The 144,179-nt window shown below is 42.8% G+C and overlaps 1 long non-coding RNA gene across 1 annotated transcript; it reads right to left on the bottom strand.

Annotated features, from left to right (window-relative positions):
* Positions 1–38,371: 38,371 nt before the first annotated feature.
* LOC122813622 lies at positions 38,372–86,760 on the bottom strand. Its single transcript, XR_006366715.1, has 3 exons — positions 86,636–86,760; positions 45,897–46,003; positions 38,372–40,688 (listed from the first exon to the last, which is right to left on the bottom strand). It is a non-coding gene; the product is annotated as an uncharacterized LOC122813622 (long non-coding RNA).
* Positions 86,761–144,179: the final 57,419 nt, after the last annotated feature.

Raw genomic sequence — 144,179 nt, 5'->3', positions numbered from 1 at the left:
GGCCATCTGTTTCCCAATAGTGTATGTTTTTCATATGGTAGATTTGCAAATTTAAAAGAAAAGTTAAAATTTAAATCAAATATTAGGTCAAATATGTTAAGTGGGTTTCCATAAATGAAAGGTATGTTCAAATGTGGAAAATGTAGAATTTGCTCAAAGGTTATGAATTTAACAGGGAGTTGCATTAATGGCATAAAATATCAAGCTCTGGATACTTTTAACTGCAGATCTTGTGGGGTGGTTTATATAGTGGGCTGTGGGTGTCCTCCACCTAAATATTACATAGGGCAAACCAAACGCCAACTAAAGTTAAGAATTATGGAACACATGGGTGACATTAGAAATGGCAGGATGGAAAGTCCAGTTTCTGAACATTTTAATACATTACATAATGGGAAGCTGGATTCCTTCTTCTTCTGTGCACTGGCTAGACCTGACAGTTATAGTACTGGGAATTTTTTATGTAAGTTGTTAAAATTGGAAAGTATGTTTATTCTAAATGTTGGTACCTTGAAACCTAAAGGTTTAAATTTAGAAAATAACTTGACTATTTGAGATATGATGTAGTATCACAAATATTAATTTTTGCATTATGCACTTTATATTTCATCATGTTTGTTAAAAAATATTCCCTATTGTCTGTGTCTTAGCAGTTTTCTGTATGGCCCTTTTAATTCTGTCAATGATGCTTAGTATGATTATTCAATTAATTAATTAAGAAAATTTGTATAAAATGATGCATGTGTTTGGAAATGGTTATTCCTTTGAAGGCTGTGGAAGCCGAGGTACCAGAATAAACCTGTGTGCATCCAGTTCCTGCTCTCTTCTTGGTGGTTTTCGTGGATTTTTTGGTTTTTATTATTTTGAGTTGTGCTGGTTTCTGCAGTGCCCGCACTATGGCTAGCCATTCCTTTTCTACAGCTGCATAGCATTCCTCCCTGGGTTGGAGCCTACAACTGAGATAAACCACTGGGTGCTCTTCCCCCTCTGAAGAAATCTGGCTAAGTATAGCCTCCACCCCATGGTTCAGAGCATCCATCTGGACAACAAATTATTTGCTGTAATCTGGACTGACTAACACAGGGGGTACTCCCAAAGCTTATTTAAGCTTCTGGAATGCCTGACACATGCTGTGGTCTACACTACCTTATCTGGCCTGCTTTTCCTTATCAAATCCATCAGGGGAGCAGCTATGGTACTATAATTGGGGACGAACTTTCTGTAGTACCTGCTGTCCCTAAGAATGCCCTCACCTCCTTTTTGGTAACAGGTGCAGGCCATGCCTGAATGACTTCCACTTTGGCTGGGTCTCGCTTGATCTTACCACTTCCCACTCTATGTCCCAGGTAGGAGACCTCTGCCATACCCACCTGACATTTGCTGGGCTGTAGTCTGCCCAGCACCTCCCTGACATGCTGAAGGTGCTCTTGCCAAGAATGGCTGTAGATGGTAATACCATCTAGGTAAGCAAGGGTAAAATATCCTGTTCCTGCTGGGATACACTCTACCAGCCTCTGGAAAGTCGCTGGGGCATTTTTCATCCCAAAGGGCATCTTTATGAACTCATACAAGCCAAAAGGAGTCACAAAGGCTGACCTCTCTCTAGCCCTGGAAGTCAAGGGCACCTGCCAGTAACCCTTGGTAAGATCAATGGTGGTAAGATACTTAGCCCCACCCAGCTGCTCTAGGGCTTTATCTGTCCTAGGCATGGGGTAAGCATCTGACTCTGTGTGACTATTTAATTTCTTGAAGTCCACACAGAACCTGGTGCTGCCACCCTTCTTTGGCACCAGCACCACCACTGGTGAGACCCAGGGACTGTTGGACTCTCGAATTACCCCCAGTACCAACATTTCCTGTTATCTCCTCCCTCAAAGCATGTCTGACTCTCTCAAGTACCCTATAAGGATCCTATCTAATAGGCCTTTGGGGTCTTGCATCCACCTGGTGCTGCACCAGGTGGGTGCACCCTGGTTTCCCAGTGAACATGTCCCCAAACTCCTGCAACACTGCTCAGATTTCTCAAACCTGGGTAGGAAACAGCTGCTGGGACATTGCTACCCCTTCCACTGAGGGTGCCAGTCTGAGCCTCACTGAGAAGATCAGTCATCAGATCTCCCACAGACTCCTCTTGCAATCCACTGCAAATACTCAGCACAAGGGCCCCCCTATCATGGTACTGTTTCATCATGTTAACATGGTAAAATTTGTACCCCTGCCTAGCAGTTCCACCATATAGATAACAACACTGACCTTCCTTACCACCTTGCAGGGCTCTTCCCCTCCAGGGCTGCTTGCAGCTTATGTCTGAGAAATGAGAACCATTACCTGCTGCTGTACAGCATACTCTCTCTAGCTCGAGCATTCCTGTCATACCAGACCTTTTTCTGCTGTTGGGCTTCTGCCAGGTTCTCCTGGGCCAAGCCCATGAGTTCCCTAAGCCTTGTCCTGAGGTTTAGTACATATGCCACAACAGACTCCTTGTGAGATTCACACTCACCTTCCCACTCATCATGAATTAAATCTGGAAGCCCCCTTACCCTATGCCCATACAGCAACTCAAAGGGTGAAAAACCTGTGGATTCCTGGGGAACCTCCCTGTAAGAAAACAGATGGGGAAAATATTTGTCCCACTCCCTCTTAAACTGTTCTGCAAATGCCAGTAGCATGGACTTCAGTGTAGAGTTTAACCTCTCAACAAGACCATTGGTCTGGGGATGGTAGGGAGCTGGTCTTTAGGTGCTTCACCCCACAGTACTTCCACAGACAAGCCAGCAGATCTGACATGAAATTGGCACCTCTGTCTATCAGTATTTCTTTTGGGAAACCTACCCTGCTGAAAATCTCTGTCAAAGCATTTGTCACCTTTTCTGCCTCAATGGAGGACAAAGCCACTGCCTCAGGGTATCTTGTAGCATAATCTACTACCACTAGGATATACTTTTTCCTTGTGGAGCCTAGGGTACTCAGAGGCCTCACAATATCCACAGCTACCCTCTGAAATGGCTCCTCAATCAAAGGCATCAAAGGAGCTTTTACCTTGTCTTCTACCTTGCCTATGTTTTGGCACTGCTCAGAGGTCCTGCAGTATCCTGTTGCACTCTGGAAATCCCAGGCCAATAAAAGTTCTGTATAATACGTCTCTTTGTACATTTTATGCCCACATGACCTGCAACGGGAATATCATGGGCTATGGCTAGAAGTGCCAGATGTTAGGCTCTAGGCACTACCAACTGCTGTATCCTCTCACCTTCTATCCCTCCATCAGGGGTCTACTTTCTATATAATAACCATGTGTCCCGGTATACAGAATACCCCTTCCCTTGTAAATCAGGTGCTTCACTAGCTACCTGCCTCAGGCCTTGCAATGTAGGGTCTGAGAGCTGAGCTCGTCTCAACTCTCTATTTGTAATGCTTCCCAGCTGCCCTTCCACAGGAAGTCTGGTATCCTCTAACAGTGGTGTCTCACTGTTGGCCTGGATACTACTACTCACCTCTACCTTTGTAGTCACTCTGTCCAAGGGAATATCAGTACCCACAAGCAGCTGTGGTTCACCTTCAGTCTCACTGCTACAAGGTAGCTCCCTCCCTGAAGTAACCACCTCACGAGTCCTGGCTGCAAGTGTGCGGTCTGTTTGGGTCTCCCCCAGGCTACCAGCCCCACATGCTTGTCTCCAAGCCTGATTGCATGTAACTGCATGAGCACATGGTACTGCAATATCAAAATCATTCCCTATCAGGACATCTTCAGGGGTAAACTCAAACACACCTACTTGATGGCTTCCTTTTCTACCATCCCAGTCAAGGTGAACCCTAGCCAAAGGTATTTGGAATGAGGTCCCTCCTAAAGCTCTGATTGGAGTAGACTGCCCAGGCAAGTAGTGGCCCTCTGTAACCATGCAGGCTTCACAATGGTCATGTCAGAGGCTGTGTCTCTCTTAGAAATGGTCTCTTTGCCATTCACTATGATAGGATATAACCTCTTGTGGTAGTTTGGTACCCTAGTTGTCTCAAGACAACCTAGTGTTGGCATTTTATCATTCCCACTTACTGGCTCACTGACCTTTTGTTCTCCACCTTGCCTACATGTACATCTGTATGCTATATGGTCCCCACTGGTTGCAGTTAAAACATTTAACCCTAGGTCCTGTACATGTACCACAACTAGTGGCTTCCCCTGCTACTGTCAGATTCTGTTGGGGCAGTCTGGGCTGCCAACAATGGGTTCCCTGAGACCCATGAGCAGCACTGAGGGTCCCATTCCTGTGCAGCAATGCCCTGCTTGTTAGGTATATGTCTCCCTTCTTCCCCAACTCATCTACAGTAGAGCATTGTCTTATCAGCTAACCAGATCCTCGTGCAAAGTGCTAAGGGCTTGTTCCCTCACAAAAAGGTCTGTCAGCTCTTCAGAAGTGGTGAACTGACACCCACTCACCCACCTATGAAAAGTGCTTAGTTCAGCAACATATTCACACACATTTACATCTGCCTTGCTTCTGTGCTCACAAAACTTTTTCCTATAAGCTTCAGGTGTTAGCTTAAAAATTTCTAGAAAAACAATTTTTTACAGCATTATAATTTAAGAAATCATTGTCAGACAGTTTGGACAAAACAGTTACAGCTTTACCATGGAGTAAGGGGATCAGGAACCATATCCAGAGCCTTTGGTCATCATACTGTTTACATACCCTCTCAAACATATAAATGAAACTATGAAAATTACCCCTATCTGTAAACTGTGGAACAAATTTACTGACCTTTGTTGGTTCTGGGGTTCGGTTACTCCTTTCCCCATTATCTCCATGACTTTAGAGAAGAGTCAGCAACTCCTTTTCATGTTGCCTCTGCCTCTCCTCCTCAGCTTCCAGGGATAGTTGTTTCTCATTTTCCTCACTCTCTAGATGCCTCAGTCTCTCCGCTGCTTCGATTTCCAAACGCTTGGCCTCCAACTCAAGTATCTTTAGCTCCATATGGATTTTTAAGTCCTCTGTAGAAAGGTTGAGCTGTCCATTCTCTGACTGTTGTATATTTCCACGAGCAGTCTGATCATCCTCCTGGCTGCTATTTTCTGATGCAGATGTGCCCAAAGCTGCAATCATGCCTGCTTTAGTCAGATTTTCATGTGCCAGTCCTTTAGCCTGGCACATCTCAGCCAAATGGCTTCTTGTCAGCTTACCATACTCCTCTGCTGACATGCTTGCCTGCTCTCCCTGACTAAGCCAACAAGATAAAACAATTGTGATCTGAATTATGAATGTTCACTGAGTGGCTGATTTAGAGTACAAGAACACTTTCAGTGATCAGTGTACACAAGCTACAGGAATTCACTTTCCACACCACTTCAAGCCAATTAATATGTGTTGTGGTTAACTCACCACTATCAAACAATCAATAGCTGATGTGGATATCCCACCACTGCCAAACAATTAATGCGACTCCCGTGCACTGGCCCAATAATCAAGGAGCCTCAATCCTAACCACTAGCACCAGTGAGGGGCATCCACATTGGGAGGATAACAAGTACACACACAGTAAAGTACAATTTCCCTTAAGAGCATACAGAAATCACAGTCAGTCTGGGGCTGGTTTATCCCTTTCTCTCCAGTTCCCCGATAAGACTCCTCACTGGCACAGCTATAGGGTTCAGATCTCAGCCGAGTGGTCAAGTCAAAACCTCCAGCACCCTCTGTCCAACCAGTGCTTTGTGTCCCTGCCCAAGTAGCTGACACACACACACACACACACACACACACACACACACACACACACACACACACACACACACACACTTTGAGATTTGAGTTATATACAAACACGCAGACACTCCAGGGGAAGGCTGGCACAGGTTGTCCAGCTATGCCTCCTTCTGCCCAGAATATACAGTAATACCGAATGCCACCAACCACTACTATCAGCTACTATAGAGGCCCTTACCAAAGGGTGTCCAATTCTACTGTGCAATGTTGTTATTATCCAATTGGTAAGTGTGACTGAGGCTTGAAGGCTATTTAGGAGTGGCTTATACAGTATCACCAAATACATGCAAGTATGCTAAGAGCAGACTAATCTTGCTATTTCTATCTCAAGAGAAATACTAAGATCTAAGATCCTACTTACAGAGCAAGGCACAGTGCTGGTGAGTTGTTGTAAGATTCGGAACAAAATACAAAATGCAAAATTCTCTCTCTCTGAGAAAGTCTTACATTGATAATACACATTCCTGCTGAGTCATTTCAGATTACATCATTCTTGACACTTCTGTTTAAGTTTCCCAGGCTCACAGAACTTAAAATGTAACATTTCTTTGTAATCTGCACCTGCCAGGAAGCCACAGCGATAAAAGACACTTTACATGTGAAACCTAGTAATTATCTGTCTTATGACAACAAAAAGAATTTCCTAGCCCAGACATCCTGTCGCTGAGCTTGAGATCACACACAGTTGTAAAATTCTTTACTTATCAGCTTTCTTCCAGCAGGCTGCAACGTGTTACATTTTTGAAGCTTAGCACATAACACTGTTTTCTTACATTTGTGAAACCAGCCTGTGGATCATATTAATATTTACAATGACATAAAATTCTTTGCAAAATTCTATATGGCTTGGCTGGCAGCCCCTCAGCTTTTCACAGGGACAAGGCTTTGAGATGATCAGTGTAGTTCTTAAGACTTAGACCCTTGATTTTCCTGGTGAGAAAATGTTCTGGACATTCAAGTTGTAAGTGTTTGGACATGTATATATCAAAAGTTTTTTTTTATCCCAAATAATCAGTTTGATAAGTGACAAATACACAAGAATAATCACATTCTGGACCTGGATGCCATACACTTAATAAGCTGCACAATGAAAAAAGACTTTCTTACAGTATGGGATACATGGTGATAAAAGGACAGTTCTCTGTCAATATAGGTTCCCAGGTCCCTAACTACTGGATTGATTTTCAGGGGTGTGTTATCAATATGCTAGTTGTAGGGGACATTGTGCTTGCCAATGGGCACTATTACACATTTTTGGCATTCAGTTTTATTCCGTGGTTTTGACACAAACTATTTGTATGGTAAAGCCCCCCTTTGAGGATCTTGGTGTCCTCTGGAGTGTAACTAATGGCACCTGGTTTACAGTCACAAGTGTACTTAGTGCTAGACCTCTGGTGCCAGACAGGTCTTTTGCAAGAGCTGCCCAGCCAATTTTCCAGGGTTCTTTATGTGAGCCAATTTGCCTTCCATAGAGTTATACAAGAGTCAACATTTAGCTGGGAGGAGTCCACTAACAATACCTGAGGGTGGAATGGTATTGAACACCACAGTGTTATCTACATATGCAGTGTGCACAGATTTTTCCCTCATTCATAGCTTCAGTAACCTTCCCAAAGTCAACCAGGTTGAGATGGTAGAAATTGCTCTTGACAAAACTGTATTAACTTGGGTCAAGAGTAGGTTGCCCGTATCCTTGATTTTTATCTCCATAGTAATCCTTTCCATAACCTTGCAGATGAGGCTCATCAGACTTATGTTTGTATAATTACCTGGGTCAGTTGATGGCTCAACCTTGAGAAGGGGGATGACTGATACTGTTCTCCATTCATCTGGCACCCAGCCTAATTGGAGGCTGATATTAAATAAAAAGCAGTTATGTCTTACCATAATGTTCCATCTGTATTGTTGATCCTCGTTCAGTCATTACGCATGGGTATCTGTTCCGAGCTCGGAACCAAGCCGGCCATTTTCCAAGCTCGTGTCAGCTTCAAACTTTCGAGCTAAACTCTTACCACAATCCCCCTTCTCCATTACCTCAGATTGACTTTGCAAGTTAAAGAAGGTAGAGGCTACCTCTGGTCAAATAACCTAAGAGAACTGGATGGTGAGATCCACTAGAAACCACAGGAGGGGGTAGGAGGGAGGGTCGTAATGACTGAACAAGGATCTACAGATGGAATATTATGGTAAGACATAACTTCTTTATCTGATATTGTTAATCCTTGTTCATTCCTTACGCATGGGACAAAGTCCCCAGCTACCTCTATTCCTGGAAGGCTCTCATGGAAGGACATTCCTGAGCACCATAGAACCAAAAGATGCTCTTCCCCTGGAGGGCAAATCCAATTTGTAATGATTGATGAAGGTATGAGGCGTAGCCCAAGTTTGCAGCTGCACAGATGTCATGAAAAGAAGCTCTGGCATGGAAGGCAGCAGAAGTTGACACCGACCTTGTTGAATGAGCTTTCATGGTAGTAGGCAACAAGATATTACGTTGTGTGTAAATACAGGTCACACAGTCCTTCAACCATCTAGCTAATGTGACCTTAGCAACAGCCGATCCTAATCTAGATCCAGAAAAGGCCAAAAATAACTGGTCAGATTTATGAAAGGGTTTAGTCCTGTTTAAGTAAAAACGGATTTGCCTGTGCATATCTAGTGTATGTAGGCAATACTCTCCTCTGTTTGAATGGATGGGAAAGAAAACTGGCAATTCAATGGTTTGATTAATGGACATTTCAGAGATCACTTTAGGCAGAAATGACGGATTAGTTCTCAGTGATACTCTATCTCTATGAAAAATCAAGTATGGAGTCTTGATACATAAAGTTTGAAGTTCAGAAATACGTCTGGCAGAAGTAATAGCGACCAAAAACAAGGTTTTCCATGACAAATACTTGAGGTTGCAAGAAGAGGCTGGTTCAAAAGGTGCCATTGTCACAGCTTGTAGAACTAATGATAAATCCCATGGTTGAATAGATTCTCTAAAAGGTGGCTTCAGAAGATTCACAACTTTTATGAAGGTCTTACACAGTTTATGGGACATAACAGAGGAATTTTGGACACCCTCATGAAAATTAGAAATTGCAGCCAAAAGAACTCTAATGGTATAGGCCAATAGACCCAATTGAAACAGGTTGGCCAGATAGTCTAGTATTATCGACACTGGTGCTGAAAAGGGGTCTTCTTGTTTATCTTTCAGCCAACAGGTAAATCTTTTCCACTTGCTCAGATAAGTAATTCTAGTGGAAGACTTATGAGAAGCAATGAGACTATCACGTACTGGTAAAGAAAGATCATTCTGCCTGGCAATCAAGGGAACTGGAGTAGCCAAGCCGTTAGCTTCAGGATGTTCAGGATGGGATGAATCAGGCTCTGTGGCTGTGAGATCAACCCTGGGATTGGATGGAGAATCCATGGTCGATCTAGTAGGTGAGGCCAAAGGAATAGGAACCAAATCTGTCATGGCCAATATGGTGCTATGAGGATTACCTTGCTGTTCAACCACCAGGCTTTCTTCAGGAACTGTGGAATAAGATGAAAGGGCAGAAATGCATAGAGAAGACCCGAGGGCCAATCGTGGACTAGAGCATCCCTGGGTGACTGTGCCGGAGGGGGAATCAGGGCGAAGTAGTTGCTGCATTTGTAGTTGGTCAGGGATGCAAAGGAGGTTGCAGCAAGGACGGCCCGAGCGGTGGAAGATCTCCGCCACTATCAAGGGATTCAGCGACCACTCGTGAGGTTGAAGAATGCACCTGCTGAGTCTGTCTGCTATCACATGGGAATGTGCGTTGCTAGAAGAAAACTGTTGGTAGCCATCGCCCATTGCCATATCCTCATGGCCTCTCGACAAAGGTGGTAAGATTTGGTTCCAACTTGCTTGTTGATGTACCAGACCATGGCCATGTTGTCTGATTGAATCGCAATTGTCCAAGACGGCAGCAGGGGATGGAATGCTTGCAACGCCAAAAGCACCGCGCTCATCTCTAGAACATTTATATGCAGATGGGCCTCCAGTTCAGACCAAGTGCCTTGGACGGTCTGTCCCTGATATAGCCCCCCCCCACCCCATCAGGGAGGCGTCCGTGGTCACTGTGGTCTTGGGTTGCTGGGGGGAAAAGGGGAGAGACCATTGTGAGAGATTGTGTGTCATCCACCAATTTAAATCCTGTTTGCACCTATGGGTTACTGGAATCATGGCTGAAAGAGGATGCTGAAAAGGATACCATTGGGTGAGCAGTAGCCATTGTAGAAGCTACATGTGAAACCTGGCCAGGGGAACAATGGTGATGGAGGCTGCCATGGAACCCAACAGCTGTAGAACCGAGTGAGCCATAGATTTTTTTCTTTGAAAGGATTGGAATTAGTTGTTACTTTATCCTTAAAATTCTGTGCTCTGGAATAGCAGCTCTGCAGTTTTTTGTGCCCAAGATAACCCCTATGAATTCTGTCGACTGAGATGTGGTGAGATTGGATTTCTGCCAGTTTATGGTTATGCCTAGTCTTTGAGCAGCGAGGAGAGAGTATGCCAGGGCTTTTTCCAGTAGATGTCTGGTGGGGGCGGAAATGAGTCAGTTGTCTAGGTATGGAAACACCTGGAATCCTTGAAGTCGCAAGTGAGCTGTGACAACTGCCATGCACTTTGTGAACACTCTGGGGGCTGTAGAGAGTCCGAAGGGCAGTACTCTGAACTGGTTGTGACTGGCTCCCACACGGAAGTGCAGAAATCTTCTTGATGGCCTGTCCACCTTTATGTGGTAGTACGCATCTTTAAGATCTATAAAGCACATCCAATCGTCTTTTCCCAAAAGCGGGAGGATAGACTGTATAGTGACCATCCGGAATTTTTGCACTCTCACAAACTTGCTCAATACACTGAGATCCAAAATTGGTCTCCAGTCTCCGGTTTTCTTTGGCACCAAAAATAGTCTTGAGTAGAATCCAGATCCTATCTGGTCTGGAGGGACTATTTGGATGACACTTTCTTAGCAGCTTTTCTATCTCTAGTGCTGCTTCTTCCTTTTGACTGGGTGAAACGTCGGGAAGATTTTTTGAAGGGATGGGACAAAGATCAAAGGGGATATGACCTCTGGTTATGATTCTTTGTACCCAAAATCGGTGGTGATGGTTAGCCAGGAAGAGGGGTACAAAGAGAAACGTCCCCCAACCACCTCCAGAGGAAAGGAGTTGGGCTGCTCTTCAGGAGCGCTGGTAGGATTGACCAGGGAAAGAATCCCTGGAACCCTGGTTACGCGGTCCCCCTCTGCCCTGAAAGGAGCGTCTTCCCTGTGAGAGGTTCCCCTTCTGCCTCTGGGGGAGAACTCAGCCTGTGTGTCACGGAAAGGACCCTGAGATTTCTTGAATCATATCTTCCCACTCTGTTGGTTTTGGGAGAAAGCACGTTGAGGGGAAGAATAACGGACACCTATGGCAGAAAGGGTCTTACCGTCTTGTTCACATCTGGCCAGTGTGCTTTTAACTTTGGGCCCAAACAACGAGGATGGCTCAATGGGGGCATTAAGAAAGGAAGAATTAAAAGGTTCCGCAAAGTTTCACAAGCGCATCCAGGCATGTCTTCCCAATACCGCAGTTGAACCCGCCACTCTAGCTGCTCCTTCTGATGCGTGAGATATCAATGCATAGAGGAGTTAGATATAGACTCAATGGTGGCCAGCTGAGAGGCCACTTTGTGACGGACCTCATCAGACACTGCACCAGCCAAGGTTTCAGACAACTCAGAAACCAGATCCCTTTGAAGCCTGGTAAAATGTGCCATTTAATTCAGGGACCTGATAGCTAAGGTCATTGAAGCAAAGGTGCACTTCTCTATTCTGTCCAGGGCTCGGGACTCTCTGTTAGGTGGATGGACAGTCTGGCTTTTCTTCTTCTGCCAGATCCTTTTTTGTTGCAGCCGCCACCACCAAAGCATCTACAGGAAGACATTTGGACCAATGGGGATCTGAAGCAGGAGGGGACAAGATCTTCTCTGGCCTCCGGAGAATAGCTTCAACAGTATCAGGGGACCTTCCAAGCACGCTGCACGATGAACTTGACAAGTTCATCGGCAGATGGAGTAACCCAGGAGGTAGGGCGCCGGGCGTTAAAGGCCTGCAGGAACACAGATTCCTCAGGGGTTGGATTAGAGGACTACCAGTCAACTCTCTGTTTCAGGATTTCAAGAATATCGCCAAAGGATACCTCAGAGGGAGACTGAGGGGATCCTTCCCCCTCATCGAAATCTGTGTTTTTGGTGAGGGACTCCTCTGTGGAGTCCATGTGCTTCCTCTTACATGAACATTTCTGGTGGACCTCCTCAGTGGGAGAAGCTGGAAAAGACAACGGAAAAGGGGATTCCTGAGGGAATATGTCCTGAGGCCCTTGCACCCAGTGTCAGCTAGATGTGACTTGTGAAACCAGTGTACCAGAGGAGGGAGGAGGTATAGACAGCCCGGTGTCGCCAGCAGCAGTGAAAGCCTTCTCCATCAGTTGGAAGGCTGGTCCACCCAGAGATGAGTGTATGTCTAGGACAGGGGGTACTCCTCCCCTAAGTGGCTCAGCCTGCCAACTCAGAGTCCCTGGATGGTTGTGGAGTAGCAAGCTATGCATGTCACAGCTGACATCCTGGGTCATAGCAAAACTTTCCTGCCACAAAGGCAACTGCAGTTCCTTAGTGAGATCCATAAAGGGAACTGCAGAAAGGGAGGACTGTACTATATCCATGGACTTCAAAGGCAATGAAGGAGGAGAATAAGAAGGTGTCTTTGGAGATGGGTGATCACCTCCCAAGGTAGGATAGTTCCTGGGGGGTGGAATACCTCTAGCCAAGAATGCCTGGTCCACAAGATGCAACACATCATGTTCAGAAAGACTTCTAGTGGACCTCACAGAGACGGAGGGAGAAACAGGCCTGTACACAAAAGGGGCAGACTCGGTGCCCATCTCATCTGACCGCACCAAAGACAATGGTGCCGAGAAAGACTGAACTACTGTAGTCTGCACTGAAGAAGTCATCTGTGCCGATGTCACTGTCTGCACCAACACAGGGATTGATGCCGAAGTGGTTGTCTGTGTCGAAGCTGGAACCGACAAAACTGGAGTCAACAATAAAGGCCTCGGTTCCAAGGAAGATCTCGGAGCCGATGTGGTCAAGGTCTGCGCTGACTGAACGGTCGGTGCCGATACAGTGGTAATGGTCTGAACCGAGGAGCCCCTCGGTGCCGATATGTAGAACACTGCAGGAGAGGATGGAGACGAAATCACTAATGGAGCCAAAGGCCTCAGTGCCGAAGGTCTGGGTACCGAAAGCATTGGGGCTGACAGAGAGCTCCGGAGCCGAAATTTTAGCCTTTTTAGGTTTTGGTTGGTGAGAGTCTCCAGCCGGGGATGAATGCAAGGATTTAGCCTTAGTAGAAACATCCATTGTCTTATGGGCTTTAGGAGGGGTTGAGACCTCTGACTCTGAAAAGGGAGATTTTAGAAGTCCCTTCAGTATCAGCTTGTTTTTCCTTTCTAACAAAGTTCTATTAGAAAATTTCTCACAAACAGTACAAGGTGGTTCAACAGATAAATGGGAAGCTCCCAAATAATAAACACAAAGAGTGTGCATCAGAAGTAGGCAGTTTGTGTCCACAATCAGAACACCGCTTAAACCCTGGACTACCCTTTTTATCTGCCATATTAACAAATAGAAAAATACCAACAATAGTACAAGAGAGTACCCGAAGGTATGAAAGAGAAAGGGAAAAGGATTACCAATGATGGTAAGGAGAAAATTACCTCGCGGTAAAAAGGGTAAGTAAAGGACAGAAAAAAAACCTGAGGAAATTATGAATGCTAGATGCGATAGGGCAAGAAACAATAAAATATCAACTTGTCTGACAGAAAAGTAATTTGCAAAGAAATTAAACAACAATTGACTGTACTTAGCTCAAGAGAAGTAGCTTGACACAAACGGATGGCAATGCAGCAAACAAAAATCAGAGGTAACAGGGAGAGGGGGATTGTGGGTAAGAGTATAGCTCGAGAGTTTGAAGCTGACGCGGGCTTGGAAAATGGCTGGCTCAGTTCCGAGCTCGGAACAGATACCCATGCATAAGGAATGAACGAGGATTAACAATATCAGATTATCTGTTGGGGGGGGGGGGGGTTAAACAGGTCCCGTTTCAGAATAGCCAGTAGGCACCATAATATGTTACCTGATCCCATACATGAAGTGTTCTTTCCTTGGATAGTGCCTCAAGTAGTTTTTCTTTGGAAGATTCAGGAAGTGGTGTAGATGTGGGTATGTAATCTCAAAATGTTGGAGAAGAGAGAGGGTGAAGTTTGAACTAACAATCTGTTAGTAGATTGGCTGTGTCCTCTGGGTCCGATTAGGTGGTATCATTTATTATTACCTATGTTCAGTGTTTGACATTGTTTTTGAGGTATCTAGTGCAGTTAAAGAAGGTTTTGTGCATGTCTTTAGCCTAGGTGGCCATTTTTTCCTCATATTTGGTTTCAGTTGATTTGACTACGCACTGGAGTTCCCTGCTGAGTTTAGCAAGAAAATTTTGGCATGCTGGTAGTTACATTTATTTTTATGTGCAATAGGTTTTTACCTCTGGTTGTAGAACCTGTTTAACAATCAGTCAAATGATTACTGAAAAGGTTTTTGAGGAGGAGTACTGTATTTGTCTAAAAATAATACGCTGAAATACATTACTGCAGCTCATTTCTTTTATGTTGAGCACAGTCAAGCACGCAGGAGAAAGCGGTTAGAATGTGGTTATTTTCTGGGTGGGAGTTGGGAAAGCAGATTACTGCATGTGAAAGTAAGGAATGTCAGGGAGGGGAAGTGCGTGTGTCTGAGAGCAAAAAGATGAAAAATGTTAATTATAGCCATTATGCTTTGCACTTAATTCAAGGCAAACATTTTGGGCAAGTATTCAGAAATATAGTTATTTTGGGGTAGAAAGTGGAGGATACAGACTACTTTTGAGTGTAATACTTTTTTATTATAATTTTAGAGTATCCCTGCCGCAGAAGTCTTTACATACAGCTCACATCAAGCTTGTTGTGTTTTCTTTTGTTCATAGAAACAAATACATTATATATAAAATCATATACATATTGTAGTTTTATTAAATAAGAATCACGTCCACTATATTTGTCCCTGAAAATGATTTCTTCCAGCATTTGAAAAATATATGCTACAAATAGTCAACACAGCTGTTTCCTTGTCTCCACTTCTAAAGACAAACTAAATAAAGTTTGTAATGTATAACAAGTTTGTTGGCCCCCAAAAATTGTATGTAAATGTCAAACATTTTCAGAAACATAAGTCTGTATTGACAGGTACCATGAGCATGCTTACATGGCCATACAAAGTGGACTAAGCTGCAAAGTTCTATTACATTTGATTTCTACTAAGGCTTTATATACAGCATCTGTCTGAAATGCAACATATGTCCATACCATACCTGCACTGAGCTGTGTACAAAATCAGAAGTATTTTTCTACATTAAGCTTTTGTGTCACTGGAAACATAAAACATTCCCAAAACATTACCGAGATTAATTTAATTCCCTAATGGTAGAAAGGAAGTTTTAAATTTATACTGCATCCGAATTCTATATTATAATTTATCTTCATTTTATTAGGAACTCTCTGAAAATATATAACATATTAACCTTTTCTACAAAGGCAACTGTTGCAGTGCTTTACAGGTATTTGACACTGAGAGTGTGAATATTTGGGATGAGTGCATGACTTTGAGGATGGGGAATGCAAAGCATATTTGGAGCATAAGTATTTGATAAATATCTACAAGAATGCAAACTTCCAAATCTCAGTTCCCTGAAGTTACTAGTCCCAGAATATTTTTATTCTTAATGACTCTACTGTGATATCACATTTGTAAGATTTTTTAACATACTTGCAGGGCATTTATTTATTTTTTACATAATTGTGCAATAATGGAGTTACTTTAAATGTATGTAAGGGAAAGTGGGATGAAGTCTCCCACAGGAAGAGTTGCATGGGGCTTTCCCCTTCAAAATTTATTTTTAATTAATGTCAAAACAGAGTTAAGAGTTTTGACAGATTTGTTTTTCGATTCATCCAGTTTGGTATTAGGGGGCTAGATTTGGGGTGCTCATATTACATTTTATGATTACGAAGTTTTCATTATTCAGAATTAAAAATCTATTATTTCATTTTTGTTTTGTTACTTGAAACATGCCACGATCAAAGCTCCCTGGATCAAGGAAAGCAAAGTGATGTGGTCAAATTCAGCATTTATTTGCATTTAAATCCCCAAGATCAGAATGTCATGGTAGAATGCAAGACCTTGTACTTGACAATCCTGTTAAAATTACCAGAAAGTGTTTTAGGAACTCTCACAAAGGAGTGACACACGGCTAGCAAATGCAAGGTATTCCAAGTGTTTAGCAATGAAAAAAATGGAATGTTGCAGTACAAGGTTGGGAATGCAATTCACGTTATATAGCTGTGTAGAGCTTCAATTAAATTAGAAGTAAAAATGCATATACAGTTCTCCAGAAAAAAATTGTATTTTTTTTTATTTTTTTGTTACTGGTAGCATGCAATGATAAAAACTCCCTCTACTGAGTAGGAACTGTAGTACGTCAGTTTTAACTAGACTTTGTACCTTATTTTATCAAATAAAATAGTGGATATTTTTGCAAACTACTTTGATTAGGGAGTACTGCACTACTAACTACTGCGCAATGTCAAAGTCAGTAGGAAAATATAAACACAGAAACTGCACACATTTTCTCAGTCAATTTCAATTTACTGAGATTGCAATACTTATAGTAAACTAATGGGTGAAAGAAATTCCAGTTATGTGCAGCCATGATCAGAAGGCCTAGGACTAGTTTGTTAGAGCATGTAACGCATTCTTAGCAAAACCCGTTAAAAACAAATTCTCACTAACATGGAATATATTCTCAAAACTCTAAAAATGGTCAAAAACAATAGCCAAGTCATACAAGCATGGCTCCCACTTCTCTCAACCAAAATGCTGAAAAAGCAGTAGCAGCAAGTCAATTAAAATGTCATATTGGAGCTTAAGACTCAATGAGCTGCAACATGGATTCAGAAAAGGGCACAGCATCATTGCTGTGATATTTTTCTCCATCAATACTATTGAACAGGCCATGGTCAGTGGTGAAATTATTTGGTATAGCGACCATAGGCCTAACAGCACAATTCAACTCCTGTCATTATGGCAAACTCACAACAGGCCTAATCACAACCTATATTAGAATAATTTATAAGTGACCTACAAAGTTGCACCTTTTGTGTAGAGATTAAACAATGCCAAATTCTACTCCAAGTCTACGCTAATAGCGAGAACAATGCGCTAAGGAACAGGCTTGTATCCCTGCTCTTCACCATCTTTCTAAATCTCCTCTCTCATTGTACATTTCATATCAACTATTTTTTTTACGTATAAATGGCGTGATTGATTGAGCCTCCAGAAAAGTATCCTGTTAGATACCAACAAAACTGATAGAAGCTCTGCCCCATTATGCTTCAGACTACATCACATGGGGCTACAGGTCATCTTAAGATGAAATCCTTGATGTATGGGAACACAGAAGACTTGGTATGACTAACAGCTACTAGTGCATTACTGAGGGAAACACAACAGCACAGGTTTATAAATACCTGAGGGTCTGGCTTGACCGTGCAGTATTTTCCACACACATTCAAAAATTATAACAAAGGTATAGCCATCACTTTCTGTGAAAAATTCAACTACGTTCAAAACAGGTAAAGTAGTATTAGTAAAGGGAATACAAAGGCTAGCACTAAAGTATGCTCTGCAGCTGTAGAAACATTTTCGGTCTTCTTGTTGTTGTCTGATAGATGAATATCTGTTACTGTTTGTTACCTTTTCAGTTTCATGCGTAAATGGGCGTGCCTTCATTGAAGGTTGAACATCGAGCTGGCACCACGGCGTTCGTCAAAATCTACTGCCAATCATTAGCGGACCGGAGTTCCGCTGTGGAGACCCCTAACTGGGAAAAGCCGAAAGACAACAACAACAACCCTTTCAGTTTGTAGTGGAATCTTTTGTCTGGAAAGGGCTAGCTGTTTTTCTTTGTGGCAAAAAGTAATCAGTCTAGTTTAATCTAGCTAAAAGCATTCCTGCAAAACGGTTATCTTTGATTGGGTAATTGGTTTGGTTTCAGTTTCTCTGCCTTTAATGGCCAGTGTTTTAAACCTGTTAGACTTGTTTGCTCAAGCTTTTCAAAGCTGCAGAGAGACTGGCCTTCCATGATATTGGAAAAAGATAAGTGTTTATTTTCAATTCTGTTTTACTACATATCTCTAATCTCTACAACTGTTTTTTTTTTTTCAACACCCACCCGCCCAGTTGGGGTGGTGGTGGTGGTCATGTTAAATCTTGGTGGCTTTGAGTTCCCCTCCTCTGGTATAAAGTTAATACTAGACACCCCCCCCCCCAGTCACATTACATCAGCTCATTCTACTGTTTATACTGAGAACTTAGTTAAGGCCCACACCTTTAGCTTCTGAACCTTGAATTATTATCTTCTGTCTCTTTACTTTCTACTAAATAAAACAAAACAAAAACTGTACCTCTTTCTACTTCATTTGCAGTTGCCATATTTATTACAGCTTGCTGGTAGCCTCACTAAATTGACAACAGTATTCTACTGAATCACTCCTTTATTAGAGCCGTCTGTTACTGTTGTGATTTGTGAGCTATTGTTTCAAAGCAATCTACTGATTAACTATATTTCATTGCGATCTACTGCAATTCATTACTGTTTAACTGCATTTCACTACATTTCGTTGCTGTTTAACTATAATTTTTTCATACTGCAAGTGCTATTCTTTTGACTGTAAGTGATTAATCTGTGCTTCTAAGAGTTTACTCTTACTGAGTTCTTAACCTTAAAATTGAGTAGCATAGACTAAATACAGGTCTGCAGAGCATCCACAACTTCAGCTGCAGTTTTAAACCCTTTTTGAGGTACTCCAGCTACAAGCTGTGTTTTTTTCTACAAAAAACAAAAACAAAAAATATTCTAAGCTTGTTTCCCACCTTTCCTGTTACTACAGTAGTCCAGATACAGATTTGCTGTATCCAGGACTGCTTTGTAAGTCTGAGTTCCCCAGACCTTTCTGTGTTAGGGGGAAGCCTTCCAGCTTATCAGATTGAGTGGTAAGCACTAGGTAGCCTATCTACAAGAGGAGTGGTTTCTGGCTCTGAAATTGTAGCTTATTGGGCGTTTGGGCAGTTTTTCTATCCCTTTCAACTTTTTGGTTTGAAAGCCTATGTTTGCACTTGTTTATGCACCGTGGATCCTGTTTTGGCGTCCTGTAGTCTACAAGAGCAACAGAAAGGAGAACGAGACTAAGTGCCTCCATTTTGATTTTTTTCTGATTATACTGCTTTCTGCACTTGACTCAAGTCATTTTTTTTCATTTGACTGCATTTATTTTAACTGTATTTGCCTTAATATTGCTACACACTCAAGTGTGCTAGCTTGCACTGCATCTATTTTTATTACTGTTTAACTTCCCAGGGACATCTGTTCAATCATTCACCCATCCCATTTTAAAGAAAAACTCAAGGCTCACCTACTAAAATCTAAAATCTGTCCTTGCCAAGCCCCAACTTGATAACTTTCCCCATACCCTATGTCATTCCCCCTTTTTTTCTTAAACTGTTTTTGACCAAACCAAGCCTGTTTTTTTTGGTTTGCTATCAATATGTCGACATGCATTTGCACGGCTATGACGTATTCGAATATCAGATGTTCGAATACTTCATATTACGGCAGGTGACATGAGCGAAGGTTTGCATTGCGAATGAACTGTGCATTCGCAATTCTAACTTTCGCTCATGGGAGGGGATCGCGGTACAATGCGGTTAGGGAAATGCATCCCTTTCCTCACTGTAGTGCGATCTCGGAGTTGGAATATTAAGTTAGGGGTGTACAGGGGGCAGCCCCTGCATAACTGTGTTTCGGTTAGGTAGGTAGGTGATTATGGGAAGGGTGGGCGTGCTGTGTATCGCCATAAATGTCGCAAGCGACATTTTCGACAATACACCCTTGTTTTCGAGTTTACTATTATTCGAAAATGTTCATTTTCGATGTATAAATTTGAAAATAAAGACATTATTTATTTTTACTTTCGAATTTATGATAGTAAACCGTTTTTTTCTCCCCAAATCTCTGATACCTGCAGTGACAAAACAAACCAGTAATGTAAATATGAAATTACACTTCTACCCTGTAATATAATACAGGTATACTGCCTTTTAATTTTCTTCTTTTGATTTGTCTAACATATCTATTGTGAAACCAATTTGTTCATATTCAACACTGTATAACTTTTTTCTCTCTTTTTTTTTTTTTTAAGTATTATCATCTATTTGTGTAAACTGTGCTTGTAAAAGACCTATTTAGTGATTGTATAACCTCTATTGTAAACTGCTGCATTTCTTGGAGCTTTTCTCCTCGGGTCTCCACTGAAAATGGGTCCCAAGCCCAGTTGGACTAACCCGGTTAACAAATGTCAATAAATAAATAAATAAATAATAACAACTGTTTTTGCTGAGAAAAAAAAAAAGTTCTACACTTATCTCCTGCTTTTCCTGTTACTAGAGTAGTCCAGATACAGACTTGCTGTATCCAGGACTGTTTTGCAAGTTTCCGAGTTCCCTGTGTTAGACGGAAGCCTCCCAGCTTATCAGTGAGAGTGGTAAGCACTAGATAACCTATCCACCATAAGAGGAGTGGTTTCTGGCTCTGAAATTGTAGTTTATTGGCTGTTTGGGCAGTTTTTTCTATTCCTTTCAACTTTCTGGTAAACTATTACTAGTGCCAGAATGTCTGCTCTTCAATTTTTCCCATAGATCTTGCTAGTTCTCTTCTTTCTTGCACTTTAATTAGCTTATTTACCTAGCACTTCATCAGGCTTTTTGTAGCAATTACTATAGCACTGGTGATCTGCTGTGGCAACTCCTAGCCAGGAAAAAAGCAGAAAGAAGAAGATTGTAGCACATATAAGTGCTATCAGCACTAGACGTCCTATAAGGAAAACAGCTCCAGTACTTAGTAATGATGACCATCCCTCCTGGCATGCCTAATGGTCAGTTCCCTATGCTTTCTCCTATTAACCTGGTGAACTTGGGCATTCTGAGGCAGTGTAGCAACTGCCTCATGTACACAGACAGCAATCTTCTCTCACCTCCCAACGCTCAGACTTGCGAGAGACGCACTTATATCTCCAAATTGGAAGCCATGCACTCACCAGCCAAGATCAGAATATCTGGTCAAGAGGAGAAGGTCAGCACCTGCACCACACCACATGGAACACACAACCCTCCAGAACACCCACCATCACAGCCATCACATAAAAACACAAACCACCCACCTTCACAGAGGCTCTCAATAGAAATCTACCCAAACAGCAGAGACCTCCAAGGCAGAAATGCACTCGACCACCACAACACAGCACAAACCAAAGACACACAGCTCCCCTACACAGTGTGCCCCTCAACCCAAGCCCCTATGGCAAAACAGCTTGCCCAATACAATAATCATAGGTGACTCAATAGTGAGGCACACTGATGTCCCATTCACTAGGTTGAATAAGGAGAAGACTCTGTCATTCTCCATGTGGGTGTGAATGACTTGAGATGCACCTCCCTGGACTACATGAAAAAAGAGACATGGTGGAGCTCTCAAATTATTTGGCCCAGCCAGGTATGACCCAAGCCCTGAGCAGCATCCTACCATTACCCAGAATTATACTGCAGTACAACAGAAAATGATTGACTTCAACAATTGGCTAAGTTTCTTATGTCATTCTAAGAGGATCCAGTATCTGTCTGCTTGGGATGACATGACTGACAGACCTTGATGCTTTGCCAAAGATAGCCTGCATCTGTCACTCCTGGGTTTCCAGGTACTGGCTAAGGATCTTGCCACCTCTACTGTGCTCTTTTAGGCAGTGTTCCGAAAACCAAATTACCACCATAACAGCTATAAATAAAAGCAATCTGAGGGTCATGCTGCTCAATGCTAGAAGTCTAAATCTCAAGATACACTCGCTCAAAGCACTCCTCAAAATGGAGAACATCGACATTTGTACTGTAATGGAGACCTGGTTTAAAGCAGCAGAAAGCACCCCTGCATTACCTGGCTATAACTCATTCCACACGTTTCTGCCCCAGAACATGGACTGAAGCTCCAAAGGTGGTGGTGTCTCCATATTCATAAAGGATATGCACACCTACAGACTAGTAAGTCCAGCATACTGCATCTGAGATACTCCAGGTACAACTAAAATTGGGTAAGACAGCAATTCAGGTCATACCCTGCTATAGGTCTGCAACCATGTCCCAAGACTCTTACTCCACATTCCTAAGCAACCTGGAAACTATTAAGATCCAACCCAACACTCTCATACTATGGGACTTCAACTACCCCTTCATCATCTAGGAAAACTACTCATGCACCAATGCACTGGCCCAACTCTTCCTGGAATTCATCAATTCCAATGCCCTGGACCAGCTCATTCTTACCCTCACTAAAGGAAGCAACATCTTTGACCTGGTTATTACTAACATGGGCAACCGTTACTCTGCACCAATAGTTAATTCCTCCCTGGTTAGATCCGACCGCAAACTAATCACCACGGAAATCCACATCTCACCCCCCCCCCCACAAAGGTATCCACTATGAAAAACTTCTCCAAAACTGACTTTGGACTCCTAAAATAGAGGTGGCTAACTTCACGGCACCCATGCCAATGGAAAATAGATGCAGGACTGCCGAATCCTACACCAATGCACTGTACGAATGTGTACATAAATGCATGGAACTAACCATACCCAACAGAACCAAGGTGCCCTCCTCCAAAAAAAGGAAACCAATCTTGTAGTCCCCACCATTAATAAACTCTACAACAGAAGGATGAAACTGTTGCAGGAAAAGGTGAAGTCCCAAGACTGGAAAACTCCTTTATTAGCCTCAACAAAAAGTTGAGCTCCCTCATCAAAACCTCCAAAGCCAGCTATGAAGGCAGAATTGTGGCAGACAATAACAACCACAAAGCCTTCTATAGTTATATCAAGAATCTCCACAGCAATACCCAGATTTGCTCTGAGGTACTGTAAAATGGTACCTCGTATACTAAGCCAACAGATATTGCCAACATGCTGGCCGACAGAATCAATGCCAGCTTTACCCCCCCCCCCAAAGGACCAATCTCAATACTGAAAGAATGCCAGGCACCCAGACTTACTGCAGCACAGGTTAAAGCTGCATTGTCCAAGGCCAAGAATACAGCTTCCATGGGACCCGACAATATCCCTGGCTGTGTTCTACATGAATTACAAAGTGAACTGGCACCACGTGTGCCCTGTTCACTCACAGCCTCACCTCAGGCTTTGTCCCTTCCGAATGGCACACTGCTACAGCCATCCCTCTCCATAAAGGAGGAGTGACTACAGACCCTGGAAATTATTGCCCCATTGGCCTGACGAGTCTGATATGTAAGGCTATGGAGCGCATCATCATGGACCTAATTAACAAGGATATAGGAAATCTCCAAACTCTAGATCCCATGCAATGTGGTTTTGTGAAAGGTAGAACATGCCTGCTCAATCTGGTTGACTTCTTTGAGTCAGTCACCAGAGCTGCGGCCTACCTCGATCTGGCCAAGGTCTTTGATACCATTCCTCACTCAGGAATTATTGATAAACTCACCAAACTAGGCATTAACCCATATATCATTAGGTGGGTTGAAATTTGGCTCACAAATAAAATCCACAGTGTGAAAGTAGTGGACTCCAAGACAGACTGCCGACCAGTCATGAGTAGAGTCCCACAGGGATCGGTCCTGGGTTCTCTCCTGTTTGGCATCTATTTCACAGAAGCCCAGGCCAACACGGAGGTACTCTGGATGACCAAGTTCGCAGATGACTGCAAGCCGAGAGCCATTATTAACTCCCCAAGTGATGCAGACATCCTACAGAAAAGTCACACAGACAAATGACTGATGCCAAAACCATGGCCTTAAGCTTAATGCCAAAAAATGCATCTTCATCCCCTTTGGGAAAAACTCAGTTCCCACCAATTACCACATTGATGGGTTCCCACTGAACACTGAAGGATATATACAAGAGATCTGGGGACACGGGTTGACAGCAACCTCTCCTTCGACCACCACATTGGCACTGTGGTCAGAAAGTCCTTCTATGTGGTGCATCTCATTACCAAGGGTTTTGCATCCAGGAAGAGAGAGGTCATCATTTTTCTCTACTCTTCCCTCATTTGAACAATCAGAGTATAATGCCTCATTTGGCATGTGCCTCACTAGACACCTGCAACAGCTGGAGAGGCCACAAAAGTACCTCATGAAGAGGATCCTAGGGCTTAAACACAGATTCAAAAAACTCCAGCTATTCTCTGTCTCATATCATCTACCAAGAGGCAATTTCTGCTCGACTTACAAACCCATGTCTGACCCAGCTGTGTTAGAAATACTACATCTAAAGAAATCCCAATCCCTCTGCACCACACGCTCCAGAGACCTCAACCTCATTACCACAATCAACAGAACATGCTGGAGGGACAGGTTCATAACTCAGAGAAGACCCATGCTCTGGAATAGTCTTCCCATATATGTCAAGCAGAGCACCTCACTGGCCCTCTTCAAGAGAGATCTTGATGAGTGGATAGGAAATAGAAAGTTCACCCCGGGGATCACTCCAGTAGCTCTACTTGACAGAGGCACTGGGAACGGATGTCGGGTGGCACAATGCCAAGGCACTTCTATGGGCTGGGCTTGTAAAGGCTCCAGGGCCATTAGCCTAGTACACACCTATGAACCTATGAATAATCCAAAACAAAAATGTCCTGTTTTATTACAGGCATACCTAGGAAACATCATAGTACCACAAGAGCAAATGTAAACTAGCTTCCCATTGTTTTCATGACATCCCTCCTCTGGGGCAGTGATCAAGTATCCTCAATCCTCACCACTGACACTGATGGGGAATGTTCACAGTGAGAAAAATTAGACACGTACAGTATTTTCAGATGAAGCTCTCTGCACCAAGTACAATTTCACTTAAGAGCAGACAGGGAATGCACACTCCAGTCCTGGGCTTTCTCTCCAGGCCCGAAATAAGACTCCCCACTGAGCACTACAGAGCTGAGTCCTTAGCTGAGTGTTCAAAGCCAAGTCCTCCATCACCATCTCTATGAAATCAGTGCTCACAGTGTACCTGTTCAAGCTGTCAGACACACACACACACACACACACACACACACACACACACACACACACACACACACACACACACACACACACACACACAAAACCTGGGAAAGGCTGGCACAGTTTACATGCCCTGCCACCTCAACCCAGACTAAGGAAAATCTGATGCCACCAGAAAACCCAAAGCCAGCTACTTTAAGGATCTTACCAGGGTACCCATTTACACTTTTTAAAATTAATACTTACACAAAATGGTAATATTTAATTAAGCAGTAAGATTTTCAGGAAAGTGGAGCCACAGTGCCACTCAATAAATGCAAGTACTCTCAAAGGTTAAATATTTTCTAAAAGACCAGCCACAATGAGAGGTTTTTAGATATATTTAATAATAAACAATAAAAAACAAACATGAAAATACTGAATATCTATTTGCAATAAACACCAGAGTTTCAACCTTAGGAAATATTACAAAAAAAAAACACAAAATGAAAGACTCTGACAGATACAGAAAAAATACATTTAGTTAATCTCACTATGTTTTTCTAACTGACTGAAGAAATACTGTTCCCTAGTTACTTACTAAAGCAAGGCAAGAAGAATGTGGATAAGTGTCTTGTCCACTCCAAAAGTGCACACCTCACAACTCTCACTAGTATTCAAATACATTTTTAACACAGGCATCTGTACAAATCAATTTGATGCTCAAATTACATAATTCTTTACAAACTCCAGGTAGCTATGCAGGCATATAATAAACACGCAATGGCCTAGTCCCTCTGGCACAGCTGGCACTACCTCACATCATCACCTCTCTTCCCCCTTTGAAGACTCAGGATAGCTTTTCAAGTGACCCTGCAGGAACACTGTTTGACAGAAATTAGCCTGTCTGGGACTGCATTAACCCATACCCTGTCTTGACAGCACATCTGCATTGGCATTGCTGACCCACTATGGTGTTGCACTGTCATGTCACATGCCTGCAACCCTAGGAACCATCTTAATAACTTGGCATTTTGTTGGCTGGGTTGATGTAGCCATGTTAAAGGATAGTGGTCTGTAACCACAGTGAATTTCCTTCCAAACAGATATGGTTGAAGTTTTTGCAATGCCAATACTGTGGTTAAACATTCTTTTTCTACAGTTGCATAATATTCCTCCCTGGGTTGGAGTCAATGGCTGAGGTATGCAACAGGGTGTTCTTCTCCCTCTGAATAAACCTGGCTGGGTACAGTCCCCACTCCATGGTTTGAACCATCCACCTGCACAACAAATTATTTGCTGTAATCTGGACTGGCTAGCACAGGGGGTCCTCCCAAAGCCCCTTTAAGCTTTTGGAATGCCTGCTCACAGGCTGGGCTCCACACAACTTATCTCACCTGTTTTTCCTTGTCAGGTCTGTGAGAGGAGCAGCTATTTACTACAATTGGGAACAAACTTTCTATAGTCCCCTGTCTCCAAGGATGCCCTCACATGCTTTCTGGTAAAAGGGGCAGGCCATGCTTAAATAGCTTCAACTTTGGCAGGTTCTGGCCTGATCTTACCACTCCCCACTCTATGTCCTAGGTAGGAGAACTCTGCCATACCCACTTATTGGGCCTAATGGTCAACCCTGCCCTTTGCAGTCTGCCCAGGACCACCCCGACATATTGAAGGTGTTCTTGCCAGGAATGGCTGTAGATGGCAATATCATCCAGGTAAGCAAGGGCATACTCTCCCGTTACAATATGATCTACCAGCCTGTGGAAGGTTGATGGGGCATTTTTCATCCCAAAGGACATCTTTGTGAACTTGGATAATCCGAAGAGAGTCACAAAGGTTGACCTCTCTCTAGCAATGGGAGTCAAGGACACCAGCCAGTAGCCCTTGGTCAAATCAGTAGTGGTCAGATACTTAGCCCCACCCAGCTTCTACAAGGCTTCTGTCCGAGGCATGGGTTAAGCATCTGACTCTGACTGTTAAGTTTTCTGTAGTCCACACAGAACCTCGTGCCACCATCCTTCTTTGGTACCACCACCACTGGAAGATGCCCAGGGACTCCTGGATTACTCACACTTCTAACATTTCTTGTATCTCCTCTATCATAGTCAGTCTGACTCACTCAGGCACCCTGAAAGGGGCTTGCCTGATAGGTCTTTGGTGCCCTGTATCCACATGGTGCTGCACCACGTGGGTGCATCCCAGTTTCCCAGTGAACATTTCCTCAAACTCCTGTAACACTGCTCAGATTTCTCGAACCTGGGTAGGGAACAGTAGCTCTGGCACATTGCTACCCCTTCCACTGAGAAGCCAGTCTGAGCCTCACTGAGATCATCAGTCACCAGATCCCCCTCAGACTACTCCTGCCACACACTGCAAATACTCAGTACAAGGGCCTCCCTATCATAGCAAGGCTTCATGATGTTAACATGGTGCAGTTTGTGCCCCTGCCTCCGGCCTAGTGGTTTTACCATGTAGTTAATATCACTGACTTTCCTTAACCACTCTGAAGGGTCCTTCCCAAGTTGCCTGCAGCTTATTGTGTCTGACAAGAATGAACACCATAACCTGCTGTCCCACAGCATACTCTTGGGATCGAGCATTCCTATCATACCAGACCTTTATCCACTGTTGAGCTCCTGAAAGGTTCTCATGGACCAAGTCTATAAGCTCCCTAACACTTGTCCTGATGTTTAGTACATATGCCACAACATACTCCTTGTGGGAGTCACACACACCCTTCCACTTCATAAGTCAAATCCAAAGGCCCCCTCACCCTATACCCATACAGCAACTCAAAGGGTGACAAACCTGTGAATTTCTGGGGCACGTCTCTGTAAGCTAACAGCAGATGGAGCAAATACTTGTCCCACTCTCTATTAAAACCTGCCTGCAAATACCCTTAGCATGATCTTGAGTGTACAGTGTAACCTCTCCACAAGACCATTAGTCTGGGGTTGGTAGAAGGTAGTTTTTTAGGTGCTTCAACCCACAGCACTCCCACAGACAAGCCAGAAGGTCTGACATGAAATTGGCACCTCTGTCAGTCAGTATTTCTCTCAGGGAAACCTACCCTTCTGAAAATATCTCAAAGCATTTGCCACCTTATCTGCCTCGCTGGAGGACAGGGCCACAGACTCAGGGTATCTAGTTGCATAATCTACTACCACTATAATACATTTCTTCCCTGTGGAACTTGGGGTACTCAAAGGCCCCACAATATCCATAGCTACCCTCTGAAATGGCTCCTCAATCACAGGCAAAGGCATCAAAGGAGCCCTGACCTTGTATCTTGCCTTACCTACCTTTTGACACTGCTCACAGGTTCTGCAGTACCCTGTTACATTCTTTGCAATCTCAGGCCAATAAAAGTTCTGCATAATACATCGCTTGGTACACTTTATGCCTATATGACCTGCAAAAGTAATGTCATGGGCTACGGCTACAAATACCAGATGGTAGACTCTGGGTATTACCACACCCTCTAGTCCTCCCTCAAGAGTCCACTCTCTATACAGTAACCCTTTGTTCCAGTATGCAGATACCCTTTTCCTTGAAAATCAGGTGTCTCCTTTGCTACCCCCCTCAAGCCTTATAATATAGGGTCTGAGAGTGGAGCCTGCCTCAACTTGACCTTTGTGACCCTTCCCAGCTCTTCTTCCACAAGAGTCTGGTATCTTCTGACAGTGGTGCCTCACTATCAGCCTGGGTACTACCATTCACCTCTGCCCATGCAGTCATCTGTCAAGGGAACATCAGTACCTATCAGCAGCTGTGGCTTCCCTTCAGGCTCACTGCTATAGGGTAGCTCCCTCCATGAAATAGCCACATCACCAGCCCAGCCTCAAGTATAGGGTCTGTCTGGGTCTCCGCCAGGCTACCAGACCCACATGCCTGTTTCCAAACCTGACTGCATGTAAACTGCATGCACACAAGGTACTGCATTATCAAAATCATTCCCTATCAAGACAAACACACCTACATACTTGCTTCCTTTTCTACCTTCCCAGTCAAGGTGAACCGTGGCCAAAGGCATTTGGAATGGGGTCCCTCCTAAAGCTCTGACTGGAATGTACTGCCCAAGAAGTACTGCTTTTTAACCACTGCAGGCTTCACAATGGTTATGTCAGACGCAGTCTCTCTCTTGGCAGTGGCCTGTTTTCCATACTCAAAGATAAACTCCAGTGATAGTTTAGTACTCCTGTTGTCTCCAGGCAACTTGCCACTGGCATGCTGTTATTCCCATTTGCTGGCTCCCTCACATTTTGTTCCCCACTGTGCTTCAGTGGACATTTGTATGCTACATAGCCCATCTGGTTACATTTAACACATCTAAACACTGATCCTGGCCATGAGAACTAGTGGCTTCCCCTTTTACTTGTAGACTCTGTTGAGGTGGTTTAGGCTGCCCACCATCAGTTCCCTTATATTCATGTACAGCACTGCGGAATCCACTTCTTGTGCAGTGGCGCCCTGCTTGCCAAGTAGAGATCCCCTTTACTCTCCAGCTCATCTCCAGAGTTACACTCCCATTCTGCCAACCAGATTCTCATGTCCTCAGGCAAAGCGCTAAGGGCTTGTTCCCTCACCAAAATTCTGCCAGCCTTTCAAAGTGGTGACTTGACACCTACTCACCCAGCTATGAAAATAAGTGCTTAACTCAGCAATATAATCACATACACTTTCATCTGCTCTATATCTATGCTCATGATTTTTATTTTTCTGTAAGCTTCAGGGATCAACTTAAAACATTGCAATAAACACTGTTTAAATCATAATCAAACACAAAACACTAAACACTACGAAAAAAACGGCACCACTGGGTACTCCAAATATGTTTAATTCCACTGGTATTAAGTGCTTTTGGCCATTCAAAGAGGCCTTCTTCAGAATAAAGTTAACTAACCCTTTCAATCCAATACAGTAACATTCAATAAATTGCCACCAATCAAATACAACCAATCAACCCAACAATTATTATAATTAAATACAAGAAAAACAATTTCTCTATAAACATAAATATACACAATAAGTTAAACAATTTTTTTTTTGTAAAAATCACTACCCAGTATAAAAAACATTTTTATAAAACATTTCCATTTATCATAATAAGATTTTCTATGCAAAACACTCTTGTGATGCATTGAGTAAAATTTGCCACTTTCTTTGCAATCCAATTCCCCTTCCCTGCTCCCATTAAAATTACTGGGTACATAATAAAAGTGAAATAAATTTGTTTGCAAATGTTAGACACCATAGTGTGCTTGAACAGTGCATTGTCAGTATTTTTACTTCTTATTTATTTATATTTGTTGACCGGGAGTGTCCGACTGGACATAGGTCCATTTTCAGAGGAGGTCCGGGGAGAAAAGCTCCACAGTTAAAATAAACAGACAGTAGTTACATTGGATTACATAGCGATTAACAATTTACATAGCAATTACAACATATTTACAGATGAAGAACATAGTACATCAGTAGACAACTAGAATCTTTATCTGTGAAGTACATAATGAGAAGTTATGTACCTACCATAACGTTCCATGTTAGTTGTCTTCTTCTCGCCTTCTTTCTTGCTGGATGGGTTCGGAGCCGATCCTCGGCTCCGACTCGGCTTATGCCAAAGCTCGAGAGCTATTTTTACCGGTACAAGGTAACACTGTATCCCACAATGCTAGGCGTTAACTACCCAGATCTCGTTTGATAGCTAACACTATAGCAGTTTTGCCCCCAGAACAAAGGAGAGAATGGCATACCCATGTAGATAGCCATGCCAAGAAAAGGATAACCACTGGAGACCATAGTGGGAGAAAGGCAAGGCTCCTTAGGATCCTAACGGTCTGTCCAGGCTAGGGGGTTGTAGGGTAGGACGCAAGAAAGAAGGCGAGAAGAAGACAACTAACATGGAACGTTATGGTAGGTACATAACTTCTCAATGTTAAGTTGTCAATCTCGCCTTCATTCTTGCTGGATGGGACCGCATCCCTAGCACCTTAACCCTGGGTGGCTCGTTGGAACAGACTCTTGAGGACTATGGAACCAAAGTTAGCTCGGCTCCTGGAGGCCATGTCCAATTTGTAATGAGAAATAAAGGTATGGGGAGAGGCCCATGTGGCTGCCGCACAAATTGAATCCAAGGGCAACCTGTCCTGAAAGGCTATAGACGTAGCTAAGGCTCTAGTTGAATGGGCTCTAGGTCTTGAAGGAAGCTTTTGACGCCTCAGTTCATAGATGAAAGTGATGACAGAGACCAACCATCTAGAAAGGGTTACTTTGGAAACTGGAAGGCCTTTCTTCCCTTCAGCATAAGATAGGAAGAGCTGGTCAGATTTCCTAATTTTCTTGGTTCTATCCAAGTAGTAACGGAATTGGCGATGAACATCCAAGAAATGCAACTTTTGTTCCGCTCTGTCAGACTAATTAGGGAAGAAAACTGGGAGATCGATAGTCTGGTTTAGATTTGCCTCAGAAGATATCTTGGGTAAAAAGGAGGGGTTTGTTCTGAGGGACACTCTATCTTTATGGAAAACAAGATAAGGAGGATGAACGCAAAGGCTGTGAAGTTCTGAGACTCTCCTCGCAGAGGTTATGGCTACTAGAAACAAAGGTTTCCATGACAGTAACTTCAAGGAACAGGAAGCCGCAGGTTCAAAGGGAGGAAGAATCAAGGAGGTTAAAACTAGATTCAAATCCCACTGCGGTGGGGGATGTCTAACCGGGGGCTTGAGTAAAAAGATACCTTTGAGGAATGCTTTACAAAGTTTATGAGACATAATGGAGGAGTCTGCCAAGCCAACATGAAAATTTGAAATGGCCGCTAACTGGACTCTGACAGTGGAGGAAGAAGAACCGAATGAAATAGTTTGGCCAAAAAATCTAAGATCGCTTGGATAGGAGCCACAAATGGGTCTATGTTCCTAGATTTTTCCCAGAAGGAAAAACGTTTCCATTTGCTGGCATAAATCCTCCTGGTAGAAGATTTGTGAGAAGCTAAAATGATGTCACGTACCGAATGGGAGATAAAGGGAAGCCTGGCTAAGGTTGGAAGTGGAGCAACCAAGCTGTGAGGTTGAGAGAGGGGAGAGATTGGTGCAGCTTGCCCGACTGATGGGTCAAGAGATCTGGAACTGGGTCCAGATGACAGGGCTGCTCTAAGAGGTAATGGTGCAGGAACGGAAACCATATTTGTCGAGGCCAGTACGGAGCAATGAGGATCATTGTGGATGTCAAGGCGGTAGCTTTCTGAATCAACTGAGTGATTAATGGAAAAGAGGGAAAGGCATACAGGAGACCCCGGGGCCAATCGTGGACTAGAGCGTCTCTGGGAGAGTGGCCGGGAAGAGGGAAGAGTGAAAAATTCATGGCATTTGCTGTTCTGGGGTGTAGCGAAAAGATCGCAGCAAGACTGACCCCATTTTTTGAAAATTTCTTCCACTACTGACTGCTTGAGAGACCACTCATGCGGCATGAGAATGGCTCTGCTCAGCCTGTCCGCTAAGACGTTGGACTTCCTGGGGATATGCGTTGCTATCAGAAACCGTTGAGAGGAGATCGCCCACTGCCAAAGTCTGAGTGCTTCTCGACATAAGGGATAGGACTTGGTTCCGCCCTGCTTGTTGATGTACCACACTACGGACATATTGTCCATCTGAACTGCAATCGTCCCGATGGGAAGAGAGTCCTGAAGGGCTTGCAACGCTAAAACAACTGCTCTCATCTCTAGGACATTGATGTGCAGGTGGCACTCGAAAGGTTGCCAAGTGCCCTGGACCGTCCTGCCCTGAAAATGCCCCCCCCCACCCGATCAGGGAGGCATCCGTTGTCACTGTAGCAACCGGGGGGGGGAGAACGAAGGGTCTGCCCTGAGACACTTGAAGGGAGACCATCCACCAAGACAGGTGTTTTTTGCATGATTGGGTTATCAAAATGTAGTATGACATTGTGAGCTGCTGGAAGGACCACTGAGAGAAGAGCATCCATTGCAGGAGTCGCATGTGGAATCGAGCTAAGGGAAGTAACGTAATGGCAGCCGCCATGAGACCTAGAGTCTTCAGTACAAACTTGGCCTGAATTTTGTTGTTCTGAAGCAGGATATGAACATGTTCGTGAATATCTGCGATTCTTTGAGCCGTCAGTTTTGCAGGGAGTTCAACTGTGTCTAATATGGTGCCTATGAAGGTAATAGACTGACAAGGCGACAAGGCAGACTTTTCGAAGTTTATGGAGATACCTAGCTCTTCGCAAATCTGAATGGTGTAATCTCTGGATTGAATAAGTTGATGCCTGGTGGTGGCGGTAAGGAGCCAGTCGTCTAGATATGGAAACACCTGGAATCCTTGACGCCTCAGATGAGCCGTAACCACTGCCATGCATCTGGTGAACACTCGGGGGGGCTGTAGTGAGATCAAAGGGCAAGGCCCTGAACTGGTAGTGACTGGCTCCCAGCCGGAAGCGGAGAAACCTTCTGGAGCGTCTGTGCATTTTGATGTGGTAGTACGCATCCTGAAGGTCTATAGAGCACATCCAATGGTCCTGACCCAAAAAGGGTAGAATGGACTGTAGCGTGGCCATCCGGAACTTCGTTCTTTGAACAGACTTGTTCAGTCTGCTGAGATCCAAAATTGGTCTCCAGTCCCCTGTCTTTTTTGGTACTAAAAAGAACTTGGAGTAGATTCCGGATCCTTGCTGGTCTGCTGGGACTGGCTGGATGGCCCTTTTTTTTTAACAGTTTTGAGATTTCTAATACTGCTTGTTCCCTTAGACTGGGTGGAACATCTGGAAGGGGCCTGTTTGGCTGTTTTGGGGTGTGGACAAAGGGAATTTTGTAACCCTCGGATATGATCGACCATACCCATGTGTCTTTGGTAAGGGAAAGCCAGGCTTTTGGGTACAGTGATAATCTTCCCCTGACTGCCTCCGAAGGTGGACAGTCGGGCAGATTCTCAGGGATGCTGGAAGGGTTGGCCAGAGACAGCTTCTCTGCTACCCTGATTCTGCGGACCCCCTCTGCCCCTGGGGCGGCGTCTATTGTTGTCCCCCCCTGCCTCTAGGGGGGAACTCACCTTGTGCGTCCGGCGTGACTCCCTGTGGTTTGCGGAACCACATCTTTCCACCCTTCTGACCTTTGGGGTATGGTCTGGATGGGGTGAAAAAACAGACTCCCACGGCAGAGAGAGTTTTGCCGTCTTGTTCGCATCTGGTCAAAGTCTCCTTCACCTGAGGTCCAAACAACGCCGAACCATCAAAGGGAGAGTTGGTGAAGGACGCCTTGAAGGGGTCAGCAAAGTTACAAAGCCGCATCCAGGCATGCCGTCTTTAGGCCACACCTGTGCCTGCAGCCCTACTTGCCCCATCGACCGCATACGAAATAAGCCGCATGGAGGAGTTAACAATCGAGTTTAGGGTTGCCAGCTGGGAGTTGATTTTGTCCTGAGACCCCGCAGCTGTTGGATCCTGTAGTGTGTCACCCATTTCTTTGAGCAAGTCTCGTTGAAGATGGGTGAAATGACATAAGTAATTCAGCGACCGCATGGTAAAGGTCGCTGAAGAAAACATCCGCTTGCCGTACCTATCCATGGTCCTAGATTCCTTATTAGGAGGATGGATAGGTACCGAAGGATCAGCCAGTTCCTTCTTAGTGGCTGCCGCCATCACCATGGCATCAACAGGGACACCCTTGGTCAAAAATTGTTTATCAGCAGGGGCTGTGATAAATTTTGAAGGCCTCTGCGGGGTTGGTTCCATCGAGTCAGGGGCCATCCAAGCCTTCCTGGCCACCACTTCCATAAGGGGGTCAAAGGACAGAGACACCCAGGAGGTGGAAGGGCGAGAACCAAACGCCTCTAGGTAGACCGACTCGTCCTCAGAAGGGTTGAGGGTAGACCAGTTCCCCCTCTGCTTGAGGATCTCAAAGATGTCAGAGAAGGAGACATCCTCAGAGGGAGATCTTGGGGACCCCTCTGACTCATCCAAGTCGGTATCAGATGTGACGGACTCAGGGGAGTCCAGATGTTTCTTCTTACATTTCCTCTTCCGAGGGGGCTCCCCTGACGGATCAGGGGAGGCCTCAGAAGAGGAGGATGCTCCCAATGGGGGCCCCTGAGGCGTAGGATCTCTGCAGTCAGGGTCGAGAAGATGAGTAGAGACCGTAGCAGGCACTACAGTGGGAGGAGCTGAGGGAGCCGACCGAGGAACAGGCACAGGGGCCAGCACACTCCTCATGACCTCAGAAGCACCCGTATCAGGCAGAGAAGAAGGTCCCCGCTCCGAGGAGATAAGGACTGCTCCCGGCACCGAGAGGGATGGCTCCGAGGCCGATGTCGGAGCTGAACTCACCTGCGCCGAGGCCCCGAGAGGGAGAACGGGGTCGGACAAGGGTTCGATGCCACTCGCCCCCTCGGAGCAGACGAGGGAGTCACGGCGTCTGGATCCCTCCAAGGATGGCACCATAGAAGAAATCAGAGCCGACGACGGAGCCAAAATGGGTGGTATTGGCTCCGACGTGTCGACGGTCCCGGCTCCCACAAACTCCATCTCCGAACTCAAGGGAAGAGTCGGAGGAGGAATCGATGATGGAATGGGAATAGCCACTGTCTGTTGAGAAGGGCTATGAAGCATCTGGGCCAGTGCCTGCGAATTAAGGAGTCTAACTAACCACCCTCTCAAGGTCATGGTCTCAAAGCCTGGAAGACCGAGAGGAATAGGACAGGTGACTGCACTCCGAAAGCAAAGGAGATCTCGGAGCCAAGTGGACTGACTCCAAAGAGGGGGACCTGGAGCGCTTATGGGTCAAAGTCAGCTCTGACAAAACTATCGGAGCCGACTGAGATTTTGAAGCGTTGGCTCCGACCGGAGCCGATGCCAAAGCAGAAGTAGCACCACTGGTCGGAGGCTCTAAACTCGGAGCCGACGATTTAGTGGGCTTAGAAGGCTTGCCCGACGAAGACTTGGCCGGGGAGCCTTCAGGCTTTAATAAGCCTCTCAAAATCAATTTGTTCCTGCAGGACTCTTGGACTGAATGCATGGCAGACGGAACAAGAGTCCTGCAGGTGCAGAGGGCCAAGGCAATACACGCAAGAAGTGTGACCATCTGTCAGAGACATTTTCTGACAGCACGAGTCACATTTCTTGAAGCCTGAGACCTTGGATTCCTTAGACATAGTGGAACACACCCAAACACCGCACACACACACTACAGTAAATAAAAAACCTAGTTCAGTCACAACACCACACCAAAGACTGAAACTACAAGTAATTTACCCAAAAAAACTAACTTGGCCCTAAGGCCTAGATGTATAAGGGAAGGGCCGGGGGGGGGTAGAAAATAGACCCAGAAGGTAACTATACAAGTCGGGTTATCTAAATAGGAGACAAGGGTATAAAGAAAACTAACCTGAAATAAAAAGGGAAAAAAATCTTACCCAAAAAGCTGTTCTTTTTGAAAAATTACCAGAGCTGGCAAAAACGCAACCTCGCAGCTAAGCGGCAAACGAGATCTGGGTAGTTAGCGCCTAGCATTGTGGGATACAGGGTTACCTCAAGCCGGTAAAAATAGCTCTCGAGCTTTGGCATAAGCAGAGTCGGAGCCAAGGATCGGCTCCAAACCCATCGAGCAAGAATGAAGGCGAGATTGACAACTTAACATCAGACATTAACAAATGTTACAAGAAGTTCCTGCTGTATAAAAAGTACTGGCTTATGAGCATCTGAGCTTGCTATAATCAAGGTAGTTAGTGGAGTGGAAAGAAAGATAGTGGTTGGATGGGGAGGGTGATATTAGAGTGGGAGTTGCAAGGGCATAGCCAGCATTTTTTTAGGTGCGCGTTTAGTAAAGTTTTGAAGTGGGTGCATGATGGTATGGAGGTAATTCTCGGTGGGAGGGAGTTCCATAATTTGGTTATGGTGCAAGAGAATAGTGCTTCACCAGCAGAGTTAGTGGCTTTAGTGATCTGCAAATGATTTTTGTTGCTGGATCTTAGTGGTCTGGTGGTGCGATAGGGTTGGAGTAGATTCTGGAGGGATGGGACATTTAGTGGATGATTTACTAGTTTGTGGGCGAGTGAGAGTTGATACCATTGAAGGAGGTGAGGGAGTTCAAGCCAGCCCAGTTCAGCAAGTGAGAGACAGTGGTGATTACGGTAGGATGCCCCTGTGGCGAATTTGGCGATTTTGTTGTAGCAGGTCTCTAGCTTGTTTAGATCGCATTGCCTTAGGTTGGTATATATTGGACAGGCATAAAGTAAAGTCACCAAATGTAAATAAATAAATAAATAAATAAATTTACTTCTAATGGGGTACAAGTGTTAATACATTCGCTTCCTCAACTGTCTGTTGGTCAAATCTATATAAAATGATGTACATGCAGAACACTTAGCTAAATATACCACAAATGTTGAACCACAACTGAATGCCCCGGGTACCTGCCACATCTTACTGCTAGTACTCACTTTGAAATATGGACCTTCTGCTATATACCTGCAAAAATTACAACTCAAAACACTTAAAGGTGCTTCTTGTCTTTACCTGACTTGTACTGTAATCCTTCTCTAACAACTCTTTAAAATGTTTTGCTTTTTTATTGATAAACAAAGGGGTGGGCCCCAAACTGATTTTAAACCACAACTGGCCTCCAAAATTCGCTAGTTGTTCTTAATTATTCCCTTAATGACACTACTATCAATAGAAACAACAGGCATATAAATAGACCAATTGTGTCAAAAGTGACAAATTTTACTAACATTTTCATCCATTTCTCCTGTCAATACTTTCCTCACAACCCCTGACAGACACCCCCTATGTTTAAACCTACTGTGCAACTCTTCCACAAATCTATGGAATACTGTGGTATCTGTGGTTAGCCTTTTTAATCTTACTAACTGACCTTTGATGATGACGTGTTTAACATAGGTGGGGTGCATACCAGAGTAGGTGTATTGCTTAATGAGCAGGATTTGAAATAATTCAGTTCACACTAAAGAAATTATTTAGTAACAAACTTTACTTCTGCCACTAAACAGAAAACTAAAACTATGTAATTGAACAGTAAATGACACTAAAGCAGAATACTAAGTAAACTCTATTTAACTAAAATAGAAAAATTAGACAATACATTTAAAAAAAAGTATACATCACCGACAATGAGAAAGCTTCATCCTGTCTTCAGTCTTGACTGGGAAGCCACGTTGCAGTCAGGCAGGAGTCTTCATCGGGAAAACAGTCCTGAGCAGTGCTTCCACTCCACAGGTGAGGCTTCTGCCTGAGTGCAGGGAGCCCCAGCTATATATGTACATATATATCTATCTATCTATATATATATATATATATATATATATATATATATATATATATATAAACAAGTTGTTTACCACAAGTAATGAGAATCAGTACTTTTGAAGTGTAGGCTGGAGCTAGATCATTCTGTGGTGTTGGCCACCCACCCCAAAAGCAACAGCAATTCCTGACATAGACAATGATTTTGCAATTTTCAAGTGTTACACTGGAATATTCCCATGACTTTGCAAGTTTTAGTACTTTACTGGCATATCCCAGCACACACACACATAAAAGACATATTTCGCAATCAAATGTAAGACATATTTTGTAATCAAATGTATTGACTTTGCTGAAATCACTAAACTGTTTTGGAACACAGCATCATCCCTCATGCCTGCTGACACTTTCAGAATATAGCATTACTTCATATGTCAGGGAAGAAATAAAGAAAATAAAGAGAATGTTGAGATATAGTGAGGCAAAAATCAAATAATCACACTCACTCACTCACTGTACTCCTCTTTTGTATCACATTCGGCCCCTTGACTATTGACTCACTTATATCAGACATTCAAGACCGTAACTGCCTTTTTATAAACACAATAAGTTAATCGACAATGTCAATAAAAATCAAAGCAATCAGTAGAACTAATATTGGATGTATTAACCAATTCAACAACTTGGTGCCGGATGCTGAAATCCGGTATATATATCCCACCAATTATGTGCTGTATCAGACTCTGTTTTCTTGGCTAAACTAACCAGCTTATTCCCTATAATAATACTTGTCATTTCATGATGTAAAATACTATGATTTATTGCCTGTAAATGTTTTTCAAGATGTTGCGTATTGTTCAATACTTTCTGTAAAGAATTGAGGTTGAAAGTCACGTTATGATACTCCAGCTTGTCTGGTGACCAGGCATGAAATACATTAATATATGTTTCAGGAGAAAAGATACAAGTTTCATTATGCCTGTTCAAATGAGTTACATTACCTAGGCAACCTACAAAAGGATTCCTCAAGGCATATGACAGCGTTTGATTTGTCAGTAAACATGTAAACTGTGGTGCTAACTCTATGAACATCTCAAAAGTAGGAGGTCATATAGTCCATTTACAGATGTTGATGGAATGCTGAAGTAAACATGGTTCATATATAGGGGACTGTTGTCCACAGATGAGTCCATCCATTGTTTCAGTACAATGTTCTAATTTGTGTGTTCTGTTTGAGAAGTCAATGTAGTTCCCTTCTAAATGGGGTAACCAATATTGGAATGGATATGACGGAGGTACAAATACCAGTGGAAAGGTTACAAGTTGACACATTTTTTCATCTGTGACATTATAATGCATAATATAACCTGTACAAAAGTTGTATTTTGTTTTTTCAGAAAACAGCCTTATCCAATTTGTACTAGGTATCCATTGGTTAAACAGTTGTCTCCAGACATGTTCATTCTTAAGCATTAATTTGGTCTGTACAAGATTTTTCTGCATTGAAACATAAAAAGACTGTAAGGTACGTTGTCCAATTTACAAACCTAGTGACATTTGCATCAAGTTTCAAATTGGAAACCACATAAGCATTAAATTGATCTAAAAATTCTCTCTCTTAACTAACAAGCTGTTTTTGTGTGTGCTAAACTGTAGGATTCCACTGAGCATGTAAATGTATAATTTGTGAAATATCCTGACCCACAGATTTAATTTTATTAGCTAAAACTTCAACATCAATTGCATTCAAGGTTCATAACCCTGTACTAATACCTCCTAATAAAGGTACTATACCATGCTCATTTCTGCTTGCACTTACCTAATTTTGGAAAAGTAATATTAAAATGTAACAGTCTTTTGATATTCCTGTCCTACATATCTACATGTAGAAGATACTTTAATTATTTGGTTAAAATGAGCTTTGGGATTGTTATTCAATACAGTCATTTGTGAAGCCCATGCCTTTCTAGTTATGATTCGAGTTACATTCATACAAAACAATACAGTAATGTTCCGCATGTCAATTGATTCATTATAAACATCAGTTCCATTCTGACAAAAGTAATAATTTTCTTGATATGTCTGTTCATATTTACAATTGCAACATTTTATGTCCGTGTAATTTCGGATTGTTACCGTAGTTGGTCCATCATCCAGTAGATGGACATACAAATGTCCCCTCCTCACCCTCCAAATAGTTCGATTTCCTTCGTAAGTCAAATTAACAGAATATTCCTGTCCAGCAGGACAGGTAAAAGTACCTTCTGTGCACTAGCAACCCATCCCCACCGAATTACTGTTGAGTTGGACTCCAGTTGCTTTTACTCCTGGTGTTACGTACTCTGCCAAAGGGACTCCATACAGCACAGCGAGAACACAAACAGTTAGCATGGCATAGACTAGAGTTAGAATCTGAAATCACAGAAAAGGAGCATGATTATTCTTGCAAATAACACCGATCTGCTGGTACATATTCCCATTTTTCCTTTCCTGGTTTAATAATTAAAACAGTACTGTCATTTCCAGTAGCAATAACGTCTGCTTGTTCAGGTTGTTTATTGGGTTCGTGGACCTATACTTTTGCACCTGAATTGATTTCATGCATACCAGATATTTGTTCCCTCTCAAAGGCAGCGACAGGTGGTGACTACCCTCTGGTGACTGTGCCGCCTAACACAGGTACAATAAATATTTGGGCTACCCTATCCTTTTTCTGTACATGAGCAGTCTCATCTGAAGTATTTAATAAAATAATTTTAAGTTCCCCTTGGTAATCTGCTTCAATAACTCCACTCCCAACAGGAACACCTTGCAAAGCAAGTGTTGACTGAGGCACTATCCAACCAAAATACTTTGTTGGAACTTGAATTCCAATACCGGTCTCGATCAGTTGAGCTGACCACAGCAGTATTTTGTGGCATTCATCGAATATAGACTCAGTCCTGCAGTCTCAGGTGTGGCTCCAGTAGGAGCTAATGCACCTGCCTGAGTTTCCCAATATGTGATCATTTCTGTCATCACATATGGTTTGATCTGCAATGCTGGAGTTAACATTCTCATTAATAGTGCTTCTGTTTCTGAAATTGGTCTATTATTTAAAATCTGTAATACCATATTCAGACTATTTCTTCAGTTATGCAGAATACCATTTCCTAGTTTTCTTAACTGGTCTTTAATAACCCATTAATTCTCTCAATTAATCCTGCGGCCTGTGGGTAATAGGGTATAAGAAACATCCACTCAATATTCTGCTGTTTTGCAAATTCCTGTACTATTCTCCCTTTAAAGTGAGAACCATTGTCACTTTGTATTTGCAAAGGCATTCCATAATACAGAATGATCAAATCTTGTTTTTTAGAGTCCTTACCTGTGTCGCTCGGAAAACCAATAAGGTATCCAGAATAAGTGTCTACTGCAGTAAATATGTATTGGCTGCCCTTATTAGATGGTAAAGGACCAATATAATCAATCTGCCATATTTGTCCTGGTAACTATCCTCGTCCTACATGTCCCTGAACTGTATGAGGTATAGGCCTTTGTTGTGCATGCTGACATACCGGGCACTGTAATAAGTGCAATTCCTCTTGTTTGTGCCCACCTGTAAGTGGCTTTTTCTCCCAGATGTCCACATTTCTGATGTGCCCATTTTGCCATCCCCATCTGCTTAGAATCATAATGTATTAACTTTTGAAATTCTTGTTTGCTCATCTGTAACAGAATTAAATCATCATTCTAGAGAGTCTGCAGAACAATGTGCATCAACATGACAAACTGTCACAGTACCTTGGCTTATTTCCCAAATTGATTGCCATAATTATTTTCCCCAAATTTCCTTAGAATGAATTTTCCAATCATTTTTCTGCCATGTAGGCAACCAGTTTGCTAGTCCATTTGCTACTGACAAAGCATCAGTATAAATATGACATATACCTGGCATCTCCTGTTTCAATGCTTGACATACAGCATATAATTCTGCATACTATTTTTACCACTTCCTGAAGATGTTAATATTTTCTTAGTTACTGGATTGTAAGACACAGCCTTCCAACATCTTTTGTTTCCTGCATATTTTGCTGACCCGTCAGTAAACCAAATGTGTTTACGTTGTTCGAACAGCACTTGCACATACGGCATTCCCCATTTTACTGGAGATTCACTAACTGGTGTAGTTTTGTCAGTAACAGATAACTACTGATCTATCAGTATTTGCGCTACCTTTACATGTAACATTGCTACCCCATTAATTCCAGGTTTAGCCCTATCTTGAATATACCATTTCCATTTAATAATTGTTTCTTATGCATGAAGTCATCACCCACTGCATTATGGGTATCTCTGGTCTCAGCAGTACAGTATGTCCTATTGTCATTTGTTCGGTATCTACAAGCACCCAATAGCATGCTTGTAGTTGCTTTTCAAAAGAATATCTTTCCCCTGCATCTGGTAGCTATCTAGCTCAGAATCCTAGTGGCACCCACTTTGATCCCTGCTTTTGCCAAAGACTCCAATTAGTGTAATGACCCTGCACAGACATCCGTAATTCTACTTCCCCATCCTGTAGGGGCTATAAATCTAGTGCTTTTTGAATAGCCTGCTTTGCTTTTTCAAAAGCTTTCTGCTGATCATCCCCCCGAAATGAACTCTTTTCTTTCTAGTTAGTTTGTACAGTGGGGAGAAAGTATATGACTAAGATGAGGGATGTGCTGCCTCCAGAATCCAAACAATCCTAAAAAACACTGTGCCTCTGTTTATCTCGAGGGGTTGGAAATTCTAAAATCTTTTGTTTTGCCTTCGGCAGGATTTCTCTGTGTCCAGGACGCCACTGGACTCCCAGAATGTTTACCGTCTGATCTGGTCCCTGTATTTTATTGGGGTTTATTTCCCAGCCCCTTGTTTTCATGTGATTAAATTTCTCTCTGTAAATACTCACTTCTTGCTCAGAATTTCCCTGAATAAGAATGTCATCAATGTAATGTGAAATTTGCATATTCTGAGGTAACTTTATCTCGTCTAAATGTTCTGATTTTATGACAAATGGTGAGACTATGTAAATATCCCTGTAGTAACCGGGTGAATGTATACTGTCGTCCCTGCCAAGTAAAAGCAAACTGGTCATAGTTTTTCTCTGCAATTGGTATAGTAAAGAAAGCATTCACTAAATCTATTACTGCATACCGAGTGCCCTGATGTCTCTGTACATTTTCTATTGCTGTAATTGTATCTGGAACCGCAGCTGTTCTGGCGGGGTGTACTTATTTAATTCTCGGTAATCTACTGTCATTTGCCAAGACCCATCTGACTTCCTGACAGGCCATACTGAATTATTACATACCGTCATTGTAGTTTTTAAGACGCCTGCATTTAATAAGACCTGAATTGTCTCACCTATTTCCTTATGTCCCCCAGGGATTCTATAGTATTTTAAACCAGTTACTTTTGTTGCTGGAGGCAGTTCTTCAGGTGGCATTGTGACTTTCCCTACTGCAACTGCTTTAACCGAAAATATGGCTTAACACTAAACTGATACAACAAATTCAACGTTAGCCCCTTTAAAATGTCAATTCTTATTATATATTCAGGGACAGGCACTATTAAGATAAGTACCCTATTTTCATTTCTAACATCATCTGAACTGCCTTACTTTATTTCCCATGGAGTCCAGAAATAGTAACTTGTCGTCCCTTAAATAAACTCGGATTTCCATAAATCAGTGAAGCCTCTGCTCCAGTATCAATTAGAGCTCAGATCCATTGTTCATTTTTACTTCTCCAAAATATTGTCACTTCTACATATGGTCGAGCATCTTGCAGAGCCCATCCACTCACTGGAGCTTGGCCAATTTCCTAATCAAAAAACTTAGATTTGACAAATCAGGGTATGTCACAAGTGGAACAAAAGGAGCCACTGGATTCTCTTCCGTACCTTCTGTCGCATACTCATCCTGTCTTTCTACATTCCGATCCTGCCTCCCCATTTTATTTAAACCTCGCTTTTTAAACATCTCCCACATTGTCGGAGTATCTATCCCATCAATATCATCTTTTGATGCTCCATCTTTTAACAACGCGGTAAAAATATCTTTTCGGGACACTCGAGCTTCTTTGCACCTGTCACCTTTATTTTCTCGCCTATCACTATTTGGCTGTTTTGGTCCCCATTCTCCTAGCTCTCCCAACTGCCTCAGTCCCACAATAACTTGAGAAATACCATTTCGCATCTCACTAATTATGTCTGTGTTACTGTTTTATAAGCCGGGGGTGGTAACTTAATAATACTGTTTCTAACAAAGAGTGTCAAAGCATTTTGTAATAATGCATCAGCGGTCCCTACAAGTAAAACAGTTTTCATGTCTCTTCCTAAATTCTTTGAATAGCATCTTGTAATGTGTACCACGGCCTATCATTAGGAGGCCAGTCCATTTCTGTAGGATATTTTTCATCACCGCAATCTGCTATAATTTAAAAAAAACTTATTTCCTGTTTATCACAATTTCGAAATGCATCCTGCACTGACAGATTACTTTACATACCAAACGTTTTGGTATCTGTTTTGTCCATCTCCACTCCAGTGGCCCCAAACTCAGAGTCTCACTAACCATGCTACTAACGATTCCCCAGGCTTTTGTTTAAATATTTCAAATCACTCATTTCCTGTTGAATAAAATCTTCATAATGAACTCCTTCCTGTCCTGCTTGGAGCCCTTGTGCTCCACGAATCATTTGCTGCCATTGCCCAAGGATTGGTTTTACCTTTGTTAGCTCCTTTTTAGCTCCTTTTTGTCCTGTTCTTCCTCTTCTTCGAAATTATTTTCATTATCAGAATCTGACTGGGATGGGGGAATCAGAAAAATACCAATCATCTCAGTCTGATCGGTCTGGGTCCTAATCAAAACCTGTTTTTCTATCGACATCTGTACTTTCTTTTTATTAATTTTACCTCTTCGTTTACAATATTTATATTTTGCTACATGTACAGCAGCCTTTTGTACTACATGCTGATACATGTCTGTTTTGTCTGGGAGTAATTTGGTCTGACACGGTAAGATTATATTTTGTTTTTCTAACTGTACTATTCGTTTCTCTAATTGTATTTGTTCATATTTACACAGTTTATCTATATGTAATTTTCGATAAGCAGTTAAAAGGATCCAGCCCTTACTGCATATGGCACTCAATTCCTTCTCTTTTTCTACTAAAACGTTTTGTAAGCATGCTTGTACCGAACCTGGTTCAGCATCTTTTAAACAAACATCCCAATTTTCACTTAATCCGGTACCACTTGACCATTCCAAAGCTAACACTTTGTATGGGTCCTGGTCCCATCCTGGAATTTCTACTTCGATAGCTGCTACCTCCTTTCTACTTTTCTTTTTGAACATTTCAAATCCTGTCCGTGCCACCAAAATAATGTATTGACTAATGAGCAGGAATCGAAATAATTCACTTCAAACTAAAGAAATTATTTAGTAACAAACTTTATTTCTGTCACTAAAAAGAAAACTAAAACTCTATGTAATTGAACAGAAAATTACACTAAAACAGAAAACTAAGTAAACTCTATTTAACTAAAACAGGAAGTTAGACAATACATTCAAAAAAAAAAAAAAAAGGTATGCATCACCAATAAAGAGAAAGCTTCATCCTGTCTTCAATCTTGACTGGGAAGCCCCGTTGCAGTCAGGCAGGAGTCTTCATCGGGAAAACAGTTGTGGCTTCAAAACACTGAAACTTCAAAACACTGAAACTTCAAAATCTTGAAAACTCACAACACTGAAACTTCAAAATCTTGAAAACTCACAACACTGAAACTTCAAAATCTTGAAAACTCACAACACTGAAACTTCAAAATCTTGAAAACTCACAACACTGAAACTTCAAAATCTTGAAAACTCACAACACTGAAACTTCAAAATCTTGAAAACTCACAACACAAACTTCAAAATCTTGAAAACTCACAACACAAACTTCAAAATCTTGAAAACTCACAACACAAACTTCAAAATCTTGAAAACTCACAACACTGAAACTTCAAAATCTTGAAAACTCACAACACTGAAACTTCAAAATCTTGAAAACTCACAACACTGAAACTTCAAAATCTTGAAAACTCACAACACTGAAACTCACAACACTGAAACTCACAACACTGAAACTCACAACACTGAAACTCACAACACTGAAAACACATATCATACATATACTGAGTTTAAACAACATAAATCATAGCACTTTCCACCAAGTGTAAGCAGGGGGGCAAGCCCCACTGCACCCCCATGTGGGGGGCCCCCACACCCCCTGCTATTTATACATATCAACTCCAAGATTGCACTTCACTACACTAAGTGCAGTCTTGGAGTTGACATATTTAAGTAGCAGGGGGTGTGGGGGGTGCCGGGGGGCTTGCCCCCCTGCTTACACTTGGTGGAAAGTACTATGATTTACACTGTTTAAACTCAGTATATGCAGGATATGTGTTTTCAATGTTTTAAAGTTTCAGTGTTTTGGTCTTCTGCATTATGAAGTTTTCTCATTTTCAGTGTTATGAAGTGAATCCATATATTTATATATATATACATATATATATATATATATATATATATATATATATATATATAAATAAATAAAACCAAGTTGTTTACCACAAGCCATGAGAATCAGTACTTTTGCAGTGTAGCACGGAGCTAGATCATTCTGTGGTGTTGGCCACCCACCCCAGAAGGAACAGCAATTCCTGCCAAATACAATAATTTTGCAATTTTCAAGTGTTAACACTGGAATATTCTAATGACTTTGCAAGTTTTAGTACTTTACTGGAATATTCCAGCACACATACACATACAAGCCATATTTCCTAATCAAATGTAGTGATTTTGCTGAAATCACCAACTGTTTTGGAACACAGCATCATCTCTCATGCCTGCTGACACTTCCAGAATTACAGCATTACTTCATATGTCAGAGAAGAAATAAAGAGAATGTCAAGATATAGTGAGGCAACAGTCAAATAATCACATTCACTCAATGTACCCCTCTTTCGTATCACAGTAGTCTAACGAAGTATTACTAGCCACATTTTTATAACTAATGATAGAACCCAATTTGCACTCCTGAACCTGTTTAAATACTTCCAAATCTACAAAACAAACACTTGAAATATTCCATACATGTGAAAAACAAACATGTATGCTTGTTCAAGTCATCAACAAACTGGTGCAAATCAGCTACACTTCCTCTCCAAACAAAAAACAAATTATTAATAAAACGGTAATATAAAAAATGTTGACTCTACCCTGCAAATTGGATAAAATATATGTTTCTCAGTAAGCCATAACTAAGTTTCATAATTTGGGACCATCCTTGACCCCCATGGCCATACCCTCGTCTGCAAAAAATATTCCCCTTCAAAACTAAAGTAATTGTTAGTCACAATGTGCTCTATACATTCAAGCATAAATCTACACTCCTCCACTTCAAATGCCTCACTTTTAATTAACATATGCCCCAACCATTCCAAATCCACCATGTGGGATGCAAGTGTACAAAGATTTGGCATCCACTGTCACCAAGAAATCACTGGGCCCCAAATTTTTATCTTTAACTTTGGTTAAAAAATCATGGGAATCCCTAATGCAAGAATCACAAACTTAAACAAGCTTTAACAGCGTTCTGTCAATAAATTTCGAAAGTGGTTCTAATTTAGATGCCGGTGCAGAGACAATAGGTCTATAGAGAGGATTTTTTTTTATCCTTATGCACCTTGTGTACCAAATAGACAACCTATCTTTGGTTTGGATACTTGAAAATAAGCTTGCATAGATTCAGATATGACCCCTTCCAACAAACTTTCATTTAGCCACAAATCTATATATTTGTAAGCCTTAAAAAACTCACTTTTTGATGCTTTTTTATAAAAATTATCATCCATAAGTGAAGTCCACACGCCCTCTATATAAAAAGAAGTTATGTCTTACTATAACGTTCAGCAAATGGGACCTCAGTTCCGTCCTCAGAACCGATAAAGCCGTTTCCAAACTCGCGCCAGCCAAAAACTCTCAGCTAAGACCTACCCATAATGCCTCTCTCCTAGTTACTCCAGATAGAGTTTGCCCGCCCTTGGATAATAGATGTAGTAATAGAAAAAATAGTAGTAGGCTCTGTCTGAGCAAGTACCCTAACCAGGAGTTCCTAAAGTCCACTAGGAGTCTAGGCAGCGGGAAGGAAGACGGGAAGTAATGAATGAACAAAGATCTACAACACAGACGGAATGTTATGGTAAGACATAACTTCTTTATCTGATGTTGTAAATCTTTGTTTATTCATTACAAATAGGACTGCGTCCCTAGCTATTTGAGTCCTGGGTGGCCCTAAGGAAGGATATTCCTGAGCACCATAGAACCAAAAGATGCTCGTCCCCTGGATGCCAAATCCAGTTTGTAATGAGATATAAAGGTATGAGGTCTTGCCCAAGTGGCTGCTGTGCAGATATCATCCATAGAGGCTCTGAAATTAAATGCTACCAAAGTAGCCATACATCTGGTAGAATGAGCCTTTATTCTGGAAGGGAAGGATAGCTTATTCTGTTGGTAGATAAAGGTAATGGTGTTTCTAAGCCAGAAGGATAAAGTCATTTTGGAAACAGGTTTACCCAATCTGGGTCCTGCACAGGCCACAAACAATTGATCTGTTTTCCTGAAAGATTTAGTCCTGTCCAAATAACAACGAAGCTGCCGATTCATATCAAGGGTGTGCAAAAGGTGCTCCCCTCTATTAGAATGCTGGGGGAAGAAAACCGGCAAGTCGATAGATTGGTTAATGGAAAAGCCAGAAATGACCTTGGGCAAGAAAGAAGGGACAGTAAGAAGGGACACCCTATCCGTGTGGAAGATCAAGTAAGGATTCTTGACACTCAAGGCCTGCAGCTCAGATACTCTTCTCGCTGAGGTAAGTGCTACTAGATGTAAGGTTTTCCATGACAAAAATGTCAAATCACATGAATCAAAGGGCTCGAAAGGAGAACCTGTGAGAGACTGAAGTACCAAAGTTAAGTCCCAGGGTTCTAAGGGAGGCTTGACCGGAGGTTTAAAATGCAATAAGCCTTTCAAAAAGGTCTTGCATAGGCGGTGTGATATAACTGAAGAATTATCAAGACCATTATGAAAATTGACGATAGCTGCCAAATGTACAGTGATCGTCAAAGCTGAGGCTCCTGCATGTAAAATAGTAGTCAGGTATTGTAGGATCTTTTGAATAGGCATAGAGAAAGGGTCTAAGTTCTGATCTTTGGCCCAGATAGAGAACTTAGTCCATTTACGAAAATAAACTTTCCTAGTGGAAGGTTTGTGTGAAGCCAAAAGAATTTCATGAACAAGAGATGGGATGTCAGGCAGCCTGGCAATCATTGGAAGTGGAGGAACCAAGCTGTGAGCTTGAGACTGTGCAGGTTTGGATGAATCAGTCCTTGAGGATGAGATAACAGGTCTTGGGAATGATCCAGGATCCATGGGCTGTGAATCAAATGAGGCCATAGAAATGGGAACCAGACTTGACGGGGCCAGTAGGGGGCAATGAGGATCACTTTGCTTCTCAACCTCTGAGCTTTCTGGAGAAATTTTGGAATGAGGGGAAATGGGAGGAAAGGCATATAGAAGAGCCGGTGGCCAATCGTGCATTACAGCGTCCCTTGGTGGTTCCCCCTGAGGGGGGATCAGGGCAAAGTAGTTTCTGCATTTGTAGCTTAGGGGGGAAGCAAACAGGTCGCAGCAAGGCTTGCCCCAGCTTTGGAAGATCCGATTTGCTGTTACAGGGTTGAGGGACCACTCATGTGGCATCAGGATGTTCCTGCTCAGACTGTCCGCAATAAGGTTGGAACTCCTGGGAATGTGCGTTGCTATAAGAAAGTGGTTGGAAGCTATTGCCCAGTGCAAATCCTCATGGCTTCCCGACACAGAGGATAAGACCTGGTTCCCCCTTGCTTGTTGATATACCAGACAACTGACATGTTGTCTGACTGAATTGCAATGGCCCCAGAGGGTAGAGAATTGTGGAATGCTTGCAACGCTAAGAGAACTACCCTCAGTTCCAGGACATATATGTGCAAATTGGCTTGCATGGGGGACCAGGTGCCTTGGACAGTCTTTCCCTGGAAATGCCCCCCCCCCAGCCTAACAGGGAAGTGTCTGTGGTCACCGTGGCCTGGGGAAGATAGAACGGTCGACACCTTCATCCACCATAGCATTCCTTCTTTGCGACGGTTTGCAAGACATATCATGTGGTTGAGTGGGTGAGTTAGCAATGATCATTGTGCAGAAAGGATCCACTGCAGCATTCTCATGTGCAGTCTCGCCAGTGGTACTAACGTAATGGCAGCTGCCATGGAGCCCAAGAGTTGCAGTACAAGACGTGCTGGTACATAGGTCTGAGGAAGGTCTTTGATTTGGTATCTTATTTTCGAAAGCCTGTGATGGGGGGGGGGGGAGAAGCTTGACAGGATGTTGTGTCAAAGACAGCTCCAATAAATTCCAGTGCCTTCATTGGGGACATTTGAGATTTGTCTCTGTTGATTGCAATCCCCAAGAGGAGCGCGAGACCTTGAGTGTAAGAGAGGCTGTGGACTAGGAGATTCCTGGTCGGAGTGGTAAGGAGCCAATCGTTCAGATAGGGAAACACCTGGAATCCTTGTAGTTGAAGATGAGCTACAACTGTCATACATTTGGTGAACACTTGGGGGGGGGGGCTGTCATGAGACCGAATGGCAGTGCCCTGAACTGGTAGTGACTGGCTCCCAGCCAAAAGCAGAGAAACCACCGGGAGCGGTGATCCATCTTTATGTGGTAGTACACATCCTGGAGGTCTATAGAGCACATCCAGTTGTCCCTCCCTAGGAAGGGAAGAATGGACTGTACCGTGACCATCCGGAATTTTTGAGGTTTGATAAATTTGTTCAATAGGCTGAGATCCAGGATTGGTCTCCAGTCCCCTGTCTTTTTTGGCAGTAAAAAGAACCACGAGTAAAACCCGGATCCTGTCTGGTCTGATGGGACTGGTTGGATGACTCTTTTTCTTAGCAGCTTTTCTATTTCTAAGGCTGCTTATTCTCTCTGACTGGGTGGTACATTGGGATTTGTTTGATGGGTATGGGAGCTAAATCGAATGGTATTTGGTAGCCTCTGGATAATATTCTCTGCAGCCAAACATCGGTGGTAATAAGATGTGAGGCTGGTAGATGCTGAGAAAAACTACCCCCGACTGCTTCCAGAGGAAAGCAATCAGGCCAATGTTCATGAAAGCTGGTAGGGTCTGCCGGAGAAAGAATCTCTAGCGCCCTGGTTACACAGACCCCCTCTTCCCCGAAAGGGGCATCTTCCATATGAGTTGCCCCCTCTGCCCTGGGGGGATTGCTCACCACGTGCGTCACGAAAAGATCCTTGGGATTTCTTGAACCACATTTTTCCTCCCTTCTGGTTGCTGGAATAGGACCTCTGGGGGTTGGAAAAGCGTATGACCACAGCAGACAAGGTCTTTTAGTCTTTCTCACTACATGCAAATGTGTCTCGTAATTTGGGTCCAAAAAGTGCAGACTTTGACAGGTGCATTGACGAAGGAAGATTTAAAAGCGTCTGCGAAGTCACACAACTGCACCCAAGCATTACTTCTCATGGCAACGCCTGATGCGGCAGCTCAAGCTGCCCCCTCAGTGGTGTGAGATATCAAATGCATCAAGGAGTTCAAGATGGATTCAAAGCTAGCTAGCTGCGAGATGATAATATCACGCACCTCATCAGGCAGTACTCCCACCAAAGAAGGAAACATTTCGGAAATTAGGTCTTTTTGGAAGTGAATAAAGTGTGCCTGATAGTTCAGCAAAAGCATAGGTGCACTTCCCTAGTCTGTCCATGGTCCGGGACTCCCTGTTTGGAGGATGGACAGTAGAACTATCTTCTGCCAGTTCGCTCTTGGTGGCCGCCGCCATGACCATAGAATCAACTGTCAACTGCTTAGACCAGTGGGGCTGGTCTTCAGGTGTAGATAAAATTATGTCTGGCCTCCGGGGACAGGTTCTACATTGGCTGGGGTCTTCCAGCCACACTGCACAAAGAGTTTAACAAGGTCATCTGCCGGTGGGGTCACCCAGGAAGTAGATGGCCAGGCACGGAAGGCCTGCAAGAACACTAGTTCCTCAGAAGAAGTGTTAAAGGGCTTCCAATTTCTCCACTGCTTGAGGATTTCGAGAATGTCTCCGAATGAGACATCATCTGGGGGAGACTGTGGGGACCCTTCCCCCTCATCACAATCACGGTCTTCGGTGATAGATTCCTCCGAGGAATCAAGGTGCTTCATCTTGCACCATTTCTTCTGGGGTGGCTCCCCAGTGGGATCTTCTGAGGAGGACTCCAGAGAAGGGGGTTCCCTTCAAAGGGGGTTCTTGTGACTCCCGTGCCCGGGGTCCTGAAATAGAGGGTTGGGAGAGGTGCATGCTGGGGGGAGGGTTCTGATACTGATGTCATTGGTGCTGACTGCGAGCCTTCAGAGTGAAGGACCCTCTCCGTCACCTGGACAGCAGGCCCAACTGAGGAGGGATGGGAGCCCAGAACCGGGAAGGACAACACACCCCACCCTGAGAAGCCCACCTCCAGGTGAAGAGCTCCGAGAGAACTGGAAGCCATCAGAGCCGTGGACATAGATGGTGCCAGCGAGAAAATAGGTGCCGGGCTAGGTATCAAGGTACAGACGGTCCAAGCACTGCTCCGAGAGAGCATCGGCTCCACCAGAGCTGATGCAGCAAGGGTGGTTGGTGCCAACAGGGGAAACACTGCTGTCGGAGCAGAGACAGTATGCACCGGAGTGGACATCAGTACCGAGATCTCCAGGATCTGGGTAGAGGCCGGAGGAGAATAAACAGGGTAAGATGTAGTAAAAGATTCTGTGCCAAGAGGAACGGAAGGTCTAGCTGGAATGGGCAATCCCATAGCTGCCAGAAGCTTGTCCACAACCCGCACTAGATCTAACTCAGAAACACTCCTAGTGGATCTAAAGGAGGCTGCTGAAGGAGAATCAGGTCTTTTTAGAAAGGGGCTAAACCTCTGCCCCAAAAAAGGGTCATAAGTTGGAGAGTATCTTGTCCTTGGCAGGTATTCGTGTTTTGGAGCCGATGGAGCCAAAGAAGCTGTCAGAACTGTGGCCAGGGATGGTGCCAAAGCAGGTACAGTCATCGGAGCCAATGTGGATCCAAGGACGACACCGCAGTGGTGCCGAGGTTGGAACCAAAAATAGGGGTGAATATCATGGACAGCACCGAGGGAGAGAACACAGAGCTTGGTGCCGAAGAGGTCTGCGCCATGGGTGCCTGCAAAGCACGGAGATGACTCTATTCCATAACTGACGGAGATGCAGGAACAGAGTGACTCCGTTTTTCCTTATGTTTTTTGGTCTTTGGAAGGAGTGAGACCTCCAACCCAGATAGAGCCTCCGAAAAATGTGTCTTGAATAAACCTTTTAAAATAAGTTTATTTTTACCTTCTGCTAGTGTATGATTACTAAAACTAGCACAAATGTCACAGTCTGTTTTAATATGATCCACGCCTAAACAGTAGACACAACGAGCATGTGTATTCGAGTTAGGCATCTTACACCCACACCTGTCAGACTGTTTAAACCCCAACTTAGCTTTGTCTGACATAACAAGGCAGCAAGGCTATCCTATAGAAAAAACAAATTAAGGGAGAGAATACCAATGATGGTACTTAAAAATTACCAAAAGTGGTAAGGAAGGACCTGTCAAAGGCAGGAGAGAGGGACAGTACCAAAAGAGATAAAAATTAAATTACCAAGGTAAAGGGTAGAAAATAGGATTAGGTTATAGTCGACAGTGAGAAAAGGCTAACTTGACTAAAAAATAAACAATTTTGAAGAAAAACTGTCTTAAAAATAATTTTCTACTTAGATTTGAGAGAGATGGCTAGCACGTCTGACTAGGAACAGAGCAAATGAGACCTGGAGTAACTAGGAGAAGGGCATTATGGGTAGGTCTTAGCTGAGAGTTTTTGGCTGGTGCGAGCTTGGAAACGGCCGTATCAGTTCCGAGGATGGAACCGAGGTCCCATTTGTAATGAATAAGTAAAGATTTACAACATCAGATTAATCCTTATTAACAACCATCGCTCCCCCTTTGTCTGCCTTCATTACCCTAATGGAAACATCTCCTTTAATGGACATAAAACATAGCTTCTCTTCATCCGTTAAAACTGTAAAACTTGTTAATACTTTTTTTACTTAACAAGTCCCTTATTTCTCTCTCACATATTTCTTCGAAGGCCTTGACAGTCAGATGCAAAAGGGGATTGTGAACACTTGGAACAACAAAGTTACTCTTAGTGTTCATGTTCTTATCACCAAACAACAGTCTAAGATTCAGTTTGCAGGTATACCCTTTTAAGTCTATTAAAGTCCGAGTCAAATTTGACCTGCCTGAAAGGATAAACGAGAAACCCCCACTTAAGACTGTGGTTTCTCTTTCCGTAAACAATCTACTGGACAGATTATATTACCTTAAACAAGAAAGGCATTACCTGGTGGCTGTGTTTGTCCACTTATCCTTTTTCTGAAACATTGGATAAAAGATTTTTGTTGCTGGACGTTCCTAATGCCCTCGCCCATGTGTAACTCTACTATCCTTCATTGTCCATGACTCAAAGAATTTTGTTCTCTATCCTCACTGTCTCTCATACTTGATAATTTGTTCTCCTCTTCTCCACCAGTTGTTTCAGTCGACGGGGAGATAAAAACTTTGCTGCTCATAGCACTTACTAGAGTGGATTCACTGTTGCCTGCTACATGTTGCTCTATCTGTGCTGTGACATCATTCATTTGCAGACACTCCTGGGCACTTTTGCAATTTCCGGGCTATAATTCATAGCACACCTTTCGGCCACCTAACCTCGATTAAAACACTAAAGGTGGAGGTGTGTCCATATTCATTAAGGAGATCCACACCTCCAGGTTAGTTGCTCAGCATAATGCATCCGAGATTATCTAAGTGCAACTAACTCTGGGCAAGAACGCAATCCAAATTGTAACTTGCAACAGATCCCCCACCATACACCAGGATTCCCACTCCTCATTTCTTGATACACTGGAAAATATTAGGGTACAACCCAACACCCTAACAATGGGTGATTTCAACTACCCCACCATTAACTGGGAAAACTACTCATGTACCAACTCTTTTGCTCAACGTTTTCTGGAATTCATAAATTCCAATGCCTTGGATCAACTTATCCACACCCATACCAGGGGCAGCAATATCTTACACCTGGTCATTACCAACATGGGCGACCGGTGTTGGTCAGATCAGACCACAAGCTAATCGCTTTAGACATCCACATCCCGCTCCACTCCCTATTAGGGAAACCACCGTAAAAAATTTCTCCAAAGCCAACTTTACACTTCTTAAGAAAGAAGGGCAAACTTCATGACACCTGTGCAGATGGATAATAGAGGTACGACTGCTGAATCCTACACAAATGCACTTTATAAGCACTTACACGAGGGCATGGATCGTGCTATCCCTAACAGAACCAAGATGCTATCCTCCAAAAAAAGAAAGCCAATCTGGTGGTCCCCTGCCATAAACAAACTCTACAACAGAAGAAAGAAACTGTTGCAAATGAGTAAAATCCCATGATTGGAGGAACTCCTTGGTCAGCCTCAGTAAGAAGCTGATATCCCGCATAAAATCCTCCAAAGCTAGTTACAAAAACAAAATCATTACTGATTCTAAAGACAGCCACAAAGCATTCTACAACTATGTCAAGAATCTCAATAGCAACACTTATATCTGCTCTAGAGTAACAGTACAATGGTACTAAATATACAGAACCAACTGATATTGCCAACATCCTGGCAGATAGGTTCAGTGCTAACTTTACCCCCCCTCTCACCCCCTAAAGGGCCCATCTCTATACCAGAAGAATGCAAAGTTCCTGTAATCACGACTGCACAGGTAAAAACCACACTCTCCAAAGCCAAAAACGGAGCATCCATGGGACCTGACAAACATCCCAGGCTGCATTCTACACGAACTACAGAATGAACTGGCACCCCACCTAAGCACCATGTTCAATCATAGCCTCACCTCAGGCTTTGTGCCCACTAAATGGTGCACAGCGATGGTTATCCCACTCCACAAAGGGGGAGCCACGACAGACCCTAGGAACTACCGGCCCATTAGCCTAACGAGCCTGGTCTGCAAGGCCATGGAATGTAGCATCATGGAACTTATAAACAAAGACATTGGTAATCTCCAAACTCTGGATCCCACCCAGTTCGGGTTTGTAAAAGGCAGATCATGTCTCCTAAATCTGACAAGACTTCTTTGAAGCAGTCACCAAAGCCGTAGACGAGGGTAAGGTTGTTCACACAGCCTATCTAGATCTCGCCAAGGGTTTTGACACTATCCCCCACTCTGGAATTATAGATAAACTCAATAAACTAGGTATAAATCCCTATGTCACAAGATGGGTTGCCAACTGGCTCACTTACAGAACCCACACTGTGAAAGTAGCAGACTCCAAATTCGACTTCAGACCAGTGACAAGTGGAGTACCACAGGGCTCAGTCCTAAGTCCTCTCCTGTTTGGCATCTACTTTTCTGAAGTACAGGCTAAAACAGAAGGTATTTGGTTAACGAAGTTCACAGATGACTGCAAACTAGGAGCCATAATCGAAACTTCCAGATGCCTGGTGTCAAAGCCATGGCCTCAAGCTCAATGCCAAAAGGTGCACTGTCATCCCCTTAGGTAAAAACTATATACCCATAAGCTACCACATAGGTGGTAGTCTACTTAACACCGAAAGTGTGATAAGAGACCTTGGGACACAGGTGGACAGTAGTGTCTCCTTTGATAATCACATCACCACAGTAGTCAGGAAATTCTTCTACGTGGCACACCTCATCACAAAAGGTTTCTCATCCAGGAAAAAAAGATGTCATTGTTCCCCTCTACTCATCACTCATTAGACCCATTATACAGTACAACACCACTTTTAGTATGTGCCTCACAAGACATCTACAACAACTGCAAAGGCCACAGAAATGCCTCACAAAGAGGATTACTGGCCTCAAACAGATGCCCTACGCAGACCGTCTCAAAAAACTCCAGCTTTACTCCATCCCATATCACTTACTCAGAGGTGATCTCTGCCTAACATACAAAGCTATGTCAAACCCAGAGCTGTTGGACATGCTCCACTTAAAGAAACTCCAATTCCTCTGAGCTACACGCTCTAGGGATCTAAACCTTGTCACCACAATAAGCAGAACATGCTGGAGGGATACATTCCTGTCCCAGAGACTTCCCATACTCTGGAACAAGCTACCCATCTATATCAAACAAAGCTCCTCATTATCACTCTTCAAGAAAAATTTTGATGACTGGATGGGAAATAGGAAATTCACCCTGTGGATCACCTCTGTGGCTTTGCTCGACAGGGGGACAGGAAAATAATTTTCTTGGGTGGCGAAAGCCAGGGTACATTTTTGGCTAGGCTTATATAGGACCAAAAGCCTAGTACCTACCTATGAACCTATGAAGTACTTAAAATGGAATGCTCCCCTTTCTCATAGCATGCACGATCTCCAACGATTTTATTTTTACGAAGCAATTCATCCAATTTCTTAACTTTGAGATGTATTTTTTTCAAGGGCATCACTAATTTCTTTCGAAGAGGCTGCTAATGAAAGTTTATCAGGGAGACCATTTATGAAGCTTGGCCTCCTCTTGTGACTGATGTTCCCTTAACAGTCTCAAGAAAGCCAATCCCGCAGTTTCACAAATCTCATTCCACTTTTCTTGGAATGAAATATTATATTATCCACTAGGTTTAGTAACAACCCTCAAACCTTTGGGTTATTAACGATGCTTCGGCACAGCAAAACAATCCATAATCTCTGTGTTCACAACCAGTGCTGTCATAATATTGGTAATAACATTTCTCCAAACAGCATTCACCTGCATATGAGTATTTGCCAGTTCAGCTGGTTCATTGTTATTACAGACATGCTGAGTCCCCATGGGGTTGCTGTATACACTCATTTCCAATGAACTGTCTTCCCCCGTGGTGTATTCATGAGGCACAATGATAGTAAAACACAAAATGAAAAAAACCAAACTACACAGTGCCTCAAAATGTAGTGAAAATCAAATGAAAATCAAACACAAAACACTACGAAAAAAACAGCACTACTGGGTACTCCAAATATGTTTAATTCCACTGGTATTAAGCACTTTTGGACATTCAAAGAGGCCTTCTTCAGAATAAAGTTAACTAACCCTTTCAAGCTAATATAGTAACATGGGGGCATCCATCAAGGGTTGCGAAGAAAGTATTAACAGGAAAAACAGATGACAATGTTAGTAAAGCTATATGTTACCGTTCACAGGATTGGTCTATTTCTATGCCTTTGTTTTTTTTTTCTATTAATAATTTTTCCCTTAATGGCACTACTAAAAACAATTGGAGAATTCTGGAGGCTAACTGTGGTTTAAAATCAGTTTTGGGGCCCACCCCTTTATCAATAAAAGAGAAAAAAATTTAAAGAGTTGTTAGAGAAGGATTACAGTATAAGTCAAGTAAAGACAGGAGGCACCTTGAAGTGTTCCGAGTTGTAAATTTTGCAGGTATATAGCAGAAGGTTCATATTTCGAAGTGAGTACTAGCAGTAATACTTGGCAGGTACCTGGGGCATTCAACTGTAGTCCAACATTTGTGGTGTATTTAGCTGGGATCTGTACTCTTTATTGAACGGACGTTTCACCGAACGTGAAATGGCCGAGCAAACTTTTGGGAAAGTATGCTTAAATACAGATAAAAATGTGGGGAGGTAGCTGTTGTTGAGATCGTAGCACAGTGGGGATAAGGGAATATTCCCTTTTCCCCATGGTAGTGCAATCTCGGAGTGAGAATATTAAAGTAGGGGGGTGTGGGGGATGCAGCCCCCATGGTGCAGGGGCTTGCCTCTAACGTGAGTACTGTGTTTTTGTTTTTTATTTTGTTGTTTTCTAGTTTTTTTAACACACTTTAGCGAAAGTGCTTTTTCGGTGAAAAGCATTTTCGCTAAAGTGTATTCGGCTGATCTGGTTTTACTTGTTTGAGCTTTCACTCAATAGTATGAGATCCATTTAGCTATGTGTTCTGCGTGTACATCATTTTATACATCTACGACCAACAAACAGCTGAGGAAGAGAATTTATGAACACCCCCAGGATTCACGAAGCCTCCATGTAAGAGTTATAACTCTTACACGGAGGCTGCAGTTAAACGAAGTGATGTCAGCATGCTCTGCATATTCATGAGAGCATGCTGAACCACACCTAAGTCTAACATGGTCCGTGTAAGACAGTAGGGGGCGTGTCCGTAGGCTGAGCCCTGCAAGCGGACACGCCCCCAGAAGTGTAAAAGTGCCCAAAGTAAACACCCACAACAGAGTCCACGGAAATGTGAATAAACACAACACAACGCACGCCCCCACAGACTATGAACATAAAATATATATAAATGAACATGTTATATATTTTTTTAAAACTGTAAAGATGTTTAACCGTGAGTGCTTTCGTTTGCTGGCGTGCCGTAAGCGCAGCTACAGTTAGCAGTCAGTGGGAAAGCATATAAGAACTAAATATGCAAAATAAGCCAGGAAGCAATAGCGTAGCGGTAGAGATGTTGGCTGAAGAGCAGGTATTCATGGTTCGAGCCCCCACAACACCAATTTTTTTTTTTGTCAAAATAAGCAGGAAACAAGTCCCTGACAAATATGTACACATAAAACCCCAATATATGTAAAATGTAATGAAATAGCCCATTTATATTGAAGACATGTGAGGTAACAAAAGAATAAAAAATGCCAGATGTGCCCATAGCTGAGCTACAGTTTAACAGGGTGAGTGCAACTGCCCGTAGATGAGCAGTGGTTTAACTGGTGCAAAATGAGTGCCTGTAGCTGAGCAGTGGTTTAACACAGTAAATCTATGTGCCCCTAACTGAGCTGACCTTAATATGTGTGCCGATAGCCAAATGAGGCTTAAACCAGCGTACCCCGTTTGTGCGGAGCTGCGCACCGCGCAAACAAGCTATCCGACGGACAACGCTGAGCAAGCCGTATCAAAACTGCCTTTACACAGACACACCCCTCAGCATGTCTAGACAGTCATGAAAAATAAAAAGCAGTGGCCAGGTTCGAACCCAGGATACTATACACCATAGTCAAGGTACAGAACCACTAAGCCATGACTGCAGTACCTGTAAATGCAATAATAGCTAATATATAGGAATGAATACAAACTAGAGCATGACAATGCAGGTTTACTGAAGTTGATACAATTCCAAAATGGCCAATCACAGATATGCGGGAAAACGGACTATATAAGCCCCATAGGCGGAATACACAGCATAAAGGAAAGTAGAACTGACCTGCAGGCAGAAAGACAGGAGTAGGAGAGGGTAGTCGCTAAGGAGCACAGAGGTGGGGTGTTGAGGAGTCCAGGTACATGGTCTGGCTCCTAGTCCATCATCATGAGGCCCAACTCATGCAGGGCCAGGTCCTCTGGGGAGCATACAGGGCTGAGGCGTGGGACCGGTTGGCTCATGATCTCACCAGTGCCACAGGGATTCCAAGGACTGGTGAACAGGTCCGTCACCACCATGCGGACCTGAAGAGACGCAAGCAGGACCAACTGAACCTTTGGATCCAGGAGGCCCGGCAAACACCCAACGCCCCACTACTGAGTAAGTAACATTTAATTATGTATGTAAGAAATTAAACTAGCTGATATTATGGAGATGTGTATTCCAATATTACTTCATTTATATTACAGCTGCAGGTGTCCGTTCTGCGAACCGCAGAGCCTATGGCGATAGGCTGGTGCAGTTGCGCCACCAGGCAGGTCAGTAATCCACTACCAGTAACTGTAAAGAAATATAAAAGTATGACATTTAGCAAAAGAGTGCAGTGTAGTCAGTAAGGAATAGAATCTGCAAGTAACAGTGTGAAAGTGTATGCAAGTATTGCTCGATTACAAAAGTGTGTTTCAGCCTGTAAGTTTAACCTAAACATGAAGCTGTCCTACATATATTCTGAAATAAAAATGCCCTGCCTGTAAGAAAATAGTACACAACTTGCAGCAGGCTGAAAAGTATAGCTGCAGAAGATGATGAAATTACATGTGTGAAATATATCCCTGTGGAAATACTGAAACATGACAGAAGTGAGACTGCTGGAAAGGATTGTAATAACTACTGGTAAAACATGTCAATAAAGCCTAAAAGTACCATCCTGAATAGTAAAATGAAAGCAAGTGAGAGAGTGTGAGAAAGTGTCATGATTCCAGCAATACAGTAGTAATAACCCCTGAATAAAGTATACTGCAGTCAAGACAGAATGAAATGCATGTGAGATTCAAAACCAAACCGCAAAGTCTGTTCAAAGTGTTGCTGCATCTGGAATGTGTATCCCAAAATCTGGATATGTTGCTCTCAGTCTGAAATATGCAGATAGGATGATTGTCTGATATACCAAACATCCACACTTGTCTACAGCTATATAAAGCAAATGTAGCAGGATGATGTAGCTGAACAAAGCTAGATATGAATGTGTATGAAGAACCATAAAATGTATATTGATGTTGCAGTAACAGTCCTATCACCAAGTTGAAATAGTTATCATATAGGAAACTGTAGTGAGAACAGTAGTGTGTATATAACTGTAGCTATTAGAAATGTACAGCATATATATTGTTATTCGAAGGTGTTAATATTACTTTCTTCACCCCACCCTATAACCACATATAACCCATTCCATGTGAAAATGGTATGTGCAATCACAATTAACACCCCTGGACGTTTGTCCTGTTGGGTCATATATATTTGCATGCCTGTTTATGCATCTGCCCTGTTCATACATCCACACCCGATGGCCTGTTGCCATCAATTAACCCTGCATGTTGTTGGACTGTGTATTTCTGTTCAAATTATGCATGTGTTATGCACGCTGTTCAATGGTGTGAATATCTGGGTGTTTGGTTAATGGGAATACTAATGCATGCTGTTACAACTAATTGTGAATGGTATTATATGTCACTAACCCAAACTGTCATGACATAATGCAAAATATAGTACGATAGGGAAGGCGGGTTCCAGCGGTCCCACCTCAGCTGGTGAGTGTACCTGGCACTAGTGCCGAGTCCGGACCCTCCTCCGGTGGCCCTGTGCCACCTGCAGGTGGAAGCGCTATAGGGGATGGGGCTCGCCCCCCCTCTGTAAGTGTGGCCGGAGGAGGACCACCACTCACCCTCCGTAGCGTCCGGACTGTGGTGCGTAGGGAGATTCGGGACTCTGTTCTCGAGCCCCTACGCCAGCTCGAGGCACGGGTGGCGCAATGAACGGGCATGCCTTTGCCCCGCCTACACAGCCCCCAGCACAGCCCCGTCCTGGGCAGTGAAGGAACAGTGGCAACTGCCTATGGGTGGGGATATCAGTTCCACTGTTGCCATCTATGGGCTCATGGGCTCTGGATATCCAAACCTCCGTCCCCGTCAATTGTGTAACCCCCCCCACACGTGTCATACACCGCCCCTGTATGCGTATTGTTTGTCTTGTCTGTTTACCTACCCAACCTACCTCCCCAGCTGTACAGACTTCCTTCACCTGACATACCACTCTCACCTGAAAAAAAAAAAAGGGCACTCTGTACCCACAAAAAAATTACACTCCATACATAGCTGCCCATTCCGCACACATGTCTACTGGACATGGAACCTATCAATTACAATTGGCTGTACAACAAGTATTATTGTTGTCCTGACACCTCTCTCAGGGGTGGAAGGTTTCAAATGTCACACCAAATTACATACATATGCACAGCTGTTGCTGATGAAGAAATGGGCAGCTATGCGCCTTACCTACATCCCTCCTGCACATCCCAAGCTTGTTTCCCTACTGTCTTACCCTCTTTGTGACCCCTTTTTCACCACTTTCCTGTCTCCCCATTTTCTTTTCTTTCAAAGAAAATAGCGCGGGTGTGCGCAAGAGTAAGCACGTTTAAGCGGTTGTAAGCGGGTGTGCGCGGAGCTAACCGCCAGTGCGCATGCATGTGCTCCGCACAAACCAGCGCTAACCCGGTTACAACTGCTTAAAAGTGCCTTAGTCACTTTGATTGACAGGTCCTGTACTCAGTTCAAAAGCAAAATAAAATCCCACTGTGAGTCCCGAACCCAGGACCTTGGAAACAGTAGTCTGCATGACTTACCACTAAGCCATGACTCTTATACAAGAACATTGTGCTAAAATAAATATATCATGTAATAGCAGGAATGAATGTAAAGGGAATATAGATGTGTAGTACACAAAGCATGCCATTTAGAATTACTATCAAAACTAGTGGATTTCCATAATAGTAGTGTGTGAACAGAAACAGCCATGCTAGTTGGAAGCTAGTAGGTAATAATGTCACTATAGCACCTTGCAAGCCACACACATACTCACAGCAGGATAAGCACTGCCCATACCCCACAACCTCTTACACGAACACATCTGGACCAAGTAATAAAATATGTGGAGCAAAGGCCCAAAACCAGGGACACATTAAAAATAATGTTACAACAAACGCAGACAGTTCAGAGAGTAACAGGGTCTGCACTTTGTGGGATGTTTGGAAGGGTATGCAGTCTGAAACTTGAATGTTTGTCACCATATTCTGACTTGAGCCCAGAGTGACTTGCCAGAAAAGGTGTGCATGAGATATTGACCAAAATATGAGGCAGAAATGTGGACAACCTGCAAATATCTGTACACATGACGGGTCTGACACCACCATATTTGAATAGTTAAGAGCCTAGACATAGCAACAGTGAATGACTTACAGGGATGCCCCACAGACCCCATGTGAAATGTACAAACAGTAGGCAGAAAGGTGTAACACATGCAATGGTAACTATGGAGTCCTGAAAGTATTCATCACTTGCATGGCAGAAAAAGTGTAGTAATACATATGCTCATGCTAACCCACAGTCACAACTGCAGCATACCAGACATTTTAATGGGTGTACCCCACTGATATGTACCATTCCCCTGAGGCACATAACAGATAAACCTGAAAGTCTCTGGGGCCTGCTCAGCAGCATACTCAAATACCCTAATAGATGTCAAGGCCCACACCATGGCCAGACCACACTGCATGCTGTTAACACCCTAGCAGATATAACAACTAAATAAATCCAAGGAACCAGAACCAAAAAAGACTGGTCAAGAAAGGAAACAGTCCGTGCAGCTATAGTTAACTGATAGTTGGTAGGATAAACCAATACAATGGTAAAAACCACATAAACCAGCAAATAGCGTAATAACTTTTACTCAATACACGCTTTCGTCAGAAACTTCTTCAGAATGCATTAAAAGTCCATGGTTACAGTTTAAATAATCATCTCATTAATTACCATACAATTATTCAATAAAAACTGGTCATTAATTTAAAGAAACATACTAAATAAAAAATTCCATTGCTGTATTTTTATCAATATATAATTTTTTGTTTTTTAAAAAACATTTAATATTTATTGAATCATTCAGACCTGGGGGTTGATCAGATCTCAATCTAATTTGCCACATGGTCTCCTTCTGTTCGACAAAGTTCTTGAAATCACCCCCTCTCAGGTCTGAATGGCAAACTTCTAATACTGAAAAAAGAAATTTTTTAAAATTCTGACAGACAAGAGAATGTTTAAATAAGGCATTGTTAGTGTCCTTACTTTTAATGCTATACAGATGTTCACGTATTCTGGTTTTTAAACATCTAGTTGTCATTCCTATATAAAATGAGGTACAACTGCTGCAAAAACTGATGTATATCACACCCTTGGTGTTACAATTAACATACTGTGGTACCTCAATGGTTCTGTCCATGGTGTCTATCATAATATAAGGACCTTGCAGAATAAATTTGCACATGTTACATCCAAAACAAGGAAACATGCCCTTCGTTTGTGTAATGCTAGCTTCCCCGGCTTTATTGTAGTTGTTACTCTCTAAAGCTCTTTTTATATTATAACCATTTCTTAACACAAAGTTGGGCTGTTCTCCAACTGTTTGGCTAATGTCCAGGTTGCCCTGCAAAATTCTCCAATTCTTTCTCAAAACCTGTTTAATAGGTTCACTGTCCATGGTCATATCTAAGGAACAAACTACCTTTTTGTTTGCTTGGTCGTTCAGTATTCCTGAGGTGAAAAGGCCATCCTTGTTGTTTAATATAGCCTGATAGTGAGTACTTCGTTTTTCCAACACTTCTTTTTTTATACTTTCCAAAAACAAAATATCGTAACCCCTGTTAATGAACAACGCCATAATAAAGTCAATTTCCTCATAAAAATCACTATCTTTAGTAGTCATCCGACTGGCCCTTATAAATTGCCCTAGCAACAGTGAATGACTTACAGGGATGCCCCACAGACCCCATGTGAAATGTACAAACAGTAGGCAGAAAGGTGTAACACATGCAATGGTAACTATGGAGTCCTGAAAGTATTCATCACTTGCATGGCAGAAAAAGTGTAGTAATACATATGCTCATGCTAACCCACAGTCACAACTGCAGCATACCAGACATTTTAATGGGTGTACCCCACTGATATGTACCATTCCCCTGAGGCACATAACAGATAAACCTGAAAGTCTCTGGGGCCTGCTCAGCAGCATACTCAAATACCCTAATAGATGTCAAGGCCCACACCATGGCCAGACCACACTGCATGCTGTAACACCCTAGCAGATATAGCAAGCATTCCAAGGTGTGAATGTACATGGAAAATAGGAAAGCTACAGCAGCACACTACAGTCAAGACACCTAGCAGGCATACAAGTAGTGACTGTAAAGGGCAACTATAGAAGCCTTAGCAACAAAGTGCAAGCAAAAGTGAAAGGAAAGCACACACACACACACACACACACACACACACACACACACACACACACACACACACATTAACAGTAGTAGTAGTTGCAGGTGTCAGTGTACATACACAGTTAGTACAGGAAACTGGAGAAATGAATGGAGGAATGTTAATCTACAACCCACCTGGAAATATGAGAGAGATACCAACCTTTACACTCACAGAACATCGTCCACAGCATAACAGCATGGTCCCTGCCCTTAAAATCTGAAAGGGCTACGCCTATCTCACATACCTTTTTATAGCACTGTTCTGAAATCACAGTGAGAACTGCAATCAGTACACAACTGGCTGCATGCAATTAGCAAATGCTGGCTTACAATTGGTGCAGAGGCCATCACATGGGCATATGCAGATACCTACAAAAGTATGCTGTACTTCCAGTCCACACATGCAATACTTTCATTGCACCCTGAGAAGGACATGAGAGACAGACAGAGAGAGAGAGAGAGAGACAGAGACAGAGACAGAGAAATCTGCAATTAAGCAGACACAAACAAATTGTTCAGCAACAGCTACCTGAAAGCTGACAACTGGGAAGTGGAGCAGCAGGACAGGGAACCAGACAGCAACACAAGCAGCTGTGACAAACACAGGTAATGTAAAGTAATACTATAAAGGTCTACATACTGTGAACCCTCCATATGTGTCATTGGTCTGTATCCATGTGTATATGAAGATGTGTAAAGGGCAGGGGACATACAGCAACTATCAGTGAAGGCTGTACATACATTTGTATGTGAAAGCATCTATGTGCACATATCAGTGTTGGTTGATTGTAGGTTGTAGTGCCATGTACAAAGTAGGTTTCACAGTTATGTATGTTTAGCAGTATGTCAGTGTGTGTATACAGTATGGCAGACAAATATGTTGATATACCTGTCTAACATATGGATACGTATGTATGTCAGCATATGTATGTGTGTATATATATATATATATATATATATATATATATATATATATATATATATATGATATGCATATATGTATACATACATAGAGAGAGATGTAGGAATACATAGATGTAGATAGAATATTGTACAAACATATCTATGTAATGCACACATACAGATATAGATATATGTAGATACATATACAGAGACAGACTGATCTGACTATCTACAGGTATGACTGTATATGACGACCTGCAACACAGCCTGTCCCACCCCCTCTGTCACTCACACCCCCTCTGTGTCCCCCCCCCTCCACATCTATAGCAATATATGTACATCAATATATATATATATGTATATGGACATATATATATATATATATATATATATATATACACATATAGATATATCTATACACACACACACACACATATATATATATATATATATATATATATATATATATACATATAGAGAGAGAGAGATGTATATAAATTCTGAGTGAGGCACATGTGTACAGATGTATTGCACCAGGTGCCTGGTGACAAAGGCATGGAGTGAACACCAGTGTCAAAACCGGAGTACCATACCACATTCCAGATCACCTACACCAGTAACCACCAGATATGTGATTGGCTGCCCACCACTGCATGTGTCAGGGGTGAACAGGGTCATAAATGTGTACAATAGTGGCCCCAATGATATTCACAGTGGCACACAATCCCTGGAATATCTGCACATGGTATGTGTCAGCGGACATGGTGTGTCAGCTATGGACATGTAGGTCGGTGTACCCCTCCACACCACACAATGGATGCCATGGTATGGGCCTCACATGACAGCTACAGATATGGAGAAGGACACAGTGACATGTACAACACTGTCACAATGCACTCAAACACATAACCAATGCACAGTGACTGACAACACCACAGAGTACACATATGCTACCCACATAGAGGTTACCACTCCCGGATTTACATATGTAAGTCACACCCATGACAGATGTCCAACAACCATAGTAACACCTCACACCATCCACAACCTACATGTCTGCTGTGTGTCGTCCGTGCCACTGCAATAGAGTGCACATGTGGAGGTAAGAGTTCCTACCCGCAGATAAGACATACCCTGCAATAAACCACACAGTGTTAAGAAGCAAGACTCCCCATGGGTACATGTAACACATACCCCTGATGAATGTTAGATAGGTAATATGCCATATGAGTCACCCTGTGTAACTGTGTGACAGCAGCAGGTACCATCACACCACATGTGTCACAATGGTCAGGGTAGCAGAACAGTACGCTGCTGTAGTCCCAGGGGCAATAGCATATTGTATAGTAGTGTATTGTAATGTAATGTATTGTGTTGTATTGTATTGGTATGTTTAGGTGCCTCCTTCGTGGAGTGGAACCACTGCTGCTGTGCGCCAGTGTACAGGTACATATCCTGTAGTCAGGCTAGTGTTACATAGCACTTCTATATGTGTGTTTAGCTCCTGTCAGAGTTTATGTAGCATGCAACTGGGGATACCATCAGGTCCCATTCATGTTGTGTATTCTGCTGTCCTGAGGGCTCTCACCTGGACATCTGTGATGACAGGGAGGTTACAGTCAGCAGGGATAACTATGTCTTATTTTGGGGGAGAGGGCGGGGTGACACCTGCACTGAACCTGTCTGCCACAATGTTGTCAATATCTGTGGTGTCAGTGAAATATTTGTTGTTGTGTACTAACTATGGGCATAGAGGATGGATCCTGACCAGGTTGCTAACATAACTGAAGAAGGCCTTCTGGTTATCTGTAGTGTCCCTCTTGATTTCCCTCTCAAAGTTGTCCATGGATTTTGTATGATGGAAAATAGATCCTTACTAGTGCTGCTCAGACATGCCCTCCCTTTATGGAATTATGCTCTGTCTTGCAGTATCTTCCATCTTCTGTAATACAATCTGTCTATGGCTGGGGTCCACCAGACAGGATGCTGTCCCTTTGTGGAGAGTGTCTTGGTCATATATGGGATTGCATGATCCATGCATTCTCGGAGATGTCTGTAGAAAGCAATTGTGTAGGGGTCAGCATTGTGGGTTGTATCTGCCACTGGCCCAGCGGGCTGAAAGGATACCATGTCACTGTTACAAAGTGTAAAGTTTGTATCTGTAATGTTATGCACTATAGTCGTTTATGCTGGTGGTGGTGGGATATGTATATCCAGGGCAATCAGTGTGTGGTCAGCTCACAGTAGTTGATGATGTAAGCCATACAGTACCTAGATACAAACCCCCAGAGTGAGGAGGTGCTCCTGACCTGAATCAGTGTTCTGACTGCTGGCGTTTGGTAGTATGTCGTATGGAGTGTGCCAGGTACTGTTGCACAGTTGCTGGCTGAGCACTGATACCTGGCCATCTACATGTGTATCCACCAATAGAAAGACAGATGCTACATATGTGAGATATGTTGTATCATAAGAGTCGAGTAGCATGTGTAGTATGTGTGCCAAATTCTGCTGACATATATTGCTGATACCAGGTTATTTTCTTTCTCAGGTACATGGCCCACCCGCAGAATCCCACCTACTCCACAGCTGAGGATGAGGAGATACACCAGAGCCTGGTGTGGGATTATGCAATACTCTTTTCCCGCACCAGCCAGAATCAGCAGGAGAGGGCTGCACTGTGGCAAGACCTTGTCAGTCGGGTAAATGAAATAGGCACGCATAATAGGACATTTGAGCAGGTACGACATCACTGCAGTGATTTAATCAGACATGTCCATCAGCGTGCGTCGGATATCCACAGGCAACAGGTCGCCACAGGTGGTGGGGTGGCTACACATCCCCCACTCACCAGACTGGAGGGACTACTCATGAGTGTAGTGGCTCCAGTCCGCCAGCAACAACAACAGCAGCAGACATGCATTATGATGGAGGCTGGAGCCACGCAGCAGCAAGACAGTGAACGTGCAGGTAATATGCCATAGTTGACTGTTGTGTACACTGGTAGTTAATGCATGTGTGAGGTGTGTCCTTGGTTTGTAGCTGTTATCATAGTATTTAATGTGAAAGTGTGATATCCTCAATATTAGCAGCTGACCTGTGAAAGGCGACTGTTGTACTACTGACCTGTAGCATACTCAGTAACAATGGCACAGTTGTGCCCACTGACATTAGTTTTTTCACGTCTGCAGGACCCTCTGGTATAACAGCAATGCAGCCTATCCATGCTGGTGAGTGTGTATTAACAATTCCTGTAATAGTATTGATAGTAATAGTACTATTTGGCTCACTTAGTAGTGCTCTTTGTATGCATGTAGGTGTGTTTGTGTCTGTGTGTTGATATCACGCATACTGAGTACTGTACAATTGTGTGAAACTGTGTGCATGTGTGCACCTGTACGCATGTGTGCACGTGTGCATGTGTGCACCTGTGCGCACATGTGCATTTGTGCACCTGTGCGCATGTGTGCACCTGTGCATGTGTGCATCACTGGTAATGTGTAGACATTGTAAACTGTGTTTCCTGTTTCCCTCCCACAGGTTCTGTTGCTGCTCTGGTGTCATGTAGCAGGGAACCTGAATCAGGTGCCGTGGGTACTGATACTGATGACATCTGTGTAATGGCACAGGAAAGTATGCCAGGGTCCGCCATTGGTCAGCCGATTGACAGTACACAGCTGTCGACCCCATCAATGCGCACAGTTATCCTGCCAATACACCCTTTGTCACCAATGTCCCTAGGTGATGGACAGCATACAGTGGGCATTGACCAGGGTCATGTGGTATCTGTGGCACATGCCTCCCCACACAGCAGCCATGGGCATGGCCCAGAGATGGTACCACACAGACAGATGTCCAGGGGTTCTCATGGGAGCATCCGTGGGCGTACTGCCCCTGTCAGACGTGCCCACAGAGGTCTTACAACCTCAGCTATGTTTTTCGGGCTGTCATGCAGGCACAGTCATGTATGGAACGGTACACCAGACAGGGTCTGAGGGAGCTGACAGCATGTCGCACAGCCATGACTGACAGTATGCGTGACATTGCGGCTGCCATCCGTGATTTCACCGATGTCATAGACAGACGTTGTGGGGACATATTAGACCGGTTCCACAACTACATGTCTATGAGCCAGGGCGATGGTGGGCGGTTGAGGCATCGACGTGGCCGTATGCCAGCAACAGCAGCAGCTGGCAGTCGCGGACAACAGCAGGGCAGCGGCCGCCCCCGTAGTGCCAGCAGCAGCCCCAGCAATGCTGGGTCTGTGCTGTCATCAGACCGCCCCAGGAGACCACGTGCACGTGGCTTTGGCCAGGCCCGACAGGGATCTGTGTCCAGTCAACGAACACCTGCTTCTGATGACAGTACCCAGTCTGGGTTGGTACCGGATATGGTCCGTAGCACCCCTGCAAGGCACAGGTACCATGTCCGTGGCCAGAGACACTGATCTGTATGACCTGGCAGGTACAGTCTGTGGCTGTCTACAAACACCAGTATATGGCAGCCATGAGGTGGAACTGTGTGCATCCATACACACATGCGAATTGACAACACCTAGGGCTACCGCATACACGCACACACTGCATCAACATTGCCCCACCTTCTACTGCTGTCCCTCACCAACACACATACAAATACATGTCAATTGGTGGTATCTGTGGCTGACTCAGGCATACCAAGTTCACACCCTGTGCATATGATGAAACTGTGCCACCTCCTGCAATCTGTAACAACTGTGCAGGTACAGGTTAACATGTTGCTGATGCACAGGGTGACCACATAGATGTGTAGTAATAGTATCATGTTGTTAACAGTACTGTGTGCTGAATTAATTGTGGGTATATCACAGCATGCCTGATGCAGTTAGTGTGTGATTGTGTGATTGTCATGTCCTGTTGTCTACACCCATAGTGTATCATCTGCACATGTTGGCATACTGGTGGTAATGCTGTCAACAGAAGGCTACATACATAGGTAGCACAGGAGATAAGGTAATGAATGTAGTAATACACAATGATGGACATGTAAATTGCAAGTGGCATGTTGCCCACACTGGACTCTGCAATGCAGATGTTTGAGGATGTTGATATGTGTGCAGTACTATACGACTGGTACAGGACACACAGGAGCACCCTAGCACTGCATGCTCACATCTCATACCATGCTAGACAGCCCCAACACACATAACTAACTGTCACAGGAGGGAGAGTCCCCATATATGTCAGGGATACTGTGGTGGCAGGCCAGGTAGCATACATCCTACTAAGTATGGAACCACTGAGTGAAGGCTCAGTGTCTGTTATTTGACATGTGTATTACTGCAGGTATGAGCACATGGGTTTCCATCCAGTTATTGTACATCCTGACAGTACATGGTCTGTACACTTGTGTGCACTGAGACTGGACCCTAGCCATCTGACCCGTGTATGTCCATGTACATGTGCATAGTGCCTGCATATTTGCAGTGTTACCTACTAGAACTGGTACTAGAACTGGTACAGCTTGTTTGTTGTACAATGGACTACATGCAGCCCTGTTTACTGTAGCTTTGTTTGCATGCATGTTTGCTTGCAATTACCCTGGAATACTGATCACACCTGCAATGCATAGTTATAGAGCTTCTGTGGACTCCTAGTGCCATCTGCATAGCTTACTATATGTATGTCCATGTCCCACTTGACAGGATGTCACTGTTTGTCCTGTTCACATGCACATTGCCTGTGACACAGTGCATATGACTTACCTGGCATGTGTCCACGTAAGCAGTCATATATGCTACTGCTAACTAATCACAGGCACTACACCTTCACATATTCATCTTCTGTTGAACTACCTGCTTTCGCTAGGGACGGCCTGCACCTGTCACCCCTGGGCTTTCAGATATTGGCAAAGGCTCTTGCTACCCCCATAGTGCCTATGTTAGGCAAGGCTCAAATGACAAACCCACCTTCATAGGTATCACAAGGGATAAGAAACTAAGAGTAATGCTACCCAACGCCAGAAGTCTAAACCTCCAGATGCATGCACCCAAAACACTCCTTGGCATGGAGAACATCGATATCTGTGCAGTAACAGATGCCTGGTTCAGGGCTACTGAGAGCACACCAGCACTACCAGGTTTAACCTGGTTGATTTCCTTGAAACAGTCACCAAGGCCATTGACGAGGGGAAGGTGGTTCACACGGCCTACCTGGACCTTGCAAAAGCCTTCACAACAATACTCCACTTGGGCATTCTAGAGAAGCTCACCAGCTTAAATATAAGCCCCTATGTCACTAGATGGATTGCACAGTGGCTCAAGGACAGAACCCACATGGTTAGAATTGCTGGAGCCATGCCAGACTCCAAACCAGTTACGAGTTGTGTCCCACAAGGCTCAGTCCTGGGACCTCTCTTGTTTGGTATATATTTATTGGAGGTACAGGCCAACACGGACGGACTGTGGCTGACCAAATATGCAGATGACTGCGAACTGGCCACCATAATAGACTCTACAGCCGACACAAGCATCTTCCAAAGGGGCATCATAGAAACAGGCAACTTGTGTCAGAGCCATGGCCTTCAGCTGAACAGTGTTTAGAAAGGGGAATGTGCATCCTGTAGTCTGTTCACCTAGTTGCTAAAAGGGACATTGTCCTCACACACACTAGCCCCCCTCAGCCAAAAACACACACTTGCCATTTGCAGGATTCAAACCCCTATCTGACTATGTTATGACACTCGAGACGGACACATTAGCAGAGTGTGCTATTCGCATTACTGGGAGGTTTCCCTTCTCTTGCTGTACTTATAGGGTGCTGACATCATCAGTGTTTAGAAAGGGAAATGTGCATCCTGTAGTCTGTTCTCCTAGTTGCCAAAGGGACATTTCCCTCACACACACTAACCCCCCTCAGACAAACACACACACTTGCCATTCGCAGGATTCAAACCCCTACCTAACTATGTTATGACACTTGAGATGGACGCATTAGCAGAGCGCGCTATTCGCATTACTGGGAGGTTTCTCTTCTCCTGCTGAACTTATAGAGTGCTGACATCATCGGTGTTTAGAAAGGGGAATGTGCATCCTGTAGTGTGTTTTCCCAGTTGCCAAAAGGGACATTTCTCTCCCACAGGCTTACACACACACCGACCCCACTCACACACACACACACACACTGAGCATTTGCAGGATTCAAACCCCTACCTAACTATGCTATGACGCTTGTGACGGACGCATTAGCAGAGCGCGCTACTCACATTACTGGGAAGTTTCTTTTCTCCTGCTGTACTTATGGGGTGCTGACATCATCGGTGTTTAGAAAGGGGAATGTGCATCCTGTGGGGAGCCAGACACCAAGCACACTCTGGCTTAGCTGTCATTCCCTAGGGCAAACAGCCTAGTGTTGACCTCTACACCCATATGTTTAATTGTCAAATGCACATTATTTTTTGCTGGTAGACTGTTTGCACATCTTTATTGCCATAGCATTCCATGTTTGTATGAACAACTTGTGCATCTGTGGAAGATGTTTGCATATGGGAGGGATCCACTATATCACATATGTCTCTGTAGTCATTTAACTGTGTGCACTGGGCAGACTGCTGTAATGTGGTTGGCTCCTGGAATAACACATAAAAATACCAGATATGTGTGTCCAACTGCTAAACTGAGATTTGGCCTAAGTGTGTGAGCATGCCCAGTTCAGCCTTCCCATGGCATGTTGTCTGACATATGTCTCATTTATCAAAGTGTGTGAGCAAGCCCAGTGTGAGCATTCCATATGTTGGACTCTGTAGCCCACCACATTTGTGGATGAGTGTGAACTTCAACAAATATCACCCGTTTATGGTTGTGTGTCATGTTGTGTAGTTACTGTACAACTGCTTTGTGTGTGAACACAACAGGATTATACTGTGCCTGCAGTGTTTGCATGGGATATTTTGCATACAGTTGTCAACATCCTTTCACACTGACCTAACACTGTAGTACTGTATAGTGTACTGGTAGTACTTTGACTGTGGTGGACAGTATCCTGGGCTTTAGTGCTATCACTGCTTTACACTTCGATAGTGAGCACAACAGCCTGGTTAGGGGCCAGTTGTGTACATCTGACCCTGTTGCATTCTGTTCAGATATGAACTACTTAAACCAGGCTTGTCCAATATTGGTAGTGTATTCCACAACATAGGTGTACATTTGCAAACACTAGCGATGTGCCCTAGTCCATGTCTAATGCTAGTTGGAGAGTGTGTTTGTCCTTCAACACACATTGTAAGTGGAGTTTGCCATGACATATGTCATGGTTAGTATACTGTGCCTCTGTCTACCTGTGACATGACAGTGATACCCAGGATAAAGCTACCATTTCCCATCCACTCATCAAGATTCCTATTGAGGAAGATTGATAAGTGACTCTATGGGTAGCCTGTACTGGGGGTTCACTCATGGGTGGGGGTGGCTTCTGTGTTATGGATCATGCAATACAGCTTGTCCTATGTAAGTCAGTGCTGGGGTTCAGGTCTCTCATGTGCATAGCTCACTGCCATTCAGATTGTACAAGGTGCAGCATGTTTATTGATACCAGCAACACAGGCAACACATGGCATCTGTGCAAGCTCTTTGATACTCCTGGTGAGGTACTGTTGTGGACTTTACGGTTGATGGAGATGTCTGCTGAGGTGCATCCCACAGGGGCTATTGTAGTCAATTGTACCGCTGATGAAGGATGACTGCAGAGCCACAATGACCTCCCCTCATCTAGATCTGACAACCTTCATGATTAGGTGGGTATATGGTATGTTTCTGTAAACACTACAGCACATGTTTGTCCATTGTAGGATATCTATCACCTTGTGTCCCCAGGTCTCTCATTACATGTTAACTACATAATGGGTTAACACCTATGTGGTAATTGGTGGGCACTTACTGTATATCCACGGGGGTTGACTATACACATTTCTGCAATTAGCTTGCGGACATGGCTATGGCACCAGTTGTCTGTTTCTATGTGGCCCTTTTGTGGGATGCTTGTGTCAGCTGTTGGATCATACGTGGTGAGTAGTTTGTAGTCCTCTGCAAACATGTTCGGACACAGTCCTTCCATATTTGCCTGTACCTATGGGACATATATACCAGATGAGGGAGATCCCAGGACCAAGCCTTGTGGGACGCCAGTTATATCTGGTTTGTAGTCTGACATGGCTGCAGCATGTCTGACCATGTCTGTTCTGTCCTTGGTCTGGTTTGCAACCCCTCTACTGACATAGGGGTTTATATTTAAGCTGGTGAGCTTATATATAATGAACACGTAGGGTATTGTACAGAAGCCTTTGCAAGGTCCAACTACGCTGTGTGGACCACATTGCCCTCATCAATGACCTTAATGACTGTTTCATTTGAGTCAAACATGTTTAGGGGCAGGATCTGCAGTTAAGAAAGCCACACTGGGTAGGGTCCGGTGTCAGTAGGTCCCCAATATCTTTATGTCTGTGGTACATGCTGATCCTTTCCATAGCTGTGCAGACCGAGCTTCTCAGGATTCTAGGGTAGTAGTTTTCAGTATCCATTAAGGCAACACCTTTGTTGAGAAGGACCACTGTTGTTGTACACTGCTCTTTGGGTACATATTCTGTGGTAAGGCTGACATTGAGCAGTAGTGTTGTTTGGCATTCCATTCATCTTGGAGTCCATGTTGCACTAAGCCCGGGACACCATCTCAAACCATTGCTGCTGTGTGTTTTGCTTTGTAGATGTTGGCTGTTACCTCAGCATCTGCAATGTCAGGGGGCCAGCAGTCTGCTGGGATAGATATTCTGCATCTGGGGTTTGCACTGCACCTGTCAGGATGTATGTTGGCAATATGTGTGTGTGTGTTTGTGATATTTGTGTGATTCAGAGCATATCTGTGAATTCCCAACATGGTTCCTACCATCAGTTGTGAAAGCCTTGGGATTATCCTTAGTGTCCTGTACAATTTGCTACTTCATAGGTTCATAGGTTCATACTAGGCTATCCACCCTAGGGCATTTGTTAGCCTAGCCAGAGTGTGTGTGGCTTTTGCCACCCCTTGCTATGTGAATATTATGGCCATTTATTATTTGCTTTACTGTGCCTCTGTCTGGACATGACACACTGAAGACCCCCAGTGTAACTCTACAATCATCCATCCACTTGGCAAGATTCCTGTTGAAGAGTGTCAGTGAAGGGCTCTGCCTAACATGGAGTGGGATTCTGGTCCAGGGTGTGGGGAGCCTCTGGATTATGTATCTGTCCCACCAGCACATCCTATTTCATTATTTGTTGAGGTTGACATCTCTCACTCTCACAGCTCCGATGGATTCGAGTTTTCTGGGGTGGAGCATGTCCATTACTCCTGTGTTGGGCATGGCCTTCTACAACAGGCATGCAATGCCTCTGTGTAGGCAGTATGCAACTGCATTCAGCTGGGGTGTCTACAGCCAGGCAGCATATGACATATATTTGAGACCCTTTATCCTCTTGGTGAGGTACCTTTGAGGTCTTTCTAACTGCTGCAGGTGTCAGGTAAGGTGCATCCCATATGAGGCATTGTACCAGATTATGGGTGTGATTAGAGAACAGTATAGGGGCACAATGACCTCTGTTGATGTAGATGTGAATCCTTTCCTGATACGGTGTGAAATGTAGACAGTCTTCCTAGCCACATTGGCAATGTGGGTGTCACATAACAGGTTACTGTCCACTTGTATCCCTAGGTGCCTGGTTACTCCTTCCATACATAATGGTTTACCACCTATGTGGTAATTTGCGGTACCTTGTTTGGTATTTGGTGGGACATTCATACTGTCCGGTGTCTTCAGGATGGCTGGGTGGGGTTCCTGTGTGTGGGAGTGTGGTCTGTAGCATGCTACAGACTGTACAGCAGTCTTGCCTACAGTTAGTTGCACATGGGTGGACTCCAATGCCTTGTTCATTGTCAGTTACCTGGACGTATGGGTGTCTGTGCTGAATATGGATACTCATCCTCCTTTTATGTTTTGTTCCAGGTTTTGGGGCCATGACACATGATACGTGGTATAACCTGGTAGTGCTGGTGTGCTGTCAGGAGGCTTGCAGCAGGTTTCTGTCACTGCACAGACATCGATGTTCGCCATACTGGGGATGGCCTTGGGAGCATGCATATTGGGGTTTACACATCTGGCATTGGTCAGCATTACCCTTATGTTTCTTTCCACTTATGTTTTCTAGGGTGGTGGGTCAGTCTTTTCAGCCTTGCCTACAAAAGGCTCTATGGAGGTGGCAAAGGCCTTATCCAATATTCAAATGCCCAGGGGTAACAGGTGCAAGCCATCCCAAGAACAGCTGCGAGGCTTGTCAAGCATGACATCCCAAGCAGACAGACATTGGATCCCCTTGGAATGACACCAGTAAGTGTGCCACTTGCTATGACTGATCATTCCGTGTTTGTACTGTGGCATTATTCTTGGTAAGGGTAGGATGCTGCAAACGGTGAGTGTCATACCGGCCTGGACTACATAATCAGAGAGCTCATCTATGTCTCTTTTCATGTAGTCGAGGGAGGTACATCTCAGGTCATTCACACCAGCATGGACTATGACTGCATCATACTTCTACTTGCTTTGGAGTGACCTGCATACTTCTGTTATGTGGCGTATTGTGGCTGCCTACAGGCAGCTTACTGTACCCTTTCCCTTGTTCAGTCTGGTGTGCGGGACAGCAGTGTGTCTGACTATGGAGTCACCTATTACAACTGTATCAGGCATGTTGTTTCTCCTTCTGGCCTGTGACTGTTTGGCACACCAGCTTTGTGTACTATGTGTTGCATGTGCTATGTTTGGAGGTTGTTTGATTGGGTGTCTGCTTTTGAGGCCTCTGTTGGTGTGCTGTGTTTGTAATTTGTGCCTCCGGGAATGTTTTTCTGTGTTTATGTGTTTGGTTTGCAGTTGTGATAGGTCTATGTGGGACTGTGTTTGTGGTGTGTGTGGTTACCTTCTCCTCCTGACTAGTTTTGGGAGTACTGAGTTAAGGGAGCTCAGCCTCCCGTTTGGATAGCTGGTTGCATCTGTCACATATATTTGTATTTCTTGGGTGGAGTTGGGGGTTGTCTGTGTACTTGGGGCAGGTGTAACATTGCCTCAGGATTCGCAGTTTCAACTTGTTGTGGCTGGCCTTAGTGGATTGTATGTGTGGACAGATTTTATTGCCATACTACTGATCGGCGATTACTTCATTGTTTATGTTTGCTCTATCATGTAGTAGCTTCCTCATTCTCTTGCATGGTTTGGTTATGGCTGGTGTCCACCATGCCAAATTCCTGCGTGTATGGCATTATGTCTTGTTTTAATTTAGGATTGCATAATCCAAGCATTCCTGGCAGTGTTCATGGAATGGCTGTATTACAGGTTCTGAGGTGTGGCCCATATTTTGCACCTGCACAGGACCTTTAATGGATTCCACATCAGTTTGGAGGAGTGCAAATATTGCTTAACACATGTTTTCCACTGTGGTTTTCTGGCCAGGGACTGTGGTCAGGATTTGTATATCCAGTACGATTACTCTACGGTCTGGTTTTACCAGTGAGCAATACACTTCTCACCTTGCCATCCAGTACCCATGTTGCTGATTATCACATCCAGTATGCTTACCCCTCTTGTGGGAGTGGTACGTTGTTCCTGGGCCTTTTGGTTTATGGATTCTATGAACTTTTGTCCGACACTGTTGGAGCTGGTATAATGCTCCCAGTCCATATGTCTGGGTATTTTCAGTCACCCAATATAATGTGGTTTGGAGGACTTGATATATTCATGTATTCCAGCATAGGCCAGGTGCAGTTCCTGGTGTTGGGACAGTAGTCTGTAGCAGGCTATAAACTGGGGGGCAGTTTTAGCCACTGTTACTTGACCATGGCTAGTCCATGCTGCTTTTTGTTGTGGTACCAACATGGGGGTGTGGTTATCCTTGACAATTCTTGCTAGTCACCCTCCTTTTGTAGCTTGTTCCATGTTTTGAGGCTGTACAGCACAGTATAAGGTGTAACCTGGTAGTGTTAGGGTGCTGTTGTGATCCTTGGATCAGTTTTCTGTTACAGCGCAGATATCACCATTCTCCATACTGGGTGAGTTTAGACTGCATGCATCTTCCTGTTTCGACATATCCCTTATCTTATTCTTATCCCTTCTGATACCTATGGAGATAGGTTTGTGTTTTGAGCCTTACCTATTCAGGGCACACTGTACGGCCTGCACTGACAGGTGCACGCCAGTCCTAGCAGGTGGTGCATCATGTCATGCTCAGCATGTCATCCCAGACTGGCACACATTGGATCCCCTTTGACTAACTGCGATACTTCCATCAATTATTGCACTTGATCATCTCAATGTCATGTTGTGGCATGATGCTTGATAAGGGTAGGATGTTAGTCAGGGTCCTCAGGTTTGCATATAGTACATGGTGTTACATTACTTAACACATAGCATTCATGCCTCAGGTGGTGTTGCAGGGCTGCCTCTGTCGGATGCGCATATTACACTTCCCTGTACATGTTTGAGAAACGTTGTGTCATGTTAGGCATCCCTGTTACTATACGAGTGAGTCAGAGAGGGTTATCATTCCCAGGGTTCCTACTGAGCCAGTGTATGTGCTATGTGTTGCCTCTTTGCCAAGGCCAGGGCATACTGGGCATGCCTCCTTCTGCCTACTGGGGCAGGCTCAGGTTGTTCCTCCTCCGAGTCACGCTCTGCCTGTGATGGCCTTGGCAATGATGGGGGGCTGTTTGGCCCGGCCCTATGCTGGTCCTGCTGCAGCTGTTTTCGCAAGATCATATTATATAGCATAGCACATACCATGACAATTTGGGTACATGTAGTTGGTGTGTACTGCAAGGCTCCACCAGATGTGTCCAGACTCCGGAACCGTGACTTGAGCAGCCCAAACACACGCTCTATTACATTACCTGTTTGTGCGTGTGCCTCATTATGACGTTCCTGTTCAGGTGTGTGTGCGTTTCTGATGGGTGTCATCAGCCACGGCTCCAGTGCATAACCTGCATCCCCTTAGTTGCCCATGCGGGATGTCCCCATTGGCAAATGTCTGGTACAGCTGCGTCAAATGCCAGATGTGGGAATCGTGGTAGCTCCCAGGACAGCCAGCACACACATTCATTATTATGCCCTGGGCATCACACACGACCTGGCAGTTGATGGAGGGGAAGCCCTTGCGGTTGATGTATGCCCTACCCCGCTCACCGGCTGGTGCTTTGATGCGTATGTGCATGCAGTCTATTGCACCCACTACCTCAGGGTATTCCGCTATTTGCTGGAAGAGACGCATATTGCTGGCCAATATCTCACGGGCATTGGGGAAATATACATGATCACCGACATGTGCTGACATGGCATCCAGGAACTGGTGCAGTACCCTGGAGGCTGATGCCTGTGATATCCCCATCATATCACCAGTTGGTCTCTGGAAGGTACCTGTTGCTAGTATTCTTAGGCCAACACATACCTTGGTTTCCACTGGGATGGGTTCCCCTCTGTTGGTTCTGTGTGTGAGGCGTGGCCTGCACAGCTCCACTATTTGCTGCAGGAGGTCTCTGTCCACTCTATAGCGCTCTACTATCTCCAGCTCATGTAACCTGTGGTAGGTGACCCTGGGCCTGTACACTCTTCTCCGTCTCCTCACTGTGGGTTGTCTGGCACCATCTGCATTGTCACCACCCTCAGCAAGTCGCCTATGTCTCATTATGACAGCTATGGCAGCCCCTAACATTTCTGCTCCGAGTTCAGCTTTTTCAGTTTTCACTTCTGATAACTTAACTCCTGTCTTGCAGTGTCTCTTGAGAGAAACATCCTGCACTGCTGTTTGCAGAGTTTTAAGTGCTGGGCTGGGCTACTATTCTGCCTGTGTAATTGCCTGCATCTAATTGTTTTCACCTGCTAGCTCCAGCAGTATCCCCTGCTAGCTTCCTACTAAATCTGTTGCTTCCTTTTTCCTTTCTGTTTCCTCAGGGTAGAGCCGTGTGTAAACCAGCAGAAACACGCTCACAGTGGCTTACACGCGTGCACACATGCTTACACAGTTCAGAATCTGCTTATTCGGATTACAACACGTGCACGCCCGCGCAAACAGTGTTAAACATCTCCCAACATGCTCCCACATGCTCAGCCTGCCTTACACGCACGCACACTGCCTTACTCGCGCTTCATGGCACGCACACGTGCGCATACACGTCCAGCAAGAAACTTTGGTGTAGGCAACAGTGTACACCTTCCATTTCTTGACTTTCTCATGCTTAGTTAGTGGCACACCTATTTCCATGATATCTGTTTGACATCTGTCATGTAACTCTGACCTCCAATGAACTGCATTTCTTTCTACCATTCCCCCCTGTGATGTCACCTATCTCCTACTCTGTTCCTCCCCCTTCTGTAACTCTTACACTACTCAGACTGTGCTAATTTGCTATGTGACAGTGGAATTCAGTATCCTTACACTCATTTGCATCAGATTGCCTACTAATGCTTAGTTACATGTCTTAGACTCAGTTTCCCCCCTTAGCAACCACTACACGGTGGCCATGTTGGTTTTGGTCTGCTGGTCCCTGCATTGACATTCCATGTATTGCATAAAACCTACATTTGTAGGTTTAAAACCTTCGTTTTTATGTTTTATACAGCGCAGCCCATTTGCGCGGGGCTGCGCTGGGTTTAAACATCGGCAATTGCCGAAAAAAAAAATTATATTTTTAACATATTTGCATCAGGTTACTTTGTCAATGGCCACATATTTGGCCAATGGCATGCTGCCTGACACATATGCACCCTTTATTTGCAGCTGACATGGCTCCATTACAGCTTTTGCAGAAACGTACTCAGTTGTCAACTGAGTACATTTCTGTAGCTAAAACGGCTCTTACACGGGCTGTTCTGGGCTTCCTGGATCGCTAATCATCCTCATTTGCATGCTATTCGGCTGCAAGTGAGGTGATTAGCTTAGCCATTCCACCGTGTAAGAGCCGTTTTAGCTTGTCTCTTACACGGACTTTGGGCTGTTCCTGGATCGCGAAGGCTGCATGGAGTCTTACACTACTCTTAGACTCCGTGCAAGCCTTCGTGAATCCGGCCCCACTTGTACACCATTAGAAGTAAAATACTGAAAATGTGCTGTTCAAGCACACTATGGTGTGTAAAAATTGCAAAAAAATTTATTTCACTGTCACTGATTATGTGCCCAGTAATTTTAACGAGGACAGGGAAGGGGGATTGGATTATAAAAAATTAAAATCAAAATAAAAAATAAAGAATTAAATCAAATGTCAATTTTTAGTTTTTTTTTCTTTTTCTTATCGTCATTACATCTTCAAGATTATCTCTACTAAACATACTGTATGAACAACAATCGCGTTACTACCTGCTATACTTTTAATTGCATGTCTAAACCACTATGCTTATGTAAATATCTTACGCAATCATATTTTATAACTGTATGTATAAAACCACAATGCTCATGTAAATATCTATCTATAGTAGGCAAGTACCTGTTTCGGGAGCTTTTCTCCCCGGGCCTCCACTATAAATGGACATATCTGTCCAGTCGGACATCCCTGGTAAACAAATGTAAAATAAATAAATAAAATGGCAAATTTTACTCAATGCATATAATGCAAATGGGTTGAAAAGTGGAACGAATTACAAGGTTGTTCTGCATATAAAATCTTATGATATATTAGGTGGTGAATTTACAAAAAATGTTTTGTTTAACTTAGTATATATTTATGTTTATAGGGAAATAGTTTTTTTGTTTGCACTTATTATAATAACTGTTATTGAATGTTACTATCTTAGATTGAAAGGGTTAATTTTTTGCACTTAATTATAATAACTGTTATTGAATGTTACTATCTTAGATTGAAATGGTTAATTAATTTTATTCTAAAGAAGGCCTCTTTGAATGGCTGAAAGTACTTACTACCAGTGGAATGTACCCAGTGGTGCAGTTTTTTTCATAGTGTTTTGTGTCCGATTGTCGTTTGGTTTGCGATACTTTTTGAGGCATTGTGTAGTTTCATTTTTTCATTGTTTAAATTATGACAAGGTTAAACAATCAGTATCAGACAACTTAGAAACAGCAGCTACAGTTTTACCATGGAGTAAGAGGGTCAGGAACCCTGCCCAGAACCCTTGCTCACCCTCATTCTCATTACATACTCTTTCAAATATATAAACAAAACTATCAAAATTATCTTCTGTACACTGTGGAAGAAATTTACTGACCTTTGTTGCTTCTGGGTTTCAGTTATTCCCTTCTCCACAACCTCCATGTTCCTGTCAGAGTCAGCATGTCCCTCTCACATTGATGGCGTTTCTCATATTCTTTGGCCTCCAAACACCACAGTCACTCTGCCAGTTCTAATTCCATATATTTTGCCTCCAGTTCAAGTCTCTAACCCCAGACAGGTTTTTAAATCCTCTGAGGAAAATGTGACTGTCTTGTTTCTGAGGGGTGTACATCCCCATCACCAGACTGGTTGTCTTCCTGGTTGCTGGTCTGTGCTGCAGCTATGACTAAGGCTGACATTTCTTATTTAGTTAGGTTAGCACGTACCAGTCCTTTGGATTTGCACACCTTCGGCAATTGGTTCACTGTCAGCTTGCCATAACCCTCTACTGACATCTCTGCCTGCTTTCCCTGACTAGACAAACTAAACTAAAACAGTGTTGTGAAAAATGAAACTCAATGTTTACCTTAAGGCTGCTGAGGGTACACACACCTTAGTGACAACAGATTACAGGCTACAGAAGTTCAAGTAATACCCCACCACTGCCACCAATATGTGAGGTCCGTCCTCTGGGCCAGTGATCAAGAAGCCTCAGCCCTCACCACTGACACTGGTTTTCCTTGGGGCTGGGCTTTCTCTCCAGACCCCAAATAAGACTCCCCAATGACCACTATAGAGCTGAGTCCTTAGCCAGGTGTTCCAAGCCAAGTCCTCCACCAGTCTCTCTATGAAATCAATGCTCTCAGCTTCCCCATTTAAAGTAGCTGTCACATACACTCTCTGAGATTTGATTTACACACACACACACACACACACACACACACACACACACACACACACACACACACATCTGGGAAAGGCTGGCACAGCTTACCTGCTCTCCCACCTCCACCCAGACTATAAGCGAGATCTGCTGCCACCAGAATGCCCAAAGCCAGCTACTTTAAGGCTCTTACCAGGGTAACCAATTACACTTATTAAAATTAATACTCACACAATGGTAGTGTTTAACAAAGCAAAACTTTAAGGAATGTGAAGCCACAGTGCCAGCAAATTAATAATGCAAGTACTGTCAAATGTTAAATAATTTTCTAAAACACAAGCCACAATTTTAACAGTAAAAAATATGAAAATACCGAATATCTACTTACAATAAAACACCAGAGCTGCAATCACAGGAAATATAAAAAAGAACACAGATAGAAAGTCTCAGACAGATACAGAAAAACTACTTTTAGCTAATTGCATTGGTATTTTTCTGACTGACAGAAGAGTCACTGTTCCCTAGTTACTAATCAAACCAAGGCAAGATGAACGTGGATGAGTACCTTGTCAGGTCCCAAAAACAGTGCACATCTCAAATCTCTCACTAGTATTCAAATACATTTTTAACACAAGCATCCGTACAAATCAGTTTGATGTTCAAGTGACATAATAGTTTATAAAACTCCAACTAGCTAGGCTGGCATATGTTACACATACACTGCCGTAGTCCCTCTGGCACAGCTGGCACTCACTACCTGACATCACAGTCTTAATAAGGTAAACTCCTACCTGGTACATTCATCTATGAACTAGCAAATAACACTCTCATTCAAACATTCACCAGTAAAATATGCAAGTTCAAACATTCACCGAAGGAAGAACAAACACTGCAAAAAAACAAAATGGATTTCTGTCAAAAAAGGGCAGACCTCCTGCTTGGATTGTAACTGTTCAAATGACTACAAAACTAAACTTTCTCTACACTACATTACAGACACTTTACATGAACAGCCCCAAATTTTACAATGTAAACCTGGGATCTTAGTCTAACCAGATGAGTTTGTGGTTGAGATGGACTTCAGTCGAAATATTTATAACTTATTCTTACTAGGAACTCGATAAAAAAACTTACTGCTACTCTCTGTGAGTAAAATTGAGCATACACCAAGAGCGCATTATTCATAAAACAGACGAAAAGTGCAACCTTCACTAAAGGCGCCGATTTCAGGAAGGAACAGGCACGACTAAAGTCAATAAGTAACATCAGTCGAGATGGAGAGTACATTAAAATCGAATTGAATAAGCTCATAACATCACCGCGCCCAGTTACTCCTAAAAGCTCAGGACACGTTTAGTTTATCTTAAAGAAACTGCTAACTCTCCAAATTACAGTACGTCCATCAGGAAGGTATTTCAGATAACTAGATGAGGGCTGTTTCCCCAACCAACCTGTTATATAATGCCTGCTGACGACAGAACCACAAGTGTAAACCAAAACATAGTCACTTCTTTCACACTAAGCAGCCTATTTATATTTTTCATGGAACATCCAGAAATGTGGATTTGCCACATATTGTTTAACCAACATTCAGTGTCCCTCGAGCTAGAACCAGTGTAAAAAGAGGTTACAGGTTGCTTAACAACCGCAGAGCCAATTGAGTATGGCGTTGTTGCTCAGCAGTATTGCTAGAAGCTCCCTTCAAACCGGTATAAAGGATCAGCTACTGGTGTTTGGAGTCTGGCTAATGCGGAAAGGACCTAAGGTGTTTTAGCCAGATTAAAAGACGTCATGCTGCGTTCATAAAATATGTTTATTTTTTGTTTTTTAAGACAAAGGCACCGTCCAAAGATCAACTTGTACTTTCTGTTTAAGGTGAGTTTTACTAGGTTGACCTGCCAACTCAGCCGGCTTTTAAGAGCTTGTTTTATAACGCGACTGAAAGCGTAAGCAATTCTTGTTTGAAAGGGGAAAAATGCTTGCTAAAGCCTGCATAAGATCATAATACTTACCTGCATCACTCTTGCAGTAAACCTGTATACATGTATAGTAGTTCATAATTATGACGGGTGTGCAGCTCAACACAATGGTCGTTCGTGGTGTACAGTTTAAATTCTCGCTTTCCTTTACAGGTTAACCGCTGTTGTTGATGTATACTGTGCAAGTTTCAGATTAGTTTTGGCGTATGCAAGCAGGTGTTGGGGAGTTGTTTGCTTTGATTAACCACGAAGTAACTTCTGGTGACTGGAGGAAACCTCCAATTGTACTGACAGTTTTTTTTTTTTCCAGGTTATTATAAATTACTTGTAAATTGATTTCCCGTTTCTGCTTATGAGTGAATGTTGTTGAAAACTTGTGGGTTATTTAAGTAGTGAAATCCTGGTTATTTCTTGTAAAATAATGCTTCCTAGTGTTTTCTTGATAAGTTGGGAGTTCTGTATATGCTTAAATCTAAAGCGTACCTCAGTAGAAGAACGTTCTTCATTTGAGGTCTTTAAAAAAAGTTCACGTTCCTCGAAGTTCCATATTAAGGGTCTGTTAAACATTTAGTATCGAGAATTTTTCTAACTGATATTCATGGTACATGGCACTCGATCGTATTAATTAATCAAAGATCTTTTTATGAGCAGAAAGTAGCATACTTTAATTATCCTACAGGCTTTTTAATTGAAGTGTTCCGCATTCTTGAGATGGAAGGTTGAGATTTATGTTTATCCAGTGCCGTTACTTTGATAATTAATTCATTAATAAGTTAAATGATATTTAAATGTTATAATCTGCCCTCTTGTAAAAATAAATAAATAATAATAAAAAAAAATCCTAACTTCAAAATTACATTATTTCAGGAGGGACTTAAAAGTACTTTAATATTTTACAAGACTAGATGAGGACAAATCTAGAGATCCTTTTCCATCAAAAACTGAGACAAATGGGTATGTACACACAAGTGAACATAGTTGCAAGATAAGAAAAATTTATAAGAACAGTTACAGCATTGCCTGAAGTTATAGGGGCGGTTTACAGTGAGTTTATACATTATCAGCAGTAGCTTTGTCATGCTCAATGAATTCAGAACATTTTGTTTATTCGAAATGCAGAGTTGTTTATTCTTTACTAATGAAACACTTTGCACATTGTATAAGTTGTATACAGCCATGTATATCGAAGAGTAGATTTACTGCTATTTCAATCGGAGGGAAAGATTAATGAATTATTTTCTCACCCCTTAATGTAGTGTTTGAGGAGACGTAGATTCTTACCATAGCCCTTCTGGCATTTGCATCTACAAGTCTCCCTTAGATGGTCTTTGGGAAATCACTATGTAAATTTTTTTTCCCCTGACATCAGGAGAAATATTGTCCCTGTTGGCAGGGGCATTGATGTAGAATGCCATTTTAATAGCAGTAGTAGTTTAGATTAAATGCAAGTTTTAATAGAAAAAAAGCTTTCTAAAATCTGGAGTGATTATGTGGGTGTTTATTTTAATTTGTCAGTTAGAGAAGGCCAGTAACAGTTGCTGAGAAGTTTTAGGATTGAGGTGTTCATGAAGAATGTCAGTTTGCTTCCTGTAGGATAAGGCACTGATGTGCACTGGAGAGGTATTTGAAATGCACAGTTTGGGTTTTATTTATTTGCAGAATGGATTGCATTATAAGAGGATCTTACTATGGCTTGGTAATTGATGTTCTAAGTTAGGTAAAAGGATAAGGATGTTGACAGAGATGCCTTTTCTTGCTTCTGTGGTTAGAAGGTGCGATATTTTGTATAAATATTTTTAAGTTGATGCAGGACTTTGTCAACTGTTTGTATGACAAATGTGATCCAGCAATAATTCTAAGTAAGGGAAGTGGTTTATTGGTTGAGATGGGTGCAAGGTTAGAAGGTGAGATTTGTACTGGAATGTTTAAACTGATTTTAGAACTTTTTTTTTATTTTTCAGTTTGAAAGAAAGAATTTATTTTTGGATCAGCATGTATGAGTAATGGCACTTGTCGTTCAGTTGTTTTAAAATAGTTTGTGATAAGGTTAGTAATTTACCTGCCAGTTACAAGAATGAACTTGTTCTAGATGCATTATACTAACTTCAAATTGATTAATTCTATTTACCTTCTGAATATGATATTTCTGTAGTTTCTGGATCTATATGCAGATTGTTTAATATCATCTTTTATAAGGTAATCAGTTAGGTCGTTGGTGAATACTAAAAAAAGCAGTAGGCCAAAACAAACCTACCTGTGTATGCGTGTGTGGTATGGGGAGTGTAACAAAAGGAAAGAATGCCAGCCCAGCTATCTGGAATTTTGTAAATAACTGTCGGTTGTGAGTATTAACATGATTCATATGCTTGTTACAAATTTTCCTGTGCTTTCTCCTGCTAACCTGGTGCGCTTGGGCATTCTGAGACAGTGTGGCAACTGTCTAATGTACACAGACAACCCTCTCCTCTTATTTCCCAACACTTATACCTGTGAGAGATGCACTTATATCACCAAACTGGAAACAGTGCATGCTCCAGCCAGACCGGACTAGCTGGTCAAGAGGAGAAGGTCAACACCTGCAACTCGCTACATAGAACATACAGACATACATCCCTCCAAAACGCCAACCATCACAACCCACACATAGAAACACAAACCATACACCTACATTCGTGGAGGCTGTCAATAAAAATGTACCCAGAGACCCCCCCAGAGACAGAAACGCACTCTACCACCAAAGCACCAACCACAGAATGCATAGCTCACCACCACAGTGTGCCCCTCAATCCAAGCCCTTAAGGCAAAACACTTTGCCAAATTTACTAATCCTAGGAGGCTCAATTGTGAGGCACACTGATGTCCCACTCACTAGGCTGAACAAGGAGAAGGTGATGGTCAGTTGTCTTTCAGGTGCCAGGATCTGTCACTTAACACATGCACTCGGATCATTCCACAAAAGTACAACCTTGACTCAGTCATTGTCCATGTGGGTGTGAATGACCTGAGACGTACCTCTCTGGACTACATGAAAAGAGATGTGATGAAACTCTCGGATTATGTGGCCCAGGCAGGTATAACCCTAGTCCTGAGCAGTATTCTACTATCACCCAGAATGATAACCTAGTACAAGCAGAAAATGATTGACTTCAACAAATGGCTAAGTTTCTGGTGTCATTCTAAGGGGATCCAGTATCTGTGTGCCTGGGTCGACATGATCGACAGACCTCAGTGCTTTGCCAAAGACGGCCTGCATCTGTCAACCCTGGGATTCTGGGTACTGGCCAAGGCTCTTGCCACCCCTATAGTGCCCTTTTTAGGCAATGTTCCAGTGACCAAGATTTCATCATAACTGCTACAAACAAATGCAATCTGAGGGTCCTGCTGCTCAGTGCTAGAAGTCTAAATCTCAAGATGCACTCGTTCGAAGCTCTCCTCAAAATGGAGAATGTCGACATCTGTGCTGTAATGGAGACCTGGTTTAAGGAGGCAGAAAGCACCCCTGCTATCCCAGGCTACAACTCGCTCCATACCGTTCTGCCCCAGAATATGTCCGGAAGCTCCGAAGGCAGTGGTTTCTCCATATTCTTAAAGGATATGCACACCTCTAGACTGGTAGCCCAGCATAATGCATCCAAGATACTTCAGGTACAACTAACACTGGGTAAGATACCAATACAAGTCATAGCCTGCTACAGAACCCCAACCATGTCCGTAGACTCGCTGCAACTTCCTAAACACCCTGGAATCTATCGAGGTCCAACCCAATACACTCATACTGGGTGATTTCAACTACCCCTCCATCAACTGAAAACTTTTCAAGTACCAATATACAGGCCCAACGCTTTCTGGAATTTTATCAGTTCCAGTGCCCTGGACCAGCTCATTCTGACCCCCCCCCCCCCACTAGAAGTAACATCCTCGACCTGGTTATCACCAACATGGGAGACCATTGCTCCACACCTATAGTAAATTCCTCCCTGATTAAATCTGACCACAAACTGATCACCATGGCAATCTCCATCTCACCTACACATCCCCCTGCCAAGGTCACCACCCTGAAAAACTTCCCTAAAGCTGACTTTGGGGTCCTAAAAACAGAGATGGCTAACTTGATCGGCACCCATGCCAATGGAAAATAGCTGCATGACCGCTGAATCATACACCAATGCACTGGACGAGCATGTACACAAATACATGGACCTTGCCATACCAAATAGAACTAATCTGGTGGTCCTCAGAGCCATCGAAGGAAGAAACTGTTGCAGAAAAAAATGAAGTCACAAGACTGGAAAACCTACCTTATCAGTCTCAACAAAAAGCTGAGATCCCTTATCAAATCCTCTAAAGCCAGCTATGAAGGCAGAATTGTGGCTGACGCCAAAAACAACCACAAAGCCCTTCTGTAGCTGTATCAGAAACTTCAAAGGCAATACCCAGATTTGCTCTGAGTTATTGCACAATGGCATCTCCTATACTGAGCCAACAGGTATAGCCAACATAATGGCAGAGATTACCCCCCCCCCCGGGCCCTTTCACAATACCAAGAAAGCCTGGTACCCACCATTTCTGCAGCACAGGTAAAAGCTGCATTGTCCAAAGCCAAGAATACAGTGTCCATGGGACCTAATAAATATCCCTGGCTGCGTCCTACATGAGCTTCAAAACGAGCTGTCACCACATCTGTGTGCCCTGTTCCCTTACCTCAGGCTATGTCCCCAATGAGTGGTGCACTGCTACAGTCATCCTGCTTCATAAAGGGGTTGCAGCTACAGACCCTGGGAACTATCGCCTCATTAGCCCGACGAGTCTGGTGTGCAAAGCTATGGAGTGCATCATCATGGACCTGCGTAACAAAGATATCTCCAAACTCTTGACCCCACACAGTTTGGCTTTATCAAGGGGAGATCTTGCCTGCTGAACCTGGTTGACTTCTTTGAGGCAATCACCAAGGCTGTGGATGAGGGTAAGGCAGTGCATACACACCTACCTTGACTTGGCCAAGGCCTTTGATACCATTCTCCACTCACTTACCAAACTAGGCATCAGTCCTTGCATCACTAGGTGGGTTGCAAATTGGCTCACAGACAGGACCCACAGAGTGAAAGTTGTGGATTCCCAAGTCACTGTCCATCAGTCACGAGTGGAGTCCCACGGGGCTCTGTCCTGGACCCACTCCTGTTTGGCATCTACTTCTTAAAGTCCAGGCTAACACAGGACTCTGGCTGACCAAGTTCACTGACTGCAAGCTAGGAGTCATTATCAACTCCCCCAAGTGATGCAGGTATCCTACAAAAGGGCCTCTCGGAGACCAATGACTGGTGTCTGAACCATGGCCTGAAGCTTAACGCCAAAAAAATGTCATCATCCCCTTTGGAAAAAAAAAACTCAGTTCCCATGAATTACCATGTTGATGGGAGCCCACTAAACACTGGAGGGGCCATAAGAGATCTGGGCACACAGGTCAACAGCCACCTCACCTTTGACCACCACTTTGCCACTGTGATCAGAAAGTCCTTCTACGTGGCACATCTTATAACCAAAGGTTTTGCTTCCAGGAATAAAGAGGTCATCATCCCTCATTAGACCAATCATCGAATATAACACCCCATTTGGCATGTACCTGACCAGACTCCTACAACAGCTGGAGAGGCCACAAAAGTACCTCTCAAAAAGGATCCTAGACCTTAAACACATGTCTTACATGGACAGACTCAAACTTCAGCTGTTCTCAGTCTATTGCCTACTTGGAGGTGGTCTCTGCTTGACTTACAAAGCCATGTCCGACCCAGCCCTACTTGAAATGTTACACCTAAAGAAATCCCAATCCCCCCATGCCACACGCTCCAGAGATCAGAACATGCTGGAGGGACAGGTTCATCTCCCAAAGACTGCCCATACTCTGGGATAAGCTTCCCATTCATGTCAAGCAGAGCACCTCGCTGGCCCTCTTCAAGAGAAATCTTGACGAGTGGTGGATGGGTAACAAAGTTAACTTCAGGGATTATTCTAATTGCCCTACTGGATAGGAGCACTGTGAATTAACATTGGTTGGCACAGTGCCTGGGCAATATTTTTTGTTTGGCTAGGCTTATAAAGGCTCCAGGGGAATTGGCCTAGTACACACCTATGAAAGTAAATGAATTAGAACTGTATGCTGTGTGTATATGAAACTGCTGGTACAGAAGTTGTGTGAAAAGGGTTTGCAGAGTACTGAGCCTAGAGGTGTGACCAGTGTACCCTGCTGGATTTCAACAGAAATGTGTATATACACTATATTATAACTGTTTGGGTGTATGTATTTTAACAGTGGTAATTGGAACAAATAAGGTTAACTTGCAAAACTTTAGAAAAATAGTTGAAATTAATTTTTTTTTTTTTAGCTGTGCCATAAAAAATGGTTTCAGTGCAGCAAGGAGACAGGATGTCAAAAATTAGGGAGCCTTCTGCATTGTCTCAAGTGTTCTATTTTATGTCTTCCAGCAGCTGCAAAGATCTAAAGGGCTATGTATTTTTCACAGGTAGATGCTGAAGGCTGGCATTTTCTAGCAATGTGGATTTAGCTTGGGAACTATGTCAGATGATAAGAAGTGATGTCATCCTGCAAGCTAACCCAGCAGTAATATTTAAATTATTAATTTAAGAACTCTGAGAGACGGAGCATTCTGTATTTGTCTTTGACCTGACAACGTCAGCTGGAAAACCCACTTGCCACATCTGCCTTGCTTTGCTCTATATAAGTTTACAAGGGTACAGTAATTTCTCTTCGATACAGTTAGAAATATAGTGAAGTATAGCTTCAGTGTTTTCTTTATTTGACTGTCCTGCAATGTTTTTAAATATTTCCTATGATTTTTGAACTCCGAAGTTCTCCATACATCACTGAGCAATAAACTAGAATCTTGCTACTACAAAATAGCAAAATTTACCTCTGGGAATGTCCAGGCAATCACATCATTGCCAAGCCATCTCAGAATTAAACTGGCTCTAATTTCCTCACTGCCTACACTACACACAACTCACAGTTGCCCATAAACTCCTGTACAAGCCTTTTAACTGCCCATCACTCCAACCTATCCTACATACCTATATCCCAACACGTAACCTACATTCCTCACATAAGCAGCTTTCAAGTATGTCCAAACCTAACAAGAGAGCTGGTCACAGCCTATATTCTTATAAGATTACTAAGTTCTGGAGCAACCTACCTTCCTTCATCACTCAGCTGGACTCCTTAAATACCTTTAAATCTTAACTCCCATTATATTAACAATCGGGTCTGTACCCATTTTAAATCCAAAACTACCTTAATTTCATGTAAATCCATGTCCTAATCTCTCACTGCTTTCCTTTCTGTTGCTTGTGCAAACAGGTTGTCATGAGTTTCCACTCTTTCTGTCACTATATGTGAAAATCACTGTTTTAGCAATGGTCTATTCACCTTTGTGTCAACACTTAATTGTCTAACTTTACCTCTTCTTTTTTTTTTTTTCCTTCCTCTTTGTAATCCTGTGTGAAACATACTGACTTATTTTTGCATTGTATTTGTTCATTTATTTTAACCTTTAAATTGATCTGTGTCAATGTGTGCTATGCATTCATTTTTGTCTTGATGTTTTTTTTTTAGTTCAACTTCTATCCATATAATTTGCCTCTGTAAAAAAAAAACTAAAAAATTTTTTTAGTTGAAATGTTATGCCTCCACTGAAAATGGGTCCCTGATCCAGTGGACTTTCCCGGTCAAAAAAAGTTTAATAAATAAGTTACTGTGACTATATTTACTGAGTATTTTCTTGCTCTTTTATTATTTATTATTAAATGGGTTTAAATATTATTTATTAAATAGGTTTAAATATTTAAGTTTTGGGAGTATTTGCATATTTATTTGGTGACACTGAGCCACTCCTAATAGTCTTGGTCAAACTACCATTTAGATTAATAGTACCATTACACAGTAAGGCCGTTAGCAAAGGGTGTCCAATCTTAAAGTAGCTAATAAAGAGTTGGCTGGTGGCAGTAATAACTACCTTATAGTCTGGGCAAAAGGGGGCGCAGCTAGTAAACCTGTGTGTGTATAAACCCAGATCTAAGTGTGTCTGTCAGCTACTTGAACAGGGACACGAAACACTGGTTGGACAGAAGGTGCTGGAGGTCTTGGCCACTCAGCTAAGATCTCAACGCTGTAGCCGTGCCAGTGGAAGTTTATTGGGGATCTGGAGAAAGAGGGAGAAACCAGCCCCAGACTGACTGTGGTCTCTGTGTGCTCGTAAGGGAAATTGCACTTTTTGTGTGTATACTTGTCATCCTCCCAGTGTGTAAAACCTCCACTGTTGCCTGTGGTGAGGATTGAGGCTCCTTGATTACTGGGCCAGTGGTGGGGCATCGCAGGGAGTTGTTTTGGTGTGACAGTATGAAAAAAAAAATGCATTCTGAAAGTTGGTCCGATTGAAGTGGTTGATAGATTTGGGGACACATATTTGATCAGTAAAGACTGCATCAGATCTATGGTCTTTTTTTCTGCTTGGGCAAGAGCTTCTCTATTTGTGATTTGGAATAGTATATTATCACAGTATAGGAGTATTTGTTTAAAAATACATATATTTTTTGAACTTTTGGTATGTGGACAGAGGATGGTAATTGGGCAGTAATTACTTGCTGAGAATGGAGAAGCAATTTTTGGGATAGACTTGATTGTGACATGTTTTGAAGTGCTCAGCACGGCACTTGTTCTTAGAGTCCAGTTTCGTAGTAGGGTGAGGATATAAATGAGGGTTATTGATTTGCTAAAGCGGCATCTGCTACTTTTTAAGAAATTTAAGATGACTTGTAAGGAAGAGTGAGGTTGAACAATGTTTGTGTTCTAGGTAAGTTTTAGTAGGGTTGTAATTTAGTTTTAGTACTTTTCTTTCTTTTCTTAAAAGTGTCAGATAGGAGTTTATGTAATGGGCTTCTAAAGGTGGGTGAATTTTTTGGGGAAAAAAAAAATGTTTTTCATTAAAGTTTTGGGATTGCATATGTTTTAGGTATGTACACTTGGTAGTAATAATTGCAATTCTACATTATATATTTTGTTTGTTGCAAAGGGAAGTGTTTAGTCGTATTGGATGGGTCTTTCCTTAAGACATTGTTTCCCATTCATGTATGGTTTACCAAGTAAGTAACACATCTTGGATTAAAGATGACCGGGGTATTATTTAAGAAGAACTCAAGAGTTCGGGGAACAGTAAAAAATTTGAGAGAAACATGAATTGGCCTGGGGAGCAAGTACAGGGACAAAGCCAGGAGCAAAGAATTTAAGTCCTTCTGGTGGTGGTGGGAATGTTGTTCCACATCATTAATATGTAGATGGAATATAAGGAGTTTCCAAAAATGTTGCATGATTTTTTGTCGTTAGACTAGGCCAAGGTCTATGTCCTTAGAATGGAGAGGTCTTTGAGGAATGTACCATTGTATTAGAGTTAAGGGATGTGCATTTCATCAGGAAAATAGTTTTGTTGAGCAAGTTTTAACTGAAATTAGGGAATTCCAGCAAGTTCATTTTTTTGAGAGGCCAGACATTGGGTATCTTGGCAGCAAACTTTGTAGTTTTGTTGTAGCATTGCTCTAATTTTTTTTTTTTTTTTTTTTTTTTTTTTTAGTTGGGATGCACTTGTATTTGTAAGAACAGAATAGTTTATTGTGGGTTGTTACAGCATTGTGAATAGATAGGAATACTAGTTGAGTTGGTAATAGGTTGGATTGAGAGAATACTTCCACTTGAATATTGAGAGAGGAGAAATGTCAAAGTTGGACATTTCATGTGAATGTGATTTAGGACTGAAGGTAAGGCATTGCTTTAGTTTCTGTAGGGTTTAGTAATAGTTGCGTTTGTTTCAGTGAAGTCTCAATGGAGGTGAATTGTTTCTTGGGTAATGGTCTGTAAGGTGGATAAAGAGGAGGCTGAGCAGATGTAGCCTATTGGATAAACGTAGCATGGTATTGGGTCAGAAAGATGATTTGTTTATGAATAAACTGAATAGTAGAGGGCAAATAAGAGTATTGGAGAACAGCACTGGATGCTGGCAAGTAAGTGGAGAAGGCAGAGTGCCAGTTAGCAGATGAAGGGCAGTCTGACAGGTGGCTAATAAACTAGGCCAGCAAGGAGGTAGGTAACCAAGATAAGAAACTGTCTCACTTGTCAGCTACTACAAATGATTGGATGCCTTTAAAGAGAGATCAAGGAATGTGGAGGAGATGATTTTGTCTTAATTTCTTCTTTGGTAGGTTGGGTTGAAGATGAAAGAAGCAAGGCTGTGGTTGTACTGTGACTAGGGTGAAAGCCATGTTATGAGAATGTCAGTAGTTTGATTGGAAATGACTTCCTAGACCTGTGCAGCTATCGCCTATGCTTGTGTCCAGTTAGGTTTAAATCTGTCCATACTCTTTGGCCTCCTAATTTCTAATGGAAGTTTATTTTAATACCTAGTTATCAATTGAGTTGGGTATGTATCACATTTTTTAGTTCTGTTAAGCTGAACTAAAAATAGGTGTCCTTTTTTCATAAAGTCCTCATTCAAATAGTTCACAGCCTGTCCATTAAAAAAGCCTGTTTAATGTGCTGTATGGAATAGTTTAATTTAACAATATTATACACCTTTTTGAGGTATTTATTCCAGTGTATTTATATCTGCCATTGTGAGTTGACAAAAAAAAATATTGCGTATTACAGGTTCCTGTCAAAAAAAACAAACCAAGGGTTTCGAACCAGCAGGTGTTAAACTCCAAAGGTTTATTAGAAAATGTAAAAGTAAAGTGCTTTTTGTCTCCCTTAGTAGGAAGACTTCTTCAGACAAAGGAAAAAATCATCAAACACAATTTAAAACCCAAAAAAAGAGGTGTGTTACAAAATTACAAACAGCTGCCTTAATTGAACCCACTGACATACCTTCACATTTAAAGTTGTGTTACATTAAAAGCATAAATAAATGTCCACTTGGTGTAGACAGGGTGTCAAACATAAAAACGTTTTCAAAAAAGAAACATGAACTTGATAAAAGTAACCAAGAATATCTTCGTGAAGATTCATGAACCTAATCAAGTGTAAATACTGTTTGTTTCCCTTAAAATACATTTTAGCAAACAACTTTTCAACTTTAAATGTGAAGGTATGTCAGTGGGTTCAATTAAGGCAGCTGTTTGTAATTTTGTAACACACACCTCTTTTTTTGGGTTTTAAATTGTGTTTGATTTTTTCCTTTGTCTGAAGAAGTCTTCCTACTAAGGGAGACTAAAAGCGCTTTACTTTTACATTTTCTAATAAACCTTTGGAGTTTTACACCTGCTGGTTCGGAACCTTTTGGTTTGTTTTTTTACAGTTTGTTTTTCTTCAGTTTTGGAATTGTTGGTTATTACAGGTTCCTGTTTTATAATCCAATCTCTGGATCTCACATTGATTAATATTATTCCTACCAGATGCATTTTTCCTAACCTCTATTTCAGTAGCATATTTAATAGATAATTTTAAGATTTTTGGGGTACTACATTTAAACTATGATTGTCCATCCTAATTTATATTTCCAGGTACACCTTTTAGTACTACTATTATCTGTCTTAAATGGTAGATCCATTCTTGTAGCCCATATTTCAGTGCCACACATCACTGTTTATGACCCTCTATTTTCAAATATGACAACTTTACAGTTCTGTACTTTGCAACCCAGTATTTTGATGTGATTGGAAGTGTCAACAGCTCTATATTAACTAGTTATGTTTTTCCAATTTAGATTTCTGCTTATAGGTTCATAGATTAGTACTAGGCTAACTGCCCTTGAGGGTCATTTTAAGTCTAGTCAGTTACCCGATACGAGAATCAAGGTAAACCTTAACCATTATGCCACCCTATATCACAGCACGCTGCTTCCTATCATTGAACCAGTAGTCTGTCCATTTTACTATATTGTAATTTATATCTGTTACTATTTCTGCTGTCTGATCTGATTATGTAGCATGCAATTAAATTTCTTAAGATTTATTTATATGCAACACTGTACAGCTCTTCTGAGGAAAGTTGATCATAAATGTAATAGAAGATGTTAAAGTTGAATTTTCCTTAATGAATCTGTGCTGCACCTTAACTATGACTGTTGTCATTTAGATATCTTATTAACAGTCTTGCAATTCATCTTTAGAAACAAGTTTAGCTGATTGGTCTACAAATGACCGCATCTATTTGTTTTCCCTGTTTTATATATCGGGACTGCTTATATCATTTTTTTTTTTTTTTTTTTTTTTTCACTCGTCTGCAAATTCTATATTCATTACAAAATTCTTAAACCTTGAAGGAGCAGTACTGTAATGTAAGGGGAAGTATTGCGCACAAACTGCCCTGAGATGTTATCGGGGTCAATTGATCATGTCTTATTTGACTTTATTAAGCACACAAATTGTATCTTTCTCTGTGATATTTGAATAGGCTACTGTAAGTTGTGTGGGCCATGTTCCATCATTTATTAATGTGGAAAAAGTATTGATAATGTCTCCAATATCATTCAATGTGATATAATTTAAATGCCTTCTACAAATCGGGACATTTTTTATTGCATTTGTGTGAGGGGTGGCAAAGGCTAAGGCATATGGAGAGTTGTATGAAAGGTTGTACACTTGGACACTAAGGAGGGAGAAAAGGACCTGTACCGATTTGGCTAGACAGAGGGACTGAGCTGGGAAAGATGTGCAGCAGGTAAGTGTGATAGTGGATGATGAGGGAAACGCACTTGCAAGTGAGGAGAGTTCAGAACAAATAAAAAGGAAGTACTTTTGTGGGGCTGATGAATGAAGCGAATGAGAGAGAGAAGGTTGGATGATGTGGGGATAGTGAATCAGGAAGCGCAACAGATAAACAAGGAGGAAGGTAAGGGCAGATATTAAGAGGATGAAGAATGGAAAGGCTGTTCCAGATGACATACCAGTGGAAGCATGGAGGTGCTTGGGAGAAGTGGCAGTGGAGTTTTTAACTAAATTGTTTAATGAAATCTTGGAAAGTGAGAGGATACCTGAGGAGTGGATAAAGTGTTTTGGTACCAATTTTTAAGAATAATACTCCAGATGGATAAAATTGATCAGTCACAGCATGAAGTTATGGGAAAGAGTAGTGGAAGCTAGGTTAAGAAGGGAGGTGACTATTGGAGATCGGCAGTATGGTTTCATGCCAGGAAAGAGCACTACAGATGTGATGTTTGCTCTGAAAGTGTTGGAGAGGTATAGAGAAGGTCTGAAGGAGTTGCATTGTTTCTTTGTGGACTTGGAGAAAGCATATGACAGGGTGCCTAGAGAGGAATTGTGGTATTGTATGAGGAAGTCGGGAGTGACAGAGAAGTATTCAAGGGTGGTGCAGGATATGTATGAGGGTAGTGTGACAGGGGTGAGGTCTGCAGTGGGAGTGACACTCATTTAAGATGGAGGTGGGATTACATCAAAGAATCAGCTCTGAGCCCTTTCTTATTTGCAATGGTGATGGACAGGTTGATGGACGAGATCAGACAGGAGGGCCCCATGGACTACGATGTTTGCAGATGACATTGTGATCTGTCGTGACAGTAGGGACCAGGTTGAGGGAGACACTGGAGAGGTGGAGATATCCTCTAGAGAGGAATGGAGGTCAGCAGAACTAAGATAGAATGTGTGTGAATGAGAGGGAGGCTAGATGAATGTTGAGGATGCAGGGAGTAGAGTTGGCGAAGGTGGACAAGTTTAAATACTTAACAGTTCAGAGTAATGGTGAGTGTGGAAGAGAGGTGAAGAGCGTACACGCAGGGTGGTGGAGAAGTGTCGGGAGTCATTTGTGACAGACTGGTATCATTAAAAGTGAAAGGGAAGGGTCTACAAGAGGGTTGAGACCAGCTATGTTATATGGGTTGGAGACGGTGGCATTAAGAAAAAGGTAGGAGTCTGAGTTGAACATGGCAGAGTTAAAGATGTTAAGGTTTGCACTGAGTTTGAAGAGGATAGACTGTATTTGGAATCGGTATATTAGAGGGTCAGCTCAGGTTGGATAGTTTGGTGACAAAGCCAGAGAGGCTTGATTGTGTTGGCTTGGACATGTGCTGAGGAGGGATGCTGGGTATATTGGGAAAAAGATGCTAAAGTGGGAGCTGCCAGGTAAGAGAAAAAGAAGGCCTAAGATAAAGGTTATGGATGGGGTCAGAGATGACCTGCAGGTGGTTGGTGTGACGGTGCAAGATGCAGAGGAAGGAAGAAATGAAAACGGATGATTAGCTGTGGCGACCCGTAATGGGAACAGCCGAAAGAAAAAACATATAAAACAAATTTTCCTGCTCTTAATTATTGAGGCACTGTCCTAGATTTGCTTTTTTATCATTTAGTCCTAGCTTCATCTGGTTGGAAACTGCATTTAAACTTCTTTTTATACAAAGATCTGTGCCCCTTGTATTTCTGTAGAGTGTTCTGTTCCTGTTTAGTAATATAAACTGCCATCCCACTAGACTTTATTTGAAGGGGATCCTTTGTTTGCTTGTGTGCTTCTTTTTAGTTTATATTTCAACTCCTTTGATCCTAAGGTGTGGGACACCCCTGCACTGGCCCAGTAATCGTGGAGCCTCAATCTCACCACTAACAGCAGTGAGGGACGTGCACATTGGGAGGATACGTACACACAGTAGGGTACAATTTCCCTTAAGAGCAGACCAAGATCAGTCAGTCTGGGGCTCGTTTTCTCCCTCCCTCTCCAGACCCCAATAAGACTCCCCACTGGCACAGCTATAGGGTTAATATCTCAGCCGACTGGTCGAGCAAAGACCCCCAGCACCCTCTGTGTCCAACCAGTGCTTCGTGTCCCTGCCGAAGTAGCAGACACACTTTGAGATTTGATTTATATACTTGTATACAAACACACAAGACACTCCTCGGGAAGGCTGCACAGGTTCACTAGCTATGCCCCCTTCTGCCCAGACTATAAGGTAGTGCCAGCTGCCACAAACCACTGCTTACCAGCTACTATAAGGCCCTTTTATAAAGGGTGACCAGTTTCACTGTGTAATGTTACTGTTAGCCAAATGGTGTGTCCAAGACTTTAAGGCTGTTTGAGTGGCCTGTGCAGCATCACCAAATACATATGCAAGTACTCTTAAGAGCTTAAATATCTCTAAACAAAACCAGCCACAATTAAAAGGCTTAACTATATTTAATAATAAAAGCACAAGATGATACTCATTAACTCAATGCTGACAGCAGAGTTCAGAATCACAGAAAATATTTTAAAACATTGCAGGACAGTCTTGCATAAATACAGAAAACATCTAGACTGATTACTATATTCCAATCTATCTCTAAGAAATACTGTGATCCAAGTCTTACTTACAGAGCATGGCAAGTGCTGGTGAAATGTTTACAGGTCCAGAGACAAATACAAAATGCCCAGACTCTCTTTCAGTTGGTTCTTAAATTAATAATACACATTACTGCTGGGTTAGCTAGGTGATCACTATTTGACACTTGCCTCTAGTTCCCAGGTTAAACAGATACCAGTGGAATTTAACATGTCTGTCTCTCTGAAAAATACTTGTCTCGGAAGCTTGCTGACACTTATTTCTTAGAAGCTTGCCTGAAACTGGAAGTCTTAAAACAATTAACACTTGCATTTTAAACCTAGTAATTATTTCTGTCCTTAAGGCAATAGAAACTTCAGCTGCAGACATCTTCTAGCTGTGGTAAACGCAATCATAAAACTTGCAAATTCTGAGAAAATAAACCCTGTACCAATTTCTACTATGAAAACCTACATTTGCACAAGGATATAGTCCATATAAGTTTCTGCTCTTTTCCAGCAGGGTGCGCTGTGGTTACGTTTTTTGAAGCTCAGCACATAACATACAGGTTACTTTAATTTGTAGATAAGCAAATGGATCATATTAATATTTACAATGACCATAGAATCATTTACAAAATTCTTGCTAGCTGGGCTGACAGCATTCATATTTCTCCCCCCACGAGAACTCAAGCTAGTTTTTCAAGTGACCCTTGAGAAACGTTGCTTGAGTGGGTTGAGACTATCTGGGAATACTTTACCCCATTCCCTGTCTTGAGAGACCATCTGTATTGGCATTGCTAACCCCACTGCATGCTGCACTGACCTATCATATGCTTGCAGTCCTAGGCTCCATCTTAGTAACTTGGCATTTTGCTTGCTGGCTCAATGTAGCCATGTTAAGGGATTGTGGTTCGTAACTGCAGTGAATTTCTTTCCATACAGGTAAGGCTGAAGTTTCTGCAGTGCCAGTAGTATGGCTAGACATTTCTTTTCTACAGCTGCGTAACACTCCTACATGGGTTGGAGCCTATGACTGAGATAAACCACTGGGTGCTCTCTTCCCTCATAAGAAATCTGGGTAAGTACAACCCCCACACCATCGTTTGAAGCATCCACCTCTACAACAAATTATTTGCTGTAATCTGGACTGGCTAACACAGGGGGTCCTCTCAAAGCTTCTTTAAGCTTCTGGAATGCCTGCTCACATGCTGGGGTCCACGCTACCTTATCTGGCTTGTTTTTCCTTGTCAGGTCTGTGAGGGGAGCAGCTATGGTACTATAACTGGGGGCCAACTTTCTGTAGTACCCTGCTGTCCCTAAGAATGCACTCACCTGCTTTTTGGTAACAGGTGCAGGCCATGCCTGAATGGCTTCTACTTCGGTAGGTTCTGGCCTGATCTTACCACTCCCTACTCTCTTAGGTAGGAGACCTCTGCCATACCCACCTGACATTTGCTGGGCTTAATGGTCAACCCTGCTCTCTGTAGGCTGCCCAGCACCTCCCTGACATGCTGAAGGTGCTCTTGCCAAGAATGTATGTAGATGGCAATGTCATTTAGGTAAGCAAGGCTAATATCTCCTGCTAGGATATGATCTACCAGCCTCTGGAAAGTCGCTGGGGTATTTTTTCATCCCAAAGGGCATCTTTGTGAACTCTTATAAGCCAGAAGGAGTCACAAAGGCTGACTTCTCTCTAGCATCAAGGGCACCTGCCAGTAAACCTTGGTAAGATCAGTGGTGGTAAGATACTTAGCTCCACCCAGCTGCTCTAGGGCTTCATCTGTCCTAGGCATGGGGTAAGCATCTTGACTTTGTGTGACTATTTATTTAATTTCCTGTAGTTCACATGAGATGGTGCTGCCATCATTCGGTACCAGCACCACTGGGGAGGCCCAGGGACTGCTGGACTTCTGAATTACCCCTAATTCCAACATTTCCTGAATCTCCTCCTTCAGTCAGTTTGACTCTTGACACCCTATAAGAGGCCTGCTTAATAGGCCTTTGGGGTCTTGTATCCACATGATGCTGCACCAGGTGGGTGCACCCTGGTTTCCTAGTGAACATGTCCCCAAACCCCCGTAACACTGCTTGGATTTCTCGAAACTGGGTAGGAGATGGCTGCTGAGACATTGCTTCTCCTTCCACTGAGGTGTCAGTGAGCCTCACTGAGGAGAGCAGTCACCAGATCTCCCTCAGACTCCTGCAGTTCACTGCAAATACTCAGCACAAGGGCCTTCCTATCATGGCAAGGTTTCATCATGTTAATGTGGTTCAGTTTGTGCCTCTGCCACCTGCCTAGCAGGTCTACCATGTAGTTAACATCACTGACCTTCCTTATCACCTTGTAGGGTCCCTCCCAAGCTGCTTGCAGCTTCTGCCACCTGCCTTCCTTATCACCTTGTAGGGTCCCTCCCAAGCTGCTTGCAGCTTCTGCCACCTGCCTAGCAGGTCTACCATGTAGTTAACATCACTGACCTTCCTTATCTCCTTGTAGGGTCCCTCCCAAGCTGCTTGCAGCTTGTTGTGTCTAACAGGAATGAGAACCATTTCCTGCTGCCCTACGGCATACTCTGTAGCGTGAGCATTCCTGTCATACCAGACCCTTTTCTGCTGTTGAGCTTCTGCCAGGTACTCCTGGGCCAAGCCAATGAATTCCCTGAACCTTGAACTGTTTAGGACATGTGCCACAATAGACTCCTTGTGGGATTCACACTCACCCTCCCACTCCTATCGAATTAAGTCTAGAGGTACCCTCACTGTATGCCCATACAACAACTCAAAGGGTAAAAAATCTGGATTCCTGGAGATCCTCTGTGTAAGCAAACGACTGTTGGGGGTAAATATTTGCCCCAGCCCCTCTTAAACTGTTCTGCAAATGCCCATAGCATGGACTAGAGTTTAGCCTGTCAACAAGAACATTAGTCTGGGGATGGTGGGAGGGGGGGTGGTCTTAAGGTTCTTCACCCCACAGTATTTCCACAGATACGCCAGCAGCTGTGACATGAAATTGGCACCTCTGTCTGTCAGTATTTCTTTTGGGAAACCTACCCTGCTGAAAATCTCTAACAATGCATTTGCCACATTTTCTGCCTCAGTGGAGGACAGAGCCACTGCCTCTGGGTATCGTGTAGCATAATCTACAACCACTAGGATATACTTTTTTCCTTGTGGAACTTTGAGTACTCAGAGGCCCCACAATATCCATAGCTACCCTCTGAAATGGCTCCTCAGTCACAGGCAAAGGCGTCAAAGGAGTTTTCACCTTATCTCCTGCCTAGCCTACCTTTTGGCACTGCTCACAGGTCCTGCAGTATGCTGTTAGATCTATGGAAATCCCAGGCCAGTAGAAATTCTGCATACAGAAAAAGAAGATATAAAATGTATTTTACTGCCCTTAATCATTAAGGCATTATAATATATTTGCTTTTTTGCCATTAGTCCTAGCTTCATCTGGTTGGAAACTGCATTTAGACTTGTTTTTTATACAAAGATTTGTGCCCCTTATATTTCTGTAGTCTTCTGTTCATGTGTAGTAATATAAACTACCATCCCACCAGACTTTATTTGAAGGGGATCCTTTGCTTGTGTGCTTTTTTATTTTGGACTCCATTGATCATAAGGTGCAGTAAAGTCCATTTAGGTTTCTTAATGGATGTGCATGCACTTTCTTCAGTCCGTAACTCAAATGTCCTTTTTAGGAATATTAATTCTAGATATTTGAAAATGCGTACTTTTATGATCCATTGTCTTCAGTAGTAGTAACATGTTAACATCACAAATCAGATTCTTTGAGAACACAAAATCCAGTATATTTAGTATTCTAGTCAGTCTTAACAAATATCAGTCAAAATTACAAGCACTCATAATGGCTAAAAAACGGTTTTCTCTTTAGATTTCCAGGTGTTCCAGTTGGGTCTATATTAGAACATTGAAAGTTTAAAGGTCGACCTTTAGTGATTCGAACCTTTTGTGAACATTCGAAATTTTAAAGGGTGTAGGCGGGGGGGGGGGGGCACATCTTTATAATTTTTGCTATTAACTCGCACTTCCGCATATGTGAAGTTAAAATGTTAACGCTGTATCCTTTGAGATACCCTTGACTAAGCATTCATGCAATAAAAAGTTTAGCTTTTAATGCATAATCTTAAAATGTAAACTAGGTAGAATTTCACAAACTTGGTACTTTTCTGTTATCGGGGCCACACTTTCAACGCGAGCATTCAGCTGAAATCCAGACCTTGACATGTCTGTAGACCACATGTGTGTAAAGAATTTGTCTTCACTTCTGTCTGGGTAAATTGTCCACATGCATGGTTAAAGGATGTGTCTTGCTACTGGATTTCATTTGAGCGATAGCATTGAAAGTGTTGTGAGAAATGCTAAAAAAAGTAAATTAAATGTGGACTTTCTTCATTTTTACTTCTGTAGCCTATCCAATCATTATAATTGCCCAACCAGAAAGGAAAAGTGAATGATCTCCCTTTACAGGTTCATAGGTAGGTACTAGGCTATTGGCCTTGGGGCCTATAATAAGCCTAGCCAAAAAATGTACTCTGGCTTTCGCCACCCGAGAAAATTATTTTCCTGTGCCCCTGTCTAGCAGAGCCACAGAAGTGATCCCTGGGATGAATTTCCTATTTCTCATCCAATCATCAAGATTTTTCTTGAGTGCTAATGAGGAGCTGTTTGACATAGGTAGTCTGTTCCAGAGTATGGGAAGTCTCTGGGACAGGAATCTATTCCTCCAGTATGTTCTGTTTATTGTGGTGACAAGGTTTAGGTCCCTAGAGCGTGTAGCTCAGTGGGATTGGGATTTCTTTAAGTGGAGCATGTCCAACAGCTCTGGGTTTGACATAGCCTTTGTATGTTAGGCAGAGATTGCCCTTGTCTAGGCGATATGCGATGGAGTAAAGCTGTAGTTTTTTGAGACAGTCTGTGTAGGGCATCTGTTTGAGGCCAGTAATCCTCTTTGAGGTATTTCTGTGGTCTTTCCAGTTGTTGTAGATGTCTTGCGAGGTACATACCAAAAGGGGTGTTTTACACTCTAATGGGTCTAATGAGTGATGAGTAGAGTGGAACAATGACTTCTTTTTTTCTGGGTGAGAATCCTTTTGTGATGAGATGAGCCACGTAGAAGGATTTCCTGACCACCATGGCAATGTGATTATCAAAGGAGAGACTACTGTCCACCTGTGTCCCAAGGACTCCTCACAATTTCGGCATCAAGTAGACTACCAGCTGTGTTGTAGTTCATGGGTACAGAGTTTTTACCAAAGGGGATGACCTTACACTTTTTGGCATTGAGCTTCAGGCCATGGCTTTGACACCAGGTATCTGTCTCAGTGAGGCCCTTTCGTAGTATGTCCAATGTTAAGCATTTCGATTATGGCTCCTAGTTTGCAGTCATCTGCAAACTTTGTTAGCCAAAGACCTTGGATACCAAACAGGAGAGGACCCAGGACTGAACCCTGTGGTACTCCACTTGTCACTGGTCTGAAGTCGGATTTGGAATCTGCTACTTTCACAGTGTGGGTTCTGTCTGTGAGCCAGTTGGCAACCCATCTTGTGACATAGGAATTTGTACCTAGTTTAGTGATCTATAATTCCAGAGTGAGAGATGGTGCCGTAAGCCTTGGCGAGATCTAGATAAGCTGTGTGAACCACTTTACTCTCTCCTATGGCTTTGGTGACTGTTTCAAAGAAGTCAGTCAGGTTTAGGAGACATAATCTGCCTTTTACAAATCCAAACTGGGTAGAGTCCAGAGTTTGGAGATTACCAATGTCTTTGTTTATGAGTTCCATGGCCTTTAAGACAAGGCTCGTCAGGCTAATGGGGTGGTAGTTACTGGGGTCCGTCGTGGCTCCCCCTTTGTGGAGTGGGATAACTGTCACAGTGCGCCATTCAGTGGGTACAAAGCCTGAAGTGAGGCTATGATTGAACATGGTACTTAAGTAGGGTGCCAGTTCATTATTTAGTTAGTGTAGAACGCAGCCTGGGATATTGTCAGGTCCCATGGATGCTGTGTTCTTGGCTTTGGAGAGTGTGTTTTTTTACCTCTGCAGCCGTGATTACAGGAACTTTGCATTCTTCCGGTATAGAGATGGGCCCTCTAGGGGGTGAGAGGGGGATAAAGTTAGCACTGAACCCATCTGCCAGGATGTTGGCAATATCAGTTGGTTCTGTATATTTAGTGCCATTGTGCTGTAACTCAGAGCAGATCTGAGTGTTCCCATTGAGATTCTTGATATAGCTATAGAATGCTTTGTGGTTGTCTTTTTAGAGTCTGTGGCAATTTTGTTTTTGTAACTAGCTTTGGAGGATTTTGAGGGATCTCTGCTTCTTACTGAGGTTGACCAGGGAGATCGTCCAGTCATGGGGTCTTGTGTTTTTATGGATAGCATGATCCATGCACTCGTAAGTGCTTATAAAGTGTATTTGTGTAGGCTTCAGCAGTCATACCTCTAATGTCCATCTGCATGGGTGTTGTGAAGTTTGCCACTTCTGTCTTAAGAAGTGTGAAGTTGGCTTTGGAGAAGTTTTTTACGATTGTTTCCCCTAATTGGGGGTGGGATGTGGATGTCTAGGCTGATTAGCTTGTGGTCGGATCTGACCAACGAGGGATTGACCTCTGGTGTGGAACACTGGTTTCTCATGTTGGTAATGACCAGGTCTAGGATATTGCTGCCCTGGTGGGGGTGTGAATAAGTTGATCCAAGGCATTGGAATTTATGAATTCTAGAAAACGTTGAGCAAAAGAGTTGGTACATGAGTAGTTTCCCCAGTTTAATGGTGTGGTAGTTGAAATCGCCCATTAGGGTGTTGGGTTGTACCCTAATACTTTCCACTGTATCGAGAAATGAGTGGGAATCCTGGGGCATGGTGGGGTGTCTGTAGCAAGCTGCGATTTGGATTGCGGTCTTGCCCAAAGTTAGTTGCACTTTGGATAATCTCGGATGCATTATGCTGTGCAACTAGCCTGGAGGTGTGGATATCCTTAATGAATATGGACACGCCTCCACCTTTAGTGCTTCGTTCTAGGTTATGTGGCCGAAAGGTGTGGTATGAATTGTAGCCTGGTAAGGCAGGGGTGCTCTCTGGAGCTTTGAACCAGGTCTCTGTCACTGCACAGATATCAATGTTCTCCATTTTAAGGAGTGCCTCGAGTGTGTGCATTTTGAGGTTTAGACTTCTAGCATTGAGTAGCATTACCCTCCAACTTTGCTTGCTTGTACCTGTCACGGTGGTGAATTTGTAGTTTGAACCTTGCCTAAAAAAGGCACTATAGGGGTGGCAAGTGCCTTAGCCAGTATCTGGAATCCTAAGGGCGACAGGTGCAGGCCATCTCTGGCAAAGCATCATGGTCTGTCGATTGTCGTCCCAGGCAGACAAATACTGGATCCCCTTAGAATGACACCAGAAGCTTAGCCAATTGTTGAAGTCCATCATTTTGTCCTTGTACTGTGGCATCATTCTGGGTGATGGCAGGATGCTACTCGGGGTTAGGGTCGTACCTGCCTGGGGTACAAGATCGGGGAGCTCCTCCATATCTCTTCATGTAGTCCAGGGAGGTACATCTCGGGTCATTCACACCAACATGGACAATGACAGGGTCATATTTGTACTTATTGTGGAGTGACCTGAGTGCATGCGTTATGTGGCAGATCCTGGCACTTGACAGGCAACTGACTAACTTTCTCCTTGTTTAGTGAGTGGAACATCAGTGTGCCTGACTAGAGTCACCTATGACTAGAGTGTTGGGTACGTTGTTATGCCTTATGGGCTGTGGTTGAGTGGCACAGTGAGTTTGTGGGCTATGTGTCATTTGGGTTGTGTTGGGGGGTGGAGTTTGCTTGCTTTTATGCTTTGGAGGTCCCTGATGCTTGGGCAGGTTTTTGAGTCTCCGCGAATGTAGGTGTGTGTTGTGTTTCTATGTGTAGGTTTTGAGGGACTATGTGAGGAGTGTGATGTGGTGCAAGTGTTTACCTTCTCCTCTTGACTGTCTAGTCCAGTCTTGGGTGAAGAGAGCTTTGCTTCCAGTTTGGCTCTAAGTGCATCTCTCACAGGTTGTAGTGTTGGGTGGTAGGAGGAGAGGGTTGTGTGTACATGAGGCATTTGCTGCATTGCCCCAAGATGCCCAGATTCATCAGGTAGACAGGAGAAATCACTGGGAACTGACCCTTAGACATGCCTGGATAGGTGCTTATTAAGTACTAAAAACTGCTTTCCTCTAGAGAAGTGAGGAAAGTTGAGTGCTGTAGTAATTTGCAGCTTATGTAGTGCTTACAATGAGTTCCAAACAAGTGCTGAGTTCAAAGAAACAGATTTGAGTGCTGAAACTAGAAAACAGGCTAGTTATAAGAAACAACTAAGCTAGGAAGCTTCCCTCCAACACAGAAGGGTTTGGGGGCTCAGAAGCCTACAAACAGTCTAGACCACTTAACAGGAAAGGCAGGAAACGAGCTTAAAATTTTTTTTTCTCTTTCCCAGATGTTCTCTTTGTGCACAGTAGGAGTGCCTGAAATCAGAATATGATCTCACTGCACTCACTTGAGTGAGCAAATGAGATGGGCCCAGGAGTATCCAAACACAAAAATTTATGAGAGGGGCGGGCAGTTTCAAAGCCGCTAAGAGGAAACTGGGAGGGTGGGTGGGGAAACTAACTGAAGAACACAGTCAAAACTTCCACTTGAGTTAATATTCATGCAACACAAATCAATTTAAGTACTGTTATTTGAAAAAGTGCAGATAAAAGGTACTTAAAAATATTTTCTGCTCAAAAACCTCAGCTTTGGCTGGCTAAGATCTGGACGTATAAGAGAATTTAAGTGTACCACTTAAATAAGCAGTGACAGGAAATCAAAGAATGTGGCTACCCCACATGCAATTACTAACAGACCATGTCAGTGTCTTTTTACTGTTAACGTCCTGTGTGCGGTACCCAAGTCATGAGGCGATTGGCTATCACAGGCAACACCTCTGTGCAAAGTGCCTGTCATCCCTTTCCCCACATTCATCTCTTCGGGTTGTCCTGCAAATAATAAGTATGACACAGAAAAGAAGGAAAATGAGGGACACTTGGTCCCCCCCCCCCCCCAAAAAAAAAATTTTCACTGAAAAGTTGAGCCATTCACACTGAGAGAATGCTTTAAAGTGTTCCCTTGTATGTGACATAGTGTTTTTTATCGGTAATTTGCTCCTGCAGTTGCTGAGCCCTGAATGCTGTGTATTGTCATGTCTGTAAGGAGTTACTACAAACATCATTGGATAAAAGTTAGAGGAAAGATGTTCCCTCTACATTTTTGAGACACGTTAACACCTAATAGATGAACAGCTGAAAGACCTGTAAATAACTATCGGAGCTCAGCAACTGCTTTGAAGGAGTTGCCCCGATAACAGAAAAGTATCTTTTTTTGGAAATGCCAAAAGCAAATATTTCCTTAATGTACCTCATATGTTCCAAAGGAGTAGAATGCAAGTTGTTTGTTCCTGCTAGAATACATATTCTACCATATTTGGCTGTTCGGTGTATTGCATCTTTCATGTTGTCTAGTTTTCTGCTTCCTAAGGGTAGTGACTGTAATTCTTTATTGACCTGAGAAGGAGTTTTAATGTCGGTTTTCATTACTTAGAGTATATTTGATCTTCCCACAAAACCCTTTTCATGTATTTTATTATACTAGGTCGAGTGGCTCCGAAAGACTTGCGTGAATGGGGCGTGCCTTCGCTGAAGGTTGGGCGTCAGGCTGGCAACTCTGCACCATAAAAAAATCTGCTGCCAATCATTAGCGGACTGGAGTTCCGCTGTGGCGACCCCTAACTGGGAAAAGCCAAAAAGACCAACATTAGACTAGGTCAAGATAATTTAAGGTTACTGGTCTTTTCCTCTTCAGGTCTGTGTTAACTAAACTGATTTTGTCCACCTTCTCATGATTTTTGATTTTGGACAGTTTAATTCTGAATTATCACTCAACTGAGGTTTGTTCCTGACCATGGGTCCTTTGACTGCATATGCATTTCTACAACTGTATATTCCATGCCCAGATGTTAAACTTTCTTTACTATCCTTCATTATAATTACAGTTGGGAATATCTATTCATGTGGTGATGACAATAGGTTCTCGCCAAAGATTTGTATTTGCTGACTAATCTCTACAACAGCTATATTTCCTGTGGCAGACTTTATCTTGACTTTAACTTTTTATCATTTTTCAGTCCTTCCTGTCAAGTATGTCAGTGTCCATAGTGTCTTACTGTTTTCTCCCCTTGACACTTTTTTCCTTTTTCTTAGTAGTATACATTAACATATTGTACTTCTGTGAAATACAAGGCCAAACTCATAACACACAAGTATTTGATGTTTTTTATTACAGATTTTAAATTCACATGCTGCAATGAAAACCGGTGCAGGAAACACCATAGGGTGTTATTTTAACTCTTTACTGATGAGAAATCAGTTTGGCTTACATTCGGGAAGAGAAATAATCCTGCAAGCCGTCTTCCTGTTTTGCGTGCATTACACACGCTCGCTTCAATTGGCAGGGAGGAAGGAATGCTGAAGAAAAACACACACACATATAAAATTGATTCAAAGTATTAGTGTAAATCCTTTGGACTGCCCAAAACTTTTACATTACAAATTGCTCCTGTTTATAAAAGTAATGTAAAGTTTAGGCAGTCCGGAGGAATTAGAATAACATTTTGAATTATAATTAGGTCTGCCCTATCATCATGCATAGTTGGTATTTCTTCATGACAAGGATATCAGAAATTGCCTGTTCGGCTGTTTAGGGAAACACTTCCATTCAAGTTTTCATGCAGCATCTTCCCCAACAATCCAAATCCTACAGTGGTGCAAATACACGGTGAGAGGAACAGCATCTGAGTTTGTATTTAAATTCACCATCCAAAGTGGGGCATTACACACTCTTACATACTCATATTACACACACTTAAGAACCCAACCGCAGGGATTACAACTCAAGTGTCGTCTGCAATGCACACAAGACAGGAGAGGGTTTCTCAAATTGCCTTTTCCTAAAAGTAATGTAAAGTTTTGGGCAGTTGGAAGGAAGTACAATAACAAAAGTGGTTTATGCACTCAATTCTGTCGAGGTAAATCTCAACGAAAATCTGGTTGCGATAATACGTAAGTACCCACACAAGTATTTGATGTTTTTTGCCTTGTTACTGTTTTTTTTTTTAACAAGTACGTATTTGTTTCTTTTCCTGGCCTCCTTCATCTCCTAATCACGATCTTACAAAGTCAGTTTTCATGTCCTTTGAGTCTCCACAATGTGCTGTTATTATCTAATCAATTACTTTTTTTTATTATCAATGCTTTTCTGGAAGCTCAGTTGTATGCTTCCTCAGAACTGTCTAATTTAATTGAAACTGTAAAACGTCTTAAGTTGAGAGCAGAAATTACATATTTTGCTGAAGTAGTTCTTACTCCATGTGCAGTAGGTCTTACAATAAACAGTGTTAAATCTGCTGTTAGGTAATTCAAAACATATTGGTCGTGATTCCATTACAATTTAATCAGTAATTCTGTATATTAAAAATAGTGCAACCTCTTTGACTTGCCACATCACTTGAAATCACTAGTAATGTATAGGCCGTCTGCTTCAGTATAATAGCAGGTTAAATAAAATTCAGTTTAAAACATATTCTACAAAAGGGCCTTACAGAAACAGATGCCTGGTGCCAGAGCCATGGGCTCAAGCTTAATGCAAAGAAATGTATAGTTATCCCCTTTGGAAAAAACATGTACCCATGAACTACCACATGGGTGGCAGGACACTAAACATCGAAAGTGTGATGAGAGACTTGGGGACACAAGTAGACAATGGTCTCACTTTCGATAACCACATTGCCACAACAGTCAGGAAATCCTTCTACGTGGCACACCTCATTACTAAGGGCTTTTCATCCAGAAAAAAGGAAGTCATTGTCCCACTGTACTCATCCCATCCCTCATTAGACCCATTATAGAGTATAATGCCCCATTTGGTATATACTTCACAAGACATCTGCAACAGCTGGAAAGGCCACAGAAATACCTCCCTAAAAAAATCACAGGCCTAAAGCAGATGTCATATGCTGACCGTCTAAAAATAACTCCAGCTATACTAGCTGTGGCATATCGTCTACTCAGAGGCGATCTCTGCTTAACATACAAGGCCATGTCAAATCCTGAGCTGTTGGAACATGCTCCACTTAAAGCCCAATCCCTCGAGCCACACGCTCCAGGGACCTAAACCTCATCACAATGAACAAAACCTGCTGGAGGGATAGGTTCCTGACGCAGAGACTCCCCCATACTCTAGAGTAGACTGCCAATACATGTCAAGCAGAGCACCTCATTGGTCCTCTTCAAAAGGAACCTTGATTGGATGGGAGATGGGAAATTCACCCTGGGGATCATGTCAGTCGCCCTGCTAGACAGGGATCCGGAGAAGTAAATATTGTGGAAAAAAATTTCCAGGGAATTGTTATGGCCAGGCTTGCATAAGCCCTAGGGCCGATAGCCTAGTACCAACCTATAACGCAAATAAGTGTATCTTTATTAATCATCTGCCCTATGTTACTGCAAAGCTTTATACCACTTAATCTCGGACCGAGGCCTTAAAACACTATCTAAAAATTATGAAATACAAAATTTAATTCCCTAGAGGGTGCATACATACCATTTGTAAAGGATGTACTTTGTATTGACAGATATCTGTTAACGTATGCAAGCAATAAATGAAGTTTATAATACCTGGATGCTGGCTATTAATCGAATAAACTCTACGTCCAAAAATAATTACATTAAAACTTGTGTATTAGTTGGATAAAATCGAGAGATAATAAATATTAAAAATCTATTAGTAGCCACCCACAGCTTTTCCAGCATATAATAAAAAAAATAAACTACTACCTAAAATTGTCATATCTAGCACAAAATTGTAATGCCATTAATACAGTTAACTGTACCAAGTCTGTGGCTAATTAGTGCATGGATTACAAGTCTGTTACCTCAGACATTAGCCTTAAGTAGAGCAGAGCAGCAATCAAATGGGGAAAAAATTAAACTGCTCACAGACATGAGCCTTTAAATAGAAAGGGCACTGATATAAACTGTCAATCCAATGACTTCACAGTGTGTGCGGGGGGTTGGTTATACTTATCTCCAGCATTAGACATGCATACCACAAGTCAGCAATAAAAAAGTATATCTAGAACCTGAATGTATATGCATCTGTCCAATTTTGGAAAGAGGAGAGAACAGCAGTTTTGTGGTAGGTAGTTTGTTCTATATTTTCTCTACAAAAATGTGGCAAATTCTCAGAAGTGTGTTCCCATAATTTAGGGACAGTGAATTTTGAGCTGGAATAAATTGAGTATGTAAACAGGATATAAAAGTGGTTTTGCAGCAAGCTTTAGGTATTCAGAAGGAAGATTGTCAGTAGCTAAAGTGGATGGCTTAAGTTTACTAATAAGGTTTTTGAATAATTTTGGTTGGGACTGGTTATAGATTGAACAAGAGATTAATGGGCTGGTTGAAAGGATGGTAAAGGCTGGTATGTGATTTTAATTGTATTAAACAACTAGTAAAGTGAGAGAGTTGAACTACATGCTATGTCTTGAACAGTCAGGTTGGATAATGGTTTAGGCTGAGAGATTGATAAGTTTTAATAACATCTTATTGGCATACTAGAAGGGCTTATGGTTTGGGATTTAGGAGTGGAAGTATAATATTTTATCGGGTTAGATAACTTTTTAAGAGGCCATGAAGTGGCTTAAAAGGCAGGAATGATTGATTTTAGTATGCCAAAATTTCCATCAGTTTTTTGCTCACATTTAGTTTTAGTCTGGGGACTGTATCAGATTTGATCCTTTTACTTCTAAGATGAGCATATAAAATTTGATCCAAGAGAAGCATGGATACTAGTAATGTTAAAGCAACTGTCGAATGTATCGGTCACTTTTTTAATGGCAGATAAGTGGAGACCAGTTAAATTGTGTCACTGAAGAGGCAAAGGAGTTTGTCAAACATTTTTAATATTCCTGATAATAAATGTGGGCTGATGACCACTTATTGTGTTAGGTAGGGTGCCCGTTTCAGTTATTCTCTCAGGGGAATTAGTTAAAATCCAGTGAAGGGTGGTGTATTTCTTGGCAGATTTATTAAATTTAGTGAATATAGTAGGTGAATTGAATAGCCATGCAAAATCAAATTAATTTTGAAGGGGGAGACATTTTTTATTATTCAAATTATAGACATTTTTAAAATCTCACAGGATGAGCATTTCTTGAGTAATGTTGGCTATAGTTATAGGAAAGAATATATGCTGTTATAAATTAGTTATTAGTAAGAATGTACATTGTAATAAGATGCATTTCCTATGAATAAGGTACTTTATCATTATCGGGGCAACAGTTCTCTAATGCGCTAGCAAAAGCACACGCCATGATCAGATGTAAGTAGGATAGGTAGGACGGGGAAGAGAAGAGGTGGGGAAATAGTAGAACTTCGCATTTTTTAAGTTTCCATACTTGCTAATATTTTTAGCTCTTCCCAAAGAACGTGTTTTTTTGTCCCTCTTAGACACTTTGGTCGTGTCTGTGAGTTCCCTAACTGTTATCAATAACAGAATATCTTCGGTTATGTGCAAGACTGTGTATTGTTGGTTTTTTTAAGTTACTACACAGTTGCACTGTTAAATGCAAATTTTAATGGAGCAAATGCTGAGCACTGTTTTGTTAATAACAGCGGAAGACCTCGGCAGAAAACCTTTTAAGATATTTCCTGAACTTGTATGGTAGCCATTTTAATTACATCAATTTTTGTGAAGTGTAAATATGAACTGCCTTAAAATACATTTACAAATGCAAGAGTGAACCAGGAATAAAAGGTTCGTTGTGATAGCAACTGAAACGGTATACTGGGTAACGTGGAGTGCTTGAAAGTATGACTACTGCTTGTTTTCATGTTCAGACAGCGAGCATGCAGTGGCGTTGTTAGAGAATACTTCATACAGGTTTCATCACTGTTATGATTTTGGCCCTGGAAAGGCAACACCTGTACTGTTTTACCGTTTATAGATGGCAAGATGTAGATCTGTCTAAACCAGTTCAGGGCTAACAGCTGATCATTGCATGCGCTTTTGTTAGCGCGTTAGAAGTGTTGCCCCGATAATGGAAAAGTACCAATTTGTTTTTCAGGACTGGGGAAATTGGGTAAATTATGTGGGAAGGGTGAAATGTTTGTTTGGTTAGAGTAAGTTCTATCAGCCCCTCACCTCTCTTGTTAGTACTGTATGCTCTGATGATATTGTAACCAGGGGGAATGAGTGTGTTACTCCCGATATCTAATTTGAGCTATGTTTCTCTTACAACATTAATACTGGGAGAGGTGAGTAGTGATCCAGGCTATGGCTGTATTCTGGAGTTGGAGAAGTGGCTTTATTGGAAGGGGGGAGGTGAAGGAATATTTGTTTGGGTGGAAGGACTATGATGAGGTTATGTATCCTGACAGATCTTAAAGGGAAGAAGTTGATATGTTGTGTGCAGAGAAAAAAATGACATCTATTATAGTGGTTTTGCTTAATTTTAGTTTTAGGAGTAGTGGATTATGTTTGCAAGTTAGTATAAATGGGGTTTCCTTTTGGTGGTAGGTTTTTGAAATCCTATAGCTTTTAGAAATAAATAAGGATGGGCTAATGTGTTTGAAACTATGGCCAAAGAATTTCTTGTGTGTAAATATAAGTGTGTTGAAGCATCCAATGGAGAAGTCCTGCTCAGAAGTAAAGAGATAGGCAGTGTAGAAGTGTGGAGAATAAATAAAAACGCTTTGTGATTTGGCTGTAAAGGGTGAAGTAGCATAAGATAGATCCTTGCTTTTAGAGAGCGAGAGTGTGACATACTGGGCAGACTTTGAGGTAATGCTGATGTGATGTATTTAAGGGACTTTTATATCTTCTCCCACTTTTTTTTTTTTTTTTTTTATTTAACATTTGTTGACCGGGAATGTCCGACTAGGTTCCACAGAGCCTGTTTTCAGCGGAGGCCCGGGGAGAAATGCTCCAGATGCATGTCTTTGGAATGTGGGAGGAAACCGGAGTACCCGGAGGAAACCCACGCGAACACAGGGAGAACATGCAAACTCCACACAGAAGGCACCCCAGCCGAGAATCGAACCGGAGAACCTCTTGCTGTGAGGCAACAACGTTAACCGCTGCACCACTGTGCCGCCCAAACTTAGGACTGGATAGCAACATGTGTGCCACTAATGAAGATGTTGGTCGGTGAACTCTGACAACCCACTGTCAGGAATTCTGCACATAACTTTTTTATTCTTATAGGTAATGCTTCTTGTTTAAATGATGATGCAACTCTTGAAACACAATACCTGGGGCTGCAATCCAGAAACGATAAATTAACAGAGGGTGATGTGAATAACTGGTGTACTTGGATAGTGTATGCTTGACTGTGTACCTTTTTAAGGCTGTCAGATGTACTTTTTCACTAAAGTTGTCTACCCAAGCAGAATTCTGTCTAATGACATACCTTGCCAGGGGAAGAGGATCAGTAGTTGGTCAGTCAAGTCAGGAGGATAAATTTATTGGTATCAACTGCAAAAATGGGGGGGAAAAGGGCTGTGGATGGAACTGCAGTAAATATATTTAGCAGCAGTTATGTACAATCTTGTCAAGGCATAACGGAGCACAATAGAGAAAATACCCTTTAGTCAAACATATTGGCATTAACATCATCTCACCATTAACACTGCAGCAATTAAAAACACTTGCAGTTTGTCTAAGCAAAAAGTTAAGCAGGGTTAAAATAAAATGTGTTCTTGTAAGTGCAAACCAGGTAATTTTTGGCTTTGAATGTACAGTAGTATGTAGATACTTTATGGCCACATTATGTTCATTGTGCTCTCACAGTGCAGCAGTATGAGTTGCTTGGATTACACAGTGGGATTCAGATGAAGTGTACACTTTTTTTTAATCACCTGCACTTGTGAAGTGTGTTCGTTTACTGCAAGGGCCATAGGATGTTAATGAAGTACGAGCAGTAGATACCAGTATGATACAGGAGTAGTCAAAAATACAGTCCAGTATTCACAGAACTGAGTCACGCTTACCAATTGAATGGCTATTTTAAAGGTTTACCAAAATGTTTAAAATGAGTCAAATTAGATAAGTAATCTAATGCAGGAACTAGTAATTGAAGAGGAAAAGTAGAAAATGTAAAGGAGAGGTAGCTAATGATTGGGGAAGACTTGAATGTACCTTTTTAGTGCGTTATTGTTGTGAACTTTGAATCTTCAGCAGCAGGCCAGAAAACTGACATTAGGTGTCTCCTGGAGAAATGTCAGAACAGGCACATATAACAAGTCATGGTGCAAACAAGCCATCAACATGAGAAAATGACTTTTAGCACATTTAAAATATATAGGTTCTTACTAAACTTGCAGCTAAAGAAATCATCAAGAGGCTCAGCCATGTCACCCAGTACTGATGGGAGACAGTTGTGTATACTAACAAGTCCTTGATGCAGATGTCGAGAAGCTGCAGAAAGCGGGAGCTGAAAAGCCAGTGTACAAGAGAACTTGCATCTTGCACATTTAAAATGTAGTGATTTGCACTGATAGCTCTTACCATTCATTTCACTTAATTGTAGCCAGAATCAGTATCTCTGGAGGTTGCAGAATCCAGAATAAGTATCTCTGGAGGTTGCAGAATAAGTATACTAGGAATCCTGTTGAACATTACCAGAAACGTTCACTCTAATAACCATGAAAAGTGATCCAAGAGAAGTCCATTTTGGATGGGGGTTAAACACCCACATAGCTGTGGAATAAATGTGTACACCATTTATTTGTGGAGGAAAAACTGCAGCACTGTGCATTTTATTTAGTCAAGGAAAGAGAAATTATCAAATGAGTGCAAAAGTTGAGGCTTTCAGTAGTTAAAAATGAGTCCGTACCAATGACTGCAAGCAACTTCCATGAAGATTTGAAACTTAAGTAGCTTGGGTGGGTTGTACCATTTTTCCCAGCGGTCATGCTGGATACAAGCAACCCTCAGTATCTCACGATCTGATTTTTTTTTTTCCCTGCAGGAAATCACCTGTTCCTAAGGGGCACTGTACACAACAAGATGGTTGTATAGCCAGCCCAGTAGAAGGAACTAGACAGTCCAAGCCCATTCCCTTGCGTACTGTTCTCACCAAAACAAAAATAGCCTTCTAAACCTGACTTTTCCCAAGTGTGACTGTGATATCTTAAAATTTTGCTCCTCTCTTGCCAAGGAGGTAGAATTAAAAAAAAAAAAAAAAATCCGGTACTGTATTTTATCTACAAGCATAGGAACTTCATTGCTGTGAAAAGAAGCTAGTGCCTATGTATTCCGAATTATAACCTGCCAAGACCCTCCCTTCTACCTCCCAATTTCCCAACCTATTATTCTGCCTCTCGACTTATCTCTTTCCAGATTTTCCAGTGCCTGGATTGTGTCCCTGCCCTAGCCTTTAAGTCATTGTTTTCTACCTGACCATATGCTGCAAGAAATCTGAGTTGCTTTGTAGCCTGAAAGTGTGTGCTTGTTTCAGGAATCGAGGGGACAGCCTGTGTTGATGACTGTGCTCGTCCATAACCTTTTTGTTGGTCGAAGTATCCAAGTACTGCATGTTCACTTAGCAAACTAGATTGTATCCATAGCTTTACAAGTCCTCTGCAAATGCAATTAAAAAAAATAAACGGTTACATCTGTTCCACAGACAAATGACAAACATGTTTCCTCTTTTAAAATTCTACTTCAGAGATTCATTACATGTGAATTTTTATCTGCAGTTACTAAAATATATTTTTTTATATACAAGTCCTTGTAAACTTTGTTGGTGATGGTCTGTATCTCGACACCTTCGCAATTCCTCCTGCCTCCGAGTCTGAGACTTGTAGCTGGAATTAGTGGCCTAATTGCGTTATTGTAAATATCTTAGATGTAAGAAGTCCGCATATATTTCCTGATGAGACTTGAAGGGTTACAGTTATGAAGGAGATTATGCCACAAGTCAAGAAGGTGTGTTAAATTTCAGACAGCCAAAATGCGTGCATCGAGATTGCATAACTGGAATCTGGCAGAAATATAGGAACATGTTTAATGTCCTTTTTTCTATGTGTCAGTTCTGTGGTTGTATTTAATGAAATAGTTTCATGGTGGCCCGAATGAAAGTTAAATTACAATATGCTGTCCTTGTACCCCTTGCCCTGATGAGGGTCACAGATTAGTAAGCTGAGCAAGGTAGGCAAACTTTGCTGTCCTCAGCGGGAGTGTCCAGATCATCCTGTAGGAACCCCCTGGTAAGCTGAGCAAAGGAATCTCTTAAAATAATCTCTTAAACATCCTGGATCTGCCCAGTGTTGTACTGGGAGGCATCCGTGCAAGGTATGTACAGTACCTCATCTGACTTGGCTCTGCTCCGAGGGGCATTAGCTCTTCTGTTAGACAGTTCTAAGTTACTGAACTTCTCCACTTTTTTATGCAGACTAAGAGACCAGCAACAGTTTGAAGGAACTTCATTTCTACCACTTTAATTTGTGATTACATCCTTTTAGTTGGTTATCAAAGCTCATAACCAGAAGAGAGTAAAAAAGACATGGACCTGAGAGCTTTGTCCTATTTTTTTTTTATTGCTTCACTAACTGTCTGTTTCAACACCTCCAGTATTTCTGCCACTTCAACCCATTACTGATCAGTCTTCTTCATATTCCTTGTACCTTCGTTATTCAACAGAAACCAGAATACTCCCGCACTCATTTGAGGTAAGTGGTTTACCCCTCACCAGTAGAGCACTATCTACTCTTCTGTGGGATAACTGACATCTGAATTTCATCCCAGCTGTTTCACATTTGCAGCAATCTTCTCCATTTTACACTAAGGATCAGTCACTTAAGGCTATGGAGGCATAGTTGTGTGCAAAGAGGAAAGGCACAACTCTTATGTCCTCAGACCAGAAACTTTCCATAAATTTGCTGCACCTTGAGATCCTGTCATCTGAATCCCACATTCAGATGGAATGTATTGGACTTAATACTGCTTAACAGGCACAACCCCCCCCCCCCCCCCCCAAGTACAGGGGCCCAGATGGAAGGAGCAGACTGATCCAGCGGACGTATTGTGATATTGTATCCGTTGCTGTAGAATCTGTCATTGCAACAGTTAAGCTGTTCCACTATCACAAAGCAGTGGGGGGTACATGAGATTTGGGTTGAAATACTGAAGGCTATTGACAGTTTTAGGATCTCAGTGTTAGCTTAACCTTTTTAATGTTCTAGGAAAGAGTACATCTGGATTGGCAAACCTGGTTAATGACCTATTTTCAAAAAAGGGGGATAGAGGTTGTGTCCAGTTGTACAAGAGTTATGCTTTCAGCCTCCATGAAAATACGTATACTCAGGTGCTGGAAAAGTGTCTTCATCTTATTCTGAAGGGACAGTGTTTAGTCTCCTGGTTTTGGAATAATTGATTAACTCTGTTGCACAGATATGGTGGTATGGGGGGGTGGGGCACAACCTGAATTGACTTGTAGGTGATGGCGACTGTACAGGGTACCAGGGCCACTCCATCACACCACTACAGTACTTGTGTAGCTGTATTACTCACAGGCTGGTCCCCGTTTTTTTATTTTTCTGATGTCATTTATCTTAGCAAAATGTGATTTGAAAATATTGAAAACTTGATAGTAAACGTCTGTATGAAAACCTCATTTTGAGGACTGTAGTAGCTGGATGTTCAACCATTACAGTATATTTAATAGCTGTCTTTTCTTCATGACTTGTGTGCATTAACAATAAGGAGAAAGCCATTTAACGTGTCTGGAAAACCTTTCTTATACTGCTCATGTATTACCTTGGGCTGAATCCGTGTTGAATCCATCAGTACTATACACTTGCATTTTAATTGTAAAGTTACATTCTGCACATCCCCAAGTTGCAACTCAAACTTTCATTCCTACTGTGTAGAAATTCTGAATTTCCAGTTCTCTCCAACAAATGTACATGCACACACCTAACCTGACACCTACATTTCAAGCCTGTTTACTTGTGACCGTGACGAGCTGGTGTGTTCAGGATAATTGCATAAAACAAATCTAGTGGCTCATTCATATAAAGTCTGAAGATTTGCCAAAATTGCAGCTTATATTGCCTGTTAAAGAAGTACCGCACCCCAAAACTGAAAAGAAAATATTTTTTTCACTGCATTACAAATGTTTTTGTGTGACAGTAAGTGGTTATTTTTAAATTTTGTTGTACTCTAAAATGGCCTGAAAGAAGGGTGCCATGGGTAGTACAATTTTGTTTTACACTCAATGTCCTCACCTTCCCGATGTCATTTTAGAGGGACAGAAATAAATCCCTGTGATAAGGGGATCATTTACTGTAGTTCTCTCTCATCCATTTACAACAGTACTATGACTGCCTACTTGTGACTGTTGGTATCAGTTCAAAATTTTAGCTCCTTTACTTCCTTTGATTTTCATTAGTGACCATCTGTTACAGCATTTTATGGAAAGTATGAATAAAAGACCTGAAAATGTAACTTGAGTTAATTGTTCTTTTCAAAATAACTGTAGCTCATAGGTAGGCTATTGGCCCTAGGGCCTATATAAGCCTAGCCAAAAAGGTATGCTGGCTTTTGCCACCCAAGAAAATGGTTTTCCTGTCGAGCAGAGCCACAGAGGTGATCCCCGGCGTGAATTTCCTATTTCCCATCCAATCATCATGATTTGTCTTGGAGTGCTAATGAGGAACTTTGATATATATATATATATATATATATATATATATATAGGTAGTTTATTCTAGAGTATGGGAAGTCTCTGGGACAGGAATCTATCCCTCTGGCATGTTCGGTTTATTGTGGTGACAAGGTTTAGGTCCCTAGAGTGTGTAGCTCGGAGGGATTGGGATTTCTTTAAGTGGAGCATGTCCAACAGCTCTGGGTTTGACATAGCTTTGTATGTCAGGCGGAGATCACCTCTGAGTAGGTGATATACGACTGAGTAAAGCTGGAGTTATTTGAGACTGTCTGCGTAGGGCATCTGTTTGAGGCTGGTAATCCTCTTTGGGTATTTTTGTGGCCTTTCCAGTTGTAGATGTCTTGTGAGGTATATACCAAAAGGGGCGTTGTACTCCTAATGGGTCTGAGTGACAAGTAGAGGGGAACAATGACATCTTTCTTTTTTTGTTTTTTCTGGATGAGAAACCTTTTGTGATGAGGTGTGTCACGTAGAAGGATTTCCTGACTACTGTGGTGATGTGATTATCAAAGGAGCGACTACTGTCCGCCTGTGTCCCAAGGTCTTTTGTCACACTTTTGGTGTTAAGTAGATTACCACCTATGTGGTAGCTCATGGGTACAGAGTTTAAGGGGATGACCATGCACTATTTGGCATTGAGCTTGAGGCCATGGCTTTGACACCAGGCATCTGTCTCAGTGAGGCCCTTTTGTAGGCTGTCCACATCATTAGGAGTTATAATTATGGCTCCTAGTTTGCAGTCATCTGCGAACTTCGTTAGCCAAAGACCTTCTGTGTTAGCCTGTACTTCAGAAAAGTAGATACCAAACCAGAGAGGACCCAGGACTGAACCCTGTGGTACTCCACTTTCACTGGTCTGAAGTCGGATTTGGAGTCTGCTACTTTCACAGTGTGGGTTCTGTCATTGAGCCAGTTGGCAACCCATCTTGTGACCTAGGGATTTATACCAAAAGGGTATAAACTAGAGTAGTGAGTTTATCTATAATTCGAGAGTGGAGGGATTGTGTCGAAAGCCTTGGCGAGATCTAGATAGGCTGTGTGAACCACCTTATCCTAGTCTACGGTTTTGACTGCTTCAAAGGAGTCTATCCGATTTAGGAGACATGATGGCATGATCTGCCTTTTACAAACCCCGAACTGGGTGGGGTCCAGAGTTTGGAGATTACCAATGTCTTTGTTTTTAAGTTCCATGGTGATATGTTCCATGGCCTTGCAAACCAGGCTCTATAGTCTAATGGGGCGGTAGTTCCCAGGGTCTGTGGTAGCTCCCCCTTTGTGGAGTGGGATTAAGTCACTGTGCGCCATTCAGGGGGCACAAAGCCTGAAGTGGGGCCATGATTGAACATGGTGCTTATGTGGGGTGCCAGTTCATTCTGTAGTTCATGTAGAACGCAGCCTGGGATGTTCAGGTCCCACGGATGCTGTGTTCTTGGCTCTGGAGAGTGTTTTTTTACCTATGCAGTCATGATTTACAGGAACTTTGCATTCTTCCGGTATAGAGATGGGCCCTTTTAGGGGGTGAGGGGGGTACAGTTATCTGCCAGGATGTTGGCAGTATCAGTTGGTTCTGTACATTTAGTGCCATTGTGCTGTAACTCGGAGCAGATCTGAGTTGCCATTGAGATTCTTGACATAGCTATAGAATGCTTTGTGGTTATCTTTAGAATCAGTGGCAAGTTTGTTTTCATAACTAGCTTTAGAGGATTTTGAGGGATCTCTGCTTCTTACTGAGGCTGACCAGTCCAGTCATGGGATTTTACTCTCCTTTTTGCAACTGTTTCTTCTGTTGTAGAGTTTGTTTATGGCAGGGGACCACCAGATTGGCTTCCATTTTTTGGAGGATAGCATCTTTGTTCTGTTAGGATAGCACGATCCATGCACTCGTGTAAGTGCTTATAAAGTGCATTTGTGTAGGATTCAGCAGTTGTAGCTCTATTGTCCGTCTGCATGGGTGTTGTGAAGTTTCCCACTTCTGTCTTAAGCGTAAAGTTGACTTTGGGGAACCTTTTTTACAATGGTTTCCCTAATGGGGGGCTTAGGTGGGATGTGGATGTCTAGGCTGATTAGTTCTGGTCGGATCTGACCAGTGAGGGATTGACCTCTGGTGTGGAACACCGGTCGCCCATGTTGGTAATTACCAGGTCTAGGATATTGCTGCCCCTGTTGGGGGTGTGGATAAGTTGATCCGAGGCGTTGGAATTTATGAATTCCAGAAAACGTTGAGCAAAAAAGTTGGTGCATAAGTAGTTTTCCCAGTTAATGGTGGAGTAGTTGAAATCGCCCATTATTAGGGTGTTAGGTTGTACCCTAATATTTTCCAGTGTATCAAGAAATGGAGTGGAAATCCTGGGGCATGGTGGGGGATCTGTAGCAAGTTACAATTTGGATTGCTGTCTTGCCCAGAGTTAGTTGCACTTGGATAATCTCGGATGCATTATGCTGAGCAACTAGCCTGGAGGTGTGGATCTCCTTAATGAATACGGACACGCCTCCACCTTTAGTGTTTCGGTCCAGGTTAGGTGGCCGAAAGGTGTGGTATGAATTATAGCCTGGTAATGCAGGGGTGCTCTCTGGAGCCTTGAGCTTCTAGCATTGAGTAGCATTACCCCTCAGATTTTGCTTGCTTGTACCTGTTACGGTGGTGAGTTTGTCATTTGAACCTTGCCTAAAAAAAAGGCACTATAGGGGGTGGCAAGAGCCTTAGCCAGTATCCGGAATCCCAAGGGCGACAGGTGCAGGCCATCTCTGGCAAAGCATTGTTGTCTGATACGCAGGCAGTCAGATACTTGGTCATTTTGTCCTTGTACTGTGGTGTCATTCTGGGTGATGGCAGGATGCTACTCAGGGCTTGGGTCATACCTGCCGGGGCTACAAGATCGGAGAGCTCCTCTGTGTCTCTTTTTCATGTAGTCCAGGGAGGTACGTCTCAGGTCATTCACACCAACATGGACAATGGCAGTCATCTTTGTACTTCTTTGGGAGTGACCTCAGTGCATGCGTTATGTGGCGGATGCTGGCACCCAACATGCAGCTGACAGTACCTTTCTCCTTGTTTAGCCTGGTGTGTGGAACATCAGTGTGCCTGACTACAGAGTCACCTATGAATAGAGTGTTTTGGTACATTGTTATGCCTTATGGACTATGGTTGAGTGGCACATTGTGGGCTGTGTGTCATTTGGGTTGTGTTGGGGGGGTGGAGGTTGCATGCATTTCTGCTTTGGAGGTCTCTGTTGCTTGAGCAGAGTTTTATTGAAAGCCTCTACGAATGTAGGTGTGTGTTTTGTGTTGCTGTGTGTGTTGTGGTGGTGTAGGTTTTGAGGGACTATGTGATGAGTGTGGTACCTTCTCCTTTTGACTGTCTAGTCCAGTCTTGGGTGAAGAGAGCTTTGCTTCCAGTTTGGCTATATAAGTGCATCTGTCACAGGTTGTAGTATTGTGTGGTAGGAGGAGAGTGACTGTGTACATGAGGCAATTGCTGCATTACCCCAAGATGCCCATATTCATCAGGTAGACAGGAGAAAACACCGGGAGCTGACCCTTAGACATGCCTGGATAGGTGCTTATTAAGTACTAAAAACTGTTTTCCTCTAGACAAGTGAGGAAAGTTGAGTGCTGTAGTAATTTGTAGCTTATTTAGTGCTTACCAGTTCTGAACAAGTGGTGAGCTCAAAGAAACAGATTTGAGTGCTAAAACTAAAAAAAATTGCTAGTTCTAAGGGAAAATTTGAAGAGCAGACTTTATGGCACCAGGAGTAGTTTAACCCTAGCTAACCTGGCACCAGTAATAGTTTAACCCCAGCTAAGTTGCGATGCATAAAGTGTATTTATTTTTATTTATTTAATATAACAGTAGCAAATGAGCAAACTGATTTAAACAAATTAACCAATAAAAAGCTAAAAAACTGAGCCCCATTCCAGCTGTCTTCGATCAGGCAAGTTCTAACTACACACTCTTGCCACTAAGGTGCAGGGGAACCTTATCCAAAAAAGATGGGTCTGGATTAGTTCTTAACTTATACAAACAAAGCTAGATTCAGCATTTCTGAATTTAGTCTATGCTACAGCAGACAATGCGTACCAATTTCAGAAAGAAACTGTTCAAATAAGCAGGCACAATAAGCGTTCAACCAGGAACTCCCAGCTCAGGAGGGCAGAATGTACCCTGTCTTCCCACAAGAGTGCAGACCACACCTTCTAAATGTAAAATAACTGGCCCGAAGCCCAAGTGCTTAAAACCAGAACTAATACACTCTTACAATAAAAGGCACTAAGCCTTCAATCAGGAACTCCCAACTTAGAAGGATGTAAGCTGCCTGTCCTGCCACAACAGTGCAGACCACAAACCACGTTAATGTAAAACAAATGGTCTGAAGCCCAAGTGCTTAAACCAAAGGTTTAGAATAACGGTTCCAATTTAATCAGACTACTAACGAGCAGTAAAAAATGCAGCAGAATAAATGCAATGAAGTACTTTTAAGAACAAGCAGCAAAAGTGCATTTTTATATAACAATAGAAAATGTGCAAACGATTTTAAACAAATTACCCTATTATACCAGTCAAAACGCTCAAAACTGAGCCCTGTTCCAGCAGTCTTCAATCAGACAAGTTCTAACTGCATACTCCTTGAAGTATGTGAAATCTGACCCTTTAGATATTTAATAGGTGTTATTGGGCTGAGCTGTTTTGTGGTCAATTCCATTTTTAAATATTGTAGCTAGAATTAGTCTTTTGATGTTTAATCTTCTTTCACCAACTCAACGACTTATCTCAATAAAACACTGTATGTAATGCAAAAGTACTGTAACAGAACACCAGAAGCAGCATGCACTTTCCCTGAAAATAGTGTAGAAAAGTGCAACATCTATTACAGATGAAAGTAAGAAGAGTTAGATGAGCATGTTTCCTTTCTTTGTGGCATTCAGAGTTTGATTAAAGGGAAAACCAACTAGTGTATGTAATAAAAACAAAATGTGCTTTCTTCGTTTGCATTGAAAACTAAACTTGAAAGTTCTGCTTTCGTTCAGGCTTCAGGTTATACTATTTATTTTGAGATGTTGCTGGGGTCTGTATTTATTTCTTCGAAGCATCAGCTATTCGAACACCTAATGGTCGAACGGCGAAAGCTGAAAAACACGAATGGCCACTTCCATAAATTTTTTCACAGGGATAAAATTTGCTTGGTCGTTATTGGGAATTTGCCCTTTTCTCCAATGTAATGAAACAAAAACTGGCAGGACAGCCATGACAGTAGACTCCACTTTTTTAATAAAAATTACATAAAACAAGTAAGAATGATAAGTGCTTTTGCATATTGCTATGCTTTCAGATCCTATACAAATCTAAAAACATGTGAGTATTATATAGTTTGAGACAACGTAACCAAGAGCAAATCACAGCATTTCATTTATTAATTCTGGTGACGTCATCTCATTGCATTACTTCTGGTGAGTCTACGCCCATTTAAAACAGGCTTCACTCTAATACTACTATTTATACCTGGATATCTATGTGCCTGAAGTCTAAATATCCACTTTTAATTCAACTTGCTCTAGATAATTATTAGCATCACCTCCCCTGACATCTTTATAGATGCACTGAAAAATACTAAAATTAAAATAATGCTCTGGAAATTCCAGAACATGTTTAGCGAATACATTTTTGATTTTATTTTTTATTTCATATAGATGTCTATTTGCCCTTTTAGACATTGTTCAGTCTTGCCTACATAAAAGCAGATACAAAGGTTACATGTGGCTAAATATATCAAATAGAGTTGCAATCTGCATAAAATATGGGTTGAAATTTAAAGAACAAAGAGGATGGATAAAATCCTGTTTTCTACTTATAACACTACAGATCTTGCATTTTCGTCAGGGATAGGTGCCTAATCTACTTCCTTCATTAGTTTATTTTGTCCATTATTACATAATAGCTGCTTAAGGTTATTATTCCTATAAGTAAAATTTGGTATGGCCCCCACTATATCGGCTGTTTGCCTGTCAGTAGTAACTGGTGCCAATGTTGTTGAATGACATCCCTTACCAGGCTGTTACTGGTATAGTTAGTAACAAAAGAAACCCTTTGCATTTTATTAACTCTCTTAGTATGTGTAGTATCACCCCTCATTAGAATAGTTCCACAGTGAATATCCCATGAATGGTAATTTCACATCACGTGTGCTCTGTACCATATGGTTATTATAATCTCTATCTACAATCAATCTCCCAAAGATATCCACCTCTTTATCTAGATCCTCTCTCGTATTGCAGATCCTGGTGACTCCGTGTACCTGGGGTGCATGATATTACACAATAGAACATTATGCCAGCATGGTTTATGAAATGTTGTGGATAATACTACCATTCACATCTTTCCGTAATGTTGTATTCAAAAAAGTCAATACTAGAGTTGGGAGTAAAACTGTAAACCTGAGAATGTCAGTAGTTGATTCCAGATATTTAAACTCTAACATGGGTTGTTCTCCCCCTTCCCATAAAATAAAAACATCATCCACAAAACGTCTGTATAATTAGAGGTTCCTACAATATGTACTAATGTGAACTAATCTTGGAAAGTGAGAGGATGCCTGAGGAGTGGAGAAAGTGTTTTGGTACCGATTTTTAAGAACAAGGGTGATGTGCAGAGCTGTAGTAACTACAAAGGGATAAAATGGATCAGTCACAGCATGAAATTGTGGGAAAGTAGTGGAAGCTAGGTTAAGAAGGGAGGTGATTAGTGATCAGCAGTATGGTTTCATGCCAGAAAGAGCACTACAGATGTGATGTTTGCTCAGAGTGTTGAAGTACAGAGCAGGTCAGAAGGAGTTGCATTGTGTCTTTGTGGACTTGGAGAAAGCATATGACAGGGTGCCTAGAGAGGACTTCATGGGTTGGTACTAGGCTATCTGCCCTAGGGCCTATACAAGCCTAGCCATAAGAATTCCCTGGCGGTTTCTTCCCACAGTGTTTATTTACTTCCCTGGACTCCTGTCTAGCAGGGCGACTGATGCGATCCCTGGGGTGAATTTCCTATCTCCATCCAATCATCAAGGCTTTTGAACAGGGCCAAAGAGGCACTCTGCTTGACATGTATGGGCAGTCTGTTCCAGAGTCTGGGAAGTCTCTGGGTCAGGAACCTATCCCTCCAGCATGTTTTGTTCATTGTGATGACAAGGTTTAGATCCTTGGAAAGTGTGTCTCTGAGGGATTGGGATTTCTTTAAGTGTAGCATGTCCAACAGCTCTGCGTTTGACATGGCATTGTATGTTAAGCAGAGATAGCCTCTGAGTCGATTATATGCGACAAGAGTATGAGTTTTTCTAGATGGTCTGCATAGGTCATCTGCTTTAGGCCTGTGATTCTTTTAGTGAGGTATTTCTCCAGCCTTTCCAGTTGTTGCAGATGTCTTGAGACATGCATACCAAACGAGGCGTTGTATTCTATAATGGGTCTAATGAGGGATGAGTACAGTGGGACATTGACCTCCTTTTTTTCTGGATGAAAAGCCCTTGGTGATGAGGTGTGCCACATAGGATTTCCTGACTGATGTGGTTATCGAAGGTGAGACCACTGTCCATGATGTGTCCCAAAGTCTCGTCACACTTTCAGTGTTTAGTGTACTGCCACCTATGTGGTAATTCATGGGTACATGTTTTTTCCCAGAGGGGATAACTATACAATGTTAAGTTGTCAATCTCACCTTCATTCTTGCTTGATGGGTTCGGAGCCGATCCTCGGCTCCGACTCGGCACTTGCTAAGCTCGAGAGTCACTTTTACCAGCTCGAGGCAGCCCCATATCCCATGATGCAAGGCGGTAAGTACCCAGATCTCGTTTGCCGCTTCGCTGATGAGGTCCTCCTTTTACCAGCTCCTGGTAAGTGATTTGCTACTTTGCTATTTTAGCCCCTTTTAACAAAAAAACCCTTATTTGTTAGTTTTTTATCAGTTTTAAACATTTTCTGACAGAAAATTCTCTGTCTCTTCTTACTTTTTTAGTCAGACTTTCACCCATCCCATCCCCCCCCCCTGTTAGGGTGTGTGTGTGTATTTACTAGTTATACCTTTTGGTATATTTAATTTAATTTCTTTGACTGGTGTGTGTGTCTGTGTGTGTTTACACCATGTCAAAAGAAAGGGTCTCAGGCTTTAAGTGTGACTCGTGCTGTCAGAAAATGTCTGACAGACGGTCACACTTCTTTCCTGTACTGTCTGGGGCCTCTTCACCTGCAGGACTCCTGTGCTATATGTCATTCTTTCAGCCAGAGAGTCCTGCAGGAAAGAAGAAATAAGCTGATTTTGAGGGGCCTTCTTAAGCCGGAGGGCTCTCCGGCTAAGTCGGCTCCATCCAAGACTTCTAAGTTTTCCAAGGCCCAGGCTTCTGTGTCAAAGCCTGCGGCCTCGGCTCCGACTCATTCAGAGTCGAGATCGGCTCCGGCTGGAGCCGATTCTGGGTTAACTAAACCTTCGGCACCGATGGCTATCGGTGCCGATTCTGGTTCGACCACTTCGGTGTCGGCTCCGATCGGTTCCGACCACCATGTGGCTCAGGCATCGGTGTCGGCTCCGATCGGCTCCGACACCGTTACTTTTGTGGCTGTATCGGCTACGGCTGGAGCGGATGCATCGAAGCTACCTGTCGGCTCCGATAAGTTGTCTGCTCCGACAGGTTCAATAGTTTCATCGGTTCCAATGGCTCCTTCGAGGAAGAGGTCTAGGTCTCCTTCCTTGGAGCCGATACTTTCGGCTCCGGCTTCACCTCTCCTCTCAGAACGGAGCCATCGGAGCCGATCTTCAAGGTCATCCAGGCTTTCTGACCATGATTTAGAGAGAGTGGTCAGTAGATTACTTAAGTCACAGGCACTGGCCCAAATGTTACATAGTCCGTCTCAACAGACGGCTATTGGTCCACACCCCATTGCAGTTCCTCCTTCAACTCTACCCCAGAGCTTGGAGTTGGAGTCTTCGGGAATGGTTACTGCTACGGCTGAGGGACAGATACCCCCTTCTGTTCCTTCAGCCTCTACTCTATTCTCCTCTTCGAGACCTTCCTTAGAGGGATTCGGTGGCCGGGCTTCCATGGTCTCCTCCGAGGGGGTGAGTGGCATCGGACCCTTGTCCGAACCCGCTCTTCCCCTTGGAGCCTCGGCCTTGGTGAGCTCTGCTCCGACATCTGCCTCAGACTTCCCTTTTGGTGGTCCCTGGAGTTCCTAGCTCTTCGGAACGGGTTCTCTCGGACCTTCCTGGGAGGGGAGCATTCGAGGTGATGAAGAGTGTGCTGGCCACTGGTATCAGCCAGCAGTCTGTTCCCTTAGCTCCTCCCTCTATAGTGCCTGTTGACATCTCTGCCACTTCTCTTGCTACAGGACCCAGAGATCCTCCGCCTCAGGTTTCCCCATTGGGAATATCCCCCTCTTCCGAGGATTCTCCTGATGTTTCGGGAGATCCTCCTAGGAAGAGGACCTGTAAGAGGAAACATGTAGACTCCCCTGAGTCTATCACTTCAGATACTGACTTAGATGAGTCAGAGGGATCCCCAAGATCCCCCTCTGAGGATGTCTCCTTCTCAGACATCCTAGAACTCCTTAGACAGAGGGGAAACTGGCCCACCAATAATCCCTCTGAGGATGAGTCAGTATACCTAGAGGCGTTTGGATCTCGGCCCTCCACCTCCTGGGTGTCTCCGCCTTTCGACCCCCTTATGCAGGTTATTGCCCGAAAGGCGTGGGCTGCTCCTGACTCTGTAGAGCCAGTCCCTAGGAGGCCTTCAAAATTTATTACTGCCCCGTGTGATAAGCAATTCCTCACTAAGGGTGTCCCCGCTGATGCCATGGTGGTGGCTGCTGCCACCAAGAAGGAACTTGCAGATCCTTCCGTACCTGTCCATCCTCCTAATAAGGACTCTAGGACCATGGATAGGTACGGTAAGCGGATGTTTTCCTCAGCGACCTTTGCTATGCGTTCGCTGAATTACCTATGTCACTTCACCAGACTCCAGAGGGATATCCTAAAGGAGCTAGGTGATGTTGTACAGGATCCTACAGCTGCAGGGGCTCCGGAAAAAATTGCTTCGCAGCTAGGAACCCTTAATTCCATTGCAAACTCCTCCATGCGGCTAATATCATATGCTGCTGATGGAGCGAGTAGGGCCGCAGGTACAGGTGTGGCTCTTAGACGCCAAGCCTGGATGCGGCTATGTGACTTTGCAGATCCCTTTAAGGCGTCCTTCACAAATTCTCCCTTTGATGGGTCAGCTTTGTTTGGCCCTCAAGTGAAGGAAACTTTGACCAGGTGTGAGCAGGACGGCAAGACTCTTTCTGCCGTAGGAGTCCGTTTTTCCACCCCTTCTAGACCTTACCCCAAAGGACAGAAAGGTGGCAAAATGTGGTTCCGTAAATCCCAAGCAGTCACGCTGGATTCACGTGGTCAGTTTACCCCTAGAGGCAGAGGAGGTAACAACAGACGCCGCTCTAGAGGCAGAGGGGGTCCAAAAAACCAGGGAAACAGAGAGCCTCTCTCTGATAAGCCCTTTCAGCATCCCTGAGATGTTGCCCGGCTGTCCCTCCTTGGAGGCAGTCGGGGGAAGATTATCACTGTACCCAGAAGCCTGGCACTCCCTCACTCAAGACAGATGGGTACAGTCGATCATATCCAAGGGTTACATAATTCCTTTCAAGGAAAGTCCTTTCTACCCCTCAAATTCCCTTCCAGATGTACCACCCGGTCTAAGGGAAATTGCAGAGTTAGAAGTCTCAAAACTACTGCAAAAAAGAGCCATTCAGCAAGTTACAAAAGACCATTCAGAGCCCGGAATCTACTCAAGGTTCTTTTTGGTCCCCAAAAAGACGGGAGACTGGAGACCAATATTGGATCTCAGCAGACTCAAGTCTGTGAAGAAGACAAGATTCCGAATGGTCACTCTTCAGTCAATTCTGCCCTTCTTACAGAAGGACAACTGGATGTGCTCAATAGATCTTCAGGATGCGTACTATCACATCAAAATTCACAGACGCTCCAGGAGATTTCTCCGCCGGCTGGGGTCCAGTCATTTCCAGTTCAGAGCCCTGCCCTTTGGTCTCACTACAGCCCCCAGAGTGTTCACCAAATGCATGGCAGTGGTCACGGCTCACCTGAGACGTCAAGGATTCCAGGTGTTTCCGTATCTCGACGACTGGCTCCTTTCAGCCACCACCAGGCATCAGCTTATTCAAGCCAGGGATTACACAATAAAGCTTTGTACTCTTTTGGGCATCTCGATCAACTTCGAAAAGTCATCCTTATCGCCCTGCCAGTCTATTACTTTCATAGGCGCAAACTTAAACACTGTTCGGATGTCAGCTACCCTTACAGATCAGAGTTTCAGACATTCAAAGTCATGTCAGGATCATTATGGCCAACAAGAAAGTACAGGCCAGAATGGTTCTAAAGGTATTAGGCCTCATGGCTGCGGCCATTACTCTTCTTCCCCTGGCTCGCTTCTACATGCGCCTTCTTCAGTGGATGCTCTTCACACAGTGGTCGTACCAACAACTTCCAATGCGTCACCAGATTCTGGTGACACAGACTTGCAAAGATCATCTTGCTTGGTGGATCACATCTCCCCAGGTTCACCTAGGCAGACACTTTGTACCCCCATCCCCGGTAGCCACTGTCACCACGGATGCCTCCCTGATCGGGTGGGGGGGTCATTATCAGGGCAGGATGGTTCATGGGACGTGGCAGCCGTTAGAGTACCACCTGCACATAAATGTCCTGGAGATGAGAGCAGTGCTTTTAACGTTGCAAGCCCTCAACGACTTTCTTCCCGTAGGGACAATTGCAGTCCACACAGACAACATGTCTGTCGTTTGGTATATCAACAAACAGGGCGGAACCAAGTCCTACCCCTTGTGTCGAGAAGCGCTCAGACTATGGCAATGGGCAATCTCCTCTCATCGGTTTCTGGTAGCAACGCATATCCCTGGGAAAACCAACATTGTAGCGGACAGATTGAGCAAAGCTATTCTCATGCCTCACGAGTGGTCTCTCAAGCAATCTATAGCGGAAGAGATTTTTCTGGAATGGGGTTGTCCATGTTGCGATCTTTTTGCTACTCCCCAAAACAGCAAATGCCCAGACTTCTTCTCTCTCTTCCCTCTTCCAGGCCATCCCCCCAGAGACGCTCTGACCCAGGATTGGCCCCAGGGACTTCTTTATGCCTTTCCTCCATTTCCTCTGATCCCTCAAGTTATCCAGAAAGCAACCGTTTTGAGAGCCAAATTGATTCTCATTGCTCCTTACTGGCCTCGACAAGTTTGGTTCCCGTTCCTCCATCGTCACCTTTTGGTGCAGCCGTGGCATCTGGACCCAGTGCCAGATCTTCTGATTCACCAATCCAGTCAGCTGCACCGGTCTATTCCTTCTCTCAACCTCACAGCATGGTTGCTCCACTTCCTTCCTTAGCCAGGCTTCCTTTGATCTCTAACCCTGTTAGAGACATCATAGTAGCTTCTTTAAAATCCTCTACCAGGAGGATTTATACAAGCAAATGGAAACGTTTCTCTTATTGGGCTAATGCCAAGAATATTGATCCTTTCACTGCCCCTGTTCAGGCAGTCCTGGACTTCTTAGCAGAGATTTTTCATGCAGGCTCCTCTTCTTCCACAGTCAGAGTTCAATTGGCTGCTATCTCGAACTTTCATGTCGGGATCGCAGATCACAATATCATGTCCCATAGGCTTTGTAAAGCCTTCTTGAAAGGAATTTTCCTGCTAAAGCCTCCAATCAGGAATCCTCCTCCTCAATGGGATGTAAATTTAGTGCTGACATCCTTGATTCTTCCCCCCTTTGAGCCAGCTGTTTCCTGCTCTCTAAAATTTCTTTCTTGGAAAACTTTATTCCTAGTAGCCATTACATCGGCCAGGAGGGTGTCTGAACTTCAAGCTCTTTCGGTTCGCCCCCCCTACTTGGTCTTTCACAAGGACAGAGTATCGTTGAGAACCAATCCGACCTTTTTGCCTAAGGTCGCCTCAAAGGCTAATTTGAATCAATCCATTGAACTCCCTGTATTTTTCCCAAACTATTCTAACAGATCGGAACAAAAATTACATTATCTTGATGTCCACCGCCAACTCAGATATTATTTGGACAGAACTAAACAATTCAGGAAATCCGATCAACTCTTTGTTTCCTATGCAGATAACAGGAAAGGCCTTCCTGTTTCTAAAGTGACCTTGTCTAGATGGCTGTCTTCTGTCATCTCTGAAATTTATCTGCTCAGGGGAAAACAGCTGTGCTCAAAACCTAAAGCACATTCAACTAGGAGTTTAGCTACTTCTACAGCCTTTCAAGCTAGACTTCCTTTAGACACTATTTGTGCAGTGGCCACTTGGGCCACTCCTCATACTTTTGTTTCTCATTACAAATTGGACTTGGCCTCCAGGGACAGAGCCAGTTTTGGCTCTACAGTCCTCAAGAGTCTGTTCCATTGAGCCACCCAGGATAGAGGTGCTAGGACGGTCCCATCAAGCAAGAATGAAGGCGAGATTGACAACTTAACATTAAGAAGTTATGTACCTACCATAATGTTCCATGTTAGTTGTCTTCTCTCGCCTTCTTTCTTGCGACCCTCCCTCCTTCCCCCAGGCCTGGACAGACCTTGAGATTGTTATGCTGAAGACCATTCAGAACTGGTCCTTCCTGTAGGCTTTCTTTCTTTCTTCCTTTGGGAAGTATTTATGCTTGGTGCTTTTGCCCTTTGTCATCAAACGAGATCTGGGTACTTACCGCCTTGCATCATGGGATATGGGGCTGCCTCGAGCTGGTAAGTGACTCTCGAGCTTAGCAAGTGCCGAGTCGGAGCCGAGGATCGGCTCCGAACCCATCAAGCAAGAAAGAAGGCGAGAGAAGACAACTAACATGGAACATTATGGTAGGTACATAACTTCTTATTTCTTGAGCTTGAGCCCATGGCTCTGGCACCAATCATCTGTTTCTGTAGGGCCCTTTTGTAGAATATCCATATCATTTGGGGATTCGATAATGGCTCCCAGTTTGCAGTCATCTGCGAACTTTGTTAGCCAGAGTCCTTTGGCCTGTACTTCAGAGAAGTAGATGCCAAACAAGAGCGGTCCCAGGACTGAGCCCTGAGGTATTCCACTGGTCTGGAGCTGGATTTGGAGTCTGCTACTTTTACAGCGTGGGTTCTGTCAGTAAGCCAGTTGGCAACCCATCGAGTGACATAAGGATTAATGCCCAGCTTAGTAAGTTTATCTGATTCCAGAGTGGGTGATGGTGTCAAAGGCTTTGGCTAGGTCCAGATAGGCTGTGTGGACCACCTTACCCTTGTCCACAGTTCTGGAGACTGATTCGAAGAAGTCAGCTTCAGGAGACAAGATCGTCCCTTCAGAAACCCAAACTGGGTGGGGTTCAATGTCTTTGTTTATAAGTTCCATGATATGTTCCATGGCCTTGCAGATCAGGCTCGTCAGACTGATGGGGTGGTAGTTCTCGAGATCCAAGGTGGATCCTCCCTTGTGGAGTGGGATAACTGTAGCTGTGTGCCATTCCGTGGTCACGAAGCCTGAGGTGAGGCTATGATTAAACATGACACTTAGGTGAGGTGCCAGTTCATTTTGTAGTTCATGTAGTACACAGCCTGGGATGTTGTCTGGTCCCATGGATGCTGTATTCTTGGCTTTGGAGAGTACGTTTTTTTTTTTTTTTACCTGTGTGGCCGTTATTACTGGAATTTGGCAGACGTTCGGAATTGAGATGGGCCCTTTAAGGGGTGAAGTTTGCACTGAATTGATCTGCCAGGATATTGGCAATATCCTTGATCAGTATATTTAATGCCATTCTGTTGTAGCTCAGAGCAGATCTGAGCATTGCCATTTAGATTCTTGACATAGCTGTAGAATGCCTTGTAGTTGTCTTTGGAATCTTTGGCAGTTTTATTTTTCATAACAGTTGTGGTATTGTATGAGGAAGTCGGGAGTGGCAGAGAAGTATGTAAGAGTGGTACAGGATATGTACAAGGGTAGTGTGACAGCGGTGAGATCTGCAGTGGGAGTGACAGATGCGTTTAAGGTGGAGGTGGGATTTAAATCGAGGATCTGCTCTGAGCCCTTTCTTATTTGCAGTGGTGATGGGACAGGTTGACAGACTAGATCAGACAGGAGTCCCAGTGGACTATGATGTTTGCAGATGACATTGTGATATGTAGTGAGCGTAGGGAATGGGTTGAGACCCTGGAGAGGTGGAGATGTGCTCTAGAGAGGAGAAGAATGAAGGTCAGCAGGACTAAGAGAATGTCTGAATGAGAGGGAGGATAGAGGAATTATGTGTGTGAATGAGAGGGAGGATAGAGGAATGGTGAAGATGCAGGGAGTAGAGTTGCCAAAGGTGGATGTTTTTAAATACTTGCGATCAACAGTTCAGAGTAATTGCAAGTGTGGAAGAGAGGTACAGGCAAGGTGGAGTGGGAGGAGAAGATTGTCAGGAGTGATTTGTGACAGACTAGTACCAGTAAGAGTGAAAGGGAAGGTCTACAAGAGGGTAGTGAGACCAGCTATGTTATATGGGTCTGAGACAGTGGCATTGACAAAGGCAGGAGTCTGAGATGGATGTAGCAGAGTTAAAGATGAAAATTTGCACTGGGTGTGATGAGGGTAGACATGATTAGGAATAAGTATATTGGAGGTCAGCCCAGGTTGGACGGTTTTGAGACAAAGCCAGAGAGGCGAGATTGCATTGGTTTGGACATTAGCTGAGTAGGGATGCTGGGTATATTGGGAAAAGGATGAAGCTGCCAGGTAAGAGAAAAAGAGGAAGGCCTAAGATAAGGTTTATGGATGTGGTGAAAGAGGACATGCAGGTGGTTGGTGTGAGACAGCAAGATGCAGGGGATAGGAAGAAATGGAAACGGATGATCCGCTGTGGCGACCCTAATGGGAGCAGCCGATAGAAAAAGAAGTGGAGGTAGATATGGTGGAGATCGTACGTGATGAAGTGATTTTTACCATAAACGAGATATTCACTGTGGAACTAATCTAATGAGATGGGGTGATGCATTTACTAAGAGTTAATGGAAAATAAAGGATTTCTTTTATTACTAACTATACCAGTAATAGCCTAGTAAGGGATGTCCTTCAACACTGGTACCTGTTAACTGCTTACAGCTGATATAGTGGAGGACGTACCAAATTTTACTTATAAGGAATAATGACCTTAAGCAGGTATTCTGTAATGATAGACAAAAACTAATTTAGGGAAGTTGATTGGGTACCTATCCCTGTTGAAAATGCAAGAGCTGTAGTGTTATAAGTAGAGAACAGGATTTTATCCATCCTTCTTTGTCCTTTAAATTTCAACCCAGGTTTTATGCTGATTGTAACTCTAATTTGATATATTTAGCCACATGTAACTTTTGTACCTGCTTTTTTGCACTGTATATCATCTAAAATGTAGAGCAAATAGACATTTATATGAAATAGAGTAAAAACATCAAAAATGCATTAGCTAAACATGTTCTGGAATTTCCAGAGCATTATTTTAATTTAGGGTGTTAGTGTGTCTATAAAGATGGTTTTAATTTAGGGTGTTAGTGTGTCTATAAAGATGTCAGGGGAGGAGAAGCTAATAATTATCTAGAGCAAGTTGAATTAAAGTGGATATTTAGATGCACAGATATCCAGGTATAAATAGTAGTATTAGTGTGAAGCCTGTTTTAAATGGGCGTAGACTCGCTAAACCCAGAAGTAATGCAATGAGATGTCATCAGAATTAATGAATGAAATGTGATTTGCTGTTTAAGTTGTCTCAAACTATATAATACTCACATGTTTTTAGATTTGTATAGGATCTGAAGAAACGTAGCAGTACACAAGCGTTTCTCCTTCTTCCTTGTTTTATGGAATTTTTATTAAAAGTGGAGTCTACTGTCGTGGCTGTCCTGCCGGGTTTTGTTTTATTATTTTGGTGTTCTTGCTTGGACTCTTGGTGTACTCTGCTCTACATTGGAGAAAAGCAAAACAATAAATCACCAATCTCTGAGTTGGTATATTTAGTTAGGGTGGGTGTGGGGGGCACAGCCTCTCACATCGGGGGGTGTGGGGGCAAAGAGCCCCCCCCCTTGATTAGGGTTTGAAAGTTTTGTCTGTTTGCTGGCCAAGCAAATTTTTTCCCTGTGAAATATTCGTGGAAGTGGACATCCGCGGTTTTCAACTTTCGCTGTTTATGGGTCCACCTTTAGGTCTTCGAATAGTTGACGCTTTGAGGATATAATGTAGACCTATGATGTTGACACTATAATGCAGATTTTAAATGCCCTTATTTACAAGGCATTAGAGTGAGCGATCTGTATATCACTACTCTAATTGGAGAATGAACATTCTCTTGCAGAGTGTTAATCTACAGGTACCACTGAAAAAAGGAGTCTGTCGTGGCATCATATTAAGCTGCTGTGGAGCTCCGACTGTAACGGAGATAACTTCCGCTATTCTTTGACACTAGTTGAGCAGCGCTTTTGCTGTTCGGCAAGTATAAAATTAAACATCTGAAAAAGTGGGTCTGTGTGTGTGCATGTGTGTCTCTGTGCTGCCTTGTGTGTATTTGTTTCTGTCTGCATGTGAGTGTATGAAAGCAGAACTTTGTGTGTGGGAGACAGTAGTGGATGCAAGTTATTTACAATTAAGAGGTATGCATACCTTACAAACTCTTAGCTCAGAAAATCTGACAAAGCCTAAAATAGTCTGTGCAAAGTCTCAAAATAGGGACAGATTTTAAATGTTGGTCTTATAAAATTAGAAAGTTGCTTTAATAAGAATTGTTAACGTTCATTTTCTGAAGCTTATGAAAGTCTGAAACTCTGATATAACTCACTATTTAGTACCTTGAGTCGTAGTGGTGCAGAGGTTAGCATGGTCTACTCACAGCAAGAGGTTCTCCAGTTCGATTCTTGGCTGGAGCACCTTCTCTGTGGAGTTTGCATGCCCTGCTCATGGCCGCATGAACTTTAAAAGACATGCAGGTAAGTGCGTGCGCCTTCTTTGAAGGTTGGGCATCGGGCTGGCAACTCTACACTAAAAATTCACTGACAATCATTAGCGGACCAGAATTCCGCTGTGGTGACCCCTAACTGGGAATAGCCGAAAGGCAATATATATTTATTACCTTTAGCTCCCAATGATTTCATATCAAACCCCAAATTTTGAGGAACAGACCAAAAAATAAAATGAGGCAAGAATCCTGAAATTCTCCGAAAATTTGTACAAATGACCAGTATAGAGGTATGAAACTTTTAATGTCTGGTAGTATTTTGTGTGTCTGTGTGTGCACATGCATTTGGGAGAGAAGTGTCTAGACATTAAACACTTACAAATGTACATCTAAAATATTTGGTGGGCGCAGCGGTTGCGTTGCCTCACAGCAGGAGGTTCTCCGGTTCGATTCTTAGTTGGAGCGCCTTTTGTGTGGAGTCTGCATGTCCTCCTTGCGTCCGTGTGGGTTTCCTCCGGGTGCTCCGGTTTTCTCCCATGTTACAAATGCATGCATCTAGAGTGTTTTTGACAGGCTGTAAATTGGTGCCATTCCAAGTCAGACTTTCTTGGTAAACAAATGTTAAATAAAACAACAATTTAGCAGCCCATTCTCCAAGTGTAATAATGGCATCCAGGGTGTTGGGTCTCAGAACACTCCTGGGCAAGCGAACACATGCCCTGTTGGGCATGATTGCTTGCTTTCTTAATGCACTCCAGTTGGAATAAATGACATAACATAATTACGCTGCCACCCTTAGTAACCTTTGATGTAACAGTTGAAACGAGACAAACGTAAATAAGAAAGGCAGTCATAAGTTCAGACATAAAACAAATGGAATCATTATTGATTTTTTTGTGTAGGTGAAGTGTTTAATGTTGGTGTACAGTGAATGAAAATCACTTTTTTGGAAATCTTTTTGGTTGAGTTCTCCTTTAAGAACTGATCTTTTACTGAGTTATGCTTGATTGATAGCAGTGTCTTGTTCATCTCTTGTGTTCTCTGTCTTGTTCATCTCTTGTGTTCTCTGTCCTGTTCATCTCTTGTGTTCTCTGTCCTGTTCATCTCTTGTGTTCTCTGTCCTGTTCATCTCTTGTGTTCTCTGTCCTGTTCATCTCTTGTGTTCTCTGTCCTGTTCATCTCTTGTGTTCTCTGTCCTGTTCATCTCTTGTGTTCTCTGTCTTGTTCATCTCTTGTGTTCTCTGTCTTGTTCATCTCTTGTGTTCTCTGTTTCCTTCTAAGAGAACAATGTTGCAGTACAGTATTAAATATTTTAGATGTGGAGTAAATTTGAAAGGGTCTAAAGGAACTGTTTCAAGGGATCTTACCTCTTTCCATGTGTAGGAATTGCTTTGAAAAGGCAATACAAAGAAAAATAACATTTTTAATATTTTAAAGTGTTTAGTACTGAACCTGTGGCATACGTTGAGCCCCCACTTTTAGTATTTGGTATTGTGTACAGTTGTTGAGGCCATGTAGAGAAAGGGATATTGCAGTTTTGAAGACTGCGTAAGCATAAAGCATTGAACGATCAGGTTGCTAAAATGCCTCGGAAGCAAATGCGTGACACTGCAATAGCCTTTCCTGGTTTCTCAGACCATTCAGCTTTTTCCTTGGCTACTTCTGGTGTAATCCTTATAGCTGCTATGGGGATGGGGATGGATAGACACTTTCTCTGTATCTTTTGGAATCATCTTTTTTCTTCTCCTTTGCCAACCATCTTATTGATTTGGGGAGAGTAAGTAGGGATTACCTCTCTGCCTAGTCAGAACAGAATGCCTGTCCTTAGGTTGGTTTTGCTTGGCAAAAGTGGGTCATCTTTTTCAGAAATTGCAGTCCTGAAGCAAAAATTTAGACAAATGTCTTCTCCAGACCCTTGTTACTTTGGATG

Source organism: Protopterus annectens, chromosome 10.part0 (assembly GCF_019279795.1).
Source record: "Protopterus annectens isolate FY-2018-M chromosome 10.part0, PAN1.0, whole genome shotgun sequence".
Lineage (NCBI taxonomy): Eukaryota > Metazoa > Chordata > Ceratodontiformes > Protopteridae > Protopterus > Protopterus annectens.
Note: the sequence above shows the minus strand (reverse complement) of the source record. Positions and strands in the feature narration are given on the sequence as shown.